The following is a 130267-nucleotide window of genomic DNA, read 5'->3' on the forward strand; positions in this document are numbered from 1 at the left end:
ATCTTGTTTGAAAAACCTATACTTTTCTTTAATTCACTGCTACTTAAACTACGCAAACATTGCTTGGTGCAACACTAACTCATCGAAAGTAAAAAAATTGCTGAGTAAACAGAAACATGCTATAAGGATAATCTCAAACGTAGATCGTTTCACTCACACTCGAACATTATTTAATGAACTCAATATTCTAAATGTATATAAATTAAACCTTTATCGTGAATTTATCTTCATGTTCAAACTTGATAAAAAAATATCCCCAATTTTATTTAATTCAATTTTTAAAAAAATAAGTCACATATACCCTACCAGCTTTTCAAAAAACAATTATATTCAATCCAAAATATATTATTCAGTTACTAAATTCTCAATTGCAAACCGAGGTCCTAAACTGTGGAATACTATATTAAATAACAAGCTGAAACAAATTATTTTCTAAATTAATTCGAAACAAAACTTAAGCAATTGCTGATGGCAATTGAAAATGAAGTAAATTTCTTCTAAAATTTTTAATTTTTCACTATATTTTACTATATATATATATTTTTTTTTACTATATTATTTACAAACAATACTAACAATTAATTAACTTGCAATTAAATGTTATTGCAGTTTTTCAAATTTTAGATTGTAATTTGTAATTATTGTAATTTTTTTATCTTTTGTTGTGTTTATTAATCTTATAGTCTCACGTATAACTGCTTGTTAACTCTTATTAAAACAACATCAACATAAAGAATTGAGATTAAGTCAAATATAATTATTTCTAAATTGAACCAGCTAAAATTATATTTTTAAGTTTATATTTTCTTATTTTACTAACCAATTCTTAATTATAACTCTTTAAGAATTGGTTCTTTTATTAATTACGATTGTAAAATTTTTTACTAACTGTCAAATACATAATAATTAAGTCTTTTTAACTGATCGTTGTTAGTTTTTTTGAACATCTAATCCAAACATTGTTTTAGTTGATATAATTGGTTTTATAATAAATCGTTCATTTCTTTCACGTGTTGTTGGATATTTTATAGAATCCATTTCTTCAAGCATAATTTTATTAGCTTGATTTCTTCTTGCCGTATCTTGAAAATATTTATACGCAAGATCATGATGGTAAGCTGCATTTTTAATTCTATCTACAGGTTTACTCTATTCTTTATATGAGTCAGTAGAAGTTAATCTTTCATATAAGTTAGTACCAGGACATTCAAAGTTCATACCAGGAATATGCATTTCACCTCGAAACTTTGACCATGGTAGTTTTATTTTATTTGTTGCTGAATTAATTAAACTAACCAAATCACCTCCTGTTTTTGCTGCAACAAATTTAGTTTTTGTTGTTCCGCAAATACCTCAAGTTCCAGGTAGCATATTTCTATTGTTTTTACTCACAAAGCTTCGCAAGTTTAGTGTATTTGTTTTGTTTTTGCATTTAACACAGTACATTTTATATATATATAGAAAAATGAAATTCTTAAATATATAAATGGGTATTATAGATTTATCGTGGAATGCAAATAAAAGTAATCGTAATAATAATAAGCTATTACCTAAAAGTATAAGAGGAATTATTGTTGGAAAGTCAGGTTGCGGAAAAACTACTTTATTATTGAATTTATTTTTAAGACTTGGTTGGTTAGACTATAATAACTTACAAGTTTTTGGAAAATCTCTTTTTCAACCAGAATACAAAACATTAAAACGATCTTTTGAAAAAAATTACCAAAAGAAGTTATTCTTGAACTATTTAAGTTACAAGACAAAATAGAAAAATTGAATGGAAATCCTGAGTTTATAATTGAAGACATTTCAAAAAATTTAAATGAGAAAATAGAGACGGAGTGCATGTTTTTTGAAACAGCAGGAGATGTACCAGATCCTAAAGATATCGATTTAATAACAAAAATATTTTGATGACATTTGATGATTTACGATCAACAAAGCAAAATAAGTGTGAAAAATATTATATAAGAGGAAGGCATAGTAATGTAGATTGTTTCTATCTTACACAAAATTATTTTATGTTGCGTAGGCAAACTATACAAGAAAATAAAAATTTTATTTGTTTATTTTCACAAGACACAAAGAATTTAAACCACATTTATTATGATCATGTTTCAAGTGATATGTCAAAAGATGAGTTTAAAATTTTCTGTAAGAAAGCTTGGTCAGTGCCACATGGATTTGTTATTATAGTTCTATCTTCTAAAAGAGATTATGGAAAATATAGAAGTGGATTAAATTGTTTTTATAAACCAACTTGTGTATTTAAAAAAAATTTTTTTCTATAAAAAACAAAATATTATCTTCTATATAAAAAAACAAAAATATCTTGTAAAGAACAAATATAAACGGAAATAGCAATAAAATAAAAACTACGTTTGCAATTATTATTCCACTTAGTGAAGATGAAGAATATGAAATGGCTCTACATAGTTTAGAGACCCATTACAGTTTTCCTAATATTGATTCTTCAAACAACAATATTAAATATAGTGCAGATAATGGAACAACTTGGATTGATATAAACATTCAAGAAGGATGTTATGAGTTTATTGATATAAATGATTATTTTCAATTTGCTATGACTTAAAACGGTAGTAATGCTGCAGGAGTTGCAAATATTTCAATTGAAGCAAATAATTATGCATTAAAATCAGTTTTAAATATTGCATCTGGTTTTAAAGTTGATTTTACAACTCCAAACTCAATTAGAACTATTTTAGGTTTTGATAGTCAAGTATTTTTATCAGGCTCTTATCTATCAACTAATATTGTAAACATATTGAGAGAGAACAGTATACGAGTGACAAATGATATAGTAGGATCATAATTTGTAAATGGAGGAACACAAAACATTGTCTATTCATTTTTCCCAAGTGTAGACCCTGGATTTAAAATTATTCAAGAGCCGTTAAACATAATTGTTTTACCAATAACACTAAAATCAATTTCAAAAATGGAAACTAATGTGACTGATTAAAACGGAAATCCTTTGAATTTACGAAGAGAAGAATTGTCTATTAGATTTCATATAAAATAAAATAAATTTTTTTAATATAAAATGAGTAAATATACTAATATTAAAATAAATGTTTCGCAGGGGCAATAAGAACAACTTTAAAAAGCAATTGAAGATCGTTATAGAGCTAGTATTAAATTATCACATTCAGATCTCAATGGTGAACATGTATTAGCTGTAACAAATAAACAATTAAATAGAGTTAAAAGAGCATATAAAAAAGGTACTGGTTTAATAATTAATTTAAGTAAAACAAAACTAGCTCACAATTCTCAAATAGAGGGAGGATTTATTGGTGCACTTTTTTCTTTACTTAGTACAGCTGAAAGATTTTTATTATCAAGCGTTGCTCCAGCACTTGCAACAGGACTATTAACATGAGTAAGTTCAGCAGCTGGATTGGCTTGATTGATAAAACTGCTGGAAGGGGTGTTTTGAAATTAAAAAAAAGGAAAAGGAGTTAAAATGACAGCTGCGGGATCTAGTTTATATTTGAGACCATTGAGTAAGGGAGGTTCTGTACGTGATGGATTGTACTTACGTAGTGGAAATGGATATACATCAACAGGATCAGGTTTATTATTAGGACCAAATTCACCATTTGCTAATATTCCATTTTGAAATATGATTTTTGAAAATCTTTTTTTTACATATATAAAATGTCAAGAAATAACCCACCAATACATAAATTTATAAACAAATATAAATGAGTTGAGTTTCCTGAAATGCTTTTTAAGCCGCACAAATATTTAGAACACCCTTCATTATTAATAAATGAGAATAGATATGAAGTATTTGCATGCATGACACTACAATAAAATCTCTATTACATCAAAATATTCTTTTAAAGTTTGGTGTTACAGTTAATGAAGGTGTTGCATTAGTTTCACTAAAACTTAAATTAAAAATGTTAAGTTTACAAAATTCTGTAATATCAGAGACTGTTGATGATATTGTTTAGGAGTTTTTAAATTTTTTTTTTCTTGCCTTATTAAAATGGAATATAAAATATACACAACTCTTCCAGATGCGTCTACTGAACATCAGGGGATTGATGTACATATATATTGTCAAATAGAATTAATGAGATTCAAAAAGAAATAGAGCGTGAGAGAGAAAAGAGAACTATGTTAAGAAAAAAGTATCGTAGAGCTGTAAAAATAATTTCAGCAACTGATAATGCATTACTAGCAAGCACGATGACACTTGGAACTATTGGAATTGGTTTTTTAGCAACAATAATTGCAGCACCAGTAGTTATTGCATGTGAGGGTGCTGCATTAGGAGCAGGTGTTTTATCAATAATAGGTGAATAAGTTAATAAAAAATAAAATACAATAAGTAATTATATTTCTAAAGCTTTAGTAGATGGACATATAAATGACAATGAATTTGAATTAGTAGTTAGTGAACTCTAAAATTTAAAGTCATGCTTGAACAAATTAGAACAAAAACTGAAATTGAAATTGATGAACGAATTAAGGAATCATTAATTAAACAAGGAATAGATGAGGCAATTAATATACTCGAAAGTTGATTTAGTAAAATTGTAAACGTAAAAACACAAAATAATTTATTAAAATAAATCGTAAAAAAACGTAAAACATAAAACTCAACATAATAATTTATGTTGTGTTTTTTTTATCTTTTTTATAAAAAAAAGCAAAATGCCATTTTCAAAAATTGAAGATCCTGAAAAAAGAGATACAACTGTTAAAGAATTCTTAGACAGTAAAAAAAGAATACATCAGAATAATTTATATAAAGATGGGTGAAACTTATTTACAGTTAGACCTGACAAAATTGTACAAGCCATTAATTAATAGCCAAGAGCTAATAAATTTGCAGTCACTTTTTCAAATGATTATCCTAAAATAATGGCTGAGCATGCATATAAAGAACTGATGCCTTCCTATGAAGAAACTAAGGACTTGAGGCTCGGAAAAATTGCAACAGAGTATCTAAGAATGTATACAAATAGTAAAAAGTCTACAGATACTACATTTGGAATACATTCTAAGAATGGCAAGTTATACATTGGAAAAAAAACAATATTTATTAATGATGATAATATAACTATTGATAGTAAAACATATTATGGTACTCCTGGTCTTTGGGAGTTGATAACAATATTTAATCCTAATAAAGAAATATATACTGATGATGATCTTAAAAGTTATAAAAGTATATTAATCCAAACGGATGCAATTCCTTCAGATTCAAACCTATATAAACCAAAGTTATCAAGGAGTGAAAAATACAGAGAAATAATAGCTCCAATATGGAGAGATATAAAAAAAAGAAAAGAGAAGCGTGAATCAAAAGAAACAGGATTACAAATTATAATCCTTCCTAATGATCCTAACGCATTATTTGAAATGTTTGAATTACGTATAGCTGCATTGAAAGCAGGTAACACTGGAGCAAGAAATGAAGCTGTTGCGATTTGTGATGAGTTATTACGACAAGGTGTTATAAATAGTTAACAGTATAAAGCAATACAAAATAATTTATAATTATATCTCAATGAATATAAAAAAGTTATATAGCGCATAAAAAAATGCTAATTGTTCATAATAAGAGATATGTAAAGAAACATGTTGTTGGAGAAAGTGGTATATTCAACAGTATAAGAAATTATTTAAACGAGTAAAATCGTCAAATGTAACAAGAGTATCATCAGCTATGTTAAATAAGTTAGCTGCAAGCGGTTTAGTAAAAACTGCAATAACTGCTGTTAAATCAGTAGGAAAAGAACTTTCGACATCAGCAATAACTGCTGCTAGAAATGCTGCAGTTGAAAAAGGAAAAAAATTAATTGATAAAGCATCTTCAAAAGTAGTTTCACAACCAAATACTCATTAAAAAAAGATCTAAAATGTAATGGAGACGAGGTAACAACAAATATAAATAAAATAATGATGGGATCTTCAACAAGATCAGTAAAAAAGTATCAAATGAAAATGCTATAAGAATAGAAGATTTTGTTAAAAAAGGACGTGGTCTTCGACTTGCGTAATTTTTTACACAATTATTAGTTTTTCAGAATTGTCTAATAAAAAAAGATTTCTTGTATATAAAAAAATGACAACTTCTGAAGTATTAAATTTTACAGAAATCCCAACTGTGGATGATGGAATTAAAAGATTTGAATTCCATTAATATGAACCAGCAGCTCAAAAAAATTTAAATTGTGTTGGAGAAATAAAAATCAACATTTAACAACAAGATTTGTTAACACTTCCATCTGAAGCATTTCTCTTGTTTGAAGGAAGACTTCTTAAACTATGATGGAGCATCTTATGCTAATGGAGATGTAATATCACTTACAAATAATGGTATTATGCACTTATTTAATTACATATCATATCAATTATCAAACCAAGAAGTAGAATCTGTTTATTATCTAGGTCAAGCAACATCTATGTTATGAATGCTTAAGTACCCAAACGACTTTCAATTGGCATAAGGATTAAATCAATTGTGGTATAAAGATTCTGCAACAACAGCAATACTTGCTGATAAATCAGGGTTTGCAGTAAGCTTGCATACATAATTCAAAAACCAACTACAAAGAGAACATTTTCATTTTATATACCTTTAAAACTCATTTTTGGATTCTGTTATGATTACGACAAAGTTATTTATGGATTTAAACATTCACTCACTTTCACGCAAGAAAAAGTGATGATAATGCAATTTTTATACTTGCTGCTGCAGCTGCAGGAAAAGTTGACCTTAATAAAATATCATTGTTTATGCCACATGTGATCCCATCAGATGCAGAAGGGATTAAACTTTGTAAAACTATTAAATCAAAAGTGGAACTTCAAGTGCCTTTGCGTGCGCGGCAGTGTGATACTATATCACAATCTATTACTATTTCTTAGATATTGAGTAGGGTGGGCCAAAAACTTTTTCCTAATTTTTGACTCGCTATACCGCAAAAAACTTGTCTTTAGGGTACCTAAGGATAATGCAAAAAAAAAAATTCTGTCTGGAGCTAGCGCATCGTGCTTGAATAATCGAAGAATTTTTACCTTTTTTTAATTTTTTAACAAATGAAATGAAATTGAATAAATTCTTTAACAAATATCTAGACAGAGGCATTGCAAAGGTTGGGCTTGTGGGACAGTCACTCCTGGCGCTTCTCTAGGAGGGGGGCGCTAAAAAGGGGTTTTGGGCTGAATTTGTTAATGCAAATCAGTCCAAATATTATTGAAAATGAGGTACTTTAACATAATTTTAGGTGTATAATATGTTGGAAAACCGTTGTCAGAAGTGGGATCTACCCCAGACCTTTCTGGGGGAACTTACAGCGCTATCCCAGACCCTAGCTGGGAAGGGAAGGGGCTCTTCAGCCGCCCCTCTTCCTAGCAGGACCTCCATATACAGCCCCTTCAGGATCTTATCGCTAAAAGTCTCCCTCACAACATTTTTTTTTAGTTCGCATGTCTGCTCCAGGAGGGAGGCGCCAATTTCTAGCGTTGCCCTGGGCGCCAGAAAACCTAGCTACAACACTGTATCTAAAGACAATTTAAGTAGAACAAAGTATTGGAATGGTAAATTAGAAATCTTTTTTTTTTTAATTGAAAAACCATCCTTTTGACTAAAAATTTTGTGAAAAAATATATTCTTTTACTTTTCGCTAATTTCTGTTGGTAGTTTAAAATATGATTTGCTTGAAAAAATTAGACATTGAGGATCTGGAGTTATATGTAGTTCTTATAATGCCATCTATGGAATTCAAGCCAGCTACTTTTTGTGAAGCCTCTGTTACAAGTTTAACGCATCGTTCTACTGCTTGGGTGTGACATGGAAACTTTTCAAAGTTCCACTAAGCTGCTGTATCACCTGATTGGATCTTTGACCAGATATCTTTATCTGAGACTCTTCACAGCAAAGGTGGCTGAAAAACCGTGGTAGTGTTCTCTGTATAGTCAGTAGCAAGGAAATTAATTTTGGGTGGTTGAAAACTCCTGATAAATTTTCTTTTAGAAGCTAGGCTTCTTGCCTTTATAATTCTTCTATAACCTAATTCCCTAATATGAACCCTTTTGTCTACTACCATTGTTAAAACCAAGTTTTCTGAATGTGCGAAAAAAGCGTTTCTCTTAATTACTGGGTCTATTACTTTTAGCAAATCATTGGGCAGGAATCTTGACGACTTTATCATTTCAAATACATGTTCTACTCCATTTGTGAAGTATTTACTTTTTTTTATATGAAACCATCCAGGGACATATGATTTTAAAAGCTCCTCTGTTGGGGTTTCAAGGCTCAAATACAATCGTAAAACTCTGTTTGCAGTTGTTAACCACCTTGAGTGTGAAATGGCTCCAGGTTCACGAACAGATAAATCTTCTGAACAACTGCCTTATTTAATAGCAAAACATATATCCAACAAAAGCTTTGCTTTAAATTTTGCGGTCAATTTCTGAAATTTCACAATGGACACTGACAAATTTTACCACTGGTAATTTCTCACACTTATTAAGCTGTGCGCCAATCGAACCGCTAAATGATTTTGGGTCTGTCGTTTCTCCGTCTAAAATTTGAAATAAATGCCGGAATGGCAATTCGTTGAAGTGTAAGAGACAAATCCCCCACTGCAGTGGTCTGTTTACATATTTTTCAATTGTGGCAATAACACCGGATTTCCATCCCGTGTTAGTAACAGTACCATCGCATCCAATCACGTCCAATTCATGAAATAAAACCCCAGCTCCATTCAAATGTGAAATAATTTTGGTGAAACATGACCAACGTACACGGAACCAGGTTCTTTTAAAATTGAGTAATGTTCCTCTTTTATGGTTCGTCGATATCGTTTCAGTTTCATTTTTTCAACCACTAGAGTTTTGTTCATCAAAATACAGTCCTTGAAGTGGGTTATATTTTTCCTTGCTCTGCATTTGAAGTTGTGAACGGTTATCCACTTTTGCTCTTCTAATTTTATTTTTGTCAACAACAAAACTAGGATCATAATTAGTTACGATACCAAAATCTTGCAAAACACTTGAGGCAATAGCTGCCGTTGCTCTGTCTGATAATCCATAGCGATCGCTAGTCAGAGCAGTATTTTTCATTGTAATGCGCATCCGCCATGATGGCTTAGTTAGTTTATATTCTTCTAATTCTTCATCGATGACTTCTTTAATGGCTATCATCGATGACTTCTTTAATGGCAGTCACTATCGAACTGTTTTTGCTTTAGTGTTTCATCTAAATGGTTTGAGCATGAATGTTGCGATAATATATTATTAGTAGGCAGAGTTCTTTTAAGTGCAGCACATTTCCTATCGTGTCTTTGAGTAACTTTTTTTGTTTCTTTTACGTCAATACTTCCGATTTTACCAGTACCATGCATTCTTTGGAAGTACACAAATTTTAGTTCAATGATGGGGATTTTGTTTTCTTTTTCACACATACAGATAATTGAAACAGAACACTCGCATAAACAAATTTTAGTGACCATTTTACATTTGCAGTGTTATTTTACACTTACACGCCGAGACATCAAACTATAACAATGATTTTGTTTTAAAGTCTTCAACTCTCTTTTTGAACTTTCCTTTTTCTTTATCACGCTTGAAAGATTTCATAAGATTGCGATAACTGTCATGGTATCCATTTATTATTTGCACAACTCTGTAAATAGTTACTGTGGGTATTGAAGCTTTATCAAACACTGATTTAACTTGTTGTGCGACACAATTTGAAACATGAGAAAACTTCACTGGTTTGTTGTTCGATTTTAAAGCTAGTTTGTAATTTTTATTAAAACAACTAAAAAAGACTGTTTTGATGTAACAACGGGCAGTTTTGACGGAGCAGAAAGTTGTGAATTTGTTCGACTATATATTTTAGATTTATTAAGTAAAATAATCAAAATAAAAGATTTAGGCCTTTAACGCAATGATGGTTTAATTTTAATGCGTAAAAAATCTGGTCCACAGCTAGATAAAATTAGAAAAGATAATATAAGATAATATTTTTAAAATTTTGACTTTTAAATCGAAATAAACATAGATTTAAAAACCGTTAATTTTCTTGATGTCACATTTAACCTTACTGAAAATTATAGTAAACAGACCTTTCAAAAAACCAAACGATGAACTATTGCATATTAATATTAACTCAAGTCATCCACCCCAAGTTCTAAAATAAATCCCGATTTCAATTAATAACAGGCTAAACCAAAACTCCTCTAATGAAAATGTATTTAATTCCTCTAAACAAATATTTAAAAATGCCCTTAAAAAAAGTTGTTTTGAAAATTTTGAACTAAGAATAGACAATGAAGCACTTACCGCCCTCTAAGAATTGCATGAACTTTTTTATTCGAAATACAATTAAAGTTGGCTACAGTTGCACAAAAAATATGGAAAGAATTATAAAAGGTCACGATAATGCTTTGTTAAACAAAAAAGAAATCCTAAATGAAAAAATTACAAAAAATTGTAATTGTAAAAAAAAACAATTGCCCTATGAGTGGAAGTTGTTTATCAAAAAATGTGGTATGTAAATGTGTTGTTTCTTCTAAGAATGTACCCGATAAACAATATATCTGCATAACAGAGGGTGAATAGAAAAAACGTTTGGCCAATCATAAGCAATCTTTTAAAAATAAAAAGTATTCAAAGACACCATGCTATCAAAATATATATGGGAATTAAAAGGTAAAAATATTGATGATTTTATACTGAATTAGTCCATCTTTAAAACAGCGCCTGCATATAACAATATTTCCAAAAAATGTATACTATGCCTTAAAAAAAAATTGAAATAATTGCACATGCAAAGCAAGAATGCTTATTAAACAAAAAATTGGAATTAATTTCTAAATGAAGGCACGAAAATAAGTTTCTCCTAAAAAACTATAAAAATAAATGAGCTCAAATAATAGTTACGTTAAGTTTTCCGTTTTTTTAAAGATATTTTTTTTGTTAAAGTTTAAGTAATCATTTCCAAAGAATTCTTATTATAATAGTTTACATATATATATATATATATATATATATATATATATATATATATATATATATATATATATATATATATATATATATATATATTTGTGTAAGTATGAATGTAAACAAAATAAGTAAAAAATAAATTAGAAATTAAAAAACAGTAAAATTTAAGCTAGTATACTACTAATATATAAATATATGTAGGAAAAAAAACAGAAATGGAGGGTTAAATTTAGTCAACATTGCTAATACTTTACATAAACTGCTTTGAAGTAATGGATAGAATCCAGAAATGGAGGGCTTACTTTAGGTAGCATTTAATTTACATAACATACCAATTAAGAAAAGGAAAGAACCGAGATGTGGAAGACTAATCTTAGGCAACTACACTTTAAATTACAAGCTTCATAAGTAAATTAAAGAATCCAGAAATGGGGGGCTAATGTTAGCCAATATTACTTTAAATTACGTGCCTCTCAAGAAAAATAAAGAACCCAAAAATTTTGGGCAAATCTTAGACAAAATTACAGATACAGATGAAGTGAAAAGTCCTATGGCTTACCTTTGCGTTGGTGCACTTTATTAAGTAAATTAGGTTTAAAATTAATTGTCTAATTATGAATGAAATAGCCAAGGCAAAAATTTGAAAAAATTTCTGTTTAAAATAGATTTTAAAAAGGAAATAAAATAAAATTTAGTCATTATTCAATGACATGAACAGCGACGCTCCTCCTTAGAGCAGCCGAGGTATGTTCGCCTTATCCCTGCTACGCTTTTTTTCTTTCCATCCACTTTTTAGATTTACTAAACTTAAATCCTAAGGGGTTTGGAGAAGATGGTTAGTAAAAAAATTTCGCATTACCCATTTAAAATGCTAGATCCGCCCCTGGGTGGAGTTAAACTATTTGTTTAACAGGAAGTTCTTTTATAGGAAGTTGTGGTTTGTTTCAACACCAAGATACACTATATATATATGAACAGAGGACACTAAGTGGAGTTTATTACAACTTGCAGACAGTAATATGTGGTTACTTGATAAAAGTGTGACTATGAGAACATTGATTTGTTGCAACATATATTGAGGGTTTGTAGTTATGAACTACAAACCCTCATTACATGAGGGTTTGTAATTATGAACTACAAACCCTCATTATATGTTGTTATATAATTGAGTTATGACCCTCATTATATGAATGTTATATAATTAAATTATGAACTGTTTATTTACTTAGTAAACTGTTAATAAAATTAAAAACTACTAAGAGTAGAGCAGATGTTTATAGTAATAGTAGTGATAGACAGCTGCTATTAATACACTTTTTTTGTTTTGAATGCAATACATTCTAGTAAAACTGCACTAAGCAGTGAACCTCTTAGAGAAGCATAATAAGTTAAAAAGGGTGTTGCAGATTGAGATAAAAGTACAAATAGACATATGTCCAGTGGAAAATAAAAAGCCTCTAAGAAAAAATAAACGGAAAATTGATCATAGTGCAATATAGTAAATTTAAACAATAAACAACAGCCGAGGAACAAAAGAGTCAGTGATTGTTGTGCAGATAAAAAGTTGTTATTGTCAAGAGTGAATGTGTTGTATAGTAAGTATCAGTGATGGAGCAGAATTATTCGTTTTAAAATAGCTATCATGAGGTTTATATTATTAGCGGGATAAACCTACATTATAGATATATGTGTTTAATGGACGCCTCAATGATGGTATGGGTTCGTACCTTATGGTACAACACAAGAAGACCTCCATCTTTCATCCGAGAAAGGTATTCCAACAAGAAGTTCGACTTTGGGTATACACCAGGGTATCCTTTTGTTAAAGTTTACCTTTGTGTTATCCTAAAAGGACTTATCTAAGGGTATCCCATCAGGACAATTGTCACAGACCTCTACATTGATACTGAGACCAGAGGACACTTTTTACTTCACTCACTGCTTTTTTGATGTGAGTGAGTGCAGTAATTTGAGGGTCGGTGAGAGTTGTAAACTGTTTTCATTTCTTATAGCTTTATATCTGATGTAATAGTTAATAAAAAGTACGCGTGCGTGCATACTGTAGCGCCATGTGTTACTAGTATGAGTAAATAGTAAAAAAATTGTTGAAAGTCATTTAAACTGATATAACTTAAGCTAGACATGATTTCTAGTAGTCATGTAAAATATATATAACATCTGTTACAACTAAATAATCTAGATTATTAAATTAGAATGAAAGCAATATAGCAACAATAATTTCTATATTTATTTCACAATTAATAATCTAAAATCATATGGAAATTTGTATTCAGTACTCTAATATTGTAAAACAGTCAGCAGGTAGCCTCTAATCAATTAAACAAACTGTATGTACAGTATGGCTGATTTTGGGTGATGGGAGGTTGACGGTAAATATTTAATAATAAGAATACTATGATATATAGGGAACATAATTAGAAGAAAATCAACATAAATTATTAAAGAAAACAGAAAAACGTTAATACAGGAGGTGAGGTGTATGTGCATAAGCATGTGTTTTTAAATGTTGTGAATTCTCTTCTTTGTAAGCTATGTTATGTAAATAAACCTACCAAGTGTATATGTAAATGTCAGGAAGAGAGTCGATGCTCCGCAGTCCACACGGAAATTAAATACTTTTTGTAAATGCAAAGCATTTTTATAAATCTGCATCGACACCTTAGAGATGCATAATAAGTTAAAAGAGTTTTGCAGAGTGAGATAAAAGTACATAATGACAGATGTCCAGTGGAAAACAAAGAGCCTCAGAAAAATACTAAGTATTCGTCTTTTTAAATTATTATGTATATTATGTAGTAAATTTAAACAGGAATAATACACAACAGTCGAGGAAGGTGCAAGTCATTAAATTTGGTGCTACTGAAATGTTGTTAATGTCGAGCGTATATATGATGTATAGACAAGTGTCAGTGATGGAGCAGAATTATTTGTTTTAAAGTAGTTACCATGGGGTCTGTATTATTAGTGTGATAAACATATTTTATAGATATGTGTTTCATGGACGTCTTGAGAATACTATCGGTTTGCGCCTTATGTTACAGTATGAATACAAGAAGACCTCCAGCTTTTATCCTAGACTGCTATCCCAAAAGAAGTTTTACTTATGGTGTATGCCAGGGTATCTTTTTGTTAGAGTATCTCCTTGTGTTATTCCAAAAGGACTTCCTCAGAGTATCCAATCAGGACAATTGCCACAGATCTGCATTGACACTGAGACCAGAGGATACTTAGTGGGATTCAGTACAACCTGCATATAATTTTAAGTAATATTTTGACATGAATGACAGTGAGTGCAGTGGTTTGTTGCAGTATAACGAGGATCAGTAAGAATGGTGAACTAGTTTAATTTCAAATAGCTGTGCGTGTAATGTAAATAGTCAATGAAATGTCTGTGTACTTTAGTTGCATGTGTTATTATGAGTAGTTTGAGCAATTAGTTTGAAAATCGTTGAAAGTCATTTAAACTAGTATAACGTAAGCTAAACACGAATGCTAGTAGTCATGCAACATATATATTAAAATAATAATACCGTTTTACCCAACAATAAAAAACGAAAATGTGCATCAAAAGTTTGTGAATCTTTTAAAAAGTTGTAATCAATGGTCAACGACATGCAAAGTGTAATTGTTGTTGCATTCTTTATCGGCAAGACCTACAGACGGAATTAGTCACTTGGTCAAACATTTGAGGACTAAACGCCCACAAATTTGAATCTCGTTAGCTTGAACTCTGAAAGAGTATATATATTTTGTCCGATTTAGAGTACGTCCGAATTTTCGAAGCTCTTGTTTGTTTGTTTTTTTGTTTCACTTCCATCTAGGCTGCAAGCAACCACTATTAAGTTGTAAGTTACAAGAAAAAAAAGAATAGAGTTAAAGAGCATGGAAACAGTTGCCATTAGACTTAAAAAGTTGAAGGTTGTATGAGTCAGGAAAACAAGAGATGGAGAGTTCCAAAAGGTTGAAGAGCATGCAGGGACAGATTCAGTTAAAGAATGACAAGAGAATGAATTTAAGTTAGTGAAACTAGAGATAATGACTCTTCTGAGCAGCAGTTATGATTTGTAAAAAAGAGAAAGAGAAACAACTTTACGACGATAGAAAAGACGCTCAATTTTAGCAGATAGAGTGGGTTCAACTACATTACAATATGGTTTTGGACCTTGTCTAGAAGAGAAAAGGCATCATTAGATAAACCAGCCCAAATATGACGACAGTATTTTATACAAGGAGGAATAAGAAATAAGAGGTAGTAAATGGAATCGAGGAGTAAAAAAATGGCGAGCAAAATAAAGAGGCAACCTTAGCAAATGCTAAGGTTTTCTCGCTTTATTGTGCTGGTTAATATATGGTTTCTAATAAAGGTAAGAACTTAGTGAGAGGGTTACCCTTTATTAATATAAGAATATCAAAATTATAGCAATAGTTGTTTGCAGTAAATAGCTATATTTTTTGAAGTTAAAGTTTATAAGCCATTGTGCGGCCCAATCTTTTACAGAAATGAGATCAGATTCAAGATTGGCTGCCTGTTCTAAACGATAGAAAAGAGAAGACATTTTGTCAAGACAGTAGTATAAAGTCATCAGAAAAAGAAAGACCTACTTTAGATAAGTTAAGGTTGTCAGGAAAATCAATAATGTAGGTAAGAAACAAAACAGGACCAAAGATAGAATATTGAGGTACCCCACAAGTTTCTGGAAATGAAGAATAGTGTAGGCCTTCGAAGATGACTTTTCTCAAGTGGTAAAAAAAAATGATTCGATAATCTCGAATTTTTCCAGATGCACTATACGAAATAAGCTTATGAAGATGACCAGCATGCCAAATTTTGTCGAAAGCCATAGATATGTCAAGAGCAATAGCTCTAGTTTCCTTGTCTACATCTAATGGACAATAAAATCTTTCATTCACAGGAATTAGCAAGTCAGCCGTATAGCGAGAAGATCAAAAATCGTATTGAGTGCCTGACAGTAAGTTATTTGATTCAAGATGGGATGTAAGAAATTTGTTAATCAAAAACTTAAAGACCTTGCAAATAAAACTAAAAATGATCGGGCAATAATAAGAAAGTCAGAATGTTCTTCGGATTTTCTGAAGGTTGGAACAACAGATGCCATTTTTCAGTCGGCAAGAAAACAAGACTCAGTTAAGCACTTATTAAATGGTTTGGAGAGAATTGAAGAGAGTTCTGGAGAACAATTTTGTAAGACTGTGACAGGAATGTCTAAACCACAGCCCGTAGAAGAGTTTAATTGATATATGAATTCGGCAACAATAGCTGGAGTGATTTGAATGTCTAATAATGATTTAACCTATTTAATTGGAGTGAAAGGAAGAAAATGGCCATGCTTTACCCAATCTCTCATTTAGGGAAACTCCCATCCTCACTCTTTTTGCAGAAGTTTTAATTTTTTGACTTCTGAATCTATTATATATATATATATTTTTTTTTGACCATCATGCTCCTTTGTCGAAGTTGTAGTATTATGATTTATATGTATGTATTTTTTAAGTTATAGTTCTACTTGTTAGTTTTTTTTAAATCGGAGATACTAGTAAAATTTTTAGTTTGTTAACTTATATTCGATGCAAAGGTATTTTAGATTTGAACGTTCTAAGTTTTGAATTTTAAACGACGTTTTTGTATTTTTAATTTGATAGCCATTAACAAATAAAATTTAATTAAATCTTAACCGAATCTAAGATTTCACCAAAAACGTTTAATTATATTTAATTATATTTGACGTAAAGCTATTTTATTTTCGAGCGTTCAAAGTTTTTAACTTTTATTGAAGTATTTAAAGTTTTGTTATATGCACTTATATGCATTTTAAAAAAAAGTCCTAATTAAACGAAGTTTTTTGCCAAAGAGACCCCAAAAACCAGTTTAAGTTAGCAACTGGTCCGATTTAAACAGTGTACGAATTAATTTATGACTTGATTTTTTACATGTAAGATGTTCTGGATATATTGCAAATTATAAGCAATTAAAGCATTAAACATTTAATAGTTTAAGTCTTTTCTCTATGACATCAAATCCAACAGCAAACTTCTTTTTCAATCATATTTGTAAAATTTTTTTTACAAATAGTGGATATGTGCAACAACCACGGGAGAAAAAAAAAATCTCAGCAATATTAAATTTATGATGATAGTAAGTGTAAAGAAGGTAGAAGAAATCTCACGCATTTGTATGGAATGCCTACCCGATTGTAAAAATACTCAAACTTAATATTATATGCAATCCTTTTTAAATATATATTCAATCTTTTTCAAATATATTCTACCTTTTTCAAATGTATTCAATATTTTTGGGGTTAACATGACCAAACGGCGGTAATTTAAACGAAAAATTTTGTCAACAAAACACGATATAAATAACTATATATAGAAAAAAAGTGTATGTAGCTGTAGTTTCTTTTTTAATATATGCGGTATGGATAGTTATAATAAAGTTGCTTCCTTGTTAGAGGTAGCTTCTATCCTTTTTCTCACAACTCAAAGCATAAATGCAAGCAGACCACAGTTAGAACTCACAATTACCACCACATTATAGGTACGTGTGTATCCGGCTTTTACGGCACCAATTTTAAAGTTAAAATCTATGACCACTTTTTAACTCGAAGTTTTTGGTCGTCCTAATTTTAAGAAATATATATATCAACTTAGACTTTATATCAAAAGTAGAGTGTTTTAATTTTCTTATACTATGTTATTTTTTCGCAAGTATCAATGTTTTAGTGATTTCATTGGTATTGAAAAATTCGCCTCTGTCCTTGAAGTGCATTCTTGTTAAAAACGTGTTGATTTATTTTTTTAACTTTTCATTTAATTTTATATGTTTCCTATGTATCTGCCAAATTTTATCAAAAAATATTGTCACGCTTAAACTGTATATGTCATTCAGTGGAGGTACCAAATATTCTGTTAGGCAACTTTGTTTATACAGGCTTGGGGGAGAGAGAAGATGATTCACAGTTATAATAAGCACATGTTTACTATCGATTTAAAGCAAGGCATTATTTTATGAATACACTAAAAGTCTTTCTCCTAATTCATATGTTTATAAAACTGACTACTAACATTAAATGTTTCCCATAATCGTTTGTCAACTTAATTAATTTTTTTTTATTAAAAATGAGGTAAAACAAGCCTTGTTTTTCTCCATAACTTTGTTTATTACTTAAGTCACGTGGTTTTCCAACTTGATCCTTAGGTCATAGCTTCATTAGAATTGCAAAAAATAAGTATAAATAAAGAGAGTATTCATTTATTTAAGTTCACTTTTTAGTTACTCGAAAGCGTATATTTTGTATATATGGTACTTATATAATAACACAACAGAATAAAATAAGTCTTTTAATATATAAGCCTATATTTATAAATTCATGTTTACAATAAAAAGCCCGTACATATGCGCTATTATTGTAATATATAGATGGCGTTCGATTGACGTCACGATGTAAACATTGTTATTCCGATGTAAACGTTGTTATTCTGACGCTATCTTGTAGGTTAACCAAATACGTATTAGTTTAACGCAAGGCTAATTACTATTACCTGTTAATGTGATTCCTATCGAAAAAACAGTTAAAAAGTATATTATTTTGAATAAATTTATGTAGAATTTAGTTCTCTTTCTCATGATATAATTAATTTTTTTTATTTAAACTTAAACTCAATATGAAATAACTTATTTTCTAAACACTTTCAAGCTAGGTAATAAATCTTAGCAACTAAGTAAATTGTAAATAATTTGAACAATAATACAATGCAAACAAGAAAAACCACAAACTTAGAAGAATGTGTCATTTTAGAGGCAATCAACACTCGCACACAAAAAATTGCAAAAGATCCAAATTATTACAATTTTACTATAAACTAAAATATTATAAACTTCAAATTGTTGAAAATTTATGTTTACCTTTAGCTGAAATTCCAGTATCTTTTTCATAAAACATAGAATGCAGATAAAAATATTGATTATCACTTAAAAAACTGATTTTACTTCAAGGATTAACAAGATTACATTACATTTACATTTTACTACATAAGTTAATATACAACACTGAAGTTAGGGCTAGTGCAGTTTTGTCTTGTTTTATCGAATCAATGGTGCATCTTGACCTATTTTTGATGCCTAATTGACTGAGCAAAAACAGCTCAAGCTAAGTTTTTAAATGTTTAAAACTCAAATGTTTTTACTCAAAGTTTAAAATGAGGGAAATCCTAAAAGTAGTTAAGAAAAGTTGATTAAAGCCAGCTGAATTAAAAGAAGATTCTTCCATTAGAACAGGAGTTCCAGAAGCTGAATAATAAGGAGATTCTTCCATTAGAATAGGAGTTCCAGAAGCTAAATAAGAAGAAGATTCTTCCATTAGAATAGGAGTTTGAGTTTTGGAGAGTTGTTAGGTATTTTTGCTTTCATTTTTGCGTTTTCTCGAAACAAAGTTTTTCAATATGTATATGTACTAGAAAATATGCTTTTAAAAATTTAAACAAAAATGCTAAATCAGCATATTTAAAATTATAAATAATCAACTTTTTTAGGATTGTTTAATTGTGTACAGTTTCTTTTTATCATTAATTTAAATAATCTTTTTCAAAAACTCAACAAAAGTGTAGCTTTTTTGCTAATAAGTCTATAAGATATCAAGGTTAGAGAAGATAAACCATGTCCATGAAATACTCTAAAAAAAGGGATCTTCAGCATTCTATTTCAAAATCCGTAATATTGTACATTTTTATTTCAACGATAGGTGTTTAGCTGTATATATTGTTGTGAAAATAGAGGAACTATCTATGCTCAAACATACAAGCTGTTGCTGCAATTCAGTATATTACGAAAGTACAGCTTTTAGTAGAGTCAACCCGTATAAATTGAAATTTAACGAACGGGAAACAAATCATGAATGACTTCCTTCCTTGGTGTACTTTCGTAAAGTATGCGCATTTTAGGGTGGGCTGAAAATTTATTTTTTTTGATTTTTGATTCGCTATACCGCGGAAAACATGCTTCAAGGGTAACTAAGGAAAATGCAAAAAAAAAATAATACAAATATTTTACATCTAGAGCTAGCGCATCGTACTTGAAAATTTAAATAAATACTCGCTTTTTATCATTTTGGTAACAAAGTGCGCTTTAGAGTGTTCCCGAAATGCGCTGCGAAATTGGTGTTTTTCTTGCAACCACAACTTGTTTTAGTATAATTTTGTTTTGATTATTTTAAAATATTAACCAATCTGTCATGGCTGTTTTTAAAAAAATTACTCGTAGCGAATTTAAGTGCCCGATTTTTGGTCATCCAATAGAACTATCTGCAAATAAACTTCCAACTTATGAAGATGTTCTTTTAATGAAAATTGTTGTTTTAATGAAAATTACAAACTAGCTTTGAAATCGAACAACAAACCAGTAAAGTTTTCTCATGTTTCAAATTGTGTCGCACAACAAGTTAAATCAGTGTTTGATAAAGCTTCAATACCCACAGTAACAATTTACAGAGTTGTGCAAATAATAAATGGATACCATGACAGTTATCGCAATCTTATGAAATCCTTCAAGCGTGATAAAAAAAAAGGAAAGTTCAAAAAGAGAGTTGAAGACTTTAAAACAAAATTATTGTTATTGTTTGATGTCTCGGCGTGTAAGTGTAAAATAACACTGCAAATGTAAAATGGTCACTAAAATTTGTTTATGCGAGTGTTCTGTTTCAATTAACTGTATGTGTGAAAAAGAAAAAAAAATCCCCATCATTGAACTAAAATTTGTGTACTTCCAAAGAATGCATGGTACTGGTAAAATCGGAAGTATTGACGTAAAAGAAACAAAAAAAGTTACACAAAGACACGATAGGAAATGTGCTGCACTTAAAAGAACTCTGCCTACTAATAATATATTATCGCAACATTCATGCTCAAACCATTTAGATGAAACACTAAAGCAAAAACAGTTCGATAGTGACTGCCATTAAAGAAGTCATCGATGATAGCCATTAAAGTAGTCATCGATGAAGAATTAGAAGAATATAAGCTAACTAAGCCATCATGGCAGATGCGCATTACAATGAAAAATACTGCTCTGACTAGCGATCGCTATGGATTATCAGACAGAGCAACGGCAGCTATTGCCTCAAGTGTTTTGCAAGATTTTGGTATCGTAACTAATTATGATCCTAGTTTTGTTGTTGACAAAAATAAAATTAGAAGAGCAAAAGTGGATAACCGTTCACAACTTCAAATGCAGAGCAAGGAAAAATATAACCCACTTCAAGGACTGTATTTTGATGAACAAAACTCTAGTGGTTGAAAAAATGAAATTGAAACGAGTTCGACGAACCATAAACGAGGAACATTACTCAATTTTAAAAGAACCTGGTTCTGTGTACGTTGGTCATGTTTCACCAACTTCTGGGTCTGCTGAAAACATTGCCAATAGCATTATTTCACATTTGAATGAAGCTGGAGTTTCATTTCATGAATTGGACGTAATTGGATGCGATGGTACTGTTTCTAACACGGGATGGAAATCCGGTGTTATTGTCACAGTTGAAAAATATGTAAACAGACCACTGCAGTGGGGGATTTGTCTCTTACACTCCAACAAATTGCCATTCCGGCATTTATTTCAATTTTTAGACGGAGAAACGACAGGCCCAAAATCATTTAGCAGTCTGATTGGCGCACAGCTTAATAAGTGTGAGAAATTACCAGTGGTAAAATTTGTCAGTGTCCATTGTGAAATTCCAGAAATTGACCGCAAAATTTTAAGCAAAGATCAGCAGCTTTTGTTGGATATAAGTTCTGCTATTAAATCAGGCAGTTGTTCAGAAGATTTATCTGTTCGTAAACCTGGAGCCATTTCACACTCAAGGTGGTTAACAACTGCAAACAGAGTTTTACGATTGTATTTGAGCCATGAAACCCTAACAGAGGAGCACAAAATCTTAGATTCTTTACTTTTAAAATCATATGTCCCTGGACGGTTTCATATAAAAAAAGTAAATACTTCACAAATGGAGTAGAACATGTATTTGAAATGATAAAGTCGTTAAGATTCCTGCCCAATGATTTGCTAAAAGTAATAGACCCAGTAATTGAGAGAAACGCTTTTTTTGCACATTCAGAAAACTTGGTTTTAACAATGGTAGTAGACAAAAGGGTTCATATTAGGGAATTAGGTTATAGAAGAATTATAAAGGCAAGAAGCCTAGCTTCTAAAAGAAAATTTATCAGGAGTTTTCAACCACCCAAAATTAATTTCCTTGCTACTGACTATACAGAGACGATTGACTGGAACACTACCACGCTTTTTCCGCCACCTTTGCTGCGAAGAGTCTCAGATAAAGATATCTGGTCAAAGATCCAATCAGGTGATACAGCAGCTTAGTGGAACTTTGAAAAGTTTCCATGTCACACCCAAGCAGTAGAACGATGCGTAAAACTTGTAACAGAGGCTTCACAAAAAGTAGCTGGCTTGAATTCCATAGATGGCATTATAAGAACTACATATAACTCCAGATCCTCAATGCCTAATTTTTTCAAGCAAATCATATTTTAAACTACCAACAGAAAATAGCGAAACGTAAAAGAATATATTTTTTCACAAAATTTTTAGTCAAAAAGATGGTTTTTCAATTAAAAAAAAAAGATTTCTAATTTACCATTCCAATACTTTGTTCTACTTAAATTGTCTTTAAGATACAGTGTCGTAGCTAGGTTTGTTGGCGCCCATGGCAACGCTAAAAATTGGCGCCTCCCAGCAAGGTCTGGGGTGGATCACACATCTGACAACGGTTTTCTATCATTTTATACACCTAAAATTATGCTAAAGTACCTCATTTTCAATAATATTTGGACTGATTTGCAATAACAAATTCAGCTCAAAACCCCTTTTATGCGCTCCCTTCCCTAGAGAAGCGCCAGGGGTGATTGCCCCTCAAGCCCAACCTTTGCTATGCCTCTGTCCAGATATTTGTTAAAGAATTTATTTAATTTCATTTGTTGAGAAATTATAAAAAGGGAAATATTCTTTGATTATATAAGCGCGATGCGCTAGCTCCAGACAAAAATTTTTTTTTTTTCCATTGTCCTTAGGTACCCTAAAGACAAGTTTTTTGCGGTAAAGCATGTCAAAAATCAGAAATAAAAAATTTTCGGCCCGCTCCTATTTAGAATACGAGTAATATAACATAATAATTTCTTCATGGAGGCCAAACAACAAACGACTGAAGAAAACGTGGAAATACCCAATAAGCTACTCAATGGTATTTAAACACAGAAAAAAGTAATAAATTTAAAAATTTTAATAAAAATGCTTTAGTTATAAAAAAATAAAGAGGGAAGGGTCCTAATATTAGGACGTCCTTTTAAAGGGGCATATAAAAAAAGGACAATCGGTGACAAAGGGGATTGCCTAAATAATGGCGACATCTTTTTATGGACACTCCTTAAGACTATTTTACGGAATTACTAAAGGGGCTGCCTGATATACACGTCAGTCGATTACCAACCATTAAAAGTCGTACACACAAACGAACTTTTAATTTTTAAGTCACGCATACAATCTTATATAGTATAATAAAATAAAACAATTTTTTGTTCATGTATTTGTAAGAATATATTACTGATAAAAACATCGCTTACATGGAATAAAAAAGAATATAGCTTTTGATTTTAAATGTTCAGGCATTAAAATCAGCTTTTACAAACAGACGCGCTTTATTCGTTGCCACGTATGTCAAAAATCATTTTAGCAGCCTGTTCGGAGTATTTTAAAAATAATTTTCTTAGATGAGTATCTTCAATAGCTTTACTCAGTATTTCGAAAATAAAGTCGAATACCGGATAACACGCCTAAAAATAAAAAACAATTATTAAATAGACGGTCATTAAAAGTTGAATTATTTAATTCCAAAATATTGTCGAATAACGAAAAACAACTACAATAAAGTATAAGATCTACAAATTAAAAACAATTAAGGTAAGAATTGACGGTCACAAAAAGTTGAAATATTTACATTATATTTTCTTGACATAGAAAGCCTTGAACATAGCCTAATGGTACAAACGTTTATAACATAAGTGTTATGAAAAGACTTTTTCGTAAAAAAAAAACACTAGTTTGATTAATTCTTTAAAAACTTTTATTTAACGATTAACTTAACAAGGCGTTTTAAATGAGAAACCTCACCAAGTTATTTTTAATTATAATTTTGCTAGGAGTTCGTTTTTCATTTAGAATTTAACGATCTAAGGCAGAAAAAAAAAAAACCTTTATAAAAGTTGATTAGTTAAGATTTGTTTAGCTTGTATATTTTATAATTGCCAAATAGAGTATTTTTGCGTGATTTAAGTTATTCGAATTAAAAAAAATTAAATCCACTTGTTTAAATTTAACGAATCAATATAAACAGGGTTAAAACTAGGTTAAAACTAATTTTCTAGTTAAAAAAAAAGAGTAATTTTAAACTAAATTTTAAAAACTTCAAAAAACAAATACTTGTAGCGATGAAAAGAGAATTATTTTAAATGAGATTATAACAATAACTCTAAAACATTGTAAAATTATGTAAATCACAACATTTACGTTAAGAAAAATGGGAGAATATTTGTTTTTATTAACTCCCACGTTATCAGAAATATTAAAAATATTTTGCTTACCACTGAAGGTGGACATGCTCTCAATATTGAATCTTGTAACATTTCTTTATTGCACCCAATAAAATTTCGCACTGAATTTACATCGCATGCCTGATTTCTTACAAGTATACCGTTTATTCGTACTGATGGTCGAGATCCGTTACAACTTAAAGGTATCCCATTGGCTCCTACGTCAGCAATTGTTGTTCGCAGGTAAAACAGTGTTAAAACCACGTAAAGCAACATAACGTCTCTTTCACTGATAATACTGCGACAATGACCAATTTCTATATTATAGTATTTGAGCGTAAGTTTTATAAACTAATCGTTATGCACCGCTGGCTATAAGCAAGTAAAAACTGGTTATAAACTTGTTTTGACAGAATTCTTTGAACCAATAAAAAGATAAATGTCGCCTTAATTTAATTTGACAACAGGTGGCTGATTTTTTAAAGTGTAAATCGTCTTAAATGCCCACGTTTGCATCAACTTACCATTAGCAATTTCACGAACAACTTTTTATAACAATAAAATTGACACATTTTTATTTAAGGTTTCTCATTTACATATTACTTATACTACATATATAGATGCATATACTTTTAAATATATATATATATATATATATATATATATATATATATATATATATATATATATATATATATACATATATATATATATGTATATATGTATGTATATATATATATATATATATATATATATATATATATATATATATATATGTATATATATACATATATATATGTATATATATACATATTTATATGTATATATATATATATATATATATATATATATATATATATATATATATATATATATGTGCATATATATATATATATATATATATATATATCTATGTATATATATACATATGTATATATATATATATGTATATATCTATGTATATATGTATATATATGTGTATATATATATGTATATATATGTGTATATATATATATATATATGTATATATATATGTGTGTATATATATATATATATATATATATATATACATAATTATATATATATATATATATATATATATACATAAATATATATATATATAAATATTATATATTTATATAAATATATACATATATATATATATACAAATATATATATATATATATGTATATATATATATTTATATATACATATATATGTGTGTGTGTGTATATATATATATATATATATATATATATATATATATATATATATATATATATGTATATATCTATATATGTCTTTATAAGTAGTATTTTTAAATTTCATTAATTTTCTTTTATAAATTTATGTTTCGTCACAATTAAATTAAATAGGAAACATTTTATCTTGTTTGTTTATAAAAAAATATATAATAAAAATAATAAAAGAAAAAATGTCATTCTTTATTTTTTTTTCTTCCTTATTAATAACTGACACAAAAAAAATAAAACAATAAAACAATAAAAAAATCGTATTGAAACATAAAATAAAACAAAACTTAACACAAAAACTTAATGAATAATTTTAATCTCCACGTGACAGCAGGTTTTGAAACAAACTGGCGCAAGTTAAAGTTAACGAAGTTAGTTCGTAAGTGTGTTTTTTTAAGTACTTACTTTTTAAGTACTTTTAAAAGTGCATCAGTTTTGTAGAGTTATTTATAAAATCTGTTTCTTTATCGTACCTTAAAAGTTTCAAGATACAATAACAGTTTCAAGTTAAAACTGTATGATAATAATTAAATATTTATTTGCTGTTATGTGTATAGTAAAATTTTGTATAATTATTTTCCAGTTTTATATAAACATAAAACAAGATAACTTTGATAAATTAATTATTGATTGCTTAATCATGGGCGAAAAACTATGTAATATAGGTGCAGCTCGACTTGCTCTCCTATCCCCCTTATTTTTCTCCTTCTCCTTCGTTTTTATTATTGATTATGATAGAGTACATTATGCTGATTCAGAATCGTATATAAATAATAAAGGTTTAAAAATTCGAGAAAAGAATTCTAATTTGATGTTAAATTTTAAAAAATTACTCCAAAAAAAAATTTTTATTTTAAAAAATTACTCCAAAAAAAATTTTTTATTTTAAAGTTAACTTAAAAAGGGCCGGGTTTCTATAAACGCGTAACCATGAGCTTAACCCAAACCATGTACTTTAGGGGCTATCCGTTATAGTATAATATAATAGGGGGAGGAAGGAGGTCTGAGGCCTCTTCTTTGGTAAACATTTTTCAACAAATGTTTACCAAAGAAGAGGTTGTATAATCAGACCAGATTTCGTTTGAAAGAAAAGTTCATCAAGTTGGAACTTTCGTTTACCAAAAAAAATATGGCGTTAAAAATAAATTTTTGTTAATATCTCAATAACTAATTAGTTTTAGTCGAGAAAAGTTGACGTCAACAATGTTACTTTGGTAAATTTGTAAAATCAATTACTTAACAAAAGGGATGCTTATTTCCATTTTCATTTTAAATTGGGGGAGTAGGGTAACTAAATGTTGACGTAATCTTATAGAGAGTGGGGGGAGGTCTCAGGAAAGGGGGAAGTGGGCAAGTAACAAATCGCCAAAATTTGTTGTCATAATTAATAGACAGCCCCTTACGCCAATTCCTATTTTTCAAAGAACGTTAAATTAAATCTAAATGAATTTTAATTTTGACAACGATAAAAGCCGAGTCGCGTAATTATATAAAAGAATTTCTAAAAAATTGAGAGAATTAAGAATTCTTAAAGGAAAACAATGTTAAAGAATGTTTTGAAAAGATAGTAAAATTTTTTTTTAGATTTGAAGATAGTTAATATTTTTTTAATTTAAAGATAGTTAATATTTTTGTTCTTACTATTATTTCATAAATTTGAACATCAAATCAGAGTACATTATCTTAATTTTCAGACCTATGTTTTAAACAAATCTGTTCAGCATAATTAATTCAATCCATAAAAACAAGGAGAGGTAAGTTAAGTAAAGCCAATGATCTATGTATCCATCATAAACACACGCACTTGCATAACTTTCGCGTCTTATTTCTTGAAAATTTTATAAGAAAGTAGTTTTATAATTAAAAAAAAGTGAAATATAAAACTTGAGCGCTAAAAATTAGTTGAACTTGTATGTTAAACTTGATTCTTAGCTTGAAATTCTCTAAAGTTCCGACGTTAACTTTTAACAAATTCCAACGTTCTAAAAGGAATGGAATGTTAAAAAACTGACAAAAAGTTTTTTTGCGCGTATTATGGAACGTAAAATTTGTAATTTGCAATTCCTGAAAAATACTTGCTCACAGTCTCAAGTCGGAAGAAGTGTTTTCAAATTTTATCTTTATCTTTACATTTTTAAAACAAACAAAAAAATTATTTAGGAAGATGAAGTTCAAAAAATAAAAATAAAAAAAGATAAGTAAAAAAAAGTTATATGCATATATATTCAAAAATTTTTCGTTTTGTTTGATTATTGTTTTTATTATGGACTATTTTTTCGACATTAAACGTTTTCAACCAAAGCCGCCAAACAAACTAAAAGTAATTGCTGTCCATTGCACTTAAAAGTTTAAAGTTCATTTTTGTTTGCAATGAAAAGCTATATGTAATTCATTTGTTAATATAAAAATCATTTTTTTTTAGTTTTGGTTGCATAGGCGCCGAAACAGCCTGGTTTGGCGCCAAACTATTCATATCAGCTTAAATTTTTATGAAAAAAATTTTAGTATAATAATTTCAATTAATTATTATTACTGTATTTTTTAAGTTTTACAACATATATTATACTTTTTATATTTACATTATTAAACATTTACATTATAATTTTTATAACTTTTTTATAATTTTTATAACTTTTTTTAGTTTTATAACATTTTTATAACGTTTATAACTTATATTATACTTTTTATATTTACATTTTTATTTACTAATATTTTATTTACACTATAATTTTTATATTCTAAGCTTTAAGCAAAAGTTTTAGCACCGACTCACATCATCGACACATTCTAGCGTCAAATTAATAAGCTGCAACTACTCAAGTTTTATTACGTCAGATTTACGTGAAATCATTGACAAGATTACACTTCCATTGACAAGGTTTCCACAAAAATCCATTTTACAACATTTTGAAAGTATCGTCTGATTTGAACATCAGTTGGCCTTACTGTTTTGTTCATCAGGACTTTTACAACTACTTTCAGATAGCACAGTAATTTAGCTCAATAGGTTTATCGAAGAGTAATTGAAAATTTGGAAGTTCAACATCTTGTAACCTTAGCTTAAGCAATACTTTACTTTTATTATTATTATTAACTTTTATTTCGCTGATTAAACAATATTACAACTTTTCATATAAAATAAATAACATCGTAAACATAAAAAACCTTGATAAATGACGTTTTTAATTTATTTTATTATAATATTTTTGACATGTTTGAGAAAAATCAAAGACAGACATGTTTGAGAAAAATCAAAGCCGTTGGTCTGCAACCTGAGTACATCAACAACCTTGAAATTAAGAAGGGAGGCCAAAAACTTGTCGCCATGTGCCTATTGCCTGCCCATCTCATTAGAGCCGAAGTTGATTTACTCAAAACAGAGATGAGTTGATTTGCAACATTGAAATTCGTGAATTCGTGAATGAGAAAGTATGTGCATTATTTTGAAAAGTATTAGATGACACAATAATTGCCTTCCTTTTTTTGTGTGCAAAGACTTTAATTCAGAACCACATTGTCTTTGAAACACTGCATTCAAAAATGAATAAATACTATATAATCAGGTATTGGCGTATTTGAATGAATATTGAACGGGCTCAATTCCATCCATTAACTTACAACAAAGTAATTTAATTTATTTTGCAATCCCTTATGGTAATAAGGACAAGACAGGAGTCAAATCATCGTATAAATTAACAATCATAATCACACAATCGCATTATTTAAATTTGTGATAACATATCAAGTACAAATCAAATCATTTTTTCATATTTCAAAATGATTTAAAAGTATGATTATGATGATTTATTTATGTAACCAGAAGCCATTATCTAAAGCCACCCTTAATAGTTTTTTGATGATACATTTCTTATCTTTATTGCATTTACAATCATTATTTGCTTGAACTAAGTTTCTTACTGCAAAAATGCATCAAAAGATTTTTTTTAACAAATGTTTTAGATAATCGTGAAAGCAAAATTTATGAAATTATGAAGAAAAAATGTCCACAAGTTAGTGGATTCCTACAAAGTTTCTCGAGGCTTCAGCTTTCTCTTTTGATGACATCTAACTCACATCTATAGGAGATTAAGAACAAGAGCAGATAAATTGAATTGTCAAAATCCATGCATATTATAAAATATTTTTTAAAATAAAATAATTTAATGTAATAAACTTTTCAATATAATACGTCAATCCACCGAATCTGATCTGGATTTAGGTATAAAGTCTGAAAATTAGTTGTGCAACTTGAAAAAAATTGATGAATAAGCCGATAAAAAGCATACGGTTTTTGTAGTTAGCATTGTAAAGTTCTTCAAGTGCCTTAAAGAACTTTACAATTTACCTTACTTATGGTGTCTGACATTTGTTGTCAGAAATATTTGTACAAATGGGTTTAGAGCAAAGCGATGTAATTTTATTAAATTAAATTTGCAAGATTTTGTCTGATGAAGTAAACTCTTTATGTTCTCTGTATAAAGAAAACCTATATTCATCTTAAGCAAAACTTCTGATCAGAGTCATACATCAAAAGCTCGAAATTAGATAAACTTGTACCCATTCAGAAAGCTATTAACCGTTTATAATGCATTATTTACTTTATGCTATTATTTATGCAATAAAGCAACAAATTATCTTCAGTGAAGATAGTTGTTGCTTATCTGCAGTTTTATGAGTTAGCAAAAGGTAAACAATAATATTTTTTCTTATTTTGTTATTTTATAGAAACATACGCCAAGCTAAATGAATTACAAACTGCAAGCATAGCTTTGTAATATGTGCTTTATAAGCTTTAGACAAATACCTTGAATACAGATTCAAATTTTATACTGTGGAGGGGGAGACCAGCATATATTTTGAATTTAGTTTATACTCAATAAATAAAAAATTTCAAACTTATTCTTAAAATGACTGAACTATTTGTGTTCATAGAGTAGTTTTGGGTTCATAGAGTAACATTTGGGTTATAAAAATAATTTTGAATTAATTTTGAACATTAAAATTGTTTTGTTTATTTTTTTTATTGTGGATTTCAAAAATGAAATATAGGTATAATTTCAGTTCAATTAAAATTTATGAATATTTTTAATAGAAAAGATAATGACCCAAATTTAGAAAGATTTCTAAGATACAAAAAAAAAAATCTTTTTTACTCAGTCATAAGACGTTCGTGAGCAAATTAAACAGGGAGGGAATCCAGGAAAAAAAGTTCTATAGAATTTCTATTAACTTTTGAAACAAACTATAGAAAGTTTTAAAAAAGGAGTTATAAACTAAGTTTGTATCATCATAAAGATAATTTGTAATTTAAAGTTCTTTAAAAGATTTAAGATTTTCATGTTAAAAACATCAGTGGTTAAAATATTATCAATTAAAGAAGCACTTGATTGAGTAATTCTTGCCGTTTAGCTTATCAAAGGAATCGCACCATTTTCAAAAATGCCATTATAAAACCTTTTAATGTTATTATTGACGTGGAAAACAATCTAAATTCAGATCACCCGATATGTAGATAAACTTATTTTCGTGGTTACTTTTTTTAATAACGTCATTACATAAAAACGAATTAAAATTTCTAATTTCACCTGAAGGTGGGCGATAAGAACAACTTAGAATTTTATTTCTTATTTTATTGGTTAAAATTTCAATCGTTAAAACCTCTTTATCAGCATCAGTGATGCTCATGTCATATGAATTGTGTTAATATTATTTTGATCAAGAAATGTATTTTCTTAATATCGTGGCTTTGTCTTTGTAGTTAAGAAATCTGACTATGACAGATCTGTTTATTTTTATTGTTTTTAGGTAATTTCTTTCCAACTCGATGCGCTCTTTCCATTTCAAAGTTTCCATGTAGCTGAAGTTTATAATTTAAAAACTCCCTTACTTTATTTTCACTGTCTTCTCAACTTTTATTTTCAATTTCTTCAATCCCACAGAGTCTTAAGTTGTTGCGTCGACTTCTGTCTTCAAGTTCAGCCAATTTGTTAATCATGTTAGTATTTGCATATTCATTTATCAATGATCCTTTTGATGTTTGATGATCAGCAATTATTTTATCATAATTATTATTCACAAATTCAACAGCTTTATTAAGTTCGCCTAATTCTTTTTTTAGTTTGTTATTCTCGCCATTTACTGAGTTTTATTTGTTTTTAAGCTTTTTAATTATATCATTAAACATGTTCATAATAGTATTTTCATGTGTTTCTAAAATATCTTTTAATTGTGCAAATGTAAAATTTTTATTAGCCATTTTGAATTTTTTTTTTTTTGATAACCAGTAATTAAAAAAGAAATGTCCGTTCGCGGTGAATGCTAATAGCTGATTTTGTTATGATTTAGTTAACAACTCATGTATCATAAGTAGTGATCGATCGAAACCGAAATTTAAGCCGAAACCGAAAGTACAGAAATTTCGGTTCAGTAAAGCCGTAGCCGAAACCGAAACCGAAATTTTGGCCGAAACCGAAACCGAAATTTCGGCCGAAATTTGAAAATGAATGTTTAAAACCCCTGAACCTTTTATGATCACCGAATTAAATTAAAAAAAAACTATTTTACATATATCTAAGCAATCAACATGTAACATAGTTTGATAAAAACTATAATATGTCAAGACATTTTAATAATTAAAGGTAACAACTGAAGTATTTTCTCTTTTATTTTCAAACTTTTTAACTTTGGCAAATATTTGTGGAGGTCTAAGGAATCTCTTTGCTACTTTTGCCAAACCAAACTTTGCTTTTAGTGTTATTTTCTAATATAAATCTATAAACCTTTTTTGTTTTTGTTTTGTTATTTAGGTGCCCAAAGAAGACCTATAGGTTTTGTCACAGAGCACCGCGGAAGTGCATTTAACCAGGAAGTTCACGCCTCCTTCATTACCGTGACGCAAAAATATATCCGAAGCTCGTTTCGAGCCTGGATCTCCTGCTTTCATGGCAAGCGCTCTGACCACTGCGCCACGGTAGCGCAAGAAACTTCAGACCTTCTTTAAACTTTGAATCAATTTTTGAGATTTATAGGACTTCCGGTAGTTGTGTTGCTTTTTCAGTTAGGATATTTTTCAGAGTAAACCACTTCTTAAATGTGATGAAAGTCCGCTAAGTGATTGAAGTTTTGGATTGTGCGATCCACGAAATATTTTCAAATCAAGCTCCGTATTTGAAATCACTAACTGTTACGGTAAAATGATTCCATAAACCAGTTTTTTATCGATTATTTTCAATTGTAAAATTTAGCACTGAGAAAATTTTAATGAAACTATTGGTTTGGGTTGCTTTACTTAAATGTTAATTTATTTTAAGAATGATTTGAGAAGAGTAACTTAAAACTATTATGTAACGTGATTTCAATTAAAATTTTTACAATTGTTATAATTAAAAATTGATTTACTAACAAACGATTACAATTAGGAAACCGTCATGATCCCACTCTATATTAAAACTTAAAAAAAAATCTTTTAAAAGTTTCGGTTCATTTCGGTTGCGGTTTGAACCGAAATTTCGGCCGAAACAGGAAAAGTAAAAAAATTGTTGAAGCAGAAATTTCGGTTTCGGTTTCGGCCGAAGGCGAAAGTTTCCGTTCACTAATCATAAGTGAGTGTTCATTGTTGTTTTTTAGGTGTTGTTTTAGATGAAAATATGACGTGAAGGGAGCAGACAAATTTAATACAAAATAAAATTCCAAAAAATAATGGGCTACTATACAAAGCTAACGCATAGACATGGAGTTACCATTAAGGTGAATAAAAATTTCCTAAGAAAAATTTTGTGCAAGGTCTTAGGTATATGTATAGACATAATTTTTATAAATTTTGAAAAACGACGTTTTTCAAAATTTATAATATATTTTTCGGCTGCATATTTGCAGAAAAACATATTTTTCAAAAAATGTTCTGGAAAATTAAAAATCTTACATTCTTTTTTTAAAATTTTCATTAACAACATAAAATCAAACCCATATACAAAGAACAATACACTGTGATCTTAATTATTAGTTACCCAAAGATAATTTTAAAATAGAAAAATACTACAAAAACTTATTGAAAATTTATTTTTTCTATTTTTACATTAGATTATTTATTCACATCAAATTTTTAAAGCTATCCTTTATATTAATAAACTATGGAATAGAACATAACGTTTTTAAATAAAAAGGTTACATTTTTTTATATTCTTTACATCAAAATTTGGAAATTCGTTATTACCTTCTTTACGGGATTCTTTAATTTCAACAAAGTTACAAATTTTGACTAGTTTTTCACTATCAACTTTTAGAGATGCCTTGAACAATACGCAATTACGCAATTCTTTAGTTTTTTACTGCATTTTGGATGACCCAAATTTCGTTTGTAAGCACCTGATTCCCATAGCCTGCTGAAATCTGAGTGAACTGATTCGGATACTTGCTCACTCCAAAACCCAAAACCTCTTAAAAAATATTTTTGTTGAGTTGGAGGAAGTCTTTGTTGGGTAATTTTATGCATCTCAGCCTGATAGTCAATAAATTCAGGTATGTTCTTGATGACAGCATGAACTTTAGGTGTAATTGAAATGTTAAGGGCTTTGTATGCTCTTTTATAAGAAAGTATAGAATCTCTATAAGAGGAAATTAGGACATTCCCAAAGCATGCCTGTCTGACTGCATTAAATGTTTCCAATTTTGGCATTTGCAAGCATTTCTTTTACGGCCCCAACATTGTTTAGAAGATGTCTATTTTGGTTTCCATTAAATTCCTCCATGAATTGGTGACCTGTAGATCAGAGACGTAGTGGCACATGAAAAGCAGATACGATTTTCCAGAAGAGGGGTCCGATGAAGTACTTTTAACGAGAGACGAGGAAAATTATATTTATACTAAAAAATGTTTTTATGGATACAAAATATTACATAACTCATTTGTATCAGCATAGTTTTTTATTATGTCTGAATGCGTCAAACTCCATATTTTCTCATGTTCCACTGAAAAGAGAACACGATCCCCAACATGCTCTGATGTCAACCGATTTGCTAGAAAAGTTTTGACAAGTTTCAGTTTGCTGAAAACTCTCTAACACTTTGCTGAATTTGTTGGAATTGTACTAAATATCTTGTATAGAACTGCAACAGAGGGGAATACAGCATCTAACATAGTCCTCAGCATAAAATTGTAAATGTTTTCTAAAAATTTCCGCTGTGAAGAAACTTTGTCAACAAGAACTGCAGTTGATGAATCAACTACAGTATAAAACACTTCTGCTAGCTATTGATCTTTAGCCTGATTAAGCCGCTGATCTTCTGTTTCATCAAAGTCCAGTCGTTCCTTTCTGCGAGTCCTTTTCTCAACAAATGTTTGCTGTTCAAGCTGAGCTTCAGTTGCAATTTTAACAGCAGATAAAATAACATTTTTGCTAGAGCTGTCCCTTAGTACTTGAAGCTTTTCCAGTGATATACATTATTGCAATGGAAAAATCAAATGTTTCTTTCTTGTAAAATTTTATTTAGGGGACCCAAGATTGTAAAAATTTCTTTGAAGAGAAAAGAAATTACAATTGTTTCATATGACTGAAATCGAAATAAAAGACCTTGTACTTCACTTCGAATATTTATTTTAAATTCCATGTCGTTTAAAATTTGTTTAAGGCAGTCGATTACTGCAGAGTATAGTGTCTGCAGTCGGTCTGTAGCATTTTGTAAGGCACTGAAACGAACACTGTTGGTAGTAGCTAGTTCAAGAGACTGATTCACGCCCTCAAGAAGAGATTTGCACTTCTCAAATATATTATTTTGTTTCCTTGAGTTTCCGTATAGAAAAGTCTTTAATTTCTGCACATCACGGGGATTGTTTTCTGTTCCAAAAAGGTTAACAGAAACAACAGAAGATTTTGCACAAGCTTTCATTACCAGATTTTTTCCATGAGATCCACAATGTTTATTGCCATGGGAGAACACTGCTTGAAATGTGTTGCAACTCCTTTGTTTATTCCTTGCATATTGCTTGCACCATCAAAAGACATACCTACACACTTTTGAATACCTACGTTATTTGATTTGAGTTCATCCATTTTTCAGTTCTAGGAATTTAGCTGAATCATTTTCATTGACATTTACAACGTTGTCTGGTTGCTTCTGAATAATCTTTTCTCCTAGAACTAAGTCCGCCTCTGCAGTTGCAGGCACTTCACAATTACCCATTTCTACAGTCACTCTCTCAGTTTCATTAATTTTTCGGTTTTTGAATGTTTCTGAATATTGTAGTTCTGCTCCTTTATCTGCTGCAGTTATGTCATCTTGATTATTGTCTGTGTCTTGTATAGATGATTGGTCACTAATCTCTGTTATTGGCCCTGTTTTAATAATAGGCTTACTTGTGATATTCACAATGAATGTTGGTATTAATTCTACATTCTCTGTTGCTGTAAAGGATGTCCCAGCTTTTCTTTGTACTTGTGGCACTTGCACTGACGCGAGACCTGCCGTTAACTTTAATTGTTTTGAATCAGTACCTGCTGCTTTCAATTCATGTTGTCGTTTTTGAGCTTTTTTTTTCAGCACCAGATTTACATTTACATTTTGTCTCTTTTTTCTCTTTTTTTCCCCTTCATTTCACCTGAAACATAAAAAAACATAAAATTAAAAATATGTCCTATGATAGAATCTAGGGCATTGGTTTCTTTCGTTATGGTTATAACTACTATCGAACCATAGAATTTATAAATAGTAGTACTATTTATAAATTCCATGGACGGATACGGAGTGGACTGGAACATATTGAGTAGTAGTGAATGTAAGTAATAACAAAAATTCATTAAACACACAGTTATTATTTCTCAAGCAGATATTAACCATATATTATCAATGCAAAGCAAATGAATTCATGCATTTTATATATTTGTTGTTTTGAACTTTCAATAACAATTTTCTCTTTTTTCTGGTGATGGGATGGTTAATTTTATCAGATAAAGAGGAGATATCGTTTATTCGTTCGTCACTACAATGCTTGTTTTCGGTATTCTTCTCGTTTAGCAAAACGTCTGCCTCTTTAATTATTATTTCTAATTACTATTTTTAAGTAAAGTATTAAAGCATTACTTACTTTTTTACAGTGCAAAATCTATTAATTTCAGGTCAACAACGTTTGATGCAGTTGGACCTAATCCAAGAAAAGCATTTGCATGTTTCATAAATGTTGCTTTTAATGCATGTTTCACAGCTGCATTAAAAGCAACACTTTAAAGACAAAGTAACTGTAGAATTTGCTTCAATTTCTCATAAGATTCTTTCACAGATTAAACAATTGCCAAGGTTATGGGTTTCTTCACTCCTTAGTCACAAAAGGCTTTAGAAGATGCACTTTTTGAAAAAGAAAACTTATGCTGTATTTTTTTATTTTCAGCTATCCAATAAATTCATACAAACCTTGAGAAACCCACCACCTCATCAATGCCTACTTTAGACATATAGTCATTTGATGGATGGTCTCGATGGTCAAGGAAGTGTTCAACCAAACCAAAAATATCATTACAAAAAATAACTAAGCGCTGAGCTTTTCCACTTTGTCCATCATCATTGGAAACATCAAAGTCCATTATTGTAGAATTGTATAATAAATCAAGTGTTTTGTCTTGTTCACTTAATTTTCCAACCAAAACTGTTTCAATTGATTTGCATCCATTTCAAGTTCTAAAAAATAGGCTGCTTTGTGAGTTTGTCTCAAAGAGAGCTAAAGTAAATTGCAATCTACTAGTTTTTCCAACAGACATATGATTCAAACGGAAACGTGCTCTTGATTTTTGAGAATTAAAACAATGCCAAAGACATATTATCTCCCTGGATAACTAAGGGACTAAAAAAGTTTTCTAAACTAAAACAAAAGTTGTATAATAAATAATTAAAAATAAAATCCGAAAAACATAAACAAAATTACAAAAACTACAAAAATCTGTTCGAAAAACTTCGCTAAAATGCTAAATAAAATTATTATTCTAAATTGCTTACTTAGCACAAACATAACTTAAAACGCGTTTGGAAAATAATGAAAGAAATTACAGCAAAGCAAAAAGTAATTTCAACCTCTCTTCCACTTGCAATAAACGTTGGAAATAAAATAATTAATGACACTAATGAAATTGCGACTGAAATTAACAAATTATTTTCCACTAATAGGAGCAAGTTTAACGAACAAAATCCCTTTAACAAATTATAAATTAACAGATGAACTTCAAACATCAAATTCTTTACAATCTAAAATTTACACTTGGTGTTTTCATTTGACTTGTCAAAAGATTTTGACACGGTCGATCATAATATTTTGCTTAAAAAACTTGAATGTTACAGCATAGCAAGTAAATCTCTAAGTTGGTTCAAAAGTTATCTCTCCAGCTGAAAACAATTTGTTTTTAACAAAGATTCCCAACCTCAAAAATTAATGAACATAACATATAGTGTCCCACAAATATCCATACTTGGACCACTTCTTTTCGTTATATACGTAAATGATCTTAACAGAGCATCCAATTTAAAGACTATAATTATTGCAGACGACACAAACTTGTTTCAGTCGCATGAAAATATGAACATACTTTTTAATAATATAAACAGAGAACTTGAAAAAACAGAGAACTATAAAAAACAGATACTGCCTGTAAATATGCCTGATCTTTTTATCGACAATGTCATCATAAAAAGAGAAAAAATGACAAAAATTTTAGTTTTTATTGAAGAAAATCTGTCATGAAAATCACGCATCAATAAAATTTCTAATAAATTTGCAAAAAACATTGGAATTCTATACAAACCGAGAGATAATAAATAATAAGCAATTAACACAATTATATTACCTTTTTTTTAATATATAATAATATATCTTAGAAATTTTTCGAACACCGAACCGCTTTTTAAAGAAATGGACGCCTTAAATGTTTATAAGCTAAATGTATTTGATGTTTTGTGTTTTATGTACAAATGTAATGTCCCCCGACGTTTTTGTAAACATTAAGCAGGATGAATAAAAATGAGCAATTGCTTTACTCTGTAATTGTTCAGGTTTACATAAATAAAAACTTTTGAAGTTTTGCTCATGTAAAATTTTTATTCATGTAAAATTAGGCAATTTACTCAGTAATTGTTCAGCTTTAGGTGAATAAAAAAATTTGAAAAAATTGGTAAAGTTTTTAATTACTTAAAGCTAACCAGTTACTGAATAAAAACAATTGCTCATTTTTATTCACTCGGCTTATTTACAAAATTAAACCCCAAAACAAATATACTACGTAAAAAAACTACGTAAAATAGCATTTTTTAAAAACCTTTTTGCAATAATAAACAAACTTAATTTTGTACATCTTATCGTAAACCTTTTTTTCTGGAATGAAATAGTACGGCCTAATTTTGCTTTTTCATCTAAATTGACCTATTCCTTTTTCAAACAAACAATTAAAAAATAATATTTTTTTCAACAAAAAATATTCTTGATTTTTTTGATTTTAAAAAAAATATTTTTAATTGCTATACTGCATATTGATTTGTTATGTTTTATTTTGAGTATATATTTTGAATATATATATTCTCGGTATATTTATTTTATATATTATATAGAAATTTTCATTGTAGAAGAAAATAGAGTTTTGTTAAGGGCTTTGTGATAGGATCATTACGATCTTTTTGATATATAAGATTATAAATCTTGTTATTATAAATAATATTATACGGCTAATAAAAAAATAAAAATAAACAAAAATAAAAACAAATTAAATGAACTAAATGTGTATTATACACATTTATATACACATTTAACAAAGTCTTGTTTTACGCGTAAAGTACTTATTTAGTACTTTATGCGTAAAACAAGACATTGTCAGTAACCGGTTATTTATATATTTTCACCGGTACAAACTGGAAATTAAATTTTCAACACGAGGTCAAGTTTGTTTAAAATATACAACAACTACTTTTTTTAATATTAAACTATATAATAGTGGTTATATATATATATATATATATATATATATATATATATATATATATATACATACATACATACATACATACATACATACATACATACATACATACATACATACATACATACATACATACATACATACATACATACATACATACATACATACATACATACATACATACATACATACATACATACATACATACATACATACATACATACATACATACATACATACATACATACATACATACATACATACATACATACATACATACATACATACATACATACATACATACATACATACATACATACATACATACATACATACATACATACATACATACATACATACATACATACATACATACATACATACATACATACATACATACATACATACATACATACATACATACATACATACATACATACATACATACATACATACATACATACATACATACATACATACATACATACATACATACATACATACATACATACATACATACATACATACATACATACATACATACATACATACATACATACATACATACATACATACATACATACATACATACATACATACATACATAGATACATACATACATACATACATACATACATACATACATACATACATACATACATACATACATACATTACATACATACATACATACATACATACATACATACATACATACATACATACATACATACATACATACATACATACATACATACATACATACATACATACATACATACATACATACATACATACATACATACATACATACATATATATATATATATATATATATATATATATATATATATATATATATATATATATATATATACATACATACATACATATATATACATATATGTATATATATATATATACATACATACATACATACATACATACATACATACATACATACATACATACATACATACATATATATATGTATATATATATATATAAATACATATATATATATAAATGTATATATATATATATATATATATATATATATATATATATATATATATATATATATATATATATATATATATATATATATGTATATATATATATATATATATATATATGTACATATATATATAAGCTTGTAAGACTTTTTAAAATACATTTACAGTATGATTTGGCAACAGATTCAATATTTTAACTAGTTCATCAACAAAATTTTAATTTTAAGCAAGTTTTCAAGGTTTTTAGAAAATACCTGTATATGTATTTAAAAAAAATATTTGGATTTAGCTTACAGATAGTAAGTTTTTTATTTTAACATATTTAATCATATCTAGTAAATTTCTAATGGGAAAGAAGGTGCATAAAAAGCAGTATAAAGACAATTTTTATGTTTTGTATCTTGAACAGATGATATATATTCTGTAAAACATGGTAAGCAAAAGATACTATGACTCAAAATAAAGTTTTTATTTTTCAAAAAACGGAGACCAGATAATATACTGATTTATAGAGAAATATAAGAGAGTGCTGCTACATTGACTGATTTAAGTAAACAAGTGGAGGGTTTGAGTTAGGGCAAGTATTAATCAGTCAATGTATTCAGTAATATAATTCAGAATTCAATTTTCCTTCTGTGATGCTGTTATGCTGTCTCAGCAATTTTTGCAAAATGATTTTTTGTTGTTAAATAACATTATTTTATAAACAAACGGAGTTATCATTTTGAAATTTGGTACATAGACAATCTTCTACATGATACATACAAATATCAAATTACAAATTTTTGTAGAACACCTTAATTACATCTAAATTGAATAACAAAGGCATATATTTTGGGGTATTTTGACAGTCAAAATGGATATGTCACCTTGATTAATATTTTTAGGCAATATTAAAATTTATAATATAAATATCAAACATCACTAATAATGAAAAATATATTATTGCATTTTTTAACTTTTTTCAATACAGTCTTTTAAGTAGAGCTTATATAAATTTTGAGTTGACATAAAATTTATTGCTAACTTTATAATGAAAAAATTAGCAACATCTCAATTTTATAGGAGGGGGGGGGGGGGAGAGGATGTGTTTTGGAAACGCAATTAGGCATTTTATTCCATCCTATTTTTGCTGTTGCTAATAAAGTTTCATTTTTTTAAAAATATTTTTATGAAGCTTTTGGAGGCCTCAGTGCAATAATTAAAAATAAAAAATTTATTTTAAAGCTAATTATTTTGTAAAGGAAAAAAAAATTTTAAAGTATAAAAAACTTAACTAGGCTGTAATCCAATTGCAGTATCATTTTTTAGGTCTTATATATAAAGCTTTTTAATTCCTCATTATTATTTTATTGCTTCTGTTTAGATTTCATGTTTTAAAAATTTTTAGTAAATAGTTTTCTTTTAGACCATGGTGATCGCAGTACATTCCTGAAGAGGGGGATCACCATAATCCACTACTTAATTCTGATTGGTTATCATGGCACCAAAATTTTTTAACCTCTTACACCTACGTATTATAGCGCTTATGAGCTTTATATTATCAATTTTTTTACATTAACGACATTTATATATTTTTATCTCACACAGGTAATTATCAGTTTTCAGTTTATTATCTAGAGTTTAGACCATAAATAGTACCACATTTGTTAGCCTATTTTTTATTCAATGAAACCATCTACAATCTGTTTTTATTTTCACATCTCCCAGGTCTAGGTAACTAGAAGGCTCTGTTGGTCACATTTTGCGACCACTGTGTCGCATAAACGAAAGAAAAATGTGAAAGGCAATTTTTATTATTAGAATCATTTAAGTAGTAATTAAAAAAATAATAAGATAAATAATTGATGTTTTTAAGAAAAAAATATAAATGTTTATGTGTTGGGTCCCATCAAATCATGTTTAATGTATCATTGATCTGAGATTTAAAAAAAATGGTTGGGCCATTTAAAGCAAATGGTCATGCCATTTAAAACAATTTTTTTTTAATTATAGTTAAGATATAGCTATGTGAGTATGTGAAATTCTCATAATTTGGCCAAACCAAAAAATACTCTTGGTCTCTACTCTTTATGTATTTAACAACATCAAAAAAGGGTGGGTTTGGTAAAATGCATCCCCTCCCTCGGACCTTTCCAAGGTACAAAAAAAAAAATAGAAATGAATTATAAAATTAGTATTCCCTTCAAAAACATTCCCATTTTGACTATTAAAATACTCAAAAAATATATGCCTTTATTATTCAATTAACATGTACCTAAGGTGGTTTAACAAATTTTTTATTTGATATTTGTATCGGCCATGTGGAAAATTGTTTATGTACCAAAATTCAGGATGATAGCTCATTTTGTTCATAAAATATTACTATTTAATGACAAAAAAGTATTCTGGGGAAAAATGCTGTCGGCATAAAAAAGAAAATTGAATCCTGAATATTTCATTGATTAGGAGGAGAATCACTGAGTAGCTCATCATCACATCACAGAATTTAAATTAGACACTTTTAGAAAATCTTCAACAGCAAGACTGATCTTATTGCCTTTCCCAAGGATAAGGTAGAACTATTTGCAAGAACTTTTCATCTAATTCGACTCTTGAGTGTTGTGGTGAGTCTTGTGGTCCAGACAACATTCCTGTCATAGTCTTACAAAATTGTTCATCAGAACTTTCTTCAATTGTTTAATAAGTGCTTGACTGAGTCTTGTATTCTGCCTGCTAAAAAATGACATCTGTTGTTCGAATTTTTCAATAACTCTGGTGAACATTCTGACTCCTCCAGTAATCGTCTGATCTTTTTTCTGTTATTAGTAAGGTCTATGAGTCTTTTTTTTGTTGAGACAAATAAGTTACTGTTAAATAACTCTTGAGTTAAATAAGTTACTGTCAGACAATCAATATGGTCTCTTATTCATCTCTGTATGGAATACTGTTATTGTATTTCGGCTGCTTTTTGTTATGATGCTCTTTCTCTTCTTGACAAGATCCAAAATCACATAATAAGAATAGTTGGGCCAGTTCTATCTGCTAAGCTTGAGCCTCCTTATAATCATTTCTACAAATACTATCAAGGTCACTGGTAGAGATGCAAAAAAACATGTTTTTTTGCTATCGTGTTTTTTCACCCAAAAAAAGTGTTTTTTTGGGGGGTTTTTTGGAGTTTTTTTTTGGCTTTTACAGATCTTTTAGTTTTTTTTATTACTTTCAACTATTTTTAAATGTTTTCAACTTATCTAAATGTTTATATTTAAATTTGTTTGAATAATTTAGATTATATTAAAATTAATCTATTTTTATTAAAGTGTGAACAGAGTTCACAAAAGAGTTATATTAATGTTAATTTAATATTGTTAAATTACTATTATCATTTTTATAATCATAAATAGTATACACAATTTTTTTTTTGTCCAATATATGATATCCATTAGTATTTTTATGATGTGATTTGAGAAAAGTCATATTTCTCAAATATTTGTTTTTGTGGCTCGTCATTGTTTCACAATAAGTCCTTCTATTTTAAAATTCTATTTTAAGTTTTTTTATTTAAAACTACAAAAGAATCTTGATTAGAAAAAACTGATTCTTGGTCAAGTGACTCAAATCCTTTTTCAGGTGACTCTTCATGATATCCATTGCTTCAAGTTTTAAATTTTGCGATACAAACACTAATTTTCTTTTGGCACTAAATTCTTTGGCATAACTGCTAAAACTTCTTTCGCAAGCAGCACTTGTAGGAGAAAGCTGAAGAAGTGAGATTCAGACATGACTGTGTCATCATTTAAAACTTTGTATTTGACTTCAACTGTACATTTTCTACATTTCTTAATATGCATGGCCATTCGTGTTCCACTTTTCGACATAACATCATTGCAAAAAGAACATTGAACACTTTCCGTTTTGCTAACTCGAGTTGCTGTTTTAAATAAAATGCTCGCAGATGTTTTCTTTCTACCCCATTGTGGCCTCACACTACTATATTATTACTACTCATTACTATGTTCTAATCAAACAACTAAATGATGTGACTATTTTGATTAGAAATCTGCTTAATTAATGCTTATAATACCTTATACTGGCTATATTCTAAAATAATTTTAAAGTTCAGTTATATTATTAAAAAAACTAATAACAATTGTATTACTAAAAATTTACTTTATTAAAAATTATAAAAACTGGTACATTAAGATTTTCAAAACAACAATATTTCATCATTAGTAATCGTATGTTTCAAAACAGTTAACATAAAGGTATAAAATTAAAAATTAAATACTATTTTCTTTTTTCTGAAATTAAGTGTTGACAAGTTTAATTTATTTGCAATTGCAGAAATAAAATTAAAAAACAAAAAGCATAAAATAAGGTAGCAAAATTAAAAAAAACTAAAACTATGCAAAACTTATACAATACATATAACATTACATTATATAAACTTATACATTACATATAAATTTTGCAATGCAGTGTTATTTCATTTATAAATTAAAAACTTCAACTAATTATACATTAATTAATTACTTTAATTAATTCTACAAATTAAAATAATTAGTTTTCATTCATTCTGTTGAAAAATTTGTTTTTAATGTTAAGGAAAAATAGTTTTGAACTCAAAAAACATATCTACATAAAAAAAAAAGACCTTTTACTTACGATGTCTATGTATTTTATAAGAAAAATGTTTTTTAAGTAATTTTTTTAATTTTATTTTAGCTTATTATAAGTAAGTCATTGAAGAACAATTATTCAAGTTATTTGATGAACATTTAAAGAACTTGTAAAACAAGATAGATAAATGGCGTGTTAAATAGGAGAAAGACAAAGTCTTTTAATAAATGTCACCTAAAAACACACTGTTGAGGTGATATTTATTTAAATGTTGAAGTTCATGGTGTTAAAGTAGTTAGTTTAAAAAAAAATAAAATAAAAAAAAATGGGTGGGGATCTGCTACTTGAAGAACTTTAGGCAATACTAATAAAATCATATGTTAAATAAAAGAATGAAAACTCTCCTTTAATAAATATCACCTAAAAACAAAATTTTAAAATTATTTCAGTGTTTAAAATAAGAAAAAGAGTAGTTTAAAAAAAAACACCAAAAAACCCAAAAAACCAAGCAGTTGGTTTTATTGGCAAAAAAAGTGGTTTTTTCTGCAAAAAAAAACAAGAACCAAAAAAACGACTCACATCTCTAGTCACTGCTCAAAGGAGCTACTATCTCTAGTTCCATCTAACAAAATTTCATTCTCTATATTAGTTTTTTTCCTTGCACTTTAACTATTTGGAACCTCTCTCATCTTCATTTTTTTCTTACTCATACAACCTACAACTTTTCAGGTCACATGTCGACCGATTTTTTGCTCTATAACTCTATAGTTTTTTTTCTAGTAACTCTCAGCTTATTAGTGGTTGCTTGCAGCCTTGTTGGGAGTGAGTCAGAAAAAAAACCACATCTCAAGAACCATAAGGAGTTGGAGGTTCCAAATATCAAATTTTCCTAGTTTTCATAAACCCTATAACATAAAAAAATTCAAAACATGGGGTGACATGAGCCTGCTGATTTGACATGGAATTTGTTTAGTGCTATGAAAAAAAGATCAGCTTTAAAGGAAATAAGAGCAAAAAAATGGTTTATAACTGCTGTGTATTTTTCTATCTGATCTAATCAGGGTTTTTTTTTAGGATTAAGCATGTAACCACTGCTGAATAATTAAAAAGCCAAATATCTTTAGTAGGACAATGACTGCAAACATTTTTTATGGACAATAACTCCTGTTTCAAGCAAATTTAGTTGAACCACATTACTTTATTGTACACATTGTTGTTGTCAATTGTTTTTTTTTTTTTTTTTTTTTATATATGCAACCTTGATTTAAAAAAAATTGAGTTACTAATTCAAATAGTTTTCTACATTTGTGATCCAGAGTATATGTCATTTAGCCTAGTTAACAATAGCATTGATACAAAAAATTTGCCATCTTCCATGGTCTAGAAGTTTATCAGATATGAGTCAAATTCAAAATATAAAAATTGTCAACATTCTGAGAACTTCACAGCATAAAGAAACTTGCAAATTCTTATTTATTTTGTTTTAATGTATGAAAAAAGTTATTTTTTGACTCTAAATTCTGGGGAAAAAACCTAAAATTTAAAAATGACACACTAAGTTGAATTGTTTTAAAACTAAATTTGCATTAGAGTAATTCCACCTAGCAAAATTAAAAATTAAAAATAAAAAAATTGGTATGAGTGTGGAAGATTTTATATGTGCAACCAAACGCATTTTTTCGCAAAAATAGTTTAAAAAAAAGTAAAACTGATATGGGCTTCAACATTTAAAAACTGACAAAATTGGAATTTTTTTTTTTTTAGTTATTCATCTCCTCAAGGTGTGAAGGCCTTGAGGAGATGAATAACTAACTTACAGATAAGGAGGCTACTTAATAGTGGTTATAACCCTCTTTCAACTCTATAATTCCAAAACACGAACCTTGACAAACAAGGCCGCTGCGCAAAGAAACAAGTTGAGCGCGGTATTACCAGGGACGTGGTGGGGATCGAACTCGGAACCTCTCGCCTATGAAGCGAGCGCTTTACCACTACACCACTACCACATAATAATTGTGCAAACATAGATACTTCACACTTAAATAGATACTTCACACTTGAATATAGCATGTTGCAAAAATTGGCAAAAATGTGAAGAATTAATATAAATATAAAAGCTTAAATATTTTTGGATGTCACCCATAAAATATGGGTCGGATAGGCACTAAAACTTAAAAAGTGTAAACTTTACAAAGTTTATAGCATTGATCAAATAAAAACAAAACATCAGTTTAAGAATTTTTTATTTATTAGTCAATTTATCATTTGCTTGGGATTAAATAATTGGTTTTGTTAGATTTCTGTGGTTTTCTTTTTTACTCTGATCTTTAGTAAGAATTTTGAGACTTTTTTTGAGACCATAAACTAGCGTAAATGCGTCGGTTACAGACTTTACAGGATGTTCAATTGATTGAGAGTTTGGAAGATATGTAAGTGGCAAAGCCTATCCAGATTCTTTTGTTCTTATTAGATCAATAGATGATAGACTAATGTTAGTAAGAAGTTCCACCTCAGTTTGACATACTTGTACTAGGTCATTCCAACATTTACAATCTTCTTAATTGATTTGAGTTAAATCAAATTTAAAAAATTTAAAAAAAATTTAACATATTTTTTTTCTTTATTTTTCAGTTGAACACAGTTTATTACTCGACCTTGTGTTTTTATAGGTTATGCAAATAACAATTGATTTTTTTTTTCTGAAAAAAAAAGTTGCTACTATTATGATGGTTTGTTTATGATGTTTCAGATAAAATCATTCTGAGTAACTTTATATGCTTTGCACTAGTTTTAAAAGTTACCCTAAATTACATTAAGGGTAACTTTAAATACTATTAAGCTGAATGTCAATTTTAATCTTTCATTTTAAAAATTGTTTAGATTTCTCTGCATTGCTTTAAACAATTTTTAAATACATCTAGTAAGAATATTTTGACAATAAACATTCAAGTTATTCAATAAAATAATGCAAATCACTAAATAAACTTGTTAATCAAATGTTAGGTTTGTGAAAGAAAAAGTATTAAAGACATTAATCTCTACTTATAAACATTATTTAATATAAAAAGTTAGTGTTTAAGGTTTACAAAAAATCAAAGTTATAATATGTGAATGTGAATAAAGTTAATGCAACTCTGCAACCAACATGTCATCATTTATTGTATACACACTCTCATCAATTGAGAATTACTCATTTAGAATGTTTAAAAATAATTTATCAGCAATTTCAATTTTTTTAACTAGGCCAGGATATAAGTTCCTTCATAACGAATGAGAAAAAAATAAATTTTCAACAAGCTGTTAGTTTTTTGGTGTTAGTAGTTGTTATAAGTGTTCTGTTTCAAGACAAAAAAAATTTTAATATTATTATTGCCTTGTTCAACTTGAATAATCACGATCAGCGTGGATTTCATGCAAAAAGTTAAACATCAATATTTCACATTATATCCACGTTGTACATATTATCTGGAATTACTCCATTTATATGGTTCTCTAGGTTTTGAATAACTAAAAAAAAAATTTATTTGACAATCCTGCACACATATCCTTGAAATACTATAAGACATTTTTTCTTTCAATATCAGATAACGGTCAAGATAAAGCTAACACCATTTTCAACTTAGTTGGCAATCTTTAAACTGTTGTCTTGTTTTTTCCGCTATCATCCATATAGATTTTATCAAAGCCTTTTCAGTCATTAACATCAAATGTTGTTCATTTTATACTAAATAAATGATTTTCAAAGCAATATTCCTAATCAATACTAAATACAATATGGGCCCCACTGATTTACTGTGTTTGTTTTTTAATTTTTAGAATCTTGGCATTTTTTCCAATTTAATTTTCACTAATTGCCTTTGAAGAGTAGAATTTAAGTAATTGGATCTAGTACAACATTTTCTTGTGCCAGGATGAGTTCTCAAACATTTTGTTGACATTTTTGAATACTAAAATATAAAGATAATTGCTATTATTAATAAAAATTAGTTTATTAAAATGCACATTAGACAATATTATAAAAATAGCCGTTTTATAAAACAGTTATTACAAATCTAGTAAAAAAAACTAATTATTCGGAACTTCATATAGAAATAATAATATTAAAAATAAAAATATCAAAGTATTTTAACAATAGAATATTAGTCAATAGTTAGTTTAATTAAGCTTCTACAGTAAAAGGATGTCTATTATTATGTGTTATTGCAATGTTACCCAGACAGCTAGAAAACATTTTTGGGTAAAATTAAATACACAAAGTTACCCTGACTTTGGTTATATTTTATCTGAGTGGAAATATATATCCCTTTAGCAGCAAAAAATATGTAACTTCATATTATTTTGAGTTTATGTTACAATTTGACAAATAAATTAATAAAATACAAAATGTACATGATATTTACAATATTGTACATAATATTCACAATATAATACAAAATTTTATTTTATTACGGTAAAACATCTGTAAAAAAAAGTAATTTATCATATCCTCATTGGTTGAGGAACAGGCAAAGAAATTACCAAAGAAAAAATTTAAAACATATACCATCAGGGTTAGGGTTAGGGTTAGGTTTAATTCAATGTTATGGACAAGTTCTATGTTACCCAGAATGACTGTATGAAAAAGTTTATTATTTTACTGTTCCACACAGCTCGCTATAAACATAATTAGTTCAGCTTTTAATTTATTTTTTTGAAAGAAAATAACACCTAAAATACCTTTCCCTAATCAGTTTAAATATTTAATTAAAAAATAATTACATTTTTTTTAGTTTAATTCACAGCATTTTCCTCATATATACCAATACAATGAAGTGTTTAATTTAAGCAAAATAAATAATTTAACAATTACTTTACACAAAACCATTATTCTTTTAATTGCTTTTTAAGTCGTTGCTTCTAACATTTTTCAGGGATTATCTTTTTCCAGATATTTTCGGAATTTTGGATATTTTCTTAACTTTGAGTTTTTCCGGATACTGAAAACGTTTTCCATACATACAAGTTTAGGTATATATTTTATTTATAATTGAAACCACTCAGCTAAAAGCAAATTTAAGAGGAAAATATATTCTGGATATATGACCTGGATGATCTATGGCTATATATATATATATATATATATATATATATATATATATATATATATATATATATATATATATATATATATATATATATTTATATATATATATATATATATATATATATATATATATATTTATATATATATATATATATATATATATATATATATATATATATATATATATATATATATATATAATAAAATATTTATATTTTAGACAATAAAAATAATTAAATCAAAATGGGGAAAATGAAAAGAAAGGTAAAAAATTATAATTAAATTATAAAAAATTATCATAATTATTAAATAATTTTAAAAATATTATAATTATAAAAGTTATTTTATGTTTTAATATATTATATTGTTGTCACCTACAACTTACAATTTTTTTCAGTTCAAATTCTTTTTCAATAAATATTTATATTTATGTTTTATTCTTTAGTCTACCAGGTTATTATGTATTTATTTTGATTTAAATTGTGATAGGCCTTTATTTTATAATAAAACTTTATAACAATATTAACATTCTTTTTTATTAAAGCTATCTCTCTCTTTGAGTTGTTTTGAATAATTTTGAGTAATGGTTGTTGTATATTTAATATGTGTTTTAAAAAATTATGATATTCTTGAATGAGGGGTGTTAAAACAGAATAGTTAAACCAATTTTTCATTTGTCATTTTTTCACATTGAACAGCAAAAAATAACTACTGTGGCTGATTCTTACATTCACATTCTGTGTTATAAAGTTCCTAATTTCCAGCATTTTGTTTAATTGCATAATGCTGATATTTTTTGTGTTGTTGAAACGTTTTTTATTTTTATTTTTTATCAAGTCATGTTAATAAAGTTTAGAAAAATTTATGATAAATTTATTTTAAATTTGTTAGTAGTTGCTATAGTTGCAAATTTGTCAATGGACAATGTTGCAATGGATGATGTTGCAATGAACAATGTTGCGATGGACATTGGAATTGCAAATTTGTCAATGGACACCTAGTTTAAACCAAAGTTTAAATAACTCTAACAAAAAGAAAATAAAAACTAGGAAGAGGAAAACTATAATACACCATTGGTTTTAATAACTATGTAATAGCCCTTGGGTTTTAATAACTATGTAATAGCCCTTTGGTTGGTACCCATGTAAAATCAAAATTTGTATTAAAAATGGTTCTTTTACTAAAATTTATTTAAATGATTTCTTTTATAAATTTTTGAAAAAAAGTGCAAAAAAACAATAATTCAAAATTGATTGATTTTAGTTTTCATTTCTTTTTATTTCAGACAGCATTATGAGTACACATGTACCATCTTGTAATATGAATGGTGCATAACAGTACCAGGTTCCTCTCCCTCCCCCTTGATCAAATTTTTAACTTGAATGTTTCATCATATTTTACTTTTTAATACCTTATAACTAAGTCACTTCAAATTTCAATCATATTGTACTTATTCAAAAGCCAAAGCAAAAAGGTTAACATGGTTAACAAGGTTAAAGCCATAGCAAAAAGGTTAACATGAAAAATATAAATAAAAGAAAACAGAAATCCAAAATAATAATTTTTTTATAAAATGATATTTTTAAAATTTATATATACATATATATATATATATATATATATATATATATATATATATATATATATATATATATATATATATATATATATATATATATATATATATATATATATATATATATAATATATATATATATCAGGGCTCGAATTAAGCGTATCGCGAATCGCGATTACTTTTTGCACCTTCGTGATTAGTTTTTTCTTAAAATTTGTTTTTTCGCAATCTTTCTTTTTTTTATTATTCTTTTTTTATTTTAGAAGATTGATACTCTATTCGCGAGTATTTAGTGTTCTTTTACAGTATAAAACTGCAGTGACTTCTGTAACGATAATTTTTTTTTAAAGCGGAGCATAAAGTAAAAGAAAGAAAAATAAAAATATAAGAAAATCAATTAGCAAAAATGTTCAAATGCAGAAAAAAGACCGATTGTTTAAGTAAGGAAAAATTTATAAAAAACAAACAATTAAATACCTATTCAAATCAAGAAATAAAAGATTTTGATTGAAAAAAGAAATAAAAGCTAATTGATTGAAAAGTCACTTTCTTAACTCGAATTCTCAAGGGCTTTATTCCGATTTAGCTCATTCATTATGAACAAATTTAATGATATTTTTATAAGTTTATTTTGCGAAGAATAGTGGAAGGCAATATAGACTCTAAATAATTATTAAAAAAAAACTTTAAAGTTTGTTAGTACACTTGCAGATTGTATACAGTTAAAAAGTGGGAAAAACATTTTAATTGTGAGTTAAAATATGATTTAAATGGAAATGAAGTTATAAGATTAAGATGCAGTTTATGTAAACAATTTGAAAAACGGATAAGTCAAACAAAATTGTTTTCCATGACCTGGATCAAACCAGGAACAATATCAATAAAAAAAGATTCACTGGCATCGCACTTAAGCAGTGCGCAACACAAAGAGGCCACGCGAATTCATCAACAAACAACATAAGGTTCAGTTTCGTTATCTAACCATATTATTCGTAATACTCTAATCGGGCGTGATTTACGTAAAATGGCAATAAAAGTTGCTGACTCGTTACAGAAAAAGTTTAATATTGCGTATTACTTTGCAAAACTTAAATCAAAAATCAAAAAAAGTATTAGATTGTAAAAGATTCTATTAATTAGACACATTTTTTTCTTTCGCTTTATTTTATTGAATGACAAAAGTGAACGCTAACTTTTATTAAAAAATACATTGAATGAAAATGCAATATATAGAAATATCATGGAAATTTGATAAGGTTACTTAGATAAGAAAACTTACTTAATAAGAATTTAATTATCATTCTTGTTTATGATTGTGCGGGTTTTCATGAAAATGTTAAGTTTTAACATTTTATCATGATAATGTTTTCATCATTTTTAATAGTTTTTTATAACTGTTTCAAATTTATAGATTGTTTTGTTAGAGTTTTAAATAATTTTTTTTACTGTTAAAAATTTATAGAAAATTAAATATTCTAGTTGTTTTAAACAGTTTAAAATATGTAAATAAAATAGAAAATGAAATAATTAATTAAAAGAAGATTATATCAAGTTCATTGATTTTACAAAAATACAGCCGTTAAATTTAATGCAATATAATAATAGTAATAATGTAAATGTTATGACATCTTATGCCAAAATGAGACTTATTATATATGTTATTATAAATAAGTTGAAATAAATAATGCCCCCTCCCCTCCGGCGGGAGTGGAGGAGGGGTTATGAGCAATAAAAAAATCGCAATTAGATTTTTTTATGTTAATTCGAGCCCTGTATATATATATCAGTCTTCTCCGTTTTGCCAGCGCTTTAGCGCTCAAGTCTTTTTGCACTTGCCCACACGCATGCAAAAACTTAGGTGATTGGCATAATAAAGCACTTGGCAAAAAATTAAAAGCGCGTTGTTTTAAATTGCAACAAAATATTTTTGTTTATTTGTTCAACTTTTATAAGAAATACTTTTTTTTACCAGTTTTTTTATTAAATTATTATATCTGGTATTTATTCAAAAATTTATTCTTTCCATTTTTTAATTTAAAATAGCAGGAAAAAAAATGAATTTTTTAAATCGCGCAGGCCAACTTAAAAATGACCATCCTGCCAGCACTTTTTTCGTGTGCCGGCATAAAATTTCAAATGGAGAAGACTGATATATATATACATATATATATATTTATATATTATATATATATATATTTTTTTTTAATTTACTATTGCAATATTGAAAAATAAAATTTTTTTTTTCGATATTAAGATAGTAAATTTAAAAGCATCCATTTCATGTACAAACATGGGTTATTAACTGTCTCTCTTCTAAACTAATTTTTTAAAAATAGTATATGGATGACATTACCACAATCTTTAATTCTGAATATGAAGTCCAAGAATTTTTAGTCATTTTATTTAACAACATAAAAATTTAAAATTGAAATAAAAAAAGAACAAGAAAACCAGATAGCCTCTTTAGATCTACTTTTTAAACAATCCAATGTTTTTTCGACATTTTATCATAAAAAAACTTATACAGGTCTGTTACAAAATTTTTCAGTTTTGTTTCCTTTGGCTACAAATTTGGTCTTTATGTTGTTTGATTAATTGAACATGTAAAATTAAATAATACTTAGTTGGAATTTGATAGGGACATAAAAAATCTTTCTTTTGTTTTACAGAATAATCAATTTCCAAAAACAATTGTTGACTCTGACTTTTTTCCTTTATATTTTTTGATTGTGAACATGCTAGTGTTCATATATTAACTAAATAATCTAATAGTTGATAATATTTTGCAAATAAATAAATAAACTAAATTGATATTTTATTTGCTATACTGCTTAATTTATAACTTATTTAATTGACAATGTGACAAAAAAAAATACTAACAGTTCTATTTGTGTTAAAATAGTATTTATAAATAAATGTAAATAATGAACAATATAATATAATATAAATAATGAACAGGAGGTACAGTATAAATAATATAAATAATGAACAGGAGGTACAGTATACACTATTATTGCAGGTGATTTTAATTGTCCTGAAGGGTCATGAGTTCTCTAGTCTTGCTGCCTTGAAAATAATCTGGTTAAATCTGATGTAAACAGGTTAAATAATTTAAATACTTCTTGGCTAGATCATGTTTTATGTAGCCATACTGTGGATAAATTAGTAGCAAATGTTACAGTATTAACTGAAGTCATTGCATCAGACTATAGACAATTTGTTTTTTCAATTTTATGATCAGTTAATAGCAAAGCTGCTACAATAGATATTAATTATACTATTGATTTTTAATTGTTCTGTATTTCACGAATGTATTACTTCTGAAATTGATCTTTTTTACAATATTAATTATAAAATGTATGCAATCTGCTGTTGCTGATGTGATACCTCAAGGGGGTTTAAAAGTAAATTCTGAATTTAATGTTCCTGGATGGAATGTCTATGTTGCAGATAAACACAAGTTTGTCAGGGATGAATTCAAACAATGGCTAATAGATAGAAAATCTAAACATGGAATTTGTATAAGCAAAAAAAAGAGAAATACTGCTGGGTCAGATGACTTGTTTATGGAATCATTTATATATGAAGGACATAGGCTGTCTCTCTATCTAAGTATTTTTTTTAATTTATGCTTGTTGTGTGGACATTTGTCATCAACATTTTGTGAAGCCACAATAATATCTCTAGTAAAATCTAAAATTGGAGACTTAACAGATGTAAATAATTACAGAGCAATCGCAATCTCTCCAGCTTGTTCTAAATATTTGCTGGTATTTTATTAGAAAGAATCGAATCTCATGAGATTGCTGATGATTTTCAGTTTGGTTTCAAGAAAAGTTATTCCAAAATGTCTTGTACATTATTTAAAAAAGACAGTTGAATACTATATTTCTAGAGAAAGCCATGTATTCACATGCTCTATAGATTTCAACAGAGCTTTTGATAGTGTTAATTATTGGAAACTGTTTTCTAAATCAATTGATCAGGGTATTGCCAAGAATGTTCTCTCTCTACTTGTATCTTGGTACAAGAATCAAACTATATTTGTCAGATGGCAGAAAGTTAATTGAATGCATAATTGGGTTACATAATAGAAAAATCATTGATAAATTGAAGTATCTGGGTTACATAATAGAAAACAGTTTGTTTGATAATGCTATAAATCAAGAAATTTAATGTCTTTATACGCGTACAAACATGTTAATCAGATGATTCAAGAAATGCTTGATTAAGGTAAAAGTGCAGCTATTTAAGACTTACTGATTCTGTTTTTATGATGTGGGTCTATGGACTAATTTTAGTGCAAATACTATGTTATAGCTAGATTCTTGTTACAAGAAATGTACTCAAATATTTTTTTGGATATGACAAGTACTCAACCGCTACAAATATGTTTATGGTACTAGGCTTGCCTAATCTAGATACTTTATTGTGTAAGTACAGACTTAGCCCTGTAAATTAGTTAGTTACCTGTGCCAGAAGCTGTGTATAGATTAAACAGAACTTTTAATATATATTTTTTTTAATCTTAACTATGGACCTTGTATTGTATTGTAAAAAAAAAAAAAAGCAAAAAGTTTGTTCAGTTTAAACTGAAAGTATTTTTAATTTTCCTTTCGTTTTGTATGGTAGTCATGGTTTTTTTTTTAATTTTGTTAAAAACATTATCTACTAAATTATTTATTTAAAGATTTCAATGCAAGAAAAATGTTTATAACATTTTTTTGTTATTTTTTTGTTAATTTCTATTTTTAAATTTAATTACAAATGTTTTTAAAAATAATTAAAAAAAAATTGATTGTTGTAAAATATGATTTATAAAAAATGAAGCATTTAAAATAAAATTTTCAAACTTTAGGGAGAAAGTGGTTCAGCTACAAATTATATCAATAGAAATCAAGCATTGAAAAAATTGCAACTCAGTTTGCCAGATTTCCGGTAATTTGTAAAAAATATTTTTGTTTCAATTTATTTAACTTTTTATTTCAATTAATGCAATGTTTATATAATGCCTTTTAGTCAAATGTTATTATATGTAAACAAAAAAATTATTTTATGGGCAATTATTTTACTGAAACTAAAACCAAATTTTTGGCTGAAATTAATTTCATCAGAAAATTCTATTTACTAACTAAAAACTCAAGTAATTTTGTGAATGATGGGTTTAAAATTTCATTTAGAAATGGTAAAGTATTTTAGAGAAATTGTCAAAGATAACTTTTTTTCTGAATTAAAAAAATTTTAAATCATATAAGATTTTTAGTTTTTGGCATGTCTTTTTAACTGAAATTTTTACTTCTTACTGAATTTATAAAATGTACCAAAACCCTAGTTTTAGTATCGGTTTAAATTGAAATTTCAGCCAAAACCGATACCAAAACAGAATTTTGGTCGATCACGAACGAGAAGCTTAATAATGAATATGTATCGTTAGTATTTACCAATATGTTATAGTAATATATAGTTAACATACTTTTTGTTATTTATAAAAATGTATTAGTTACAATATTTTTTACTATTGTAGTCCAAGGCAAAAATTAAGATTAGCGAATTATGATATTTGTAAATGCTTCTGGTCTTTAAATTGTAAGTTTTTTAAAAACTGTAAACTCTGTTTTTATCACTAAACTCAATAGTTGTTATTCAATAAAAAATATTTATATTTATCTCAAAATTATGATACATAATCTCATTGCAAAACAATTATGATTACCAAAATGATTATTATTATTATAGTTATTATTATTAAAAATTATGAATTCATTTGATAAATCTGCAGATAAAACTAGGGAAAAAAAGCAAACAGTACAATGTTATTATAAATTAAACAAATCGCAACAGTTTAATGGTGATTATTAATATTTTAAATAAAAAGAAATTGCAAAATAAGATAACAGATATTTTTATATCTTTTTTAAACCTTATTCAATATTTTCTTATAAATCTTATAAATTAAGTGATATTTACATTGATTTAAAACGAGTTTAAAAACATATAAAAACTAATTTAAAGCACTTACAGTCATTTTAAAACAAAGCAAAAATATTCTAATAACATATTTTATAATATATCTTTTTTATCACTACTTTTATTATCAATTGATTAATTTCTAATTTAAAACAATTTAATTTTTAAATGTTTCATACAATGCACTTTTACAAATTTTATATTTTAATCTCTCATTAAGAAAATTCAGCCCAAGCATTTTTTTTTTATCATTCTCTTTAATATGAACATAATATATCTCAGAGGTTTGCGATCCCTTTAATGGCAATATCTCAATTCATCTTTTAATTTCAAATTTAAATAAGATAATAGTTTACTAAAACTCTTTTTATTTTGGTATGTTTAAAGTTTAACACAGTTGGAACAGTCTTGTATAAAAACTTCTTAGATAATTTTATCTTAATTGGTTTTAGTGTTATATATTGACACTATAAACATTGTTTATTTACATTTATTCTATTTAATTTCATTACAATATTTGATATATATATATATATTTATATATATGTTCTTTTGATTATGATTCACTTCCAACAAGGCTGCAAGTAACCACTATTAAGTTAGGAGTTACTATGTAAAAAAAGAATACAGTTATAGAGCAAGGAAACAGTTGACAGAAAACTTAAAGAGTTGTAGGTTGTATGAGTCTGGGAAACGTGAAGATGGGAGAAAATTCTAAAGGGTTCAAATACGGTGAAAGAAACTAGATAAAAAAATGTTTTTAGAGCATGCAGGGACAGATATAGTAAACAAATGAGACTTTGATAGTTGCACCCACTCAAAAAGAGTGGGTACAACTGCGTGTACAATGCATTTTTGGACCTTGTCTCAAACAGAAAGAGCATCATTAGAAGAACCAGCCCAAATATGACATCAGTATCTATACAGGGAAAAATAAGATTTGTAGAGTAAATGGCAAGTACAATAAAAAGAAGCAACCTTAGCAATTAAAAAAAACCTTATTTCAATCGGTTGTATATATAGTTTACATGAAAGGTCAATAGTAAACAATAATCCAAGAAGATGTAAAGAAGAGGATATATATATATATTTATATATATGTACATGTATATATATATATATACATATGTACATGTATATATATATATATATATATATATATATATATATATATATATATATATATATATATATATATATATATATATATATATATATATATATATGTATGTATGTATTATTAGGGTGCTTTTAACTCTCCTTTAGATAAAAAATCAGAATTCAGTTTTTTTTTCATGTACTGTGGGTATCTTTTGCGATAAATTTAAGTCTAATTTAAGTTTAATTGTCCAATATTTAGTTCATGTTAAAGCTCATTTTCTAGTCATCAAGTTCCTTATATTGTTTTTAAAAAATTTATTTGAAAACACATCAACTTATTACTCAAATGAAGGGAAATTTTATATAAATCCAAAAAAAAGTTGTAAAAAAAGGATATCAAAAAACTTATGGAAATTCATATTTTTTATTTTTGGTATAAAAACTGTAGTTTTTCTGCAATATAATCTAAAAAAGGATTTACACAAAAGATAACCACACGACATTAAAAACACCTAGTTGTGATTTTCTATCTAAAAGGTTTTTAAGACACCATAGTATCGATATATACATACATATATATAGAGAGAAAGGATTTCTTAAAATTATTGAGTGATTACTTATTGTTCTTCCTGTTAGTAATCAATTATGGCATACAGGGGGCAGAAAAAAAACCTTAGTTGCACATTTATTTAAACCTCTTAACCAAATTAGCAAAATGGAAAAAATTAAATGTTCCTTTTGCCATAAGATTTTGTCTAAAAATTGAACTTGAAAAACAAAGGATGTTAAAAAATTTTAAGGGTTAAATTAAGCGATTGCAAAATGCAAAATCCTTAAAAATATCTGGTCTTCAAAATTTTAGTTTATGCAAATCTGTGTACTTTGTTTTCAAGGGGTGAATCAACTTAAATTTGTTAGCGAAAAAATTATAAAAAATAAAACAATAAACTTATGACTACAAAAGAAATAACACTCTAGTAACTAACTGCATTATAAAAATAATAACACCATAATAGTGTTATTATAACTTTTTTAGTTCATTCATTGTTCAAACAAGATTCCCCCAATTTTAAATTAAAGTAGAAAAGTATCTAGAAAAGTAGATATTCAAGTGATATTTAAAACTTATTAAGGAACTTAAACAGCTTTATAAAAACGTACTTTATAAAAAGTTTAGCATTATGAAAAACATTACTGGTCTGTAAAAATGCGCATTAATTTTAAAATCAACCAATAAAAACTTTTTTTTGGATGATTTTAAAATTAACGCACGTTCTTACTGACTATAAGTAATGTTTTTCATAATACTAAACTTTTTATAAAATATGTTTTTATAAAGTTGTTCAAGTGTATTTGTAAAAGTTTCTGAAGTTTTTAATAATATTTGAATATCCCCTTTATTTTTTCTCGATGCTCTTCTTCTTCAATTAAAGTTTGAAGTTACTAATGTTGTTTAACCACTTAACGAACCTATTAATTTTCAAAAGTGTGTCAAAAACAAATCTATTTTTTTTTTTAATTGATTTTACTGTTTTAACCATGCAAAAAAGGAAAATAATAATAATTAATAAATTTTAATATATTTTAATAATTTATGACCTTCCTAATTGACCTTTGAAAACTTGCTCAACATATGTCGAGCATTGCAATATTGCATAAAATTCTTGCAAAATTCTTGAAAAATTGAAGTGAACCTAGTTGCAAACTTAATTTCCTCTATTTCTAAACAATAAAATATAAAGTTGATTTCAATAAATTTATAAATTTATGATTTTATTAAAAACTCTAATTATATAACATTACATAAACTTTCGTAAATGTCATAAAAAGTCATAAAAAGAAGAGTTTATCGTACAGGAAGCGCATCAGATATCATAATAACCAATCAGAAGCTTTGCTCGACATATAGCGAGCTAGCTCTCAAAGTATACCAATTTTTGGTAATGCTCGATATATCTCGAGCAAATTTTTTTTGGCTAAAAAAGTTTGCTCGACATATGTCGAGCAAATTCGTTAAGTGGTTAAACAAAAAATGAACTTTAAAAGTTATAAGCTTATAAATGCTTTATAAAAGTAGTATTTTATAAAAGTAATAACACTATTATAGTCTTATTACTTTTGTAATGCAGTTAGTGACTAGACTGTTATTACTTTTGTAGTTGTAGTTTATTGTTTTGTTTTGTTTTTTATAACTTTTTCGCTAACAAACTTATAATAGTTTGCTCCTTGAAAATAAAGTACACGACTATATATATACTGAAATTTTGAAGACCAGATATTTTGAAGACCAGATATTGCAAATGGTGATCGCTTATTCAACCCTTGCTTTGGTAGAATAAACATAGATTAATAATATGATTTGTTCAAATTTTTCTTAGTTATTAGGTTTTTCTTATTCGGAATTCTAGTATTTTTTGTGAAAATTGATAGAAATATTGTATTTTAACAACTATATATAGTTAATATACGTCAGAATCAATTAGAACTAGGATCTATATTAAATTAAGGCACTTTTTAAAAAGAATTAAATAAGTTCATGTTAACGCCGATGAGTGAAAGTGATCTAAAGACTCCAAAATGGCGTTCTTTAGATTCACTATTAGGGTAGTAAAAAGGTTTTAAAAATAATATAATAAATAAGAAAAGTTTCTTTAAATATTAAAAAGCAAAAAAATTTTTACTAAAGCTCTTGTTTGGACATAATAAGCTGATAAAACCATAGTAATTCCAAATAAAAGAATTTGAATAATTTGTAAATCATCTTAACTTCATTGAGAAGTGTCCTAATATTAGGGGTGAGAAAAACCCAATATCTGGTCCGGTTTTTAAAATTAGATTTTAACAAACGGGATTGGATATCCGATCTGGTTTGTTAAAATCTGTAGTTGGAACTTCTAACTATGGGTGAGCAAAACCAAATATCCGGAATAAACTAATGGAAATCACCCCTTGAAGCCATTTTAAAAAAAAAGCATTTTTTGACCTAAAAAAATGCCAAAAAAAACATGTTTTTTTTTGCAACTTTAAACATGGGCAAATCAATTCTTTGCTTGTTCAAGCCAAAATACTTTTCTTAAACTAAAAACTTAGTCTGCTAATTTTAGTCAAACTAAAACGTTGTTAGACTATTTTTAGTTTTTTTTGTCACAACACTAATATAAAACCCTGATTTATTAATAGTTAAGGTTAGGAGGAGCTTGTAAAGATGTTTATCACAATAATTGTGATGTTCTCAAAGTAGTAGTATCACATAAAAAAAAATGCTTAGTCCTAATATACAATGAATGAGTTAACAATTAAGGTAAACGCCACAATAAAAATTATTGTAAAAGTTGCTGTATTAGCTTCATAGTATTAGAATGAAAAACTTATGAAAACCGTTTTTATGTGGAGCTCAATCATTCAAGTGTGAAACCACGGACATTAAAGTTATAAAAAAAGGTGTCTTGGGCATTTGAATTTAGGTGCTAATTTCTAATTTAAAAAAATAATAATAACACCAGAAAAAATATATAGTTGGGATATCTTTCATACTGTTATATATAAAAAAAATAATAACACCAGAAAAAACATATAGTGCTTCATATCTTTCATGCTGTTATATATAAAAAAAAATGGCATTGTAGAACTGTCATTGCAACATTGCAACTGTCAGAAACACAAAAGTGTAGGACTACTCTTGTAACAAACAGTTCAAAACTTCTGTAGAAATAGATCAAAGCTGCAATTCAAATATTATTTTGAATCATTTTAAGTCAACTATAATTGTCAAAAAGAATCTTTTTGATTGTAATTTTTATTGATGAAAAATTTGTTAGAAGCCAGCATGGAAAATAACGGGCGGTCAACGGTCACTGACCGCACTAAATGACTGAAATTGCTATTTTGACCTCTCAAAACGAGTTCTTCCGGGTCAAGGTTGACCAGTTGAAATAAAAAAGAGTTATACAACGTTTGACAAATTATCAGGATGCCTTTGAAAATGCATATACCAAAATTTCATAAAATGTAAATTTTTGAAAAAAGCTTCTAAAATAATTTTATTGTTTGTACGCTACTTTAAATCGCTTCGTTAGTGAGTATTATAAATAACATAAACTATTAATTATTTTTGCTTCAATTATCAAGATTAACTTCATTTTACTGGTGGTGAAATCCATAACTGCTTTTTTCATAAATGATTGAAGTTCTTATTTTATTATTGTTTTAATAATAATATAATATTAACTGAGAACATTTTTATATTCCTACATTTTATTTATATTTTCTTTATATCATTTTATTTATTTTTTACCTTTTTTTACCTTTTGCTTTTACATTTTACCTTTTGCTGCCATTTTGCATTTACCAATTGCAATAAAAAAATATCTTTATTTTTTATTTTTAGTTTAATTTATCCGTAGTCAACAAAACTTACAAATTATCGACCAAGAGCCGCACACCAAGCCCCTCTGTAATGAAAATAAATTTTTTAGATTTGAATTAGTCAAGACTCCAGATAAAAGAAAGTTTTTATTTGAAATTGTCGAGGTTCTTAGTGTTCACAGCATTTTAGGTCAAAGCATTCCATGGGTTGACAACACGGTCAGTGAGGAAATTGTTTTTTTCTGAGCAGTTTTGAACAAGTTGTCGTTTGAGTTGCTTTATGTGTCCACGCGGTCGAAGACTCTTTTTTAAAGACTCTTTGTCTGTTGACGCTGAGTGGCTAAGAAGTTAACTTTAATATTTAGATAAATTTAAAATTACCAACTGCGTGTTTGCTTTTTTTTATATATTGTAGTATAAAGTTTCGTTTTAAGTAACATAAATAATTTTGATAGTATTTTATAAAACGATTGTCATGATTTTATTAAATATTAGTTCAGCATCTGCCGGCGAAAAGCATCAACATTATTATCAACTAAATAACATAAGCAGTTTATAAAATGATTTTAAATAAAAATGAATGAAAGATATAAAACGATACAAATGATATATAAAATGTGCAATCATTTTTCTTTTTTAACGTCGGTAATAGTTTAAATTCTTATTTAACTATTATTAAAAGTTAATGTATGTAACTAAGAACATTTTCTCCTTTTTTTTTCATTTATTTTTCTCGAAACCTTTTCCCGCAATTTTTGAAGTCATAGCAATGAATGAGTTATTTTTAAATAAATTTCAAATTAACAATTGCGAATTTAAACATTTTTTATTCTATTAAACGGTAAGAGAATCGTCAAACATCAAAACTTCAAAATGATGGCAACTAAAAAGAGACAAAGAACACTTTCATTTTTAACACATGGAGGATCGGAATTAAAACCACCTGTTGAAAAGAAGAAAAAACTCAATAGTAGAAAATTACAGCTAACAACAGCTCAAAAATGGGTAAACACTACTCTTGCAAAATATAATGCAAATGAATGGCTAGAGATATTACATAATGGAAATTATGTTACAGCATTAAAATGCACTGTATGTCGTCAGTATACTAAACAAATTGATATTTATAAAGGATATACGTCAGAATGGGGAAGCAATGAAGGTAGTTGTAGGATACAGCACAGTGCCGCAGTTTGATCATGCAAATAGTCAGCCATATCAAAGAGCCTACGAATTTGTTATGAAAAGTAAAGGAATGGATGTAAGCGAACAAAATGATAAATTAAGCAACCTGCAGAAAGAAATGCGGCAAACTGATATTTTATCGGGCCTGAAAAACATGACCACGAAAGATCTAAATTTAACAAGAAAAAAATTTGAGGTAGCATACTTTATTTCCAAAGAAGAGGTTCCGCTTAGCATATACCCTAAAATACTACGTTTGAGAGAAAATCATGGTGTGGAGTTTGGCCAAGCATATAGAAATAAAATAACTTGTGGAACTTTTATTGATTAGATTGGATTGAGTCAAATTTTCTCAGAAATAAATTAAAAACACGAAATTACTTCAGTATTTTAATTGATGCATCAACAGATGTATCTGTAATTGAAAAAGAAGCTATATTTATTATCAGTTTCGATCCTACTCCAATAGGAAAGACCGAGATATGCGTTGAGTGTTTTTTTCTTTCTATTTCTTGAATATGGAATATTTGAAGGAATTTTCAATAAAATCAGTTAATCCCTTGAATCAGAAGGTATCGAAAATTTTAAAACTAAATTAGTTGGTTTTGGTGCTGATGGCGCAGCTGTATATAGAGGAAGTAGAACAAGTGTAAATGTATTACTTCAGAAAGAAATTCCATGGGTAACTTTTGGTTGGTGTGTTGCACATTGCCTTGAGTTAGCGTTAAAAGATAATTTTGCACAAATAAAAGCGTTTAATGATGTCAATAACATTATTTTGAAAATGTATAGCATTTATAAAAAATTCTCAAATAAGTTACGACAGTTAGGAAAACTTGTTGCTGTCCTTGAAGAGGGTATTTCATTTGACATTGCAGGTATTCGCCCCAAAAAAGTATCAGGTATATTGGATTTTTTTTTTCAACTTTATCTATAAAAAATACTTTATAAAATAATATACTTTATTACATGCTGATTTTTTATACAACAAAACTTCTTTATAAAACAGTGTTTTGAGCAATAAAAACATTTTATAAAACAAAATACTTGTGCTATAATAAATAGGAACACCATGGATTGCACATAAAATTCAAGCACTTGAGATGATCTTAGACAAATATGGAGTATATATGAAACATCTTGAAAACATGACTGCAGATTTCAGTTTTACTCAAGCAGAAAGAGCAAAGTTTAAAGGGTATCATCAGCAGTGGAATTATGGACGAATACCTCTTTATATAGCATTATTCATAGAAGTTTTATCGCCAGCAAAGTTGTTATCTTTATCTTTTCAAAGCAATGAAATTGATTCCGTAGCATCATCTGGATTTATTGAACAAACTAAAAAACAGTTAAGTTGCTTGAAGAAAAAAGAATTTAATGATTTACCAATAGTCAAACGTTTCCTTGCAAAAGTAACAAACAACACTGGAAAGTATTAATTCCAAGATGTTGAGCTGTATGACTTTACGAACGCACTAACTTTAGTTAAGAATTCGAAATCAATGGTTGTAGCGTTAATTGCCGAATCCATAGAAGAGTGTTTAAAAATACAATATACAGTTCCTGATATGCATGGAATGTTAATCCTAAACACTGGTGGCTGGTTTCCAAATAACACCAATAATTCATTTGCTGATGATAACATCGAAAAATTGTATGACTTTTATAATATGCCGTTATGTTATGCTGGCTTAACTGGGAGTGTAAAGAATATGTTAAATGCTTGGCATAACTTAGTTGATTACACTGTCAAATATTTGGCAACAGATAAAACTGAGTACTGTAAAGTATGGTATCAATTTTTTTCAAGTTCAATGAAAAAAGATTGGAGTCCAGTTCTACTTTTTGTTCAATTGTTCATATTGCCTGTTTCGAATGGTTGAGCGTCTTTTTTCTCTTATGAATAGGAAATTAAAACTGACACAAGAAATCGCTTAACTGAACGGCTCAATAATTTAATTCGGGTGTGCTCTTAAGAATTTGATGTTAATCCTGCCATTGAATTATGCGCCGGAGATACGTTGCGAAGGCCTACACAAGAAAGTCGAAAAATTTATTCAAAAAAAGAAAAGAAAAAAACAACTATAAAAACATTAATTGAATTAAAATCATCATCAGACGAATCTTTAGATTTAAAATTGTCTTTCAATGAAACTTTGGATAAGGAATCAGATAAAACGTATATGTAAAAATATCTTTAATAAAACATTTTTAAGTTATATAAAACTTTGTTTTTTGTAACTTAAGCAATTATTATAGTAGTATTACATAAAACGATACTTGATTAAGTATTCAGTTTAAATTTTTTTGATATAACATAAAAATGTGTATTTTTTATTATTTTAAAAAATAGAATACAAATAAAAAAGGAATACAAGTTCGTTCATTTTAAAGTATCAAGTTATTGTTTTATTTACAAAGTTTCGTCATGCAGAATAATTGCTACAATAAAAATTTTAAAAAAAATTAAAATTTTGACCGCCAAAAAAAAACAACTGACCGTCAATTTTATGTATTAGCCGGTCAGTTTGACCGCTCGCCTCTGATTTCTTATTTTCCATGCTGAGAAGCTGTTTTATATTCGGTAATTTACAAATTTTTTAAATAAATATTTATGTCTCTAGATATATTTGTTGTGTATATTTATTATTAGGAGATTATGCATTTTAAAAGGAATATATCCTCGTGAACCAAGAAATCGTAAGAAAGTTGGCAAAGGAAGTACTGCTTACAAAACATATTACTACGTCAAAGATATACAATTTCTAGCCCATGAGCCTGTGCTAAATAAATTCAGAGAGTTTAAAGTTTTTGTTAGAAAATTAAAACGTGCTATTGGTCGACAAGAATTTAGTGATGCTGATCACTTAGAAGAAAATAAACCAACATATACACTTGATCACATTGTTAAAGAAAGGTCAAATTTTTTAATTACTTTTATTTTCCAAAAGTTCCATTTTTTTATACTTTAATCAATAAATAAACTTAAAAAAAAAAAAATTTATTGTTTCAGTTTTGTTTAGATATCCAACATTTATAGATGCATTGAGAGATTTGGATGATGCTCTTTCTATGATATTTTTGTTTGCTAGGTTACCTCAAACTGATAAAATTGAGGTATATTGTATTTACAATTAATATTAATTAATATAAATTTAAAAAATTGTTGTTTTTTATTTAATTAGTTAATCAATATTTTAGTTGTTATGATATTTTTATAGTAATTAGTATATTTTTTCTCAAATTGTTTCTCTGCGCAGCGGCCTTGTTCCTCAAGGTTCGTGTTTCGGAGTTATAGAGTTGAGAGGGGGTTATAACCACTATTAAGTAGCCTCCTCATCTGTAGTGGCCTTCTCGGCCTTGAGGAGGTGAATAACAAAAAAAAAAAAAAAAAAAAAATTTTTATAGCTTTTTAAATTAGTTTTTTTTTGCTGATTTACGATTGACTAACTTAAACAAAATTAGCAAATGGTTGTTCAATAGTATTTTGCATATACCTCCCACCATTATCACAACGTCGTAATGTTGCTTCTCTTTCTCTTTTCTACAGAGACTGTAATGGACACTGCTCTAAAGAGCTAGTGTCTCTTGTATCATCTACTAAAATTCATTCTTGTTTTACTTGTCATTTAATTAAGTCTCATCCTTTTTCTGTTCCTAAGTGCTCCAAAAACTCTTCAAGTTTTTTTCCTCAAACATCAGTTCTTTGGAATTTGCTTCCTTATATATATATATATATATATATATATATATATATATATATATATATATATATATATATATATATATATATATATATATATACACACAACAGATACTAACATTATCAGTTATGAATGAACTCTTGCCATATGCCATACATACGCATCATACAGTTTGGCAAAGATGTGTAAAAGCTAATCTTGGGTTTACATTTTTAAAAAACAAGAATAAAACCTAAATAAAAACATAAACAACATTTATAAGTTAAAGTTTGCTTCGTACCTAACTTATAGTATGTATGTATATATATATATATATATATATATATATATATATATATATATATATATATATATGTATGTATGTATGTATGTATGTATATATATATATATATATATATATATATATATATATATATATATATATGTATGTATGTATATATATATGTATATATATATATAATATTATATTGTGTTATATTATATATAATGACCAATTTTGCACTTATCATAAATTGACCAATGGCCACAGATATATACTACAAGTTATGTACAAATCATGCTTCAACACATTCCCAATTGGTTTAAAATTCCTAATGGTTCAAAAGATAGTTCTAAAAAAAAAAAAACCTATGTCTGGCTCAGATTTTAAATGCTAGACATGTAGAAAACATAATTCAGTATCAGTATGCACGAAAAACAAGTGAATTTAGTTGATTGAAAACCATCCTTTTTTTTTAATATGGAAAAAAGTGTTGTTATTAACAAGCAAGATCATTCATTCAGAAGTTAAAAAATTGACTTCAGTTACTCTCTAGTAAAATTTTTGTTTCTTATTCTATTTTATATATGTTTCTTATAATTCTATTTTTTACTTTCCATTACTAAAGAATATCATTGCGTGAATGTCAAAACTGTCGTTGCTTAGCACTTCTCAAATCTAGTTTGCTGAGACCAAAACTTCTTAATCTACTTAAAATTGATAAAAATAATTATTTATAAATAAATTTAAACTGATTTATATTGATGAATAAATATTTATGAATTATTTGTAAATAATTTTTTTTTTTTTACAGATGGATGTTGTTAAAAAGTGCAAACGTTTAAGTGGTAAGGTATTTTTGTATTTTTAGATTTTTGATATTACACCAACATTGACAACCATAAAGACTTTTTATCTTTCTTCTAATTGTGTTACGTTTTTATTTTTACGGTGGTAGCTGATATTTTTCAAAATCCTTGCTTTAAGGGTCACTCAAATATATATATTGATGCAACAACCTTTCCTCTAAGTATGACTACAATGGGCTTGGGACAAGGAGACATCGTCTCAGCAAAACATCATCTTAGCATTAAAATTACAAAGATGTTATTGCAAAAGAAAATATATGAGCTAAAAATTTAACTAAAAAAAATCTTAGAACAAATTGGAATCAAAAATTTTTTGTTGTACTCATTGGGAAATCTACTGCAACAACGCAAACAGATAGTGTCAACTGTAAATAAATACCTAGACAAGATAATTAGATGTCATTTTTATTGAAAACTTATAATAAAGGCTGGTTAAGGTTAATAAGAAAGTAAAGGACTTTTTTAGAGCTATTGAATTACAAAATAATAAAGTATGTAAGCTCAATTAAAGTAAAAGCAAAATCAAAACAAACATTAATTTGTTGCAAATAAAATAGACAGCTAGTCCCATATACCTTTAAATATCATACAAACAAGCATTATGAGAAAGTTTATTTTGTAAAGATATAATGCTGTCTGAACAGATTTTTTTGTCTTGTTGAGCATCAACACTTGATCATCTACAGGTTTATAATTATTGATGATTGGCTTTACATAAACAGGTCAGTCACGCTGTTTATTATTATTATTATTATTATTATGTCAGTAATAACATAATTATTACAGTTAAAAACTGATATATAAGCTGTCTCTTATAAAAAAGCAGCACCAATATACTCATATCCTTTAGGAAGTGACTGGGATCCTGGCCATGGCCCTGACTAAAAATGAGACTTTTTGCAAACCTGGCCCCGGCAAAATTATTAGATTTAGCTGAGATTGAAAAAAATTTATAATACTTTTTATATTATAATTTTATACTTACATTTACTATTTATTAAATACTGGTATATATTTATATATTTATAAACTCTTATTATTTCCAGCAAGGTCGCAAGCAACCACTAGCAAGTTATGAGTAACTTTAAAATAGAGGATAGAGTTAAAAAGCTTTATATCAGAAAAAGAGCATAAATGAGAAAAGTTAAAACCTGATGATGATGATGATGATGATCACGATCATGATTATGATGATCATGATTGCAACGGCGATTATGATAATCATGTTGATCATAATGATTTTGTATATGCATGAATTTTGAATTAAAAAAATTTACTTTAGGATGTATAAATGTTTATGCAGCCCCATCATAAACCCGGCCCCGGCTATATTTTATCAAACCAGGCCCCGGTCAAACTACAACCCCGGCCGCTTCCTAATGTCCTTGTCTTATTTGGAGCTTAATACTATTCAATATTCACCAAAAGATCCTCAAACAACTGGGTCAAAATGTTTGAAGGCCAGAATGCTAAAAATAATTTAAACTTGCTTGTTAAAATGTACGAAAAAGTTATTGCAGAACATATACCATCAACAACAGCTCTATGTAAAAAAAAAATTACCTGCAGAGATATACCTGCAGCTTTTTAAAATGCAGGAAAGTTGCATGAAAAAGAAATTCAAAGATTTTATGATAAATAACTAGCTTACGCATCCAAGTCTAATTCACAACAGCCAATTCACATTATTCTAGATGGTATATATTCCACATTATTTCTAAATGGTATCTGATATTGAACAATGAGGATCAATCTCTTTTTTTATAAATGCACACAAGTTATCTGTCAGTTGAATAAAAATAACATTCATGAGCATCAAGTAGAAAAAAAGATTATTTGAAAACAAATCTATGGGCTTTAACAAAATGCACTAATATGTTATTTAAAAAGTGCAACAATATTTGCATCCCCAATTGCATTTCCAAGAAGTCTATATTCATAATTTATACAAAAAATCTAATGACAAACCAATATTCAAAAAGAAGTAGTCATCTTCAACCATCAAATTACAGACTATTATTATTAACATCCATTGGTTATATAAAATTTTATTATACAATCAAAGTTAGTTTGCTTTATTTTATTAATTAAATGTTTGTACAGTACCAAATCTAATATCCAAAGCTCAACATGATTTTGTTCCTAAGAAAGGATGTGTAGCAAGTCTTCTGAATCAAAATCAAAATAAAACAAAAAAAGGCAAAATATTCTCTAAGTGTAAAATGTCTTAAGACATGAATCTTTAGCTGTAAATACAAAAAAAAATTCTCTATTTGTTTAATTTGTATTTCATTGTTGATGATTGGTTATATGCACTAAGTTTCATATTAAGGATAAAATATTTTTTTAAGTTTAATTTTAAGTTATTGAATATAGAGCTTCTCTGGTGAGAATTTCAGTGTTTTTATTACTATAAAAACAACAATAACACCATTATATAAATATATACAAATGCAATATATATACAACTTTTGGAATAAAAAAAAATGTCAGCATTAAATTTGCGACCATAAATTATTATTGGTCGTCATCAAAATGATCAAATATGTTTTAAAATATTTATAACATATTTTAGAATATATTAACATATTTTAAAATATATTAACATAATTTGTATAAAGAAAAGTTGTTTTAGTTTTTACTATTGTTTTAAATTTTAGTTGAATTTCAGCATTACATCATTTCATCAAGATCACTTAGAAAGGTTGTTATATTAATATATATTTATATTGTTATATATTTTGTTATATATTTAATATATTATTTTATATTTGATATTATATATATATATATATATATATATATATATATATATATATATATATATATATATATATATATATATATATATATATATATATATATTAAATATACCCTTGTATATTATGTGTATTATGTGAATAAATTTATAGTAGAGGTTTTTGGGAAATACTAGAAATAAGAAAAAGTTTATTACATTAACTAACAGAACTTAAAAGATAAAAACATGAAATTAATTGCACATGGTTTATTTAAATACTAGTTTTTCATTTTACATTTTTAATTTTTACAAAGCAAACTACTGCCACAACAAGCCCTCTTAATACAGACAGTTGTGTTAAATCTTTTGATAATTGTTTTCAGTTTTCTAATAATGCTCTAATAATTTACCTGTTTTAGATTCGCCATCACAAGAGCATTCTTAAAACAGTGTTATGTTTACTTAAAATACTGCTTTGTCATTTCTGAATAATAATAAACTTATTTCTAGTATTTCCCAAAAACTATTTTCCAAACCTCTAATATAAATTTATTCACATAATACACATTAGGGTGGAGTGAATTTTAGTTTTTTTTACAATCCGTTTAGCCTGGGTGTGCAAAAGTTGTCTATTCATTTCAGAAATACTTTGGAAAAATATCAATGCTCTAGGAAATTATCTTGAGGTTCCTCAAGACCTTTAAAATATTAATGGGTCCCTAATATTATGTAAAAAAAAGTTTTTCAAAAGTATGTCATGTTGGGTCTCAAAAGAAGCAAAATTTTATAAATATTTCAAAAATAACAATTATTTAAAAAAAAAAATTGTTATTTTATAGTTAATTGCAGAAAAAATGACCTTTTAAACTAAAAATTAAAAAAGATTATTTTTTTTAATTATAATTTCAAAAAAATCTTAAATAATAATTTTTTTATAAAATAATTGTTATTTTAGAAATTTTTATAAAATTTTGCTTCTTTTGAGACCCAACATGACATTCTTTTGAAAAAAAAATTTTTACATAATATTAGGGACCCATTAAAATTTTAAAGGTCTTGAGGAACCTCAAGATAATTTCCTAGAGCATTGATATTTTTCCAAAGTATTTCTGAAATGAATAGACAACTTTTGCACACCCAGGCTAAACGAATTGTAAAAAAAACTAAAATTCACTCCACCCTAATACACATGCTATACAAGAGTATATTTAAAATATATATATATAAAGCTTTTTCAAAGTCTTTTTTAAAAAAACTCATAAAAAGTGGAATCCCTCTAGGATTATAGGACACTTTTTTTAGTTTTTTTAATTTTGTAACTCTGTATTAAAAGTGATTGTGGCATTGAGCTGTTTGCAGATGGTAGCAAGTTATATCAAGTAAGAAACAATGGAATTATTACACAACATGTCAATACATTGAAAAAATTTCAGAGTGTTGTTTTCTAGTCTGCTAGAAAGCAGCATCTCCTATCCTTATTTTCAAAAATTCTGGAGAGAGATTTGACTTGTCTAACTACCGTCCCATTAGTCCTCTTACTATCATAGGCAAAGTTTTTGAGTCTTTAACAAACACATAATCTCTCATCTTAAATCTAATAACTTACTTTCTGATCTTTTGATCTTCTTGTTCAATTGCTGATTTGTTAACGATAATAACCGATAGGTTTTATCGTGCATTAGATATGGAGAGGTTAAGGCTATTGCTCTCAACATTTCTAAAACCTTTGATAAAGTTTGGCGTGTTTGCCTTCTCCATATGGTCTTTTTGTACAATGTATCAGGTAATATCTTCAAGATTATTGAATCCTTTCTTACCAATTGTAGTATAATAGTTGTCCTTGATGGACAGAACTCTTCTTCATATCCTGCAACTTCAGGGCTTCCTTAAGGTTTTATCCTAGGCCCTATACTTTTTCTAATTTACATTCATGATCTTCCTGAAATTTTCACATATACTCTCTCAGTGGGTGATAATCTTTAACTCAGATAAGACTTAATTTTTTTCAGGTAATTGTGATCAAAATAATATAGATCTTACTATATTTATGAACTTTAATGTACTCAATGAGTCATCTTTCCTTCATCTTCTAGGATTAGTTCTTATTTTGATCTTTCTTGGAAATCATATATCAAATCCATAGCACAATTAGCATCTAATATAGTTGCATCTCTTTATTGTGCTCGCCACTTTCTTACTTAGGGCTCTATACTTTATCTCTATAAGTCTTAAATCCTTCCTTGTATAGATACTGTTGCCATATCTGGAGAGGGTATTCAAATGATGCCCTTTCTTGTTTAGACAAAGTCTAGTTTCAAAAATGCATTGTAAGCATTGTTGGACCTGCTCTTGCAGCCAACCTCCAACCATTATCACATTATTGTAATATTGCTTCTCTTTCTCTTTTCTATAAGAGGCGCAGCTCTAAAGAGCTAGTGTCTCTTGTGCCTACTAAAACTCATTCTCGTGTTACTCATCATTCAATTAAGTCTCATCTTTTTACTGTGACTGTTCCCAAATGCTCTAAAAATTTATATTCCTCTAGGTTTTTTTCTCAAATATCATTTTTTTTGTAATTTGCTCCCTTTATCTGGTTTTCCTGATTTATATAATTTTCAATCTTTTAAATCTTCTGTCAATTTTTGCTCTATAAACTTTATCTTTTTTCTTCCAGTAACTTACAACTAATAGTTAATAAATATTTATTTATATATTATTTCTTTTGGTTTGAAAAAACATTTTTTAAATAAGTTTACTAATTTATAAAAATGTAAAGATTTTTATAATTTAGGGCTATTATAAAAAATGACTTTTGCAATTTTTTATTTCATAAAATAAAAACAAAATTTATGAATTTTCAAAAATTTTACAATATCTTCCAGAAGTTATGTTTTATGTTATAAAATTAGAAATATATTTTATTAAGGTATTTATATCTATCAAAGGAATTTACTTTCAAGCAGAAATTCAACGACAAACTGTAACATGGGTTACACCACACAGCTTTACACAAGAGGTTTTATCAATTTTAAAAATGTTATTCAATATTTTAGTTTTATAAATTTGCTTTTAAGTAATTTCTAATTTTTTTATTTAAAACTTTTATTTAGAAGCCTTTTAAGAATTTTTCAATTCTTTTTTTAGCTTTCAAATGGATTTTTAAATAATCCCTAATAAATATTTTTTAGCTTCCTGATGATGTTGATTTCCGTATTATGCTCACTTTTATTGAATTTTATACAACAATGTTAGGCTTTGTAAATTTTCAACTATATCATACACTAAACCTCCAATATCCTCCTCAGGTTTATTTAGTTTTTTGTATATTACTGTTTATATAAATATATATATGTGTGTATATTTATATATATATATATATATATATATATATATATATATATATATATATATATATATATATATATATATGTATATATATATATATTAAAGATATATAATAAATATACATTAAAAATATCAGGCCTCGGCAGGAATAAATAAGTGCAAAAGCAGAGAAAAGCTCTACTAAAACGAACATGGCAAGTCATGTGAGCTACTCCCCTAAACACCTTGTTGCAAGAACTTTCTGATTTTGCATGAGCTATCTGTTTGTTTATTAAATTAATTGCTTATTAAATACAAAATTTGGTTTTATACTTGTTACAAGCATAACATTAATAATCTTGTAACATTAATGTTACAAGAATATATTATTAATGATACAGAGTATGTAATATAATACATAATGAGCTTCATTTATTGCACCATGAATTATATCTTTTAGAAATTTTTTTGGGGGGTTTTACCCTAGCTATTCATTTATTTATTAACAAATTTACTTATTTGATAAAAAATTTGACAAACAAAAAGCTATAAAAGTTTTAGTGCTTATAAAAAATACTTTAAATTTTCTTACTGTAATAGAAAGGCAGAAAGTTTAAGAGTTATTACAACAATTGAAGATTCCGCAATAACAGTGTTTATATAATTTTTTTAAGTAGAACATTTTATTGTGCGTTATATTTTTTTATTTTGCTCAAATTTAATATTTTTAGAAATGTTTAATATTATAAACTTAATTTTAAATAGTTTCAATTGGAAGACATTGCATTGACTAAGAAAATGATTTATTTTATTTACAGAATATTATCAACTAAATTTTTCAAAACGGCATTTTTCTAAGAAACTGATTTTTTAAGTAACCAATCAGTTAGTCCAATCTTATTAATACATTTGCATTTCAATTGGTCCTCTTTTTTTTTGTCTTTTTTTTTTGTGCAATACTGCAATACCCATTCCTTTAAAACAGCATTGCAGTTTATTTTTAAATTGACAGTTTATTTGAAAGTGAATATTTTTAAATTGTCATTAATGCTACAGTGATATTACACAGTATTTCATTCCAAGGATTTTTGGGAAAAAAAATTTTCTGCAATGCATATCTGTATTTGAACAATTATGCTTTTGCGAGAGCCGTAAATTGATCCGGTAAACCAGTTTAGTGTGGAGTGCGAGCAAGAGCTAAAGCTCTCATTTCCTGCCAAGACCTGAGATATAGTAATAGTGTGTGTATATATATATATGTGTGTATATGTGTGTGTGTGTGTGTGTGTGTATATATATATATATTTTTTTTTTCAGCTAAAAGTTAATAACAATGAAGGAGAAACAACTGAGTTTTGCCAAGATATTGAACTATATGATGAGGTATATTTGGTCACAATAAAGATCACCATGGAAACCACCATGGTGATCGTTTGTTTAAAATAATCTTTATGTATTATTTTTAGCTAATTATTTTCAGTGACTTATTTTTTGAAAAATTTATTTCAAATTTATTTACATTAAAAGTTTTTTTTGATGTTAATACAATTTTTTAATTCATTTTTTTTATAAAATAAGCATGTTTTTTTTTTATAGATTAAGTTTTAATTATTTTATCTTTTTTTATCATGTTTTTTATTATTTATATCATGTTTAAATTAAGTTTAAATTTTTTATTTGAAATTAGTTATAAAAAAACAGTTTAAATTTTTTTGTTTGTTTCGGAGTTATAGAGTTGAGAGAGGGATTTAACCACAACTAAATTACCCTTCTTGACTGTAGTGGTCTTCTTGGCCTTGGGGAGGTAAATAAACATTAAAAAAAGCAAATTAGCAATTATATACAGAATATAACTATTTTATAATTTTATACCAAAAATAACTTGTGCAACCGTGGCGCAGTGGTTAGAGCACTTGCTTTATAAGCAGGAGATCCAGGTTCAAAACAAGCTCTAGACAAATTTTTGCGTCACAGTAAGAAAGGAGGAGTGAACTTCCTGGTTAAATATACTTCCGCGGTGCTCTGTAACAAGACCGTTAGGACTTCTTGGGGCACCTAAAATAAAAAAAATAAAAAACTAAATATATAAAGAATATAACCAAATTTAACTGAAATTTAAATTAAGACTTTTTTTATTAAACTTAACAAGCCATGTGGACTTAAAACCTGCATTAAACTGAAAGCCAAATTCTTATACATTAAATTTAACTGACAAAATGTTATTCAAGACCTTAAACAGAGTAGCTTAAGTAACTACAAGATCTTAAACAGAGATTTCCTCAAATATCCTTCTCTGACTAAGATTTTAAATCTCTCTTTGATGTCAAAGACTTCACACTTATAAAGTGTTCCATTTAGTCTTTGAAAGTAACCTTTTTAGTTGATGTTCAAATCAGCACATGCTTTTTAGAGTTTAGGAAAATAACAGTGTGCTTCTGTGCAGAAAAGCAGCCAACTCACCATATTTGTTGACAGCCTTCTAGATTAGTTTTATGTTATGAATGCTCTTTGTCACTATCAGATGCAAAGTGTGCAGTACAAATGTTTTTTTCTTGTCAAACTGTTTTTCAACATTTTAATGCTTAATCTATACGTGAACTTCAAGAGTTGGTGTTAAGTGAGAGTGTGTGCAAGCATGAAGAGTGGAGAGTGAATGCCTGTTGAAGTGTGAACTTGATGAGTGGATGTTCGATGTTTTAGCGTGACAAGTGAATAAAAATACCTCAGCAAATTTTACAAGTTGTTTTTAATTTTATTGGTGTATTCATTAGGAAATGCTCTAATATTAAATTTTCTGGAGGCATGATTTTATGGAGATAATTTGGAGTAAAATTTACTGGAGATTTTTGTATTTAAATTTAATTTTTTTGCAAAGTAAAACTGAAAGTGTTAATCATGGCTGGAAAAAAAAAATGTTAGTACTTGGAAAATGAATTAAAAATGAACAATGAACTAATTAAAATTAACTATTTTACCTTTTGACGCTTAGTTGTGTCATTTAACTAACACATTATTAAATAGAAAATGTTTTGAAAAATGTTGAAAACGATATCTGGCTAGTGATAATTTTTATTATTATTTGTGATAATGAGAAATTTTTGTTAATTCATCAAAATTAGAGGTATTAAAAAAATTAAAATTTTTTTTTAATAATTTTCATTGTTAGAAATTTAATATAATTAGATATAATTAAATATAATTAGATATAAGTAAGAGATAAAGATAAATTAAAGATAATTTTTGTTAATTCATCAATATTTTTATTTTATACACACAAAAAAACATTAGTTATGTTTTTTAATCAAATTTTTATAAACTAACAAAATGGTAAACATTTAAAAAAAAAACATGGACGACAAATTTTCTTGCAAATCAAGACATTTAGTTTTTTTTAAACAAAGTTTTTTTTTTTTTTTTTCAATAGCAAGCTTTTAGTTAATCATGTTTCAAAATATGACAAAAATAAAGTAAAATAAAGTAATTTTCTACTTATTAAAATGTATTTTTAATTTGTAACAAATAATATATGCTTTTAAAAACAACAACAATTTGTGTCTAAAATTGAAAATTGAAAATTGCAGCAATATCGAGAAATCAAGGTAATGCAATATTGAGAAATCAAGGTAAATAATAAATCTCTGTGTGGTATTAAAAACCACCAGGTTCAATTTTCTTAACTCGAATATTTCTCGCGAATATTTTTTTTTTCGTTTTTGACAAAATGATAGTAGATCAGAAGTACCATAAAAGCTTATTTTTTTAACCATATAATCAGGGGTTAAAACAAGTGTCGGACATCGGCGCCCCTGGACTATTTTTGAGACCTGTTTGAGGGGGACAACCAACCATTGTTTATTTTTACTGAAAAAATAAACAATGATTTGTTGCCTTCTTTAAGCAGGTCTCAAGAATTTTTTGATCTTTAGCAGAACCCAAAAATACATTTAAATGTATTTTTGGGTTCTGCTAAAGATCAGAAACTGATAGTTAAAACTCTTCAATATCTGAAGAAATATTGCTTTCTATTTTGTGATTAATTTCATCTTCAAAGTTTTTATTACATTTAAGTTGAGGGCTAATCACATGTTTAAAATCTTTCATTTTCAACAAATAACTTGTAAATTGATACAAGTTATTTGTCAAGAAAACCTAGTGTTCTTGGAGTGAGTACCACTTTCTAAAGAAATGCTACCTTCGTACCACTAGCAAGCATATTTACAGAAATGAGAAGATAAACTGAAGATTCTTTTAGCATGTTTTTAGTCAAGTGCAAGATGATAACATCAACTAAATTTAACCAACATACCTTCAACTAGATATAACCTACTTAAGTTTTTTTGCAGATTTCCATTTTCCTAAAAAAGATCTTTAACATTAGCAAAATTATAACACTCTACTATCAATCTTTATTGGTCTTATTAAAGACGTTTAATAAGACCAATAAAAAATTTTAAAATAATTTACAACATACGTTTATGAAATTCTTGTCCTCCATCGATGGAGAATTGTGCCTTCCTTTAAAAGAGAATTTGACCCTTTTTCATAGAAATACTAAGTATAAATTGAAAACTGCCTTGAATAAATTGTTTATTCTTGTTTAAGTTTCATTATTCCTAATAAAATTATTTTGTTCTATTTTATATTTAAATTCAGTTTCTTGCTGTAATGATGTTAACATGCTAGCAAAACTATTCCCTAGTGACCCAGATTCCTACACAGATTTGATTTTTTTATTTTTAATTTTTTTGTCAATTTCAGTACTAAAGTATAAAAGTAGTTCCATTACTGATAAAAAAAATATATATCTTGATTTGACTGATCCATTTAACGTTTAAAAGATTCTCTTTGATTTTCTGAAGTTTATTTTCTTTATTTCTGACTGTTAAGGTTAACTGATTCCCAACTTAAAATTTAATTATATTTAAGTTATATATTTATTTTAACTTACCCTTACCTTAAATTTACAATGAAAATGTTTTGAAAAAAAAAAAGTAAACAATACAATTCTTTATCAAAATAATTAAAAGTCTCGTATTTATTGATTGTTTTATGTGGCTGTTAGTACTATAGAAACATTATAAACCTTTTTAAACTATATCATTTTTTATAATAACAATAAAAGCTTATATACCTGTAGATTTTTTAAAAAGCCGGGGGTCTCTCAATGCCTTCATCCTCCATTTTGTTTTTTATTATGTCTGAAGAAATTAAATTTTATGATGTGAAAACAAATTTTTCTGACAAATTAATTAGATATAAAACAGCCTTCTACAACAACAGTTGCTATGACAACTTGAAAAATAAAGTTAACTCTTAAATTAACATACACTTAATAAAAAGTTTTTTTCTGAAGTTTGTAAATAAATGACAACTTTTATTATTTATCAAGCAATTTAATATTTATTATAAATATTTATTATAAATATTTATTCATAAACTTCCTACAAAAGTAAAAAAGCAGCAACTTATTATTCTTTAAAGATTCTCCAGCTTCTCCAGCATGAAGCTGTTTCTTCTAAAATTCAGAGATTATCTTTTTCCTGTTATTGCTGAAATTCCGGATATTTTTCTTAACTTTTAGTTTTTCCGGATATCCAAACGTTTTCCATACATACAAGTTTAGGTATATATTTTTGTAACATATTTGTGTTTTAAGCTTTCTCACTTATCACTCACAGGAAATGAGGTAAAGTTTGAAAAAAATTTGGAAGCAACTCAGCTAAAAGCAAAATTACGAGGAAAATAAGGGAAAATATATTCCAGATTTTTTCCGGAGATTTTACAGATTTTACCTGTTACAGTTTAACAGATTTTTAAAATGGATGATCTATTAAAATTTGAATAAGTTACATTTGGACAGAAACGAACTCTATATTGTAATCTGGCCAAATATACTCCTGGATTTTATTAATAAGGATTTTTATATTTTTAAATTTTTAATCATTTTTACTCTTTTAAAACTTTAATTACTAACTTTTCTGATCGACTTCAGATTTGTTTTGCACTAGAAAAAACACTTACACAAACTAAGTTTACTTTTAAAAAAAAAAAAAAATTAGAGGTGGTGAGAAGTCAAACCTGAGTATAATGATTTACGATGAAATAGAACTTTGTTCTTAAAAAAAAATTAAATGAAGTAATGCAATTGTTACCAAATTTAACTGAAACCTGAATCTTATTTCAAGTTTAGTACTGAAGTCGAAATTTTATTTTAGTACTGAAGAAAAACTAGAAAGTTTAGTACTGAAGTCAACTTCACATTTCATTAAATTTGTGTTACAAACTTTAGTAAAATATTCACCAGTTATTAATTGAATCCAAAAAATTTTTTTTGTTCATAAAAACATTAAAGTTAAAAAAAAAAAAAAAAAGTTAAAAAGTAGTAGTTAGTTGTGGTTTTCCACAACTAACTACTACTTTTTTAACAACACTTTTATTTTCCACAAGAACACTTTTATTTTCCACAAGAACACTTTAATTTTCCCCCGACACTTTTATTTTCCACAAGAACACTTTTATTTTCCTAACAATACTTTTATTTTCCACAAGAACACTTTTATTTTCCCCCAACAACACTTTTATTTTCCACAAGAACACTTTTATTTTCCCCCAACAATACTTTTATTTTCCACAAAAACACTTTTATTTTCGATAACAACACTTCTTAAGAACTTCAATATATCTTTTTTCAAAAAAATTGCATCATTTTTTCCCTGGTTTATCATCTTTGAATGGATTTTTTATCAGTTAGTTACTTGAAATGAATTCATGACCCCTTCAATTCTTGACCTCCATCAATGGATACACATACCCTTTAGATTTTATTGCATTTGATTTGATCATTTGTATACTTTTTTTATATCCATCAGAATTTAAATAATAATAACAACAAGATATTTAATTTCCGTTATGTTCTTACAACAGTATAATAATAATAAAAATAATAATAATCAAAATAATAATAGATAACAAAGTTAATACAAATTATAGTAATACTAATAATAAGTATGAACAATAGTTACAACTAAAAAAAAAATAATAAATATTATAATGATAGTTATAAGCATAAATTTATAATAATAAGTGATTTATCAAGATATTACTCTTACAGAAGCGTGATAAGTGTTCACTCATACAGAAGTGTGATCAGTGTTCATTCATACAGAAGTGTGATCAGTGTTCATTCATACAGAAGTGTGATCAGTGACACTAATTTTTAAATATAATAATAAGTACAAATACATATGTTGAACCCTGACGGGACCATAAACACATAGTTTAAAGCACTTAGAACATACATTAAAAATAAACATGAAGAAGTCATAATTTGCAAGTTATAATAATAAAAAATAAAAAATAAACCAAGTGCCAATGATAATTGTAGTAATAACGAAATAAAAGTTGAGATTTTATAATAAGGACAAAAATATCTAAAAGTTGAAATGAAATACTTTTCAGAATTTTTTAAAATTTTGTTTAAGAGAAGCCATTTAAAATGCGGTTTTTTGCACTCATTTAAAAAGCAGATAAAGCTCTAAACAAAAGGCTATAAGTAAAAATAAAAAAGCTCAAGGCTTTTTAATTTTTTATAAAATACTTATATACTGAGTCTAAAATAATATTGAATAAGTTAAGGAATAAAATAAAATAAAGAATTAAAAATTTGATATAAGTTGATATATATTGATTTGATATATATTACCAATATAGAGAAAAAAAAGTTTAGACTATTCATGTAAATAGTTCATGGTATATGTCAATAGTTCATGATTCATGTCAATAGTACGTGACTATGTAAATAGTTCAGTAGTATTATATAAAATAGTATTTCAATATACTATTTATATAATATAATATTTATATAATATATTTAATATACAATATTAAAAAGCAAAAATGAGCATAAATACATAAGCATATCATGTAATTTTTTAAATAGAGTAGTTTTAATAGGATTTTAAAAATACTATTTGTATCAATTTTACAGCACTATTATTTGAATTGATTATTTTATACTCATTTTAAATTTTTGGTTTTTTCTCAAAGTTTTTGAGAAATTATTTGTATAAATATACATTTGAATACATTTTTAATAGATATACATCAGTATACATTTGTATAATTAATATACATACCACGGCTCAAATTAAGTGATGGCGAATTTCAATATGCGGAAATATTTCTGGTCATTAAATTCTCAGTTTATCAAAAACCGTGAACACTTGAACTTTTTATTAAAAAAAAAATCAAGTTATCATATTGCAAAAATTAATGGAAAAACAAAAAAATAATTTACAACTGCAAAAATAACAACAGTCAAAACTTACATATTTTTAGTTTTTTTTTTTTTAAACACCAGGTCACCAGATAATTTAAGGATTATAAATTAAAAAAAAAGTTATAAGGAAAAAAGTTAAGTTATAATTATTACTAAAGGTCCGAAAAATTTGCGCAATAATTTAAAAATGAATCAATAAAAAATTATGCTAAAGCTATTTGCGCATTTATGAAACATTAATATTGATTTTTGTTCAGGGGAAACTTTAAGGAGGAAAGCTTAAAGAATTATTTATTTAAAAATTTAAATGTTTTAAATAAGAAATTAATTGATAATAAAAATAATTATAGAGATATTTTTTAAAATAAGTTGGTAGAATTTTTTTTTTTTATAATTAACTATAAAAAGTTTAAATTAGTTTTTATATTTTTTAAACTCCTCTGTCTTAAATTTTGTATGCGTATCTGCGAAAGAATTAAGAGCATTTAATTTATTAGAAAATATTTAATAAGAATTAAATGAGATATAAAAGTATTTTATATCTAATTTCACAATTTCTTTTATTTAAAATTTTTGATCACTGCTAAATTTTTTTAGACTGTTGTTATTAGTGATTGTTTTTTAATAATTATATTGTATTTTATCATGGTTTATTTTTCTAGTCTTCTAATCTAGACTTCTCTCTAATCTTTAATAATAATAGTAATAATATATTTTTTTAACATTAAGATTTTACAAAAAAATTTTATATCATAATTTAAGATCAACATAAATATTTTTTATTGAATATCAGCTACTGAGTTCAGTGATCAGAACAGAGTTTACGATTTTTAAAAAGCTAAAAATTTAAAGACCTGTAGCTTTTCCAGATATCGCAATTCACGGTCACTTAATTCAAGCCCTACATAGTGTGTGTAAGGATTATGTAAACAATGGTTATGTAAGATTAATTAATGATTAATGTATGACTAATGTAAGATTAATGTAAGGGGATTATATAAACTTAGTTAAAATAATAATAATAATTATCAATTATTTTAAGGTTTCGATTTTTTCAATTTTTTGATTTAAGAACATTATTTTATTTAGAGTTTAGCAGCATTATCATGCAGTTTAAAATCTTCGATTGAAGGTATTATCATTTCTAATAGTTGACGTTATTTTGATAAGATAAAATTTGTATCTATAACATTAAAATTGTTTATAATATTAATTAGATATTACTTAATATTACATAGTTTTGAATTTTTTAAAATACAATCTTGTTTATAACATTTAAAGAAAATAAAATTTTACTTTTTTCATTTTATAAAAAATATTATTTTGGTTTCACATAAAGTTTGAAATTTTTTCATTAATTTGAAATAAAGTTAAAAGAAATAACAGGTATTATTGTTTTTCCGATATTTCCGGAATACCAGATATTTTTCTAAACTTTTAGTTTTTCTGGATATCCAAAATGATTTCCATACATTCAAGTTAAGGTGTATATTTTTGTAATATACTTCATTTTTAAGCTTTTTCACTCATCACTCATACAAAACTAAGAAAAGTTTGAAAAAAATTATAAACAGTTCAGCTTTCGACAAAAAAAAATCAGAAACAATTCAACAAAGCAAAATTAAGAGGAAAATATATTTCAGATTTTTGCAGATATTTTATCCATACCATTTTCTGGATTTTTAAAATATGGTCTGGATGATCTATGAAATAAGCTCTCAGGTCACTAAATACAATAAACATAAATTTATCAGAGAGAGTGTTGATTTGAAATCAAAGAAAAAGTAGAACCAATAAGTGAAAGTAAGTAATTACTAAAACTATAATATATATACATATATATATATATATATACATATATATATATATATATATATATATATATATATATATATATATATATATATATATATATATATATATATATATATATATATATATATATATATATATATATATATATGTATATACACATCAGATTGTAAGTTTTGTGTCATAGCCAATATTCTTTCTTAAACTTCATTATTATGATTACAATATTCTAGTCTAAATTCGAGCTAAATAAATCAAACTTTTTAGTAATTAGTCTGATAGCTTTAGCTGTTAACATTGTACCATACACTTCTAGCATTCAAAGAGAATTAATTTCTCCATTATAATAAATATTTTATGTATATCCCAAAACCATTTTATTAAAACTTAAAAGTTTCAACAAAGTGTTTCTGGTTAAGAGCTTCAAAGTAACCCTTTGCTAAAACAATGTCATTAGCATGTATCTATTAACATGTATCTATTAGCATGTATCTATATTCAAAAAATAATGAGTTAGTAAATAGATTAATTCAGAGTCTTTTGAATAGAGTTACATAAAAACTGACTTAATCAGCAGAAATGTAAGTTTACAATAGTTTAGAACTGCAAAATATTTGTTGAACTTGTTTTTCAACTGATGTGTGTATTTTTTAAGTAATTCTGTTTTACAAACAATGTTCCCACTTTTAAGTAACTCTGTTTTACAAACAATGTTCCCACTTTTAAGTAACTCTGTTTTACAGACAATGTTCCTACTTTTAAGTAACTCTGTTTTACAAACATTGTTCCCACTTTTGCTTTTTGTTTATTAAGATTAACTTGAAAGAATTTTAAGAAAATATCATAAAATAAAAGTTTAAAAGTCTTATAGATGTCAAATATGTTTTCCCTAAATACATATGATTTATTTATTCTCATCAATTTCAAAGTTTTTTTTTCTTCTATTAAACATGTGTTGTATTAAGAAACAAAAATGTGATTTAATTCATGAATTGAATTCTTTAAACAAATGAATTTAAATAAATAAATATAAAATCATTTGTAGTTAAAAAAAGTGTTACAAGATAGTATTTAGTAAGTAATTACTTTTTCTAGTAACACTAGAAAAGTTGCATAAATTAATGTCACTGGATTTGTTTTTAAACAAGCTGTGATTGAATTGAAGGTAAGTAAAATTAAGCAAAAGCACTGAAATTAAGTTAAAAAATAAATCAATTACATTAAAGTTGAAAAAAAAAAGCACCAGCTCTTAGAATTAGGATAAAATGAGGTTGGCAATAGCTTGCCAATCTTTATATTTTAGAGGTCAATATCAGGTTGCCAAAAAAAAATTGATACAAAAGTTTTACCATAAAACATAGAAATGATGATGTCAGCAATTTTTTACTGATCTTATAGACTTCTATGTCAGCAGTTAGGTCAGCATTGCGGAACCCTTACTCCGAGGGCTGAAGCACGTAATAAATATTTTATAATTTTAAAATAAGCAAAATAAAAATAGTTTTTAATTTGAAAAAACAAGTTTGTTAACATGTGTGCATATAAAACAAGTTTGTTAACATGTGTGCATATAAAATTTTAATAAGATATTTATATAAACAACATTTATATAATTTTAGTTGTTGATGAAGCTGAAGATTTTGATGTGTTTCCTACAGAAGATGGGGTAAATAAAGTAAATTATGTATAAAAATAATATTTATTTAAATATTTATATAATGTATTAGTTTTAATATTTATAATCAAGAGTAAAGAGTCAGATATACAAAAACAAGAAGAAGAGGAGGCAAAAAATGAGAAGAATTTGTTGTCTTTATTTTCTTCAATGAAAGTTTATTTATCAAGAGAAGTTCCTAGAGATGCTCTTGTTTTTATTTTAAGGTATATTTTTGTTATGAAAATAAATATCTTTGTTTAACTTTAACAAAACAAACTTTGTTTATTTTTAAATTAAAACTAAATGTAAGATTAAAAAAAAATGGAAAAGAAGGATAAAGAAAATGAACAATAGACAGTAAGGTTTGGAAAAAACCTAAAATTTCAAAAAGTTTTTTTTATTTTTATTTTTTTTGTTTTGGCTTTTTGCAAAGTGTAAAACTGGTTAACTCATTACTTATTTATTTTTTTATATCATTTTTGTTGTTGTTATTAAAGCAAACTATTGCTGCTGTAAAAATCTAATTTAACCTGCATTAAATATACTGGAATTGAACCTTGAAATACTAGAGTTGGAACATTGAAATAAATTTAGCCCAAATCATTGTAGGTGTTTGTGTGCGTGTGTGTGTGTGTACGTGGGTTCAAAAAAAAGGAAAAATTTACAGTTTAAAATGTACTGCAAAAAATGCACATCACAAACACTGAAAGATACATACTTATATCTTGGTTAACGCAAAATAAAATTTACAAAATGTCAATGCACAGCAAATTAAAAAAAAAAAACACTTATAAATCATGTTTTTTCATAAAGTAGTTTTCTAGAATTACTAGTGTGTCCAACAGATAAAATTTTGTTAATGAATCTAACTTTGTACAGAAAATGTCAGCGATTTAAAAAACTCTCGTTTGTTTATGTAGATTGAATCAATCAATACCAAAAAATTTACAGGGCCATTCATTTTTATGCACATCTATTCATTTTTATATGCATGCCTATTCATTTTTATTTGCGTGTTTATTCATTCTTATATGCATTTTAAAAAAGCACAGTTTTTTCAAAATATATTGTTCTTGTTTCCTGGTAAACAAGGTTAAAAATATTTAAGACAAAGACTTTTTACATTTGATGATGGTTCATTTAAAGTACAAACTACCCTCTTTTTCTTACTTAGTTTAGTATTAGGTTTTTGTTTAATTTTATTATTAAATTTATTGATTGAATAAATGCTATTTATCTAATTATTCATTTAACTATATTTAATTATTTATTATTATTAATAATACCCAAATATTTATCCTATGGATGGAAGAGAAAATTGCAGTGGCAATCAAAAAACAAGGAAAAATGTTACAAAAGAGCACATTGAATCCTTAAGCATTTTATTCAAAGAAATGAATCTAAAAACAAGCATTTTCACTTCTCTTAATTTATCGAAGGGCACAGTTCAAAATCTTTTTGTTAAGTTGAACAGAGGAGAACTCAATGACATGACTGCATTCAAGTCGTTTTCTTTTGTAAAAAATGAGGTAAAAGACCTATAAACGCTCAAATAAAAAATATTATTGAGTTATGCGTACAAGAAAACAATCTTTGTACACAAGAAGCAATAAAAGAAAATCTTTCTGCATCAGGCTTCAACTTGTTGCTGCCTACTATTTCAAGAAAACTTTAATGCTCAGATTTGTAAAGAAAGCGTGTTGTGCATGTGCCAGAAAAACAAAACTCAGCACAAGTTATTGATGCACGCTATGCATTTTTAAGCAAAATTAATGAAATTTTAAATGAAAAACTTATTTGTTTGGATGAAACTAGATTTAATGTGCACACCAACAGCACATATGGTTATTTGCTAAGAAGCGTGCCAGCAATTTTACAGTTGTCTGCAAATCATGGCAAGAATGTTAGTTTGATTTGTGCTATTTCAACAATGGGAGTGCTAGCTTATGAAATAAAAACTGGAGGCTGGAATGTAGATTCATTTTGTACTTTCGTTACTACAATGTTGGCACCAGCGATTAGCACCAGTGTTTGTTATGTATAGTTGTAAATTCCACAGGAGTCTTTCTGTTAGGCAAACACTAGCCTCTCATAGCATAGCTGTTAAGTATCTGCCAGCATACACGCCACAGATTAATTCAATTGAAGAATTTTTTTCTTATTTAAAGCATACTTACAAACAGGGAAAAAGGCCTCGAAATACGGATGGGGTAATCAGGAAACTTAAAAACTTATGGATATTACAGAGTTTAATTCAATTCCATTTTACAACCATATGCGAAGTTACATAAATCAAGCGCTGGCTTGGCAACCATTTTTTAAATAAATAGCAATGGCATCAACCTAATTTATATTTTGAATATATCTATATAAAACATAAAAGCCTATTTATTATTTATATCAAATTATATTAGAGATTTTATAGGTAGTTGACTCACATATAAACGCGCATATAAGAATGAATTAATAAGCATATAAGAATTAATAAACACGCATATAAAAATAAATAGACACGCATATAAAAATGAATAACCCTGTAATAAGTTTTTGACAGTTGTCGATTTTTAGTTCATTTTAAAAGAATGATGCTAAACTATTTTCGTTAGCGTTTTCACATGCTTGTGCAGCTTGCAACAATTCAAGTATTGCTGCAAAATATTTGCAACAGTAATTGATAGCTGCAATTAGTGCACTAAAGAGGCTTATCCTGAATTTGTTATTATTGGCTTTTCATTACTTTATTTCATATCCTCATTTGAAGTTGATTGTGGTTCTGGAAAATAATCTTTCAGGTAACATTGTTGCCGAGAAAAATGTATATGCCTTTATAGAGCATAAAAGTTTTACCAATCACTTTTTGTGGAAAAGTTTCATTTTGCAAGAAGTTATTTAATCAGTTCTTTATTTCGTCATTCTGAAATTCTTCTTTTTAATGAGTTTTCAAATTTATATCACAACCTTTCACAGTTTTGTACCATATGAGTAATTAAAAACGACTGTACTCTTTCTGCAGTGAATAAAGTGGTTTTGATCAGTTTGTTTATTGCAAATTCTGTTAGTTTTATTATTTGAATCAAATTTAGCCATATAAAAAAAATTTTAATTGAATAAATCTTCGCACTTTATTTCTTCCAATGAATAAATCTTCATACCTATTTTTTCCAATGCATTTTTTATGCAAATTTTATGTTGCATCTACATTAGAACTACATTAGAAAATCTCATTTAAGTTTTAACAACACAAAGCAAAAAATTCAAAGAAATATATTTATACATTGAAATGTATTTTTATTAGGCAATATATATTATATTATGTAAAAGATATAAATGTCAAACATATAAATCTATACAACCACTTAAAATACTTAACTACCTTTAAAAATATTGTTTACAAATTAAATAGTAGAAGAATTATAAAATAACTAATTAAGTCATGATAAATCAATTTGATTTCGTTAAAAGTTTATTTAAAATATATTTATATATGAATATGTTCAATTTCAGTTAAATTAAGATATTTTTAAAAAGGTTAAGTAAATATAAAATATTATGAAAAATTCCTTAGACACTTACTTTCACAAAAGCGCTTCCCAAATATAGTAAATAACACTGGTGTTCACCCTTTTAAAGATGGAGTTTGTATTTACTTGATTTGTAGGTCCTTTGGCGCATCTGTGTCTTGGGATAAGACAGTAGCCGTTGGCTCAACTTTTACAGAGGATGATGAATCAATTACGCATCAAATAGTTGATAGACCGATTATAAAAAACCAAGTATTATCCAGGTTAGGCTTTCCTAAATCTTTAAACTGGTTTTTGAACTAGGTATGCATCAAAATTAAATAGTCCCACTTTATTAAAAGTCTAATTTTATTTTACTTAAAGACGTTATCTCCAACCTCAATGGGTCTTTGATTGTGTAAATGCTCGTAAACTTTTGCCGATTGACGACTATGTTCCAGGTGCATTGTTACCACCACACCTTTCACCTTTTGTAGAAGAAAAAGAGGGTGATTACATACCACCCGAAAGAAGACAAATAATTGAAATGGAGAAAGAACTTTTAAAGAAAAATGCTGAGGCTGACGAGGAAATCGGTAAACTTGTTATAATTATTTTGTGCGATTAATAATTTTGAACATCAGATTTTACTTTGCGTGTTGTATTGTTCTACTATTGACAACAACAATTTTTTTCTAGTTGTACCCTAACCCCTGATTCTGACTATTGACAATACTAATACATTTTAGCTAGTTTTATGTCATTTAAATATATCATTTTAGCTAGTTTTTTTTTTTACCATTAGTTTCAGCAGGTGGTAAACGTAAGGCAGAATCTGACTCTTTGACTGCCGAAGAAAAGAAATTAGCAGTATCTATGCTTCCTAGAAAAAAGAAAGCTTTATATGAAAAAATTATGCATTCTAAAAAAAGAAAGGCATCACAGGTGCGATTTTCTTATAAATATAATTTGATTAACCAATAACATTCAATTTGTCAAATTGTAAACAATTTGAATTATTCTAATGCAAAACTTCTTGATGAATTTACAATTATAATATTAATAATAATAACTTTTTCGCTTTTCAACGAAAACGTTACTTATAAAGTTTATTTTAAATGATCCGATTATGTTAGTTTGTAATTTTTGTTTTATTAGGTTCGTAAACTCGATGATAAACGCAAACTTCATGATGAGGCACAACTACGCAAAAAAAAGGATAAAGCAAAATAATCTGTTTTTGATGAGTTTTAATAAACTTTATAAAGATTTTTATAATGTTTTTATTTTTTTATAAAACTCTGATAACGTCCACATTGCTTGAAATCTTAGAAAACTCTGATAACGTCCACAAAGCTTGAAATCTTAGAAAAGCTTGAATCTCATGACAACATTTATACAGGGTGTTCAAATTTGATGTGGATGTTAGTCTGTGGATTGATTGATCCATATTTCTTTAAAAATAAAACTGGACACACTGTTACTTTGAATAGTGCTCGTTATTGTACAATGATTAGTATCTCTGTTTGACAAATTAGAGAATACTGATGTTCAGAATATGTAGTTTGATTAGGAAAAACCACATTCTAGTTTATGTTGCTGTATGCAACATGTCATACAGCAACAGAAACAATCAATCTTTTGAAAGAAAAATTTCGTGATCGAATAATTTCTCGAAGAGGAACTGTTAATTGGCCACCAAGATCATGTGATCTAACACCAATATCTTTCTTTTTATGGGGTTTTTTGAAAAGCAAAGATAACGCTAATAATCCTCAAACCATTCAACATTCGAGCAAATTACTCAAATTGAAACACAGCTATGTCATGATGGGTTGGAAAATTTTACTCAAAGATTGAAGCCCTGTAGAGCTGCAAGAGGTGGTCATTTATTATACTTTTTTTCCATTATTAACTGCGTGTCTACTTTTTTTAATATTCAATAAAAAAAATCTGCTTATTTAAAAAAAATTGTTTTCTTTTTTAAATTACAAGGTTAATTTAAATTTGAACACCCTTCATATAAAGAACTCGAAAAAAATGTATTTGCGTTTATTAATTATAAGAAACTAGTATTATAAATCTGTAAAATATGAATCAAACCGTAAAACACGCATCAATCCGTAAAACAATCAATTTTCCATTACGAAATACGATCAATCCCGAAAACAAATCAACAAAAAAAAAAACTCGAATTAAAAAGAAGTTATTTGGTAATAAATAGGAGAATTCTAAATAGCAAGTTTAAAATAAGGTAAAAGCTTTTAAGAATATTTTTTTATTTGCCGTATATTTACAATAAAATAAATCATGTTAATAAATAAAAGAGCAAGCACAAGACATAAACTGTCTTCAACCCAAATTTACATTGTCATTACAAAGTCATCAACCCAAATTGACATTAAAAATTTGTCAGTTTATATTAGAGTTGTTAACCGGAAGATTTCGTATAATTCCGGATAAATAATTTTTTTTCGGAAGAATATTGAAAATCAGGAATTTTTTTTTTCGTACCGAATTTTACGAAACAAAAATAAACGTCGATGTTCATTTCGCAAATGCTACTTACGAAATGTAGCCTTTCGCAAGTTGAATTACAAAATAAAACTATTTTGCTACATACGAAAGTAGTGCTTACGGAAGTCGCACTTGCGAAATGAGCTCTTTTGCTAAACGACGTTTCTGAGTCTATAAAAAAATTTTGTTGGTCAAACGGATAAAATTGTGAAAAATAAAATTTTTATATACCAAATGTTTATAATAAAGTTTTATTTTCAGTATTGCAACATATGAACATTTTAAGGTTTTATTTTTTAAAATAATGATAAAAAACCAAATTTCTTTCGAAACGAAACTCTTTCGCACCGCAACTTGCGAAACAGTTCTTATCGGAAAAAAACTTACGAAATGCGGCATAATAAATACATTTAATTACGTTTTATGAATCAAATACGTATAATTAACTAAGTATATAAAATGCTAATTTTTTATATGCTATTGATAAGTTTCAGTTGTAAACTTTTACAAATAAACCAAGATTTTCATATAATATACATTTTTAAATGTCATTTAATGCATAAGAATAAAACGATGAAAATAGCTTGAGCAAAGTTAATATACGAATGCAATTACGTAATAGGGAAATAATGCCTTTGTTGAAATCAAAAAATGACTCCCAAAACTTAATTATATATTAAAATGCTTAAAAATAACTCACGTTTGTTTTCAAATTAAATGATTTCATGTTTAGTCTTTTTTTTTTTTTTAATATTATTATTATTATTATTTTTTGAATTTATATGCTATATTTTTCTATACACTGTTATATCCGACGATATTATTGGCTTAGCATAGAAACAGCCACAAATAGTCATTAAGACTAATCCAAAGTAGCGTCCGTTATTGACCAACATTTTTACGTACGAAGTAGGGGACCGGGGCTAGTTGGCTCGGTTTATACTCTATGAGCTTTGTAGCCCTAACAGTAAATTTTTTTGAAAATATTAAAGTTTAGTCTCAAAAAGTATGAATTTGGGTAACTTATGAAACTTGTATTCATTTACAAAATAAAATTCTTGGAGCCTTTCCGGGCCCTCAGAAAAAAAAAAAAAACTGCGCCAACTTACCCCACCACAGGGTAAGTTGGCACAAACTTTATTTTTTTGTTAAAATAAATTTTTTCAATATTGTTTAAAATTAAAAAAAATAATAATAATATTATAAAAATATATTTTTTTTTCCACAGTAAATGCTATGAGCCAACTAACTCCGTGAAAATTTTGCTAACTTACCCCGAAAGCCTTTTTTTCAATAAACAGTATATAGATCCTAAAAAACGGCAACTTTGAAAAAAAGTCTGACTGGATATAGTAAACCAATTGTGACTAGAACTTTTACAATAATTTTTTTTTTCATACGACTTAATATTTTCTTTTTAAAGTAAAAAGGAAGCGATGTTCCAAAAGTTACGTTTTTGTGTAAAAAGCGCATAAATCTCCTATGCGCATGCACTAATCCTGACAATACTATTGTGAGTGTTGAAATGGTCAATTAGGAAGGTTCTGTGTAACTTTTGTCACTTTCTGATAAAAGGCTCTAAAGATTAACGCAGTTCGTCAACTTACCCCTGCGGCCAACTAGCCTCGATCTTCCGTACTACTCAAGCGCTGAGTTGGCGGTGACAGGATTCGAACTCATATCGTAAAATAGTCCGTGTTTTAACTTTTTATTTGACGCTGGTGCTTTGTTATATGAGCTTTTGCTTTTATTACCTTAATAACGCAAAGTTAAAAAAAATTTAAAAACATCTTTTTCAAGGAGTTTTTCTAAAATGTTTTCTTTTATAAGAAAAAAAAAAGTTCGAGTAGGAAGGGCAATTGTTCCCCCTTGTATCATTGGCCCTGGAAAATGTTTTAGTATGCAACATCTCAAAGTTATTGGGACTATACAACTGCTAAAAGTTTTAAAGCTCAAGCTGCTTTTGAAGGTAGTGGAAAATTAATTGCAAAATTTTGTAGCAATTAAGCGGGGACGTACAATACGAACCTTACCCGGGTCTTCGCCCCTGGAAACAATTTTAACATAGAAGCTTACCAAGACTATTCAAGCGCTGAATGTTCCAGAGCTGTAAACAAAGAATCATTTCGAAAGATTACTTGCAAAACCTCATGGAATGAGCATTTTGGAACGTGCACATACGGAAAAGATACGAAAGCATTCATTACACTGTTACAAAGAAACAATTCTACTATTTATATAAAAATAATGTTGTTAAATAATTCTACGATTATTTATACATATATATATCTAGTGCACACACAAAAACACGCATGCAGGATTGTATTTGATGCAAACAGAACTTTGAACTTTGAACTTCTTTTAAGGAAACTTTGTGTTTATAAACTTAATATACACCAAGTTCTACAATTCATGTTTAAAACAAAACAGACACGCACACGCACGCATATATACACACACACGCACGTATATATATATATATATATATATATATATATATATATATATATATATATATATATATATATATGTGTGTGTGTGTGTGTGTCTGTTGTGCGTGTGTATATATGTAAGTGTATATATGTGTATATATATATATGCATATATATGGATATATATATTTATATATATATATATATATATATACGTACATATATATATATATATATATATATATATATATATATATATATATATATATATATATATATATATATATATGTATATATATGTATATATGTATATGTATATATATATATATATATATATATATATATATATATATATATATATATATATATATATATATATATATATATATATATATATATATATATATATATATATATATATACAGCTATATATATATATATATATATATACAGCTATGCTCAAATGTATGGAGCACCCCTATATTTTATTTAAAATTCAAAAGTAATGAACAAATAGTAAATGTGAATGTGTTTATTTGATACAAATTATTTCAATTCAACAATATTATTTAATATAATTAATATTTTGTAGCACCTCCCTTTGCCTTGATCACCGCACGTAGTCTTTTGGGCATGCTGTCCACAAGATCCTTACATACATTCGCTGGTATTTTTTCCCATTCATCCAGAATTTTCGCTTTAAATTCTTCTTTGGATTTACATCTGTAAATTGACAACTTCCTCTTCAAAATAGACCACAAATTTTCTATGGGTGACAAATCTGGAGACTGGGGGGGCCACGTAATGAGGGGAACTTCATTTGTTGAAAACCAGTCCAAACTTTTTTTTGTCTTGTGGCAAGGAGCGTTATCTTGTTGAAAATAATATTGAGGGACATCTTCGTCAAATAATTTCAATATTGATGGCTCCAAAACTTCATTTAGCATGGTAATGTAGCGCTCTGCATTCATCCTACCCTCACATAAAAATATTTCACCTACGCCACTGGAGGCCATGCAACCCCAGATCATTGTGCCACCACCGCCAAATTTGACTGTAGGGATGATACATTCCGGCTCAAATGCTTCGCCTGGTCGTCGTCTTACAAAGGTGCCTCCAGGTTGCCCGAAAATCTAGGTCAAAAAAGTAAAGGAATACAAATTTGATATTATAAATTTCAACATGTAAAATTTCAGGTACTTAAAGGAATAATTTCGAAATGATATTTTTATTTTATTTTTTGGTTACACCGTAAGTCATAATGATGCCTTACCTCTATATTTGATTCGTCTGACCAAATAATTTTGGCCCAATCTTCTGATGACCAATTTTGGTGCTGTTTAGCCCATTCTAAACGAAGTTTCTTATGGTGCTCAGTCAGCAATGGTTTTCGGCGAGCCCTTCTTCCATGTAAATTACCTTCTTTTAAGTATCTTCTAACACTTGGAGCAGAAATTTGAATTTTTCTGTGCTCCCACAGATCGCTAACCAAGTCTTTAGAAGATTTGGTCCGATTTCGAAGTGAAATCCTGTTGAGGAAACGATGGTTTCTAGGAGAAAGTATACGTTTTCTTCCCGTTTTTGGTCTATTTTCGTATGAACCAGTTTCACTAAATCTATTTATAGCATTTTGCACTGCTTTCCTTGAGCATTTCATAATTTTTGAAATTTCCACTTGGGAATGTCCTTGTTTATAGAGTATCACAATTTGGCTTCTTTCACTCACAGAAAGTTCGCGTGTTTTACTCATAATGAAAATAAATAAAGAACGATAAAAAAAATCACTACTTTTAAACAATAGATAATGAGCGGCTGACAATAGTTACGTTTAAGATAAGAATGAAATGAATATCTTAATTCGACAGAATTTATACTAAGTGAGTATGTAGACAAGTTAAGACAAGTCTAATCATGCCCAGACAAGCAAATTCAACATGCATTAAATGATTTACTAATGCTTAAACGTAAAAAACAAATAAAATACCATTTAAAAAAAAATTCATCATGTATATCTCATTTTTTAAACACAAATATATTTAAACAAATAGGTGCTCCATACATTTGAGCATAGCTGTATATATATATATATATATATATATATATATATATATATATATATATATATATATATATATATATATATATATATATATATATATATATATATATATATATATACACACACACATATATATATACACATATATACACTTATATATATACACACGCACAACAGACACACACACGCATATATATATATATATATATATATATATATATATATATATATATATATATATATATATATATATATATATATATATATATATATATATATATATATTAATAAAAAAACATCAAACAATACGAATTCTCTTAATACAAATAATAACTTATTTTGAGAAATTTTCACTGGGTTATGGACACCAGCTCGTAAAATATTACAAAATTTTTTGAGCGTTAAAAAAACGGTTTAATAAATTTTTTAACTGGCGTCAGCAGTTTAATGGCTTCTTTTTTCCTTGCGTAAGAGTATAAAAAACTTTTGAAAAAAATTTTGTAATATTTTACGAGCTGATGATGCTGGTATCCATAACTCAGTGAAAATTTCTCAAAATAAATTATTTGTATTAAGAGAATTCGTATTGTTTGATGTTTTCTTATTACACTCTTATACACTCTTATACACGATGCTGATATCTACAAGCTGATATCTACAAACAAACGCTACAAACAAATGCTGATATCTACGAGCTGATATCTACAAACAAACTGAACAGTTACAGTTATTAAAAAAGTCGGTAGCTAAATCCAAAAACCAGAATATATTTTTACAAAAGTGCAAAAAATACAAAATTATTCCAAAATTGTTACGTATCAACAGTCCTGTAAGTACAAAGAGAGCAATGAGTATTGTTTTTCGATTTTGATTTGAAATTTTGATTTATCTAAAAAACGATGCTAAAAAACGGTATTTTATCTTTATAAATGAAACAAAAAACCTTCAGGAAAATCTTAAATCTTGATGAAAAAGACTATGAAAAAGTTGAACAAGTCACTGAAAAAGCCCGCGAAATAATGTTTATAAGATCAAAAGAAAGATTGTTCAAAAAGTTTAACATTCTTCAAAACGAATTTAAAAATAAACAAAAAATTAAAAACGGTAAATTAACTACGCATACTAAGAATGCTGTTTTAAACCTATGCAGTACCAAAATTCCTAATAACCAAAACGATCTTCTTAATCTTGGTCCAAACTTTGTACCTTCTTTAAAACATATCCCTTATATGGATATTATCGCCACGACAGAGTCGTTTGCTTTAAAGCTAGAATATAACAACATAATTGAAAATGCGCAGGATTTGAAAAAAAATGTTTTAAAAGAACTTAAAATGGGTAAAAAAAAATTAGCCAAAACTTAACAAGAGAGCAAAAAAAAGCTCTAAAGGAAAGTAAGGAAAACAAACTTGTCGATATATATCCGTTTGATAAGGGTTATGGATTTGTGAGAATTGAACACAAAAAAGCTTTAGAAAGAATTCGCGATCAAATTCAAACAAAGGTTTTAAGTGAAGATCCTACTTCTAGTTATGCTATAAAAATTAAAACCTATCTCTCACAACTTAACAAAAACAAAGATTTTTAAAAACAGAATATGACAGTATATATCCAAGTGATCCAATCCCACCTCGTATGTATGGTCTAATTAAAGCTCACAAGCCTGAAAAAGCTTACCCTATGAGAATAGTTGTATCAACTATCAGCACACCTAATTATGGAATATCTAACTACTTAGTTAAAGCAATAAAACCTATCTTAAATAAAACACGTTTGACAAATTCTTTTGATTTTGTTAGCAAAGCAAACTCATGGAATGTTGACGAAAACGAAGTTCAAGTTTCATTCGATGTAATAAACCTGTATCCATCAATTCCACTTAAAGAAGCTACTTTAATTCTTATAGATCAATTAAATAAAGGTGATTACTACAGATGTTCTACCAAGCTTACTATATCAGAAACAAAAACACTTATAGAGCTTTGTTTACATCGCTGCTATTTTTTGTGGAACAACGAGATCCATGAGTTGGAGAATTCCGTTCCCATTGGTCTTTCATTCATGGTTGTATTGACAGAATCTTTTCTACAACATCACGAAGAAAACGCTTTCAAAATTGCAATGACATTAAATCTTCCCCTCGACTTAAAATCCTATCTAAGATACGACGATGATAGCCATACTAGATTTTCAAACATCTAAGAAGCGGAGAAATTTAAAATAATCTTAAATAAACAACACCCAGCAATACAATACATAATTGAGACAGAAAGCCATAATAAAACTCTGAATTTCCTAGATATAACAATAATAAATAACAGCAAAGGTAAGTATGAGTTTAAAGTCTACAGAAAAGAAGCCAAATTTCGACCGTAAAGTACGTGAAGCACTCGAAATACAGAGGCACCAATGATTCCCATCGAATGGCAGAATAAATCTCGATAATGGGCAATTTGTCAAAACTAAATTTTGAACTCCGTTTTTTATATTCTTACGTAAAGAAAAAAAAAAGCCATATAACTGCTGACGCCAGTTAAAAAATTTATAAAACTGTTTTTTTAACGTTCAAAAAATTTTGTAATATTTTACGAGCTGATGATGCTGGTGTCCATAACCCATTCAAAATTTCTCAAAATAAGTTATTGTTTGTATTAAAAGAATTCGTATAGTTTGATGACACACATGCACGCACGCATATATATGTATATATATATATATATATGTATATATACACATATATACACATATATATACATATATATATATATATATATATATGCACACGCACAACAGACACACACACACACGCATATATATATATATATATATATATATATATATATATATATATATATATATATATATATATATATATATATATGCGTGTGTGTGTGTGTCTGTTGTGCGTGTGCATATATATATATATATATGTATATATATATGTGTATATATGTGTATATATATATATATATATATACATATATATGCGTGCGTGCATGTGTGTGTCTATTTTGTTTTAAACATGAATTGTAGAACTTGGTGTATATTAAGTTTATAAACACAAAGTTTCCTTAAGAGAAGTTCAAAGTTAAAAGTTCTGTGTGCATCAAATACAATCCTGCATGCGTGTTTTTATTTACTATAAAGTTTTTTTAATTTACCATAGTTCGTATCACCCCATACAATATTGCAGCAAGAGATAAAATTATGAATAAATGAAAAGTATTTTTTTTCAAGGATGCAGTGTAAAGAAATGGTTTATAAAACTATTTTATAAATTTTTTAATTTTATTTGTATTTTTTTTGATTCAGCGATTAAAATACAGTATATCTATTATAGTTTGATAAAGAAGTGCTGCACCATGTCTGTCTGTGCTGACGAAAATAAAAACACAGATGCAACAGACAAAGCCGCAATTGTGTTTTTAAAAGTTACTTTGTTATGCTGTCTTTATTATACGGAAAGCATTCATTATTTATTATGCTAAAAGCATTCATTGATGGATCGTTCACTGCTGCTAGGGAAAGCGCATTCCATGGGACAACAGCTTTGTTTTTGAAAAAGACAAAAAAAAATGTCAATCTTTACAATTTTGTTCTAGCTGGAGTTCTAGCTTTTGTTTATGCCCTTTCAAAATATACTTAGCTTTTACTGTTTGAAAAATTTTGCGGGACAAAAAAACTCAAGGTGGGGGCGAATGTAAGTGAGATACAGTGTGCGCCATAAATAAAAACTGCGACTACGAAATGTATTTGTTTGTCACCATGTATTCTATTTGGTATTGATGTGGCAGACTCTACTTGTGGTCTAACGTTAAGGTTATTAGAGACCATAATACTAAGGTCTAGTTCGAGTAGTAAGCTTTCAACTGAAGAAGACGTTTACGCGGGACTTTGTCAAACGCATTCGCAAAGTCTGTGTACATGACGTGTACTGCGTGGCTGCGATGAATTGCTTCCGTAATGATGTCCCAAGTTTCTAATAGGTTTGAGATTTAAACCTTGCAATCAACAAGCTGTGCTGCGTTGGAGTAATAGAATCATTAACAACACAGTGTTCCGTTATGCTTGTTTGAAAAATACTCTCCATTATTTTGCATGGAATGGATGTGAGTAAGATAGGCCGGTAGTTTGATGCATTTAGTTTACTCCCCTTCTTGTAAATAGGCGTTACATTCAATTTTTTTCACAAGTTGGGAACTTCACAAGTTGTAAACAAGCACTTCAAGATAAGCAAAAGAAGTTAGCAAAGGTAGCTGCACATTTACTAAGGACCCGTGGATTTAAGACTTTGTTTCAGTTGACTTTCTTTCAATAAGGTGCTTGAGGCACTTTTGTATTATATTGATAGAAAAGCTTGCAGGGTTGACAAAACAAATTACTTCAATACGACTTTCAAAAACTGGCATTGGACCTTTGGGCTCCAAAGTAAAAAACTTGAAAATTGTTATTAAACAAAAACATATAATGCCGGTATGGGAAGTGATGTTGCTATTAGCTGTTTCTAGAAATGTAATAGTGCTTCTGACGCTCTGTTTGCTTTGTACATGTACGCTGTTAAAAAAATTGCCGTCAGCAAAGTCACAGCACTTTCTCCGTAAAAATTTACGGTTTCCGTAATTTCTATTTTCCGTAAAAATCAACGAAAAACATCCGTAAAAAGAGCGGCAAATAGACAATTACTTAACTCATTCTACAGAGTTTACGCCAAAGTCAAAAATAATTGAATAGAATTAAGATGTTTTTATAAAAATGTAATTCGACTATTAAGAAACTATTCGTTTTTTAAATGATTAAAAATTATAATATAATAGGTGACATTTACACATCAACATCTACACATCAAGTAATAATAGTTACAATAAATATAAACAAATTATATTAAATAATAGTAGTTACTATATATATTATATTTTATATAATATATAATATTTATTACAACAAATAATATTTTATTATGACAAATTATACTATATTATAAAAGTTATTGTATATATTATATTATAATAGTTATAATAAGCATAAACAAAACGTCTTTTGATCTATTGATGCTCTGTCTACTCAAAAAGCGCTAGTTTGTTTGCAAAACTCAAAGCATTTGGGTAAATACTGCTTTTTTACCAGTTTTATTTTCGGTTTAATTTTCTTTTTCAGGATTCATTTTATATTATATAATATATATGATAACAAATAATATTTTACTATGACAAATTGTACTAAATTATATTCATTTTGTATCAACTGTTTGTTTTATATTATCTAACTGGTTTGAAGTTTTATGGCATTCAAAAGAAATCAGTAAAAAGCGGTAATCGTAGTAGATTGAATTAGAAAAGACTTGAAAAGAGAATCTCGTATTTATATCTATATTATTCTAAAAAATTTATTAAACTGTATATAAAGCGCTAAATGATGAATTCTAATTTTTTATTCCAAAAATAAGTAATTTCTTCATTAAATAAATTTTTGTCTAATATTCTAAGGCATAAATTTTTTCTTTGCATATATATATATATATATATATATATATGCAAAGAAAAAATAAAAAACTACTTGTTCCGAGTTACATGAAATTATGGTCGTAGTAAGAAAGAAAATTGCAGATCGCAAACAAGATAAATTTTATGGTAATGCTGCTGCATATCCATAAAGTATCCATATCCATTTTATGGATATATTATATATATATATATATATATATATATATATATATAATATATATATATATATTATATATATATATATATATATATAAATATATATATATATATATATATATATATATATATATATATATATATATATATATATATATATATATAATATATATATATATATATATATATATATATATATATAGAGAGAGAGAGAGAGAGAGAGAGAGAGAGAGAGAGTGAGAGAGTTTTTATATTTTGTTTTATCCATTTATTTAACCATAATATTGAAAAAAATTGCAGATTTATTTATAATTTAAAAAATTAGGTTCGGTGTCACTCGACACCCTTATAAGATAAACAAATAAAGCACAAAACAAACAAGCAACAAAAAGTAATAATATAGAAAGTGACCAAAAAATAATTATAACAAAAAGGAGGAGAATAATAACTATTAAAAATAGCCAGACATATAACAAAAAAGGAAAAAGTTAATGAGCTGAGTTGAGAGAATGAATGAATGAGATAACACAACGTTTAAGGATCAGAAGGGTAATTTTTTCTTTTAACTTTGCTTTAAGTTGTTCTGTTTATTGTTCTGTTATCTTTCTTTAATTTATATTCTTTAAAAATTTCATTGTTTTCACTTCATTAGTTTTTTTGTTAATCTTCTATTCTTAACAATTTTTATATATTTTTTCTTTATTTCTTTTTCTATTTTATAGCTTTTTGCTGTTAAAAAAATACTTCCCCCATTTGCGATGTCATTGCTATATATATATAGCATACATACATATATATATATATATATATATATATATATATATATATATATATATATATATATATATATATATATATATATATATATATATATATATATATATATATATATATATGTATATATATATATATATACAAAGAAAAAATTTAGTTTGTACGCAGCTGTTGTTTTATGCTTTATACTATATATATATATATATATATATATATATATATATATATATATATATATATATATATATATATATATATATATATACATATATATATATATATATATATATATATATATATATATATATATATATATATATATATATATATATATATCACGTACAACAAGATATGATATTGAAACATATATATATATATATATATATATATATATATATATATATATATATATATGTTTTTTTTTTGTTTTTTTGTTTTTTTCTTCTTTATTGTTGGTCTTTTTAGTAAGTAAACTAAACTTAAGCGTTAATAAAAAAAAAATTTATAGCATATGTAACTTTTACGGTTTTTATTAGCATTGCAATTTACGGTATATTTATTACGGGGCTTAGTGATAAGGCAACTATAGTCTTCTTTTTGCCCCGGTCATAAATTGTTTTTATTCATGTACATTGTTATTGTAAATACTATTAACAACGAAATATATAAAAAATATATATATATATATATATATATATATATATATATATATGTATATATATATATATATATATATATATATATATATATATATATATATATATATATATATATATATAAATATATATATATATATATATATATAAATATATATATAAATCTCTAATTGGATTTCCCAGATTTAACCTAGCTTGAGGTTGCCACCTCTAGCTAGGTTAAATCTGGGAGATCGGATTGGGCGGGGCGTGGCGAGTGGGGAGTGAGAATTTGCTGGGGGTTTTGGGTGCTGGCTATTATACTTCATTTACATTATATGTAATACAGCAATGCCTGTGTACTTGATTGAATAAAGCTATTATAATGATTACAATAGGTTATGAAAACATACATTAAAACAGTACTGTCATGAAAACATACATGAAAGCAGTACTGTCATGAAAGCATATATGAAAACGGTACTGTCATGAAAACATAAAAACTACTTGCGATTAAAAGTATATTGCTAATCAGATTTTTGATAATGGTTATTGTCAAAAAATTTTAACCTTTTTAAATGATTACAAGGAGTGATTACCTCGTTTTTCAGTTTTTAAATTATAATATGTATTTTTAAAAGAAAGACTTATAATAGTACAAATCAAAATCTGTCTTTAATAAAAACTGTTTTCTATATATGGCATTTGCAATTTGCAAAAATGATGGCTGAATTTCTTCCTTTCAGTTTCTGATACACAGAAACGTTCTTGTCAAAATTCACTAAAGCATTATCCGCAGAAAAGGCAGAAACGTTGTTTATGTCCCAACCATTTCTCTCTATCACATCAACCAAGTGCGTTGTTATTGCCTCACTGCTTTCGTTTGAATCTTCATAAAAGTCTAGAAGAACATATTTTATTCCTTCATGTTTTGAAAAATAGCGGGCTTTTACTGGAAACAGTTTAACACTTCCTCTGTTTGAAGAATCAGTTGCTAATGAAAAGTGCTTTGACTCATGTAATTCATTGATCAACTGTTCTTGTGAAGCAGGAGCTAGGATATTTTCAATTATGTAAGTTGCTTTCATTCGGTCGCAAGCAAGCTTTTTAGCAATATTAGAGTTTGGGAAAATCATGCGCATTAGCTTGTTACCGCAGTCTTCACTACTATAGCTGTGGTGGTGCTTAACGCCATGGTATTATTTTTGCTCTCGTTTTTTTTCTCTTTCTTCTTTTTGTTTTTCTCCTTTTATTTATCTGCTCTATATTTCTACTTCTGCTCTTTCCATTTTTTTATCATCTTTGATATTGTGAGTTGATATCGAAAAAGAACTATGGCGCTCGTTAAAATTAGAGGCTATACTAAAGTATTCTAGAATATACGGGTAAAGTCCGTAATTTAAAGTTATGGAACTTCTCCTTATCATAAATACGGACAAATCATATAAAATGATGTGATTATTTCAAAAGTCCTAAAAGTATGGGTAAAAGACCGTAATTTATTGAAAACGGATTTTTTCCGAAACATAACAACAGTAAAAAGTCTGATAAGTACTACGGAGTTTTTTTACAGTGTACTTGTAAGCGTTTAGGGTTGCTTTTGGATACCCTGGTGAGTTTCTCTTCGTAGTTGTGTCCGGCAGATTTCACCATTTTAATAACGTTTTTACATGCGGTGCGATGTGATTCTTTGAGTAATTTGTGCGCATCGTGACCTGCATTAATGTACTTGGCCCAAGAGGCGCGTTTAGCCTTGACCGCCTTAATAAGTTCTAATATTACCCATTGCTTCTGTTTTTCAGTAAAGGGAGTAGTTATTGAAATGGCCCCTAGTATAATTGCTGAGCAGTTTAGGTTAGGCAGTACCTGTTAAGCGGGCGTGATCGATGTGATACACTGAGTAAGAACGTGATCATTAAGGCCGTGGAGACAATATATGCAACCGAAGAGAAACAATTCTTCACAAATTTTTATTTTTCACCAGATATGCTCAATTGATGTTGAATTGAGCTGAGTGGAATTAACTTTGTTGCCTTATCACCGAGCCCCATTACAATCGTATTTTACAAGTCCGTAAAATATTAAAAAATCTTTACAAAACGTCAAGTATAAGAAGTAGAGAAACAAAAAAGTACCAAAAAATTAAAAGTAAACTTAGTTATGAAGGATATAAAATGTATAAATATATATGTGTATATACACATATACATATATGTGTGTATATGTGTATATACACACATCCGTATATATACATATTGCCTCGTATTGTCGTTTTTATAATAAAATGAATAAAATTCCATCCACAACAACATAAAATATATAAAAATGTCAAAAATAAAATAAATATAAGATAATTTAGAAAAAGATACTGCATATTTAGATTAAATGAAACAAAAAAATAAAACTTTTTAAACTTAAAGCCTAAATATTCAAAAGTAAACATTTTTAAAGAAGTATGATAAAGTATGATATTTTTAGTTTTTTGGTAGTTAACACGTTAAAGTTGTTTAAGTTAATGTATCATTATAAATTTATTTTGATAACTTCTAAAAAGGACTGGCAATATTTAGAATATTAAAATCCATATTTACTAAATGATATTTTAAATTAGCTTTGAATTGCGAAAGTGTTTGTTTTTTATTATAAACAATCTGTTTAAAACTTTTCCTTAAAAAAGGTCTTGGTAAAATAAGAACAACTTTAGATTAAAGATTAAACAATTTTGTAACTTTAGATTAAAGTTACAAAATTGTTTTTGGAAAATCTGGTGGGTTATTTATGGCTTATTTTACTAAAATATTGATTAAATATTGTTGGACATTCCAGTTCGTGTTTTATTTTATACATGAATTGTAAGACTAAATATATATTAATTTTGTACACGTTTAATCATCCAAGCTTTACAACATTTCTTGTTGCACTAAATACAATTCTACAAAATCTAAATTTTTTTCAACTTTGTGTAATTTGTGCTTGCCCATACAATATTTCCGTAAGTTAAATAACTATGTATAAAAGAGTGTATAAAAGAAAAATATAAATTTTTTAAAGACCTAATATTTAAGAATAGTTTTGCTTTATACATTATTGCAATATTTCTTGAAAGTTTTCTTTCCAGAGAGCTTATATGAGTCTTTCAATATAAGTTTTCATCAAAAATAACACCTTGAAGTTTACAGATGTTTGTCTGGTAATTTTTATTTTATTTATTTTCAGATCAGGTAATTTTAGGGATTATCTGTTAAGATTATCTATTTTATTTTGTTTATAAAATAGTATTTACTTAGTTTTTGTTACGTTAAGCGATAGTTTATTACATTTAAACTATTTGTTTACTTTGTTTAACTCTTCATTAACCACTGTAAAAAGCGTTTTAATATCCCTATGTGAATAAAACAGGTTTGAGTCATCCGCAAATAAAATAAAATTCAATAAGTTTGATTTAAAAGATAAATCATTTACATGAAGTAAAAATAATAGCGGTCCTAATATCGAGCCTTGAGGAACTCCGAATGTCAATATGTTTTTGGACATTTTACCTGTTTCAAATTGTATAAACTATTTTCTGTTTGATAAATATTCTTTAAACCAGAGTAAGTTATTGTTTTTTATTCCATAATGTTCAAGTTTTTTAAGAAGAATGACATGGTTGACGGCGTCAAAGGCTTTAGGCAGATCAATAAAAACTTCTAATGTAAAACAATCATCATTGAAGGCATTTGTTACACGGGTTAATAGCTCCGTCAAAGCGTGATCGGTTGAGTGATTTTTTAAAAAACCAAATTGCTTGTTGAAAAACATGTTGTTTACCGTTAAGTAGCTGTTCAGCCTATTATACATTATGCGTTCGAGTAACTTAGAAAAGCATGGCAAATCCGATATTGGTCTGTAATTTGAAGTATTTTTATCATCACCAGATTTAAAAATAGGTGAGACTCGTGCAATTTTTGGTTTTTCTGGAACAGTACCTGATTTAAAAGAAAGATCAAAAATGTGACATAGAGAGGATTCTATAGTATTAAAAATTGATTTTACAACATGCACGCTAATTTGATTAAAACCTGCACTAGTGTTGTTTTTAAAACTATCTAGAGCAGATCGCAACTCATAAATATCTAGTTTAGATTCATCCATTACTTTATTTTCCGCAATTATTGTTATTTTTAAAGGTCTTGGAATTGTTGTATGGAGTTTTTATTGATCTGCCTCTTGTATATAATAGTTTTTGAAGGCTTATTTTTAATTGTTTAATTATGTCTGTTTTTAAATTTTTAATTATGTCTCTGTTGGATTAAAAAAGATTGGAGTTATCTGCAAACAATATAACATTTAAAATATTTATGCTAAGTATAAAGCATTTATATTCAATAGAAAGACAAATGGACCTAAATTTGAACCTTAGGGCACACCACAATTAATGTGTTTTTCTTTTTCATAAATAATGTATTGTGATCTGTTCGCCAGGTTATCTTCGAACTAAAGTAAGTTTTTATTTTGTTGCTGTTTCGACTTAAATTTGTATTAGTTTATGACTAAAAACCTTTTGATTATTTTATAAAAACTACAGTTTATAAAAACCTAACTTTTTTGTAAATGGTAGGATTTTTTTGTAAATGGTAGGACTTTATAACTTCAGCTATAAAGATTTACTTCTAAAATCAATTTAAAAAAGTAAGCAACTCGGGAGAATAAAGCTAAACTCTGGCATTACCTAAAATAGAAAAATAAATAACTAAAATAGAAAAATAAATATCTAAAGCAGAAAAATATAAAAAAAAAAATTACATTATTTTATTTATTTAGCCGTTTATATAATTCTTAGTAGTTTCGTATATTAAAATAAATGTGTATTAAAAAAATCACGTCATAAAAAAAAGTGGCTTGGACTAGAAAAAGACAAGTTTGTCTTCATCACTCCCGTATTTACCTGCACACACACGCGTGCACCTACACACACACGCTTATATAAATGCATTGTAAGTAAGAATAAAAAGAAAAAACTAGGTGAAGAGGTTTGAAAAAATGCAAAACAATTGAAAAATAACGATTACTTCAAAGATAATTTTAAAAGTACAGGTTGGTTGAATTGTTTTAATAGAGACACATTAACAAGTAGAGAATCAATATTTATACGCTATTTAAATATTTCATCTTTTGTTCGAACACGCTAAAAACTTTGATTGTCAGTTCATTTTTTGTTTAAAAGCTATTTAAAAATCTAAAGATAAAATTTTTCGTTTCGGAAGGTTTATCAGCAAAAGAAACTCGTAAAAATTAGTAAAAGTGTTGAAGGAATCTGCTCCTTTATTTTCAACTGTGCACCGATAGATTTTTTGAGTTTAAACGTGGTTGTACGAGCGTTGAAGATGGACCACATCGTGGACATCCAAAAAGTGCAGCAACACCAAAAATCATTGAGCAAGTCTATGATTTTGTTTGTAAAGACTTAAGTATCACTAACCTTGAAACTTCTGATACCATGGACATCTCAGATGAATGAGTACACTATATTTTACAGGAAGAATTACATACAAAAAGTTTTTAGGAAAGTTAGTGCCGCATTCGTCAACAATTCAATAAAAACTGAATCGTATACAAATTTATCAGCGTAATTTAGGCGTTTTAGTAGAATAGAACCAGTTTTTAACGCCGCACAGTGAGCCAAGATTGACATAAAATGGACACAAAATCATAACTCCATTATTTTTAAAGTTGCTAAATTGAAATTGTTATCAGTGACTATAGTCATCATAAGGATCAGTTTAAATAAAAATTATTATTTTTTTGCAGATGCAGGCACCCTAAACACCCTAATAGAAAAGGGTGTTAGACCCCTTTTTTTAAACAAAGAAACATTTATTTATTCGATATTTTTTCAGATATCAGAGTAAAAATATACAAAACTTAAAATTAAAAAAAGTTACAATTAAAGTTTAATACAATTTTTGTTAAGTTTAAGTTCTTTAATACATCTCGCACTCCTTCTTAGAGATCTCCATCTCAACTCCTTCTTAGAGAGCTAATAATTGGATTTGAACTGCACAATAATGTTCGCATTGCATCTTCATTAGTCAGTTTTCTTGAATATTTTCTCGTATAGTGTTCTCTATAATTTTTAACGTTTTTATTTCAACATTTTTGAGCTGAGAAAGAAGACCTACTGGTATTGGCTTATCTTTTCCAACTTGAGAACTATGAATTAAAATTTTATGTACAATTTGAGGCATTGGGAACCATGGGCACAGAGATGAGAGGAGCTCTGCTCTTTCTTTGGTATATTTTTTAAGTTAATCAGCGTTAATTTGATGTTTGCACGATAAAACACAAAGAATTACGTAGAAACATTTCATAAGATTTTTATCTAAGCCAAGTATTTCAGCAAACACATTAGAGTTTCGGAATATTTTTTGTGTCACGTTTCCATCATTTGTTGTACCTGAACCGCTGCTTTTTAGCACATCTACAATTAAACCTAAGTGATCTTTCATGGTGGCCTATAACTGGACCTAATTTTGAAATTTCTAAATTCATAGAATATGAAAATTTTGATTTTTAGCCTACAACTTTTGATTTTTTATACTTACTACTAATTATAACAGGAACTACTAATTTTTAAGCCTACTGCATTTTCAACCTACTGAATTTTCAACCTACTGATATTTCAACCTACTGTATTTTCAACCAACTGTGTTTTCGACCTTATGTTTTTTCGATCGACTTTATAACTACGTCTTTTCCGGTATGTATTTTATTTATTTGTTTTTGATTTGAATCTGACCTTAATTTAATCAGCCGTGGCGCAGTGGCTGGAGCGCTGGCTTATAATTGGGAGGTCCAAGATTTGTGAAAACTTCCGATCGGATGCCATGTTGCAAAATAAATATATATTTTTTAAAACTGCAGTTTATAAATCCTAACTAATATTTTTTAAAAAACACATTTAATTCTAGCGTGGCTTAGAGTCAAATTTTTAACAGCTGTTTTATCATAATTTCAATAGGATTTAATATGGTGATGTAAGTTTTAAACTTAGGTGAGAAATAAACCAAAATTTTTGACGCATCGAGATTTTTCATTTTTTTCGTTTTTCATTTTGACTTTTTTTTTACCTTTTTATTTTTGACATATAAAAAGGTAAAAAAAATTTAGAGATTTTCTAGGTTGGCTATTTTTAAAGCCTGTTTACACTGAAAGTTTTAGACTTTATCGGTGACTGAAATAACTATTTTTAATATTTAAGACCGAATTTCACTGAAAGTTTGTTTTACATTTGAGATATAAATTTTTTGTTGATAACAAGTAAAAGTTAATTTACGGGGAGGTGGGGGGGGGGGGATATATTCATACACATATCTGCGTTAAGCAAAACGGAGTATTTGTGGGAAATTTTATTGCATCTTTTTAAAGTGAAAGAATGCTAAAAGCCTCAAATATATTAAAACAGAATGAAAACTAAAATCAAACATTAATTAAAAAAAATATGTATTTAAAATTATTTTTTTATTAATAAAGATAAAAATAAATTTTTGACTAACTCTCCGTTAAGTTTAATGGATAGATGAGATTATTAAACGGGTGTCCTAAAAATGGAAGGGGTACTTTTAAATAAAAATAGGATTTTAAATAAAAATAGGGATCCTACTAAACGTCGAATGCTCTAGTGAAAGACTTACTGTTAACTTAAATACCATTTTTAATTCACAATGAAAACAAAGAATATTAAATACATTCTTTTCGTTTCAAAATAGGCTTGTTCGTCAAGGTTTGTTTTTCGAAGTTATAGTGTTGGCTTTGGGAGGTGAACTGAAATCGAAATGAATTAAAAAAAAATAAAAAAATGAAAAAATGAAAAAAATTAAAAATGAGCAATTTTTTCATATAAATAATAGTACATTTAATATAATTCACAAACTCATATAGTAATTCATTTAGTTCAAATAAAAAGACCTAAGATTTGAAAAAAGTGTTTTTAAGATGTTTATTTTCATTTGTAAAAAGCTAATGTTTATATTTCCAAATGATGACATTTTCATTCCCATTCTTTATATATAAAATCTTTTAAAAAAAATGTGTAAAGAACATTCCAATGCTAATTAATTATATATTATATTTTTGTCACATAAAATAGACGTAAATTTACAGTTAAACTGTGTCAGAGGCTACCCTCCAATTTTGAAACATGCCTTTTTTCTAAAAAAAAATTTTTTTATGTTTTGTATAATATTAAGGTACACAATTATTTTTTTGTTTCTGATTCAATAAATAAATGTTTATGCTTTTAATAAAGTCTTTTGACACTTTGTTTTCTGCAAGTACGTGTGTACAATCTATTTTTTCCTTAAGTGTCCTGGGCTATCAGACTTTCCCCTAATACAATAAAATAACTTTTTTGATAAATTAAACTTCAAATTGATTTTGTCAGTAGTTTACACTTTTTTTCTTGAATAATTTTAGTTTCTTACGCCAATGTTGACACTTGTGATATTACAGATAATAATTTTAATGTTTTCCAACAGTTGATTTTCGTCCAATACCTCAATTATTTTGTTAAATACTCTCTCATCATTAAGAGTTACTACTGGTATGCCAATTTAGGGTGCTGATTTTTGAAACCACGTCCAACATTTCCTTTTTTTTGTTGCATTATTGCTACAAATTTTGTAATTTTTTTAATAATAGGTTGTAGGCTCAGTCCAAATATGCAGCCTCAGGCCCACTTGGTCTTTAATTCGGCCGTGCATAAGATTTGTTTTATTTTTAGCATCTAGAGCATACCAAATGCTCACCAGAAAATTGGAGAATCTTTGGGAAAAAATCTGTAAGATAAATTTGTCACTTTCTATATATATATATATATATATATATATATATATATATATATATATATATATATATATATATATATATATATATATATATATATATATATATATATATATATATATATATATATATATATATATATATATATATATATATATATATATATATGTATCTATGTATGTATGATCTTTAAATAATAAGTTATAACACTTTTTTGTATAATGAATGCTTTCGAGCCTATTCCGTAAGAGCACATTACGCTTCTTCAGTAAAGAACTGTTTCGCAAGTATTCTTTCGAAATGATTTGTTTCGCAAGTTTCTTTTCGTAAATGGTTATTACGGAATTAATATTATTTATTTTTTTCATATAATTTGTTACGAAAGGTGAATTTGCGCAAGTGCAACTTCCGCAATAGCAACTTGAAATACGGAAGATAGAAATACGAAATTTTCGTAAGTTTTTGTTTACGGCGAACAACCCTAGGTCAGACCATATCTTTGTTTTGAAATAAAATCTGTCTCGATAATAATTGAAATTAAGCTCTCTCAATAAACCTAACATTCTCTGTTAAATTTTTTAGTTTAACTGAAAAAAAAATTATAAACAATATATAAAATGAACTGAAAAAAAAATTCAATAAAAAACTATACTCTATAAATATAAAAAGAAACATTTTTTAAATTTTCATATAAAAAATTTTCATATAAAAAATTGTTATATAAAACAGTTTTCATATAAAAATTTCATATTTTAATTTCATATTCATATACATAAAAAATTCATATTTCATATACATAAAAAAAAATATTTCATGTACATAAAAATTCATATACAAAAAATTCATACACAAAAAAATTCATACACAAAAAAATTCATATACATAAAAAAATTCATACTCAAAAAAATTCATATTTCATATACATAAAAATTTCATTTCAATTTTCATATAAAAAGTTGTATTTATTTGAATTATTGTATATATTTAAAAGTTCGCTTTGCTTTGCTGTTACAACTTCAGGCGGATAATAACGACATTTTTCGTAATTAGGAAGAGAAGTAGCGATACTTTCTTTATAAGGGGTCGTCCATAAAGTTCGTACGCCAAAAATTTTGAAATTTGACCCCCCCCTCCCCCCTGATGCCTGATGATATATGAATATTGGAAAAGTGTGTCAAGAGACCTTTTTCCGACACGTCATGTGTAAAATTTTAAGAGACAGCCAATCGTTATTAAATCAAATTTTAAGAGACCATTATCCGTCAGGAATAAAATTTAAAAGACCTTTATCCGTCAGAAATAAAATTTTAGGAGAGCATCGAGAATATTGTTTAATGAAGCGTGACAAAAATTTTTATTCCTAACGGATAATGCTCTATTAAAATTTGATTCACGACAGATGTCTCTTAAAATTTTACTCATGACGTGTCGGAAAAAGGTCTCTGGACACACTTTTCCAATATTCATATATCATCAGTTGCCATGCGTACTTTTATGTCCCCACCCCCCTTAAAAGTACGTACGTTTCTCAAATACCCCCCCTTTCCTTAAATATCCCCCCCCTCCCTCCTTAATTTTTTTTCTTAATAAAAAAGTTTATTTAAAAAAAAAAAATGGTGGAGGGTACCGTAGATACTTTATACAACCCCAAAGCCCTTTGTTTGCGCATTCATTAAACTTCTTTAAATATATCTGCAAATTTATATTTTAATAAATTTAAATTACAAAGAAACAATGTGTGTGTTTAGTCAAGAGGATAACGCGGGGGGAACGGTATGCGGAGACCCAAGTTCGATTCCCGCAGTGAAGCTAATGAGGTTTCTTTTGTTTTAATAACTAATCAAATAAAAATAAACTATACTTAAGGCGGACGTTTTTTTCAGGCACCCCTCTTTAGTAAGTAAAAAACGAGTCTTACGCGAGATCAGTAATATTGAAAACAATGGCTAAAACCCAGTGCCGAGGGTAGGCTACCTATTTTGTACTCTTTTGCTAATTTAAGAAGCTTTTTAATTTAGCAAAACCTAGCGGTCAAATTTGGAGGATTTTGAAACGCTAATAACACGTTTTTTTGGGGGTGATTCCGACCCATCAACCACGGCCCTGCTAAAATCAGTTTTTTGTCGACTCAAAAAATAGGCCTTACTCAGGGCCAGTATATAAGGGGTGGCATGTGTGCATGGGCCCCCGCAGAATTTTTTGATGTTCCAGATAGAACACCTTCACACATCGTGCAAACTCCAAATTTAAGTTTGTTTATATGCCAAATGAGGTGGCCTTGCAAAAATTTAGAATGGCGGAGGCCAAGGAACAAAAAGCCCTAAAACGTTTGCCTCCCCCCTTCCTTGCCCAAACGTGAGGGAAATATGTAGCAAAATTTTCAACTTTAGGATCTAAAACTTAATTTAAATTTATCGACAGATTTTAATTTTTGTAGAAAAATATTGTAAACTACTAAAGTTATGACGTTATTTTTGTGCCCTCACGTTTGGGGAGGAGAGGGCAAGCGTTTTAGGGCTTTTTGTTCACAGGCCTCCACCATCCCGATATTTTGCAAGACCTTCTCATTTGGCTTAGGTATAAACAAACTTAAGTTAGGAGTTTGCACGATGTGTGAAAGTGTCCTATCTGGAACATCAAAAATTCTGAGGGCGCCCATACATGTGTGTGTATAGAGGGAAATTATACCCTCTACTCCATATACCATACATCTTTTTATGTTGGCAAACTAGAACCTTTAGTCAGAATGTAATTTTTCTACTGATTAGATGGTTAATTGTGATAAATTAGAAAATCGAAGTACGTACTTTTAAATTAAACCCTCCCCCCGTACGCTATTTAAGACCCCCTCCCTCCCCCTATGAGCGTACGTACTTTATGGACAACCCCTAAGTTGGCAGTTTTGAAATTTTGTTTTATAAACATCCTGTCTTCCGATTATTTTTAATAATTCTAATATATAATGGAATTTTCTTTCGGGCGTTGTATATGATGGCCTTCAGCAATGATATATATTAGTATACATTATACATTAGGTATACATTAGGTATTTTTATACATTAGATATTTAGAGTATACATTAGGTATTTTTATACATATATATTTATACATTAGGTATTTAGAGTATACATTAGGTATTTTTAGAGATCTTAGCAAAGCCTTTGACACAGTTGACCACCATATTTTATTAAAAAACTAATAAATTACAGAGTTAAGAATGCAAATATAGTTTGGTTTAAAAACTACTTGTCTAATAGAAAGCAGTATGTTTTTTATGATGGTGGTAAAACTAAAAATAAGACAATCACTAGTGGAGTTCCTCAAGGATCCATTTTAAGGCCACTTTTGTTTTTAATATACATTAACGACTTAAGCAGAGCTTCGAATATTTTAGACTATTTTGTTTGCTGACGATACTAATTTATTTGATTCCCATAATAATATAAAAACTCTATTTAAAACAGTCAACAAAGAACTGTTAAAAGTAACTGAATGGTTTAATACAAACAAATTGCCATTAAACTTAACCAAAACTAAGTATATTTTTTTTCATCGTCTTTATCAAAGAGACAAAATTACTCTAAAGCTCCCAAATGTTAGCATTAGGAATCAATTTATAAAAAGAGAACACTCAATGAAGTTTCTAGGTGTTCTTCTTGACGAAAATGTCACATGGATAAACCACTTCAAATTAATCGAAAATAAAATTTCTAAAAATATTGGCATACTTTATAAAGTAAAACCTTATCTAAATCAAATTTGCTTAAAATATATCTACTTCTCTTTTTTTCATTGTTATCTCAATTATGCTAATATTGCTTGGTGCAGCACCAATAAAAAAATTTAAACAAACTACAACAATTTTTAACAAGCAAAAACATGCTATTAGAATAATATCCAACGCAGACCGTCTCTCTCATTCACAACCACTATTTATCAATCTAAAAATTTTAAATGTTTACCAAATAAATATATATCATCATTTAATTTTTATATATAAAATCAATAGCGATACAATACCAAATATTTTTAAAACGCTATTTAAAAAAATACGGCACAAATATCTTACTAGATATGCAAGCAATAATTATAGTCAAGCTAAAACTCACTTTGAAGCCACTTAGTTTTCTATCACAGCTAGAGGCCCCCAACTAAGGAGCATTGTAATTAGAAATGACATCAAAACGCTTGCAAACATAAATATTTTTAAATCAAAACTAAAAGAAATAATTTTAATTAATCAAAATATGAAGGACTTTTTCTAGAGCTATATTTATTTGTTGGCCTTTAAAGTATTGTATAGTATATTTTCATTTTATTTGCAAAGGTTCAAAAATTTAGTTCTTTAAAAACTTTTTTTTTATTTTCTATTTTCTTTTTATAAAAAACCAAAATTTTTCCTTAAAATTTTAAATTCTTTTCATTATATTTCCTAATTAGGAATTCTTAATCACAATAATTAAAATTTTTTCTTATAGTTGTGAATTTTTTTCCTTTTTTTTTCGTTTGTTCATTTTTTATTTTTGCTTTGTGTTCAATTTTATTTGAAAATAAATTTTAGAATTTATTTTCTTTTTTTTTTCCTTTTATACTTGATAACATTTTTAATGACAAGATTTGATGGCTATATTATTTACGGATTATTGGGAGCTTGGCGATAAGACTATTTTGTCTTCTTCTTGCCCCCGCCATAAGTATATTTTATCAATACGAGAGTTGTAATTATTTTAAACGGCAAATTTAAAAAAAAAAAAAAAAAAAAAAAGAAAAAAAAAAGAAAAAAAAAAGCGGTAAAGGTTTAGGCTTATTAGGGTTAAGATTATTAACAGGATTACCATTTATGCTAGCAGGAGCAGCGGCTAAACTCACACTCGGAATATAATAATTCACAAAAAAAACACGATACTAAAAAAATGTATAAAAGGGGCGTTGGTAAAAAAAGATGTTCAAGAAGATGGTTCAAAAGACGAATACGTGGAAAATTTTTACCAGCATTAGGAGTAATCGTGTCGACTTTTAAAACTTTTACCTATTATAGGAGGAGCTGGGTGCGGATTCACAACACTTTCGTAAGTCCAAAATTTGCGTAAAGTTTGCGTAAGTTTTGCTTAAGTTCAAAGTTACGCAAAGTCATATTTACAAACTTTGCGTAACCAAAAACTTAAGTTTTGACGTAAGTTATTACTTACGCAAAAAGAATAAAAAACGGTACTCACAACATTTTCCTAAAAAGTGCTCAGCAAACTTTACGCAGGAACAGTTACGTCTGCTATTTTCTGACTTAAGTTTGGCGTAACTATAAATCATCTAATAATATTGAAAAATGGCGTTTTTATTATTGTAAAAGATTTCAGATTTAGTACGTTGTTGCCAATAAAATATTAATAAAAAAAATATTTTTTATTAATTTTATACAGGTATACGTTCAGTTAATTATTTAAAAAATACAACTATAATTTTTTTTTTAACATTAATAACAATATTTTTACCAAAAATCAAGTTGTACTATATGATTTTGTTTTATAAAACTGGTTTTTACCTTAAATTTAAGGTTGAAAAAATATACATACGATCTATATTATGGATGGTTCACTCTCTCATAGCCTAGCTAAAACAAGGAGAGCGACCATAATACGGATATATCATATAGTTTTCTAGTATGCCAATAACTTATTAAATAAGTTAAGTTAATAACTAGTTTCTGTCATACTTCAAAACTATATGATGTATCCATACTATATTAACCTATTGTTGTATCCATTCTATACTATCTATACTATACTATACAAAAATATATACAATAATATTATTGAAGTACAGTTCAATCTCTCTAATTCAAATCTCCTTAATTCGAAAACCTCCATAATTTGATTAAATGCAAAGTCATTGTGAAGTTCGTTTAAGAAAAATCAACTTTCTATTATTCGAAAATCTCTCAAATTCCAACTTTTATTTTTCCCCATAAAATTCGAATTAAAGAGATACTACTGTATATACTTTAACTTGCACTATTTACATAAAGAGAGAGAGAGAGAGAGTCTCTCTCTCTCTCACTCTCTGAAAATTTATGTGCTAATATAGATACAATGTTCACAAAAATGTGTAATTAATTCATTAGTTTTTCAAAAATCTATTTTTTTTTTTCTTAATTTATAAATGAGAACAAGGCTATTTCAAAATACAATAATGCTAAAATTATCTCTGAGTAGTCAGGCTATTGAAGTAAAAAAGTATTATATCCTAAATATTAAACTTACTTTGAATAATGATTTTATGTTTTTCGATGATTTCAATTATCCAAAGGTATTAACAATATTAAAATTTTTTTGAATAAGAATGCTCTGTTTTTAATTATTTCAATTATCAGGAGATATTATTAACATCTATGGATAATTTAAATTATTAAAAAAAAGAGCATTGTTTTTCAAAGCCCAATTTCTTGGTAAATAATATTGCTATTTGCAAAAAATAAACATATTACTTAATATATAAATTTAAATTGTTTAAATTGTTTTAGTAGATCTTTTATTTTATATTTCTATATAAATTCTCATTCTTGTTGTTTGTTATTGCAAAGAGCAGAAATTCCATAAAAAGTTCCTTGATCCACCAGTTAGTCCAAATGGAGTGATAGCACTTTTCACAATTAACTAGAATTATTATCTGTTGCTGTTGAAAATAGTATTACAATTCTTGAGATGAGAGCATATTTTTCACACTGGTCGTAGCTATTAGATTGTACTGTATTTGGTGTCTTGAAAACTACTACAATACTTGTTGTAGTGATTTAATCAATACTTGCTCTGTCAATGAGTCAAACATTTTTATACTGTACGTACCTGGTTCACAGAATTAACTCTACCCATCAAATATAAGAATCATGTTTTTGTTCGTGCAAAAATGGTACAACAAATTCTCAATCTGAAATATCATTGAAAAAAACTTACAAAAAACAAGTGAATTTTAATTCAAATTTAAACTTTTATTAATTAATACAATTGAAACTGTACGCATCGAAAGTACGAATGTAGATTTATATCGATTAGACTAATGCAATAATGTATTAGTCTAGTATAAACATATTATGAAAAATACAACTTTTCCATAACGTATTATGAAAAATATAATAATGTATTTTTCATAATAATGGAAAAGTTGTTGAACTTTTGTTTATGTTTTCAAAATTTTTCTTATATTTCTGCTATTACTTTTAAAAGTAATTGTACGTTTATGCTATATGGAGCTATTCAAATAATACGAGACACTTTTTTGCTATTTTTAGACTCCCTTCTTTGTATATGTGACATTTTAAACAATCTCTCCTTCTTTGTTACGTGACATTATTTTAAACGAATAAATTTTTGAGTTTGTACTTTAATGCTAAAGGTTTACTACTCCGCTGTGATTAGAATTTAAAATTTAAAAATTTTGTCAAGTCACACTGTGGCTAACCACCCTTTCTCCCATCTGATATTTTGTGACACTTTCAAACACCCCCACCCTATCTATGAATGTCACGTATTATTTGAATACGTGACATTCTTAGATAGGGTGGGAGTGTTTGAAAAAGCCCCTCTATGCTTTTGCTATATTTTTAAATAAAACAACAACAAAAAAATTAATTGTAAGTAAATGTAAGCTCTGTCTTTAAAAAGAAGAATTCACTGTTTGGTCACACTGCCCTGTATGTCTTAATAAAAAAAAGAATTAGTAATACTAACTTCTTCCTTTATACAAATAGTTATAAAATATTTGCCTTAAATTTTGCGTAAGTTTTTGCCTAAGTTTTGCGAAACTCATGCGCAACCTTAACTTTAAGCAAGTGCTGCGAAAAAATTGTGAATACGAAATAGTTACGCTAAAAATATTTTGCGTTAGTTTTTCGTAACTTTTGCTCAGCTACGCAAGAGTTGCGCAAAAGTTGCGAATCCGCACCCTGCTGTGGGAGGAGCTATTTCGGGAGGAATTTCTTACGGAATCAATCAAATTGGAAAATAATTGTATTAGTCTATTTTATTAAAATTTATATTTTTACATATTGTATTTCAATGTTTTTTTTTTTTATCTGTTTCATATCTCAACGATACTTCACAATTCGTATCTCAAACTTTTTATAACAATTAGCCGTTTCACTAATTACTAAACCGCAATCCCGCAATATAAAATGATTCCAGCGCATATTATTTTAAATACTTCAGGTAATACGTGTATTACAACGCCATAGAGAACAAATCCTAAACCTATAAAAGGAATATACACTTCGATATCAGGATACAAAATTTATAACAGACTCTAAAACTTTCTATATTCGAGTTTCTTTTGATCCCATATTCACAAATTTCTTATACAACGATCGATTTTTTTACAGATATAAATAGTCAAAACGTTCCAAGTATAATAAATTCAGCCAATATTGGTCCAAATAAGTATCCTCCAATTGCAATTATAATAATAATTAACGCGAGTACTAGAAATGCTATAATTCTTTTTTTTTTAAAGTTTTAAAATTTCTGATATTTTTCTTGAAGCGTTTTAAACATACGAAAAAATTACGAATATGATTTCCATACGAGCCGTGAGTTCCACCGTAATCGATTGGCTCGTCCATGGCCTACTTAAATTACACGGCCTGATTTGTTGCATTTTCCGAAAAAATTAAGAGGCCGGTTTTTTTACGGCTCAAGTATAAAAACTTAATTTTTGTTATGGTTAAGAGTCGTGTTTGCACTATAAGTGTTTTATTCTTACTTTATTAAAATGGTTTAATAATAGTTAGATTTTCTTTGAGTACTTAAATTATTTTGTGCTGGATTTTTTGTTTAGTGATTGCCTGCTTCAGTTTATTCCAATAACACAGAATACTGAAAAAGGCTTTCAGATAGCTATATCAACACATAACAACATGCTACTAAAATAACTTTACATGTTGCTAAAACTACCCACAACTCTCAATTGGAAATAATTTTAAAGGTTTGCAATTTTGTATTTATTATAAATGCAATTATTAGGTAAAAAACATGGATTTTTTTTGAAGTATTAACACTGCAAAACAAAGTTTTGCAATGTAAATACACTATTATGCTGCATATTTTAAACATGCAGTAATTTAAATGCAACAAATCAGGCCATTTATTTACAGTAGGCCAAGAAATATCAGACATACCTACTGTTTAGGAAGCGACATCAGGCGTACCAACTGTTTTGGAGTTAATAGCTGTTAAAAAAACTGCTAATTTTTTATTGATTAATAAATGCTATCATGTTTTTTTACCTAAATGGTTTTACAGTGGTGAAAATTACAAATAAAAATACTATAACATATTAGTAAAATCATTGACAAGAATTTGGTATGAAGTGATTATCTGCTTCTTGTAGGTAAGATGTATTTGCAAAGACAGCCCATAATAAAAGTGGTAAAACAATTTAGTGAAGATTGAAGAAATAATCTTTATAAAGAAGTTGTTTTTGTTTTTATGATTATAGGGCTTCAAAAATTTATTCTTATGTTTGAAAATTATCACCTAAAGTTTACATAACAGGTTTATGTTTAAAAAAAGAGATTGATGAGTGTATTACCTTAATGCACCAATCTGAATTTAAGATAAGAGCTGTTGTTACAGTTAATCATTCTACCAATGTTCATTCATTTTTATATTTTCATAAAGCATATACTGGAGATGGAAAATTATTAATTTATCATCTAGTTTAGAAAAGGAATGTTTAAAACATACTTATTATTTGATATACTTCGTTTTATAAAAAATGTGAGTAACAACTTGTTAAACGCAATTAAATGTTTTCTTCTTCTTTTTCATTTGATTTTTACAGAGACTATGTTGAAGTTACTACTGGTTACATTACAGGGAATACATTTCTTAAAGTTTATTAAAAGATCAAATATTAAACAGGCAAGAAAAAGCAAGAGAATTAATTATTAATTATCAAGTCACAATTAATTATTAATTATCAAGTCATATTGGAAACAACAAACAAGTTGTCAACATTGACAATATTTGATAAAATAACTGCAGCTGTAATATAGAGTTATTTTCCTAAAAGAAATAAAACAGCACAATTTTTATCATTGTTTTATAAGTTTTTTATCATACTTAATTCAAAACAAGAACTTAATTCATCCAATCAAACTTAGCAATGCTGCTTAAAAAGGTGATAACAAACTCACACTTTATTGAGAAATTTCAAATTGTACTGAAATTTGATCAAAATAAAGTTAGATAAATACATTACATTAACCAATTAAACTTCTTGTGCTTTAATTACAACACTACAAGCAATTGTATGTCTTATGAATGATTTGCTAAAAGAAGGATCTACATTTGTTCTTAGTTCCAATTTACAATGTGATCCTTTGGAGCTAGGTTTTAGTAAGTATAGTTAAATGACCAGTGGTAGACTTTTTGTGAGTCTTTTAGAAATATCCATTAATAAAAAGATTTTGACAGATTTTCCCAGAAAATATTTATCAGAACTTTTATAATCCTTAAAAAGTATTTTGCAAGATATTGCTTAGTTGTCTGTATTAATACAAGGGTCAGCCTTCTGAAGATAGCACAGATATATATACTAAAGCAAGCATTTTATACGTTATTTTATACAGAGTAAAACCTATATATCTGATTCAACCTCTGATTAATTTTATTTTTCAACTTTTTAGTATTTTATATGTTATTTCTCTTATTCTGATAAAACACTGCAGTCATTCTTTTTTAATTAAAACTTTGCAGAACAAATTTAAAAGATTTGCTACAGCAGTGTCAATTTTACTAATGAAAAACACCAAAAGTGGGGAATCAATTATAGATCTCGTCTTGTTAACAATATTTTTAATGAAAATTTGCAAAAAGAAATTACATATTCATTAAGGAAAGATTAAGTGAAAGAATTCCAAAAAAGACAAAGACCTACCCAGTGGGCAAAGTACGTTTTTAAAACGTTCTTTGGACGTTTTTATTAGGTTTAAACCTTATAAAAACGTCTAAAAAACGTTTTAAAAACGTTTTAAAAACGTACTGTGCCCACTGGGTAATAAATATTCCTAGTAAATAGGTGTTTCTTCTTTTAATTTCAATTATAATAAATACAAAATTACAAATCTTTGATTTTATTTTCAATAGAGAGTTTTAGGCAATCTTAGCAACATGTAAGTTTATTTTCAGTGGCATGTTTATATATAGCTATCTGAAAACCTATTTCAGTATTCAATGTTATTAGAATAAACTGAAGCAGGCAATCAGTTAACAAAAAATCCGTCACAAAATAATGCAAGTACTCAAAGAAAATCTAACTATTATTAAACCATTTTAATAAAACAAGAATAAAACAATTATAGTGCAAACAAGATCTTAATCATAGCAAAAATTAAGTTTTGATACTTGAGTGATACTTGAGCCGTAAAAAAGCTAGCCTCTTAATTTTTTACGGAAAATGCAACAAATCAGGCCGGGTAATTTAAGTAGGCCATGGTTTGTCTGGTTTATACGGTTTCACCACTGCAACGCGAGTCGTTGTTTCAAATTATTTTAACGGTTTATTTTTCGTTTCCATTTAATAAAGCAAGTAGAAAAAATGTTTTGAATTTATATCATTGTTTACGCTTCATTGCGCGTCCTGAATCAACGTTTTTTTATTCAAAGATTTATGACGTATACATTTTTTTATACATGACGACATTAAAACGAGGACAAACGGAATGTAGACGAGGACGAACGGGAACAGAAACAATTTTTTGACTATACATCAACCATCATATGTATACTTATATTGCGAAAACTGGAACACCTTTTAGGATAGCCACCTTAGTCACATGGAATATCATTATCTTCATAGACAGCATGTGCCCTTTTTAAATGCAACACCATTGTATTTACAGCACCAAAAGAATTTCGACAGACAAAACAATCTAAACTCATACTCACATAGGGTTTAAAATATTTTTTGGTAGTTCTGATCTTTTCTGAATTTTCTAACTAATAAGCTTAAATAATGTTTTACCTGCTGCAACATGTTTTAATTGAATTTCTAGATAAAGATACTTATCAAAGGCAGGTTAATAGTCTGTATGCCTTTAGTAACAATTTTTTTTTTCTTATTGGTAAAAGTTGTAACAAATTTTCCTTCATTCTTATAGGTTTCTCGGTGTAAGTTATATTACTATTGAATTAGGGTTAGGGTTAGCAATCATTAGGGTTAGGGTAAGCAATCGTTGCATTGTGGGGAACAGACGCGTTTTTACAAGCAAGCAAAAAAAAAAAATTAATGCATGCATAAGCGTTCAAAAATTTTAATATGGACATGAAGATAACTTCTGAGTTACTCAAAAAACAAAAAAATTAATATTCTAGAAGAAACAAGAAAGCTATCAAAAGATCATGAAGCAGTATTCACGTCAATAACAGCAGCAAATATGAAAATACTTACTGAGCGGTTAGAAAAGAATAAAAAAGTCGGTAGCGAAAATTCAATTAAAATCAATAACATTGCAATTGAATTAGAAACAACAAATAAAAAAATTGTCTCTTGCATCTGATTACAGCGATAATATCAAGGCTATTCAAACTAACAGAGAGATTATTAAGTATAAATTTGAAGTTGTAAAGAAAAAAACTTGGTTTAAAAAATATAAAAATTGAGAGGACTGGACTTAGAAACACACATAAAATTCGACCTATCGTTGTTAAACTACTAAAATATAAAGACAAAATAGACATTTTAAAACAAGCGAAAAAAAAAAAAGCAAAAAATTAAATGAAACATTTTTTCCTTTTAAATTTAAATTTAAAAGGAAAAAATATTTATATAAATGAAGACTACTGCGCTGAAACAACAATTATAAGAAAACACCTTCAAGAACAACTGAAAAAATAAAGAGAAGGCAAATAGGCAGTAATATTGTACGATAAACTAATCATTCGCGACTGGACTGCCAAAGTCGAGTAAAAAGTTTATGTTTTTATTTTGTTCTTATTGCTTAAACTCTTATTTTAACAGACTTATTATCATTTAAAGAAAAAATATCTTTAAAAGCATGGAGGCAGATATCTGCTTTATTAAATGTAGAAGGTAGCTATTTATTTTTTAACATTTTAACAACAATATGTAAAACAAAACTACATTTATGTTTACAACAATAAAAAACGCAATCAATGACAATTCATTATCGAACCAAAATAATAATAGTTCATTTTAATATTATCAAGCATTTACATAAATATTTGAAATACGCTGACAAAGAAACACAGCCAAAAGACAAAATTAGGAAATAATAAGAGAACAACTTGTGATATAAAACTAATTTCAATAGTTATAAAACTAATATAACACTAAATAATTGAAAAACATTCATAAAATTTCAAAATGATACAAATAACGATACTTTTTATTTACTTTAATGCTAAAAATAACACATCCAATGATAATAACATAAATATACTTTTAAAAAACAACCATGAATCAAATTTTAGCTTTAATAAAGATGGGGAAGGGATGGAAAATATAAGCTCTTATTGTTACAGTTCAAAGGTTTCGACACTAATTGCCAACATAGGTGATAATGCACTATCCAAACTGCATCTAAATATAAGGAGGATACAAAAAATTTTTGATAAACTTAAGGAATTTTTATTTTGCTTCAAAATAAATTTTCAAATATATTTAACAGAACATTGTGCCGGAATAAAGAAAATAAAAATAACTCTTACTTTCAAATTAATAATTATAAAGTTATTCATCAAATAAGAGGATCTAAAAAAGCAGGATGAGGAGTGTGCATTTTCATACACAATTCCTTAGATTTTAAACTTCGTTATGAGTTGTGCTCAATAATAAAAGATTATGAGTTGTTAACCATTGAGGTATTAAACAACACCAACAAAAATATACTTTTGCACGTCATATATAGACCGGCTTCAGGTAATATAAAAGCATTTAACAAACACTTTATATCTTTATTCGCAAAAAATGATATTTGTGGCAAACTAATTAATTTTGTGGGCGATCTCAATTTAGACTTGCTTGATTATAAAAAAAATAAAAGCGTTCTAGAAAGTCTACCAATATTATATTTCAAGATGGTTTCATTCCAACAATTAACAAATCAACACGCATTACAAAAAATAATGCTACATTTATTCATCAAATCATATTAAAGAATTTCAAAAACATAAAAGTTAAGACTGAAATATTTGTCACTGACATTTCAGAACACTTTCCAGTGAATATAATTTCCAGTGTTTATAATTTCACAAAATAATAAAATATCAGGAAAAAATAAAATTAAAAAGTGAATAATTAATAATTTATCCTTTAATACTTTTATCAATATGTAATCCACAAACATTTGGGAAAATATTTTAAAAATTAAAAATGCAGAGGAAGCTTATGATAGTTTTCATAGTATATTTTAAAACCACTATAATAAAACTTTCCCAATTATTAGTAAGTTAATCAAATCAAATCCCAGCAAAATCCTTGGACAACGGGAATAATAAAGTAATAAAAAAAACAAACTTTTGTACAAAAAGTTTATTAAAAAAAGAACTTATGAAAACGAAAAAAAATATAAAAATTACAAACCGCTCTTCGAAACAGTTATAAAGTATTCAAAAAGGCAGTATTATATTAATCTATTACTTAACTGCAAAAATGATGTACAAAAAATGAGGCGCATATGAAAGAGGTGATAGGTAAAAAAAGCATAAGCACTAATGGAGATCCCAAAAAACTCATTATAAATAATCGTGCTAATAATTCTTTATTATCTGATTTTTTCAATTAAGCCTTTGTTAATACGGGCCTAAGTTCGGCCTCATAAATACAAATAGTAAAACTAGTTTTGAATCATACTTAACCTCTAAAAATAATCTTATGGAAAATACTAAATTATCTGAAATAGAACTACTTGATGCTGTAAATTTATGAAAATCAAATAAAGGTAATGAAGTTGATGATGTTAGATGCAATATAATAATTAAATCAATATTTTGTTTAAAAACTCTGATTTTGAACATTTTCAGTCTTTCTTTAGAACAAAAAATCTTTCCCAATAAACTAAAAGTTGCAAGGGTGATACCAGTTCTAAAGTCTGGAGATGCAACTTGTATCGCAAATTTTAGACCTATTTCAATACTAGCATACTTTTCAAAATCATTAGAACATATTATGTATAAAAAACTGTACTATTTCTTAGATTAATATTATTCTTTATAATAAACAATTTGGATTCAAAAAAGGTCACTCTACTAATAAGGCAATTATTCATCTTGTTCATGGTATTCTTAAATCTTTTAATGAAAATAAATATACTTTAGGCGTTTTTATTGATCTCAGCAAGGCTTTTGATACTGTAAATCGTTATATTTTATTAACCAAATTAAAAAACTACTGTATTAAACACTCTAACCTTAAATGGTTTAAAAGTTACCTGTCAAATAGACAGCAATACATTTCTCATAATTACGGAAAAACTAAATGCATTAATATATTCATAGAAGTACCACAAGGATTTATATTAGGACTGCTCTTATTTCTAGTATATATCAATGATCTGAGCAAATCTTGTTATGTAATGGACACAACCTTATTTGCAGATAATACTAATTTATTTTATGTTCACAATAATATAAAAATGCTATTTAAAACTGTAAACACTTTAAATACTACACCTTGCTGAATGGTTAAAAGCAAACAAATTATCTCTAAATTTAACTAAAACAAGGTATACTTTTTTCCACCGCTATCATAAACGAGACGAAATTCCATCAAAACTTTTAAATCTTTGTATTTACAATTGCGAAATAAAAAGAGAAGTATCATTAAGATTTTTAGGAGTACTCCTTAACGAAAATGTAACATGGAAAGATCATATAAAATATATTGAAGGTAAAATATCAAGGAGGATTGGCCTCCTTTATGGGGCTAAACCTTTTTTGAATTCAAGTTGTTTAAAACTCTTACATTTTTCTTTTATTCATTCCTTTCTTAGTTACGCTAATAGTGCATGATGTAGTACCAATAAAAATAAAATCAAAAAACTCTTCAATATGCAAAAACATGCAATCAGAATTATATCCAATGAAAGCCGCTATACACCCTGCGAACCTTTATTTACTAAGTTAAATATACTAAATATCTACCAAATAAATATTTATCATTTTCTAATTTTTATGTTCAAAATTATTATTCTAAAAAACTTTTAATCCTTTATTCAAAACTAATCAGAATAAATACTTAACTAGATATTCAAAGAACACCTATATAAAACCCAAAAGTTATTTTGCGGCAATTGAGTTTTCAATTTCAATTAGAGGACCAAATGTATGAAATAAAATACTCACAACTGAACTTAAAACTCTTACAATGTTAAATGAGTTTAAGGCCAAACTTAGGCAGTTATTACTAAAAATATGATCTACCACAAAACTATTTCTGAAATTGCAAAATATCCTAATGATTGATCTATCAATTAAATTGAAAGTATAACAAT

General features: G+C 27.2%; 3 protein-coding genes across 6 annotated transcripts in view; all 3 read left to right on the top strand.

The window, feature by feature from the left end:
- Positions 1-39745: 39745 nt before the first annotated feature.
- LOC100198384 (pescadillo homolog) lies at positions 39746-92147 on the top strand. 4 transcript variants are annotated; one of them, XM_065807024.1, is made up of 18 exons: positions 39746-39789; positions 50374-50453; positions 50750-50793; positions 56964-57043; positions 67380-67643; positions 67750-67843; positions 69504-69537; positions 72219-72262; positions 75225-75314; positions 75487-75603; positions 76940-77005; positions 84990-85032; positions 87332-87378; positions 87460-87593; positions 91028-91153; positions 91254-91465; positions 91675-91814; positions 92028-92147. In XM_065807024.1, the coding sequence occupies exons 3-18, from the start codon at positions 50773-50775 to the stop codon at positions 92100-92102; spliced, it is 1587 nt and encodes a 528-aa protein (XP_065663096.1). In that variant the 5' UTR covers positions 39746-39789; positions 50374-50453; positions 50750-50772; the 3' UTR covers positions 92103-92147. The 4 variants fall into 4 exon arrangements, with proteins under 4 accessions (XP_065663096.1, XP_065663094.1, XP_065663095.1 ...); XM_065807023.1 differs by having other exon boundaries at positions 39762-39789; positions 50357-50453; XM_065807022.1 differs by lacking the exon at positions 50374-50453 and having other exon boundaries at positions 39749-39789.
- A 6659-nt stretch (positions 92148-98806) lies between these two features.
- Positions 98807-100079, top strand: LOC136085707 (uncharacterized). Its single transcript, XM_065807026.1, has 2 exons — positions 98807-99215; positions 99472-100079. The coding sequence occupies exons 1-2, from the start codon at positions 98807-98809 to the stop codon at positions 100077-100079; spliced, it is 1017 nt and encodes a 338-aa protein (XP_065663098.1).
- Positions 100080-126715: 26636 nt separating this feature from the next.
- Positions 126716-130267, top strand: part of LOC136085708 (snaclec 3-like) — a 74900-nt gene continuing 71348 nt past the window's right edge. Inside the window, exon 1 of the mRNA XM_065807027.1 lies at positions 126716-126846. Within this exon, the coding sequence (XP_065663099.1) occupies positions 126812-126846 (35 nt within the window). The 5' untranslated portion in view covers positions 126716-126811. The remainder of the gene's footprint in view (positions 126847-130267) is intronic.

This window comes from Hydra vulgaris, chromosome 10 (genome assembly GCF_038396675.1).
Source record: "Hydra vulgaris chromosome 10, alternate assembly HydraT2T_AEP".
NCBI classification, from domain to species: Eukaryota; Metazoa; Cnidaria; class Hydrozoa; order Anthoathecata; family Hydridae; genus Hydra; species Hydra vulgaris.

What these genes read in the sequence shown, in the direction of transcription:
- LOC100198384 (XM_065807024.1), top strand. Translation starts at nt 50,773, where the DNA reads ATGGGGAAAATGAAAAGAAAG. An exon ending in AAAGTGCAAACGTTTAAGTG is followed by an intron (nt 69,538 to 72,218) that starts GTAAGGTATTTT and finishes TTTAAATTTTAG; the next exon opens with TTGAATTTCAGCATTACATC. An exon ending in TGAGGCTGACGAGGAAATCG is followed by an intron (nt 91,466 to 91,674) that starts GTAAACTTGTTA and finishes TTTTACCATTAG; the next exon opens with TTTCAGCAGGTGGTAAACGT.
- LOC136085707 (XM_065807026.1), top strand. Translation starts at nt 98,807, where the DNA reads ATGAAACAAAAAACCTTCAGGAAAATCTTAAATCTTGATGAAAAAGAC. An exon ending in TTTAAAAGAACTTAAAATGG is followed by an intron (nt 99,216 to 99,471) that starts GTAAAAAAAAAT and finishes TTTTAAAAACAG; the next exon opens with AATATGACAGTATATATCCA.